Source organism: Micrasema longulum, unplaced genomic scaffold (genome assembly GCF_059751315.1).
Source record: "Micrasema longulum isolate JH-2025_06_02 unplaced genomic scaffold, ASM5975131v1 h1tg001263l, whole genome shotgun sequence".
NCBI lineage: Eukaryota > Metazoa > Arthropoda > Insecta > Trichoptera > Brachycentridae > Micrasema > Micrasema longulum.
In genome coordinates this window covers 1-143,191 of record NW_028278450.1, presented here as the reverse complement: position 1 = coordinate 143,191, position 143,191 = coordinate 1, and the positions used below count along the sequence as shown (strand labels likewise).

Below are 143,191 nucleotides of genomic sequence, written 5' to 3'. Positions count from 1 at the left end.
TCTCGTGACATAATCCACATCATCCTCTCGACTCGTGGCAGCTTCTGAGTCATCTCGGACAGAAGCTTCGGGGAGGAGAGGTGGCTTCCATCGAGGCCCTCTACGGTCGATACGACGTTTCTTATCGCGACCGCGTAGTCCGTCAGGGCCTCCAGGGATGCGTTGTCGGCCAGTTTAGGGAGTTTTCTTATCCGCTCCAGTACTCTGTCCACGACGATCTCCGGGTGTCCAAAGGCGGCCTCTAACATCTTCACAATGTCCGGCACATTTCGGGGATCTACCAGCAAAGACGACACTGTGGCCTTGGCCCGTCCTGTGAGGGCTCGTTGCAGACGGAGAATGTTCTCCGCGTTTGTAAGGGAGCACATCTGTGTCGATTGATCAAATTGCGCCTTAAATATTCGCCATTCTAGCGGGTCGCCGGAGAATTGCGGTAGATCCCTAGCGCCGGTTTGCCTCGCCATGAACGTGTGCCACTCCGGCGGCTGTCTGTATTTCGTCACAGGCTCGCCGGTGGCACCCGGCGGCATGTATTCCGTGGGTAGCCCCTCTTGTACCCACGCGCTCACCGGGTCACGAAACTCGTAGCCCCCCAGTGGTATAGTACGTGCCGCTACGGGCTCGCCTGGCCCGGCGGCGTAGCGTACGTCGGCGTCCTCCCTTCGGCTGTGTGCGGGTGGCGCCTCATTGTCCCGATGCCGCTCATTGTAGCGGCCTTGTAAATGTGCGTTTGTCGCTCCGGCGTAGGCCGGCTCAGCGGCGTAGCGTGTGTTGGCGGGCTCCTTCATCCTGGAGTCCGTCTCTGCGACCGGGTGCCTCCGTGGCACCCCGTCTCTCACCCGGCCGCTGTCGTAGTGGCTCGGCGGAAATGTGTACGCCGCTCCGGTGTCCTCCGGATCAGCGGCGTAGCGTGTGTTGGCGGCCTCCTTCGTCCTGGAGTCCGCCTCTGCGACCGGGTGCCTCCGTGGCACCCCGTCTCTCACCCGGCCGCTGTCGTAGTGGCTCGGCGGAAGTGTGTACGCCGCTCCGGTGTCCTCCGGATCAGCGGCGTAGCGTGCGGTGGCGGCCTCCCTTGCTCTGAAGGCTGCTTCCGCGTCGGTGACAGGGCGCTTCCAAGCGGCCCCGTCTCTCGCCCGGCTGCTGTCGTAGTGGCTCGGCTGCTGGATGTACGCCGCTCCGGTATCCTCCGGATCAGCGGCGTAGCGTGCGGCGCGTGGCGTGCGGCGGCAGCCTCCCTCGTACTGAGGGCTGCGTCGGTCCTAGACGCGTCTGACGTCAGCGGCAGCGGCTTGTGAGCCGGTTCCGACGTCCCGTGCGATGTGAGGTCCCTCTCGATGGTGGGCGTGAGGGGGGTTGCCATGTCTCGTCTGGCGTCCTCTCTCGCGTTGGCGGCCTTCAGCGCGGCGATGATCTCGTTGAGGCTGCTCACCTGCCTCTCGTGATGCGCCTCGCGTTCCTCCATCTGTCGGCGAAATGTCGCCGATGAGATGGACCGCTCCGAGGGTGCGGATCCCTCGTCCGAGTCCTTTTGTTCCTCCAGAAGTCCTTGATGAGGCTCCTCCTGGCAGTCGTGTGAAGGCCCTGGCTGGGGCTCCTCCTGATGTGCTCGTACAGACCCCGGTTGGGGCTCCTGAAGCTCCTCTTCGTGCTCCGTGCCGGCGTCTCGACGCGTTCCCGAACGCGTCGACACAGGCGATCTGTTGACCGGCATGCTGTAGGTGTGTTGTAGACTGGAGACCACTGGCGACGATCCTTAGCTCCGAAGGACCAAATGTAACGTACGCGTTACCACGATGAAAGTTTCGCCGGTTCGTCACCCGCGTCTGCCGCAGTCAAGCTTCCCGGCGTAAGTGGGAAGCCGCCCTCCCAGACAGAGCCAAAGACAAAGTCGGAAGGTAGGAGCACAGCTGCGCCGACCGCAAGTCAACCTCAATAGCCCTGAAAAGGACTTTCCACCCGGTCCAAGTGGTGCAGAGAGGCGAAGGCAGTCAGCAGGCAGAGCGGAGCGAAGAGCGAAGTGCAGGAAGGCGAACAGGACGGAGAACGGAATAAAACACGTGTGAACTGTTCAGAGTTAGGAACTCAACTGATTTAATATTTCCATTTGACCGCCTTATAAAGCGGTGCGCGTCGGGCTCCGTGAGTCGGCCATCCCACCCGCGCCGGCTGCCTCGGAGTGGTGGGGGTAATCTTTCCCCGCCACTCGCTACATGCCGCCGGCCGCAGGTGGCGTAAATACGGGCGCTCAATGCCCGTACGGGCCATTTCGTCGGCAGCCGCGACGCGCGCAACATGACATTTACATAATATATTTTTATACATTTTATTCATTTTAACCTAGCTATTTTTCCCCGGTAATACTGAGGCCAGGCTCGAAAGTGACCATTTTATCTTTATTGAGAGCCCAGCCATCAGTTCTATACATTTACCGGGGATCCTTTCTAATTATTGTATTATTTTAATTTATTCGATTTTACGCGTCCGGAACACTGGTGTTGTAATCATGTACCAACTTGAGTTTATACTCGGAGTGCGACGCATGCTGACAAATTCATTTGTACCAAAGTAGAGCCCTAACATATAATATATTTACAGATTTATACATTAATGATATTGAAATATTGTGTCTCTGGCGGTATACACCTTTATGTAGTAGCAATTTGATCATAGAATTTTGCAAGGTTTGAATAAAATTAATATTAGTTTCACTTGATAACCCCCGGAAGTTATGGCGTATCGTATAATTGATTCAGAGAGAGATAAATAAATAATTCGTAAAGTATTAACAGGGACATAATATTTTAATATGTACATTCTATTACTTATTGCTCTTAATCGCTTACACAATTTTCTAATATGTACATCCCATTTAAAATTACAATCTATAGTTAAACCTAAATAAACACACTGCTCAATATTTTCAATATTTTCACACATGCACGGTTGCATAATATCACTATGGATACACGTATAGTTATGTGATAAAATTGACGGTGTTGTGTGAGTTTTATAGTTCGGTGATCTTATGTGCATAAGTTTGGTTTTCTTTGAATTAATTATTAATTTCAATTCAATTTGTAAGTAAGCATTGCAAACATTCTTTTTTACATATCCTCAATTATAGAACTCCACCATCTTTCATAAATTATATAAAATAAGTGTGTAGTTTAATTGAATTAATTTAAGTAATAATAAAGATTTTAAGAAAAATAAGAATAAATAAAAAAGTTAAATTAGTTTAAATAGGTGCGAAGGTTTTCACGGTCACTGTTATAAATATGTTTTTTTTTGTGATATTAGTAAATCAGTTTCTTCGTCAAAGCATTTAACTTTGCTGGGCATGTTTAATAAATTTTTAATGTAATTCTAATCGCTGTGTTATTTCAAAAGCAATAAAACAGAGATCTTGGAGTAAATTTTGCGTTTTCTTTCAAAACATTACTTTAATTGGGGTTAGTCAATCCAAGAATCCGGACTTTTGCATATCGGGATAACATCTTGCATGCATTAATCCGGATAATTGTTATTTTTCTGTTGTACATAAAATTGTATAAAAACAATGAAAATTTTTCATGGATTCTTAATTCTGGATCCTTAATTCTTGACCAATTTATACGGCGTCGTTTTTATAATACATAAACGGTTTGATGTGAAACATGTGTGTTTTAAAATGTTTATTTAATTTTGAAATACCTATGTATGTGAAGCGTTATAAGCAACGAACGCGCCTCTATTTATCAAGTTACCTATCGCGTTGTCATAAAAAAAAAAAAAACCTTTTAAAGTATTACAAATAATTATTTACCACTTGGACCAGAAAACCGAATTTTATAAGGCTCTTCGCTTTCATCTTTCCTTTCTGACTCAGTCCAGCCGTTCAATAAATCCTCCTACTTCCCCCACCCCTATTCCCGTCCCCTCCCTTCTCCCCGCCCCGCACCGCCCCGCAGGAAGTAAGCGGCATAAATCAGCTGGGAAACCCGCTCCCCGTGACTATACACTCCGTAGTATTACTATTATCTACTGAAAGGTCATTATGAATGAACCGGTGAACTTTGGACGAACTTAAAATAGATTATTATTTTTGCAAATGTAATTAATAATTGACCGAATTTGTCGATAGATATTGTAATCCTCTAGAAATGATAATCAGTATTAGCCTTTTTCTAGGTATTTTGATTGTAGTTTGAAAAATATGATGAGTAATAACCTGATAGAGTCGCTCATACGGAGAAAAACAATTCTATTTATTTATTAAGTTAGTTCATAACATCTTAAGAACTGATTTTGAAATTTTTAATAACATTACAATTTTTCAATTAAAATTTCTCAATTTCATATTTTTTCAAATTAATTTGAAATATTTCAATCTTTTCAATCTCCTTTATTTCTTTAGGTAACTCATTGTACAGCTTCAATCCCTTGTACAATGAGTTTTGAGATTCTGATTTTCTCCTCATTGGTAATCTTATCTTTTTTTTATCCTTAGTTTCATGTATGACATTGTTGGTTAAATTTTATTATTGTTTTTATTTTATTCATCCCCTTACGTATTTTATTTATAAAAAATGCTACATTATATTTAATTTGCTGCTTTACCGCGAGCAAGCCAATTTCTTTGTGCATTCTTTCTACATCAGAATAGATATTTCTTTTGAGCATAATCCTCATCGCCTTATTTTGAAGAATTTGTATATTTTTAATTTCTCCTTCATTACATAAAAACATAATGGAAGAACAGTAATTTATGTGTGGACATATTATTGTTTTATATAAGAACACTACTCTTTGTATCTATTACATTTCGCAATCTTCCCCATGGTTATTGACCACGAAGTAAGCTACAGATTACAGCAATACAACGAGCCGTAGGTACTTGGGATGAGAATTGCAAGCGCCAACCGAAACCGTCCATTACACGTTTGTTGTTAATCTAAAAACCAATCTAAAACCAAACCAAAAATTTGGAACACTTTTGTTCTATGCGTTAGAGCTTAAGGGCTTCTCTAAATAATTATTACTCTGAGATTTGTTAAGATATTGTTGTTATGATAAATCGGAATTATAATGCTCCGATGAATTTAATGAAGATAATTTAAATTAATTTTGAACCGCTATTTTACTAACTAGATCGAGGGTCAAAATTTACAATGTAAGGTAAATCATGCAAAAGAATAAACATGTTTTTTATTTAACGACCAATTAAGACATATATATGTATCTGATAACATAAAACACTAGTTTTTCAATTTCAATACGCAATATTTAGACACCCATAATCCAAACGTGTGCGCGAAATTAAAACCCACGTTGAGGTCGTGAACGAATTCCGCTGCATGTTTTCTAAGAACTCCTGTAATATTGTTTGAACAAATGCATCCGACCGCATTCGCAATGAATGATGCGCGTTATTAGAATATTATTATTCGCTTTCGTGTTTCGTTTCGCGGAAATGAAAAGAAACATCTGGCGCATTAGCACCCACTACCCACCTCGAATTATTAAACGAATATTAGATAGGTGACGCTTTAACGTTCAAAGGACCACATATATAATTTTTATTTAATTTATTTATTTACAAACATTAGTTAACTGTACATTATTTGAGACAAATTCCCAACTCTATGGGACTAAAAGTCCTGTGTTGAGATAACTAGTCAAATTATTTACAGTTATTTTACACGTGATTAGCTGTGATTATTTAGAACAATAATAAACCTAAAGAATGCTGCGCAGTAGATAAAAGGTAGGAAGAATAATATCGGGACTATGATAGAATCAAAATAAGATTAATTACGACTTAAAAGACTGACGTATAGGTATATTAAAAACAATTCGAAATATTATTAATGTAAAAGAACTTTTAAAGATTTATTTTGCATTGTGTCAATCAATTTTGGAGTATGGTATAATCGGATGGGGTGGTGCGAGTGACACAGTTTTAAATAGTGTGTTTGTTGCACATAAATCCATAATTAAAATAATACTCAGAGTCCTGATACAGACATCTACTGAAGAAATGTTCCACGAATCACAACTTATGACACCAAAGCAATTATACGCTAAAACAATACTTGCTTATACATTCAAAAACTATTCTTACTTAACCTCAACAATACAACACATACAAATAATACAATCACTAGATCTTCAACACAAAGACAACTTTAACAAATACCACTTTCGGACAAAGGAATTTTGAGTATTATACAATTAAAATCTACAACCAACTTCCACTGTATCAAATCAATTAGAAATAAGAAAATATTCAAAAAGGCTATAAAAAATGAAAAGTGGAGCTGGGTAGAAGTAAAATAGATTGTCTCGTTCGTTGAATGGACTGCTCCACAAAAATATAGTTTATGTTAGGTTTTTGTTATTTTGCTATAAGTTTAATCATATAAATAATATAGGTGTACATAAATTAAATATTAACTTTCTTAGCATTTTGTTGAGTTTGTATCTCTGTATAAATCTTCTATGTTTATTCTCACGTGTAAAAATATTTAAAAAATATATATATTGTTAAGTGTCCTCAGCACGGGTAACTCCAGTGCGGTCACATTATTTTATTATTAACCTTTGTTTATAAGGGTAAAAAAATGAATAAATAATAAATAATAATAATAATAATTCGATTATTTTACTAATTTATTCTACATTTTCACTTTATTGAGTATTTAGTATTTTTAAAGTTGTTCTGCGAACAGTTGTGCAATTCGTACAAATTTAGAATATGTGTAATTCCAGGTTTGTACGTCACATTTCTACCCCCCAAAAGCACCCCCCTCGACTATACCTTATGCAGTCGGCCGGTGGAGCTCATTTCTGCATCAAGTAATAGTTGGCTTATAAAAAATCAATGAGCATGAAGTCTGGGCTACTTAGTGCTGCAGCTAGGGAGGAGAGAAAATATACAATGTTATGGAAAAGTAAGCAGATAAGGAACACGTTGTTGTGTTTTGCTGCGATTACATTCCTTGTCATAAATCTGTAAATATTTTTTTCCATTTTCATTTCGGTTAAACCAAATTAACATGACAAAACAAAATATTTAAGGCGTTAAATTGGAACAACACATCAGGCCACCAACTATTGAACAATAGCCCAATATTATAAATACTCTTCAATACTATTTGCCTTTTGAGCATACGATCTCCGAGGTGATCATGTTCAGTTGCTTGACTGCTCCTCCTATCGGCATGATCAGAGGCAGGTTGGTTCTGGAAGCCGGGAGGTAGAACAGTATATTCTGACTCTGTCTGAGATATTTATTCGGAACATAAAAATAGATCTTTTCCAAAATGGCTTTTATATTGTACCGTAGCCATAATGTCAGAATAACAACTATCCATGTCTTAAAATATTATAAAAATGGACACCATTAGACAGTTTAAGAAATCACAGAAAGAATTGCTATTTATTTATTTATTTTACAGAAACAAACAGTCAACAATGATATAATAACATAAAAAAATACGGTTTAAAGACAGACCAGTAAAGTTTCTAAAATTGAAAATCAAAAATCAAAATAAAAATCATGCATATTAAATTGTGGTAAACAAAAGGGTGTGTTTCTGTGTATTTGTGTGGGAGTAAGTGTTTAGGTGTGTGTAAGCGTGAGCATCATTAAATAGCAAATGGGAGCGTATCGCAGCCAGAAAGAATAAGTCTTAATTTTTTTTTAAATAGATCAAGAGATGAAAAAAAGCATTATAATTTGAGCAAGAACGATAGAGGAAAGAGTGTTGGGCATAGTTAAAGCTACAGACTGCCAGATGGAATAAATACGTCACGTCATTTCTTGTCACGCGAAAAGGGACATTAAGATTAATTTTGGAGAGTAGGTTACAAGAGTCTACTTTATTATTTAATAATTTAAATGAATAGCATAACTCAGATAAAGTGCGTCTATTTTCAAGGGTGAAAAAATAATTTTGTTAGCACTTGCTATCGAGGCATTAAAGTTTAAATGCTACATTTTAAAAAACAACAGATAGTCAATTGAAAGGCTATGAATGATTGATGCAAACTAAAATGAATGTCTAAAATATTAATATTCCGTCAACTACAAGGACCCGCTTGCAAGTCCTAGAACAGAGTGTTTTTTCTCTTGCGATGCCGTGAATTTATATTTTTATTGTGACTTTTCTTTCTGAAATTGAATTTAATTCTGCGTATTCTGTATTTTTAAATATGGAAATATTTTTTATTCTGCCTGTGGTGAAATATCTGTAAAGTTTTATGATTCAAACAAACTTTGAGCGTAATTTGAATACTACCTCTCGTTTATTCGGTTAAAACATTTCCCAAGAAACTAATGTCACTTCATCCACGTTGATCCAATTACTTGACTTGGACACGTTTTCACGTGAACGGAGATGGAATATCAATTTCTGAATCAACACCTTAAATAAACATTTTCTTTGCTATCGCGTAAAACGTACATTATTTCCTGCTGAAGAATGTTCTTATTTATTTATTTTTCAAATTTACGGCAATATTATGTTATTTACAAGACTACGTAACACATACACGAACAATTTTTGTAAAAATATAAATCCTCATCAAATCCTAACTTATATTAAGCTTTATTTCATTTTAAAAAACTGGTTGATCGATAGTACAAACAAATGATTTCCTAAAATTGAATGAAATCACAACAAATACTTTTATTTAGCTAGATAAAATAATAATTTTTTTAAAATGTAGAATTAGTACAGTCAGAATTGCGCGTATGCAATATATATTTTTAATTGTTTTAAATTTATGTACGAGTATCTTGATCTAATTCTTCTTGTATTTTGTAAAACGTAAAAGTATTTTTTATTTGCATGCAATACAATTCAGTATTACGATTTTAGGAGTTACATAAGTTTGTTATATATAAAACGATTATTTTCAATATTAAAACAATAATATTAAGACACAAATAAACCGTGTTATATCAGCAATAACCTCGCTATTGAATTAGTACCTACTGATGATAACTTTTTTATATTTTTTTTATTCCTTATTGATTTGTAAGTTAATAGGGAATTACATAGAACAACTCATTAGAAAGGGGAATTAAAGCGAATATCTTTTTTCTGCATTTTTTCTTCACAATGTGTTCTATTTTCGTGCAGTTTTTTCAATTAGTTTCAACGTGCCTTTATCTCTTTGTCATCTGAGGCACACATGAGGCGAGTTCTGTTCAATCCTCCCCTGATGATTTGTTCGCGAGGGTGGATATGTCTGATGCATATCTATGCACATTCCTAATATCATGTGCAGAGCTACACTTAATAATTATTTTAAATGACGCGATTATAATCAGAACATCCACTCATTTATTTTGGTCTTATCACAAAATAATGTATTTTTATTAGCGAATCTTATGTTCCGCTTAAATTGCAACACTGCTCGTCCCTCTCTATCCTATTACATATATAATATTAAATAATATCCGTAATGTGTTGCCCATTCACATCAATTATTATGATTGCTGATTCGGGATATTATTTATACAATGACAAGTTAATGGAACAGTTACGGATCAATTGATCACTCAATTGAAAATACATACCAACCGATACAATGATTCATTGTGGTGTATTTTATGCGTTTAGGTTTGCAATTATTATTGTTATTGGCTATAGGTAAGTTGATTCATTGTGGTCAAAACATAATTTGAAAATGCGACATTGTTTTCCAGTGTATATGAAAACATCTAAATTATATACATTGACGTTGTATTCAGAATTCGTCATTCTAATTATCAAGTGAAGTTTCATTTCCGGCTTATTCCTTCCTCGATTTTAATAAGAATTTCAAAAAAATCGTCCCCTGTTTGTCGATATGATAACTCAAATTGTCCTTCCCAATTTTTTAGTAGAAAATGTGACGTTTATCGATTGTATAGTATCATAGATATTGGTATACATATACTAAAAAAATGCGCAGAAAACCCGAATTTATTAAACGGAAAAATATCTGATAATATTTATCATCTCCCCTTGATACGGGGTAGGTGCCTTTATTATTGATACATTTACACTTCTAATCAATTAATTTACTTGAAAATTGCACTACCTTTATTCGATATATTATTACCTTACAAGCTGGTTGGAATCGTTCCTGGGAAACTTTCAACTGGTGTCTTACGCTTCCCAAAATCTTCAATTTAAACAAACTCTTTGTATAATGTATAGTGTACTGTACCTACATTGTATACATCATACTTCGCTTAGTTCTAATTCAATCAGCATCCTCGAAGAGAGTGTGCAGCTGAACCATAAAATATAATTTATAAGTCTCCATACTGTTCTTATTACTTCCACGTGCTCGTTAGTATTATTTCAGAACTAATATGACGTTTCCTAAGGCGAAGTATTCCTTCTATTCGCGATTCAGGAAGTATTTTGTAACTTAACTCAACTATCTTTCCTGGAAAATGGCTTCTGTCGTACAAAGCGACATAATTATCTTCGCTCTCGTAATAGCTTTCAAATTCATTATCCTAATTTCATATTTTGTAATGCTACTATCCAGTATAGATTACCTTCTTCGCCTTCTTCCGCTTTGCGTAGATCTGTTGGTCTGTTTTGGCAGAAAGATTCTACTCTTGGTATCTTGAAATCCAACTTGCCATAAAAAAAAATATTTCCAATGTTCTAAGCAGATTCTTCGTCCTGGTTGTGTCAGATCTTATTTCTATCCCATTGATCTAACACATGTCTTTTATATCCGGACTTTGCTTTCTATGCGCATGTGCCTATTGCTCCAAACAATATTACGAAGACATCCAGATGTGGCGGAGGTTTCATTGGTCTGCTTCCTAGCTTCGGAGTCACCGTTGCTCGAGATCTATCCACCTGGGTATTATTGATTAGCGTGGACTTAAATTTACGCTTACGCACTTTACAAAAAAAAGGGTTTTCCGATCCTAAATATCCACTGTAGACGGGTCGTCGGTAGTTCATATACATCTGAAGAAGATTTACATGGACCAACTTTGCCGTGACGTAAATCTGATGAAAGAAGAACCACAGGATTTAGCTGCGCTGAAAGAGAGGTATGGAGGCTATTTGTTGTTTGCGCCATATACCTACTGGTAACTGAAATGGAATTCAAATTAAAAAAAGTCCTGGAATTGAGTTCAGCATACTCGTATCCATCTTATGATCCATATTCCTACCTAAGGCTAATACGAAAAATACGAAACGTAATTGAGAAATTTTGATAAAAAAATTGTAATATTATTAAAAGTTTATATTAGTTCTTAAAATGTTATGAACTAACTTAATAAAGCATAAATAAATAAATAATAAGGCTATAATAATAATAATAATTATGTATAACTTATATAGCGCCATTTTCGTAATATAATACCTCAAGGGCGCTTTACAAAGTGATTATATAAAGATATAAATACACAGGTCAAAGCATTCGTACATCAGTTGCAGTGTATTATTCACATTATATTTTTTAATTGAATGTCAATTACATGGTAGGAAGTTGATTATAAGTCTTATGTTTCTAATATCAGTCCAGGGAAATAATGAAATAATAAAACACTTTTTTATTATTAAGAGTCTAACTTATTAAGGGGTACTACCCCATGCATTAAAACGAAATGTATTAACCACTACACTACTTCGTAGATAAAATAAAATACATTAATTTTACCCCGCTTTTATCAATTGCGTGAAATTTTCTTTCGTTTTATCTCCGTGTTTTCACTTGGTTGCTTATTCTTACATCTGCTTGTACTTCCACACTAGACATCTCTCATAACTTAATTATAAGTTAATAGAAAATAGTAAAGTGGACGCGTGCCGACTGATTCATCTCTCGCTCCCGCTTGTCTTCCCCCCCCACCTAGCCACCGCCTTCCGAGGGCTAAATGTGTTTGAAAAATCACCCCTAAAGAGGAAATTAGATTCTGTTAAAGGGACGTTATATAGGGGAGTGTTTGTATTCAAACAAGACTAGAAATATTTAACTAAAATATTACATAAATATTATTTTAAGAACATGATTATTATTATTTTTTACATTAGTAAACATCGTGTAATTTAAATATGCGTAGGTACTAGTATGTGTTGTATCTATTTTTTTTAAGTACATAATTTTCTATACGGTTATATAACACCAACTCTATATATAAGTACGGATGTATGGAGTAGGTGTTCTTTTCTATTTCCAATAATATTGAAATGTGTTTTTGTAAATAAAGAAATACAACTTGATACCGTATATAATAAGTGATAAACTCAGTTGATATATTTATTTATTTTTTAAAAAAAGAAATATTTGCGTTCTTATAATTTACGCAAATATTTAATTTTAAGGGCCATTTTCAACGAGTTATAAATAACTCACTACTAGAAAATGGGAATCAAGTTGGGGTAGAGTGGGATTCGAACCACATACCTTTGATCCGTGAGTCCGAGACACTAGCCACGGGACTACAATCCGATTCTGATATGATGATTCCGATAATGATATTTGATTAATTTATAAGGCGCCAGTTTTCTGAGAAATCGCCTGACCTTAAGTGCATTTTAAAATTCAACTATCGAATGTCTATACTGGTTTCCTTATAAAACTAATAAGTATAAAAAAAATTGCGATCTTTAAATAACCAAAATAAAACATGAAATATCTAATAAAAAATTTATTAATCGAAATAGCAAAAAACAGAAGTGAAGCCTAGTAAATATGTACATAATATCATATCTGTATGCAGTTCTTAGCTTGTACGGATTTTTATGATCACGTAATTTGGTTAGGCAAAATTAACTAGTACTTAAGTATAAAAGAATATCGATTACTTGTTATCTAAATTTGTTGCAACAGAGAGGGAAAACATTTTTGAGAAGATAATATGCAAGTCTAGGCATTTACAGGGCTTATAACCTGTCATTGGCAAGTTAAAGTAGCCACTTTACACACTGTGTAACATTACTCAGTGAGTAAAGTGACCACTTTAACCAGCCAACGACAGATCGTAAGCCATACTAAAAACATTGTTGGATTACTTGTAATATCGGAGTAAACATCAGTCTTACGCTTAAGATGCTAGTCCAGGGACAGTGAAATGTTGCAGTGTAAACCTACATTTAAATCAAACATTTCTCCTTAGGCATGGTAGGCGAACGCGTCAATCACTACGCTCTGACCTTTATACCATCGTGGCATCGGTCAAATAAGAGTATAATTATAATTGGAGTCAGAAAGGTTGATGTTTGCCGCGGATTGGAGATGCTTACGGGATGTTGAAAATAAAATACGAAAATAATTTAAAAAAATATAAATGTATGTATGTGTATGCGCATAGGTGTATGCATATGTGTGTGTATGTATATATGTGTGTATTTGTATCAAAATGTGTATACGAGTAAGTTTATATTTTATTAGTTTGTGCTTTATATTAACTTATATACTATTATCATGTATTAAAATGTAATTGTCTAGCTTGGAACGGGGTATGTACCCTTGTTAGCTGGGCAAAGTGAACATAAAATCGTATTTATGATAAAATGTATAAATGAAAAAAATAAAGAAATTGTGATGACTTGAGGATTGATGATTGTGAGATATGACAATAAACCAGCCACAACATTTTATAAGCTTTGTAAATGCCAAGACTTCCATGTTCCATTCTCAAAATTGATTTTACACTGTGTTGCAATAAATTTTAATGTTTTAAATTTTTAACCTTGCGTTTTTACTCGTATTTGTGAATAATATCCCACATGATAATTCAGTGTTGCTTACTTCCGCTAAGAAATTCAAACGCCAAACAAAATTATTTACACAAAATTATGCAAGTGCTCTATAAAATTGACAAGTTAGTATCTCAAAGTGACGTGAAAGAAAAATAATGTGCCGGGCTTTGTGAATATTCCGAGGGAGTCGCAGCTCGCAGCCTTTAAGGCGTGCGGTTAGCGGGGTAAGGACCGGAGGCTGGGGTTGACATCTTGTATATAATCCCCCGGGTATGAAAACGAACAGGATTCCGGACTACCCTCTTGGGATCCGTTTTAAGAGGGTGACATGTATGCGTAGGCCTTTTGCCGAAATACTTAGCTCGATCCCAAATGTATTTTTATTTGCCAGGAAATGACATCGGATTTACAAAATGCATTTTCATTCGTGGTTTACGCAATCGGCTAGATTTGACGCACTCTTTTTTTCTTAATAAAAATAACATTTTTAGCCACGGATGTTATTCATATTATATATTTTTCCTGTCTATTTGAAAATATATGAATTAAACTCCATTTCAAATAAAAAAAAATTATATTGTAACATGAATAATATATTCTACATTGTTTTTTTCATTTTTTTCATATTTAGAAATTATATCTGGATGCAAATCCAAACGTCAAATGTTCAACAAAAGCTTAAAGAATCTACTTTCTCTAGGTAATTTATAATAATTTATAGCATGAGTTTGAATTTTCAGTATCTTAATACATTGGTTCATTTTTTTAAAACTTACATTTCTTCAAAATCAATGGACATGATCATAAACTGGATACAAAAATCGAAATGTCATTTCATCAAATTCTGGATTTGCATCCGTCTGCCTCTGAGGTACAGATATAATTGTATAAAATCTCTACATACGAAATGTTTTAAGTTTGTATACATCAGGTGTGGCCAACTCTCAGGTAAAAATCCCGAATAAGACACTCGAGTAGAGATAATCGTACTTCGTAGTGTAGTGATTGGCGCGTTCGTCTATGCAAGGAATGTAGGAATGTCGTTGGTGACAAAAAATATCTACAATCATCTGCTACCCACATATCCTGAATAACAGAATATCCTCTGATTTTACTAATGTCCGTACAATCAAAACTCTTTAGTGCTCAACTGTTCGCCCTTTATAGATATAGGTTAAAATAAATTGGTGTATACTTTTTTAAATTGTGTCATAACAATTTAACAATAAAAATATTAATGTAACTAAGATATATTCAATAAATAATTATAATCCCATGCAGGTTATTGATGGTTTGAAGAATTTAACTATTGCGGGTGTCACTTAACAATAAATAAATTACATATTACAACAGAGATGAAGAACATTTAAAAGATGGTAATATAGAAGTCTAGGCATCTACAGGGCTTACGACCTGTCAATGGCTGGTTTAAGTGTAATGTGTTAATTTAAACGGCTCCCCAGGGAGTTGAATCCAGTCCTTGTCTACAAAAATTTGGACAAACTCAAAATATTGTTGATAAATCTACCTGGTCCATGAAGAAGTATAGAAATAGAATAAATAACATTTTTAGGCGTTGCCTAGTATGTAGGTGAAATAATTATATGAAAATAATCTCACCTGCATAAATAAAAGTTTCAGCTCTTTAACTTCACAAACATCAATAGATAAAAGAATTGAAGGAATATAGATGTTCAAATATGGGCAGAATGGTGAATGTTACACAGTGTGTAAAGTGGCCACTTAAACCAGCCATTGACAGGTCATAAGCCCTGTAGATCCCTAGACTTCTATATTACCTTCTCTTAAATGTTCTTCATCTGTCCTTGTCTACAAAAATTTGGACAAACTCAAAATATTGTTAATAAACAAATCATTGAAATAGTTGAATGAAAACTGTGACTCACTACACTTTTGGGCAAGTGATAATTTAATAACAAATTTCCTACATACTTCGCAGTTATTCATCGGTTGGCCATCCGAATACATGGAGTAGCGTGACGCATCATCTGGTCACGGATACGTCCAGTCCGGGTATGATGTATGCTGGTGAACCTGCTCCATACTAGTGTAAGCTACCGACACTCGAAGTATTCTAAACCAGACGACCTAGGAAGGTCACCTCTTTCTTCGTTTGTTAATCTCTCTTCCTTCAACATACATTTGTGATTTGATCTTACCCAAAATCCTTTCAATGAGTGCTTATCATACTTTTATTCTAAATATTCTATTCTGTAGTTATTATGGCTTTTTCCAATCCATTTATTTTTTTATTTTTACAATAAATGTTACGTAATATTTATAAAATAACACTGTCACATTAACAAAAAAAGCCCACAGACGCATAACCTGTGTGTGGAGTACACCTTTCGAGGGTACTGGAAGAATACGATAGAAAGCAAAAAAAAATAAAAAATGCCAATATGAAAATGGGGGTGCTATAGTAATCGGATATGTTATAGTAATTGGACACTCTAAATCTGATGATAAAAATAATTAAACGTAAGAATTTATCTCCACTATAAAATAGACACTTTTTTGCGTGTTTTTTCTTAAAATAAACGCATAACATGCGCACAATTCTGAACACTTACTCCCACACTAATACACATAAACACACATCTACACTTACTCTCATACAAATACGCATAAACACATCCTTTTGTTGAAACACAATTTAATAATATGTATGATTTTTATATAGAAACTTTGCTGGTCTGTCTTTAAACTGTATTTTTTAAATGTTATTATATCATTGTCGACTGTTTGTTTCTTTAAAATAAATAAAAAACATCGGTTTAATTTTGACCGTCAGATTTAGAATGCCCAATTACTGTAGCATGTTCAATTATCATACCACCCAACCTACGTTCATTTTTTTTTAAAAGTTGTAGTAATTTAAATCAGCTTTTTTATCCATGTTTTCAACAAAAAAAATTTGGTATTGTGGTATTTATTTTTCTCCTACCTTTTTTCATGTATTTGATTATTGATTAATTTGATTACCAGGAGTAGTAATTACAACGCATAGTAAATATATTAAAAATAATAATACCTTTAATAAATGTACAGTACTATGAACTTTGTTGGTTGTGAGAGTTGTCACATCATTATTGCGTTTTCCATGGTTTGAAGATATTTCCGAGGGTGAATTAAAATGGACCTCCCTCCCCAACTACTTGCACCATAATATAACCCCTATCCCGAAAGTTTGTAGGTACTTTTCCACGCTACTGGAGATTCTTATTTCCATACCATTTAACTTCGGTAAAATCCGATGAATCAATTTACGAAGGGGAACTTTTGCTGCATTTCTGACACCTGATTTGACCTTCGCTTTAAAAGTTGCTGGAAACACGAGCACCTTAAGTTCATCCTGTTTTCCTTCATCCTGGGTTCATTTCATACTGAAAAAAGTACTCTCTATCCTTTGCTCTTAGGTTACTACTTTCTTCTCCGAGTAATATTTTTAATGTACTTTTTTGCACCACATCAGGCGAGGAGGCCAAACTACAGTGGTGAATTACAACAATGAATACCCAGACCATAAAATTATAATAGTCCAGAAACCGCGTACGCGCATCATACTGAAGCTGAATGAACTACTTATAAATGAGTAGTTTTACGTTTTGGGCATTAGTTACTCTGTTGACCTCGCTAAGTACGCAATGATGCTGTGTTGTGTCGTTTTTACGTGTCAAAATACTGCTGGGATTGAATGGGAATATGGTGGGTTCACATTTCATGTTTAAGTAGCGAATTCACAAATAATATTATTTAAGAATTCAATTCTTTTACCGTCTGTCAGATTGTGAAATAAAACAAGATGGACATTTTGTTAGTATTGTCAGGGTAGTCGAATTTTGTACCCGGCTTTCTATTAACAAGCCTTAGGATAATGTAAAACGGCATTGATTTAATTATTAAGTCAATGATTTTTTTACGTTTGCCTAATAAAAGTACTTGTTTTTTTTACTGTTCAGTCAGCGAAATATTTTTTGTGGTAAAACATTGACAAAAAAAAAACTTATATTTGTGTTGTGGTAATATATTGTTCGCGGTCTGGCAACATTACGCGCCCACTTCACGCATGCGCGTAGGCGGTATGTCGTGTGGGGTGGGACAGTCGGAAAACTTTTGGACACAGTGCGATGTATGCAAACTCGCTTCTACGGGCCTACTGGTATATTATAATTCTCTGACTCAGGCTGAGTAAAATCATAATTTTAGTGTTCTCGCCGGAAATGGAACCCGGAACCTTCCGAGCGTGAGTCGAGCGTCTTAACCACTATATCACGAAGGTCTTTAATATTTTTGCATCTTAAGAGGAAATGCGATGGCAGAGAAATTTGGTTTTTTCTCACTCTCGCTAATGCCCCCCCCCCCCCCTTCGTTTGATTTTTCTATCTCTTATATAACTATCAAAAGTACTTGACTGCAATCGTCATCGCTTGTCAATTTCCTAAAAAACCTTCGTCATGATGCATGGAGACAAGATTAGTGTGAGTGGTCGACGGCTTTCCTTTTAAGATATACTGCTAGCGAAATCCGTCGAATTTCCACAATAACTGAAAGTAACAAGTATTGCGATTTCATTGCTTGGATTGTGTTCTTGGAATTGGATTGGAAGTTTCTGCTTGATGACTCAATCCTACTTATGGCTGTATCAGACATTCTGCATAAACTATAATATGCATGAAATATTTCTGTACCCCAGAGGCAGACGGATGCAAATCCAAGCGTCAAATGTTCAACAATAGCCCAAAGAATCTACTTTCTCTAAGTGAATTCTAATAATTCAGAACATTTATTTATTTATTCATATTTTTTCTCTTACAAACTATAATTAATAATAAAAATAATGTGACCTCACTGGGGTTACCCGTGCCGACACTTAACAATATACTTAAAAAAAAAAAAAAAATTACATTTGAGAATATACTAAGAAGACTAACTTAATAAACAGAGATAATTAACAAAATATTCAGACAGTTTTAAACGCTACGTATTAATGTTTATAATTAATTTATGTACATCTATATTATTTATATTACAAAAGGCACAATGAAAGAACAAAAACCTTACATAAGCTATACACTTGTGGAGCAGTTGATTCAATATTGGTTTGGGCGAATGAGACAATCCATTTTACTTCTATCTAGCTCCACTATCCATTTTTTTATAGCCTTTTTGAACATTTTCTCGTTACCAATTGTTTTAATAGATAGTGGAAGTAGGTCATAGATTTTAATTGAATAACACTCAAAATCCCTTTGTCCGAAAGTGGTATTAGATTGTATTTGTTTAAGTTGTCTTTGTGTTGAGGATCTAGTGATTATATTAGTTGTATGTAATTACGGAAAATTTAAGGATAAATAAAAGAAAAGCTTCTTGACATAATTAACATTAACTGTATTTTGAAAATGGAGATGTATGTTTAATATGTGCCTGTGTTTATACATTTATAAATGTTTATTTAATATTTTCTAGTGTTATATTTTCTCAATTTTTTAAAATTGTTTAATTTTTTATTTATTTTATTATTATTTTGTTTTGCATTTTTTGTTTCTTTTTTAAGTTATTTTTTAAACTTGCCAAACACAGGAGCCATACTCTTTTTTGGCAAGTTCAACCTTACGTGTCCCATTTTTTTACTGAATGTATTGTTAATTGTTTATTTATGCTAATAAAGGTTTTTATTTTTAAAAAATTAAAAAATGTGATGTATTGTATTAGCGTATAATTAATTTGTATTTTCAGTATCTTAATACATTGGTTCTTTTATTCTAAGACTTAGATTTCTTAAAAATCAATAGACATAATAATGTCAAATGTCATTTCATCAAATTCTGGATTAGCATCCGTATGCCTCTGAGGTACAGATTTTAATCGATGTTTATTGTTAACATGTAGGTATATTATTTATTACTTGAAATATGTAATACTCACTTACTGCTAACTAGCTTTTACCCGCAGCTTCACTCACGTGATATTTGGGAGAAATTATTTAGGTAATTCATTAGTTGTGTCGTTAATCAATAAGAGTTTTCATCTATCGATAAGAATTTTCCCGATGGAACGATATATTTTATCGAGATTAAAAGTAGTTTTGTCTTCCTACTATCGCTATGAAAGAAATATGATGATCCCATAGTCTTCGGTGACGTAGCATCGTTATTATGTTTACAAATCCAGAATCCTACTGCAAAACCAAAACGAAAGGCAAATTAAAATAACCTCAGATAAAGCAAGTCAATTAAATAAATTTAAATAATTATTTTCCAATTGATTCTTTTTGACATCCGACCTTACCGCCTACACATTTTCAAATAACGTTGCTTATTGTTGATACATTATATCTTATTTTCATTGCACTTTTTTTTAATTCGGGATAAAAATAAAATTCCTAATTTATATCTCACCTCTCCCTATCCCTATGCAAAAAAATATATCAATCGGTCGCTCCGTCGAGACGTGAAGGAAACACAAACAAACTTTCGCATTTATAATATAAGGATGGATTTTAATTTCGAAAACGGATTCTATTGTACAGCATTGGAAGTTTTTCATTCGCGTAGAAATAGACCCTAATACATACTTACTCGAACGACTACTTTTAATAAATTACTTATTTTTTTATATTTTTTGGTGGCAGAGTTTTTTTGTAAGGCAATAGCTTAGTGCCATTTAATGTATTCATTTATTTCTTTTTATTTTTGTTTTATTAAAATAATTTTAACATCTTAAGAACTAATAAAAATTCTTAATTACATCGCACTTAATGTCAATATTTTGTATTAAAAAGATAAATAAAAAAAAACGTGATTTGAAGCTTTTTATTTATTTTATTTCTTCAGGCAACTCAATCTGCAATGAGTTTTTAGACTCTGTTTTTCTCGTCATTATACTAAAATAGGTTTCAGCGTCATAAATTGATGGTACCAAGAAAAATTATGTATTTGCTTCCCTTAATTGACTAATTAATTTACTTCTAACATCAAGGATTTTCTGGTGTAAAAATTGATATAGAACTATGCAAAGACAAAGACGCGACATGAATGCCTTATTTTTATTTATTTTAAAAGTATAAAATATAATTTATGAATATTTAAGTTTTATGTTGCAATTTGAGTTTTATTTTTGTGACTGTTACAATATGTAACGCGTGTGCTAAATTGGAAACGAAAACCCAATTACGCACATAAAATACATAGCGAAACAACCCCATGAGTGTACAGCGCTATTTCTCCATTTTATGGTATTTTAAGGGAGTATTTATCCATGTTTTATTTGTATTGATGGACTCTGGGCACGGTCTTTTTATCGCTTCTGTTCACCATAGCTGTCAGTTCCACTACATTGATATATTATAGTTATTTATGTACTTTTTTAATAAATCTTTTTTAAAACACCTCCATAGTGGGTTCTTATATTTTAATTTCAATCAATATCATTATTCGCCTTATTTGTTACTTAACTGACTCGGAAAAACTGTTTCTGAAAGTAATTACAAAATTGATTTTCACGTTGATGTAGAATCGAGACATTTACGTCATGAAATAATTGATCAAAAATAAATGAAATGGTTTGATGACTGAAGTAATCTTGACCGAATAGCATTCTTAACAAGTAGTAGGAAAGGAGTAGATAGATTAATGAATAACGGAATCGCAACTGAGAACAAGCGATGCGTTCAGTATGATTGATCGCCCAGAATTATTGCTCGGGATTTATAATAGAGAATTCATATAATATGATACAGCACATAAGCATATGAATTATTATAAGACTATCACTTTCCGCCCTCCATACATCGTTCACCCCTGACCCCTGTTATCGAGCGCCCCAACGTCCAAAAAGCGCCTATTTTTCGCTCTTTTATATTTTGCGCCTGGAGCGGCTTAGAGAACAATGAAAAACCTAGGCCGAGAGGCGTGACTCGTGACTTGAAAGCGCTGTCTTGGCTATTTTTGTTGGTTAAGGCTGTAGTCTGGTAAAATACTCGCAAAATTAGGAAATCATACGATTTTGCCATTTTAAAACGAATGTTTTTTTTTTAAATTGCGCAATAATAAAAAAACATAATTTAAACATTAATCAAAAACTAAAGCGGTTGGACTTGTAAAGACCCCCCAGAAGAATTTCTATTGCACAATTATGACTTTTTACAGATTTAGTATTTTTTTATATATATGAACAGCGTATTGCACTTATTTTGCTTCATGAAATAAAATGTTTTTTATTATATTTCAACAATCAGCTTCTGATAATAATGTGTTGAATCTTTGTTCGTTTCCAGAGATGCATGGCGCGCGCCCTTTACGACAACATGGCGGACACCCCTGACGAGCTGGCCTTCCGGAAGGGAGACGTACTCACCGTGCTGGAACAGAACACCGCGGGGACAGAGGGCTGGTGGCTGTGCTCCTTGAGAGGACGACAGGTAATTTATAAAAACTGTTCTTCCCACCTGGCCTGACTGTTAGAGCTGTAGTTTTATTTGCCTTATCTTCAAAATGGAAACCAGGTTCTGTGGTGTTAAAATAATCTTGTATTTCCGTAACAGCCTCCTCTACTACAAGAGATCTTCTGTAAGGCTGCAAGTCGGAGGCCAGGTGCGGTGCTAACTCCTCGGAGTTCAGATGGAAAAGAGAGTGTTCCTCGCGCGTGTATGAACCATACATTTCAAAATCTGTAACAATATTCATTTGCCAGTGTAACTACACTTCAATTAATTAGGAAGTTCAGTGATTAAAAAAAATAAATTGTTTATAGACTTAAACTAGGCCAAAAAATAAACTTATTTTTACGTATCGTTTTATCAGCGTTATGATTTTTTGAAGTTTTTTATTTCTGAAATTACTCCGCGTGTGACGTCTCAAGTTGTCTTCCGCTTCTTCTTGGTCAGTTATGCCGATTGGTCCGTTGACGGTTAGTAAACTGATTAGACATTGGTTGATTTGTATGAACTAGTGACGTCGTTAAAAGCAGTTCGTTTTTATTAAAATATTTTTCTAAACATTTTCAAGATATAATAAAATAAGATTCCTCATGGATATAATAAAATAATTGGGTTCTTGACAGAGATCCTAACACTAACTAATTGGCTTATTTGTTATTTATATAACATGATAAATATAGCTGTTGGTTATCTAAGTTATAACTACGAGTAAGTTAGGCAGTAAGAGGGATTATTATTACATTTAGACGGTCAAAAATTAGTCAATCGTCAAGAATTTTTTAGCTAAAATGTAATGGTTTTTTTTTTTTTTTTCAATTGAATCGGCATTCACTTCGTAACACTTCATTATAAATTATTATGAAAATAAAACTTTGTTACACAACTATAGTTTCGGGAGAGCACTCCTCCCATCGACGGGTGATATAAAACTAATATAATAAACACAGAATATTGTTCACAATGTCATCGAATCTAAACAAAAAATAAACAGATTAATCAGTGAAACTTAGAGCAGGGGGGTTTTTTATTCTTATCAACTATAGTTGTGTTCTTGTAAAAGAATGAAATTGTGTAACACTGATAACAAAGTTTTATTTTCATAATAATTTAAAATGTAATGGCTTTACATTTACAAAACTGTATTGTGGTATATTGAAGCGTACAAATTATTTCTTTTTTTATTATTTATTTTTAAAATGGCGGAGCTGTAGATCGGTATTCCGGGAAGGTTTCCACGGGAGTTGCAAGTTGCCGTACAATGTAGCTTGCTGTAAACTTTCATTTTAAAAAAATCAGTTGGAATGTGTAGAAATTCTTTAATGAAATTTAAGAAAATGCAAATTTTAACAAAATGGCACGCATTGAAATAAAAAAATATATTTTACGCCAATTTTATGTAATAATTTAACTAATAAGAAACATTTTTTTCGTTCATTTTAAAAAACTATTCAATTTAAAGGGAAGGTAATTAATTATGTTATTAATATTTCTGCAAAGTTTATAAAAAATTGGTTGAAATTTTTTAAAAGTAATCTTGTACGGCAGTTATGAAAATGCAGTTTTGAGAAAAACACGTTTAATTTATTAATAATATACACGGCACGTAGTGCCTTTTACTACACAAAAAATACATAGTGTGTAGAAATAAACACTTCAAATAATATAAAGTAGATAAACGAAAAAAATATAGGATAAAAAGTATACATACTCTTATACATATAATACGTAGTGGTTTTATGCAATGATCATGCTAACATGTTGTGTAAAAAATAAATAATCTGTATATAAAAAAATGAATTTATGAAAGTTTGTCCTTTATAGACTCGATAACTACCGGACCAATATACATGCGATCTTTAGCAAAATAATTTAATTTACGTGACGTGACTTATATAATAATATCTTCAATATGTTCATCAGAAAAAAAGTTAGGAGTGAATATGTGTTTTTCATCGAACTTTCAGTGTTGCATTCGACTAACGTAAATTGCAAATGTATATTGCAAATGCATATTGTGTAAAAAATAAAAAAAATAATACAAAAATTTCAAAGTTAGATTTTTTTTTTTTAATAAATAAAGGACAGGTATCTCAAATTATAGGTACGGTCCTCATTGAACAATAAAAATACAAAATATTATTACACCAAGCTAAAGAGAAAAAATGTTATTTTTTAGATGAAAATAACAACAACAAAAAACATAAAATACGTATATTTTCACAAAAATGTACAAAAAGTTTTTTTTAAATACAAATAAAAAGCAAAATAAAATAAAAAATACATAGTATGTACAGTTTTGGTACGTAAAAAGTCAATGATTAAATTACTTAAGGGTTAATCAGCGATACCAGGCCCATACACCATGCCTTTATCTTTATCGTAACGCTGATTTTACTTATCAATTGTTCCCTTCAAGCTTTACGGGCTTCTTATTTCTGAAAGATTACGCCGCTGCCGTCGCTGTATTAGCTTCCGATTGCTGTTGTCAGCAAAATGAAGACCGCAGACACGCCAAAGAGTGGCGTTCACGGGTTGTTGCTTAAGTTTTTCTAATTTCTCCTTGAAATTTTGGGAAAATACTCTACATATTCTCTATTTTTTCATCGTTCTAAATGCATATCCCCCTTTAGTCGATGAAAGCCCGATCCTTGTATGATATTATTGACTGCCGATGAAATAAAAGGAAACATGACATCCCACGGTCCCGGAAGAAACATATTTTTAATAGATTGTCCATGGCTCAAAATATTTTTTTTTATCTCATAAAAAATGTACAATATTGCGTTTAAAATTAAGAGTACAAAAACAGTTAACATTGAAAGGTTGTTTACAGACTGGATTAAAGAAAATACGAGGAGTGGAACCACAAATGAACAAAACCTTTTTTATTTATCTTTTATTCAGATAACAAATATAAGTACACAATATTACTACTAAATACAATTTTTATAGTTATTAAATACATATATTTACATTAACGTTTCCCATTACGTAAAAGAAAAAACAATTCTTGTGTACATAATGGGGAATGACGTCTTACGAGTACAATAGTTTGTTTATTTTATTTTTAATTATAAATATTTTTAAAATAAATTACAAAAAAAATAATAAAAACCGTGTTTTTAATCAGTGCTACACAAACATGAATTATAAATGTAACTTTTCACTTCTTTCTTAAATATATTGTATTCCTGACTGCACTTTTTATTTTCTTTATTCATTTCATTAAAGAAAAATATTCCTCTGTAAGTATAATGATATTATTCTGTAGTTAATTAATTTGTTTCTTTTTTGGGTGATACCGTGTGTTGGATTTGTTCTGACGTTTCGGCTACCATTGCAGGAGCCATCTTCAGGGTAAACTGAGTGTTTTGAGTGTTTACCCTGAAGATGGGTAGCCGAAACGTCGGAACAAATCCAACACATACGGTATCACCCAAAAAAGAAACAAATTGATAACAGTGACCGTGAAAACCTTCGTACCTATTTGTTCAGTAGTTGTTTTTAATTTGGGAATTAAGATATTACCACCTGTTCTAGGTCGCGTACTTACGTGTTGTGACCTAGAACAACTACAATTTATTTTGTATTTATGTATTTGAAGCAAACAATTCTTTTTATTTAACATTATTATATCTAAAATCTTATTATTTTTTTCTGTAGTAATGTATTACTACTTAGAGTTTTTACATCTTAAAATGTTACCGTGTTTTATAAGATTGTAAAGCAGGTTCCCTAAAACGTACATCTTTTTATGCCTATGAGAGCCAGCTATACCTCATACTATTGATGTAAAGTAATCTCAAAATACGTAAAAAATATTTTTTAAATTGTTTTTTTGGCGTAACATATACTCGTGCTTTGTGTCACGATGTTATGTTTTATATTTTTGTAAATGTAAGTAGTTCTAAAACGAGTTGTCTTACTCCTAGGAATGTAAGTAGTACATACAGTATATTTTTAAACGTATAATATGATTTTAAACAATATTTGTAAAAACCTAAATAAGGAGTCTAATTAAAAACTTTCTTCACATTTGTGGACCTTTGAAATCACAGTTTTTACATTAAATCAGGAGTTACTTCAGTTATTTGCATGGCAAACTTTAAAAAGCAATTTTAACAACATTGATAATAAATTATTATTTTATTAGCTTTTTAAAATGGCACTACTCAATTATTTTCGTTTTACGTTTATACTTTCGAGAACAACCATAAAGAATGTTAATAAAACTTGTTCAAAATGACATAAAATATAAAATAATTAATAATAAAATATGTCTCTGTGGGTTGACTCCATTTTAGTAGACTAAAGACATTACTCCCACAAGATGTTCTCCGCAATCTGCTTAACATTATTGTACTACTGTTTGCCGTCGGCGTCGCCATAAAATAAATCTGAATTTATTTTATTATAATTTTATGCAGGTATAACCTGAAAAGTCTTCGAACCCATTAATGCCCTTTTAATTTAAGAATCGAGGGACATATAAAATGCGTTTAAGAAGAAACGCGGTCTGCCTTTTATTTAGCCAAACGTGGTGAAGTATTTTCTTTGCATCAGAGCAATATTTTTTAAAAAATATATAGATATTTAACATGTTCCTATCGTCTTGTTTTCTTGATAAATTGTTCATTATGGGAACTAGAATCACCCACAAATTCTTACAAGCGCCGAGTTTTATCTGCTGTCTTCTGACGTAGGAATCTAAATATGACAAATAATTTTGAAAAACGGAAAAGATACCGAACAGAAAATTTCATTCTGATACTCTTTGAAAAAAAAACCAACCAAATCGAATCAGTTAATTTCAGGCGCGGAAAACGGGATAGCGAAACGTCGATTTTAGTTAGGTATAATTACTTCGACGTGTAGTATTTTTTCGCACAGTATCGGGGAGGCATTTGTGAGAGAGTCACAGAAAATCGATGTTCAAATACCTATTCATCGAAATTGTCTGGCATCGCGTAACGTCTTAAAGGGAAAGATACTTGCCTCGCGCATGGAAGGTTCTGGGTTTGATTCCTAGTGAGAACACGAAAATTAAAAGTGATGTTTCTCAATTAAATGTGATGTTTCTGGGTTTCTGTGCTGTAATTCACCATAGTTGTAGGGCCTCTCTGACGAATACATATCTATATCTAGGACACAAAACAGTCAAACTTGATAAAGAATACCCGACAGCAGAGATACCAAGAAGAAAGGGGCCAAGTTGGGCTGCTTTCGGTAAACTAAAATATATTTTTGAAAGTAAAGAAGTCCCTAAATGCTTAAAAAGACACGTCTATGAATTGTGCATATTGCCGGTGACGAGATACGGACTAGAAACTATGTCTGTCGCAGAAAAGAACCCAGAAATTAAAATGCACACAACCATCCATGGAAAGATAGATGTTCGGTGTATGTCTAAGACATAGTAAGAAATAAAGAAATAAGGCGCCGAACTGGAGTCGTGGTTATCATGGGTCGTGCAGCAAAATTGAATTGGCAGTGGGCAGGACACTTGGCGAGGCAAAATGATGGCTGGTGGAAACCCAGAATAATAAAGTAGAGACGATGGGCAAACAAAAGAAGTGTTGAAAGGCCACATAAAAGATGGATCGATGACATTGCCTCTATAGCCAGTAAAACATGGATGATGAAAGCGGGTGATAGGAAGGAATGGAGACGTTTGGAAGAGGCTATCCAGCGGTGGAGAGAAAAAGCTGAAGAAGATTGGGACTCTTTGCCTTTGGTGGTGCAATTTTGATGATTAGGATAAACGTTTTTGCCTGCTCATCTTTCAATACTTTAATTTATTTAGTCGTTTTTGGGAAAATCACTTTAAGGGCGCTATGTATGAAGGGTCTCTACAGTCGGCATTATTTGCATAATATAATAGAGTTACTTAAAATATTCGTTTATGAAAATTTATGCAGTAGAATGGCTAAAAATATTGAATGTTTCTTTATGTGACTGCCGTTGCCAAATAATAGGAATGCACGCATGAGAGATGTGTAAATTTATACTAAGCTTAGTTTATGTGGAAATCAGTTGAATCGTGACGTCGCGTCGTTCTATTGGATAAAATGTTTAATTGTGCGTTGTTCTCACAGGGAATATGTCCCGGCAATAGGCTGCGGCTCCTGGCTGGGGTGTACGACACGGGGGGGCCCCCTTCGCCCCCCACCACCCCGGGGGCGCGCCCCCTGCCCCCTCCGCCCCCGCACGCGGGACAGCCCTCCCTGTACAAGGGCCACTACAGGAGACGGTCCTTGAACACCATGCCCAATAAGGTTTGTACTTAATGTTACTGAATCATATGGATCAGCGATCAGATTTGCTCAGTTGATATCGTAAATGTGTAGGAGTATGCTCGTATACGAGTAAATGCTGGACAGTCAAAAATGCCAGTACAAAACTACACTGACTTACCTGCCTGCTTACTTTCTTATTTCATTTATTTAACACTTTATATACATGTAAATTTTACATACGTAGAAGGGCGGGCATATTGCCTTAAGGTAATTTCCTCCTACCTATCCAAGCCGTTCAGTTTGAGAAAATAAGAAGTATTTGAACATTTAATCAGTTCAACGTCGCTTGCTTTAAAAAGTAGCGTGGATGCTTGAGCTAGAGAGAGGTAACTATTCAGATATAGAGTCAATGTTAAATATTTGTAGTCTACAAAAACGTAGAACTAATATAGGCCATAATTATATATGTTTGGCATACTAAATGGTATAATCGATGTGCCATCATTACCGGGACAGGTAAAATTCTATATTCCGGCTCGTAGGTTGAGATAAAATGAAGTATTATTCATCGATCAGCATAAAACAAACAATAGCCTTAATTCTCCAATAACCCCGTCTTTGTTGTATTGTTAACTCACTACAAGATCTGGACTTTTTTGGTTTAAGTTTGAAACCATTTAAACCAGCACTAAAGATCTTGTCTCGATGGTCCTTATGTTTGTCAATGCTTTTTTTCTTCTTTTTTTAATGTTTTTATATTGTAATATTTATCCTTATGAATTGTATAAATGAAAAATGACCGTAAATTAATAAATAAACATATTGTATTAATTAATTTTACACAAAGTTTGAAACAAAAATCTACACTATATTATAAAAATAGGAAGGGGGATGGGAAAGAGAGAAGAAGGAGAAAGGAAAAACTCAAATGTTTGGATAGTGACATTTCAATCTTATTGATTATATTAAAGATAAATGTAAAATCAACATTAAAAAGCACATGATGACTTCACTAACCAGGCGAGACTTAACATGACTTGACCTTGTAATAAATAAAACATTTGTTGAAAACTTACAAATTTCCCAGATAATTAATGCCAATCGATAAAAATCGAGCAAATCAGTACCTAAAATCTTAAAAAATAATCGATATAATCTCATGGTTGGCTATCTAAAAATTATTATATTAATAATAATCATAATAGTTTATTAATAAAATAACAATAACTTTATCTACTACATACACACTTAGGTAATAGATTTCTCTAGATCATGTCTTGTCTGCCTAATTAGGTACAACCTGTTTTAAGGCAGATATTTTTATGCAAAATAAACAATAACATTACTATCTACTAGTAAATTTATTATACAGTTCTACAATATTGATTTATAACATTTATTATTTAATAATGATTTTAAGGTAAATTTTCCGATTTTTCTCGACCTAAACCCAGTAACCAATTTTTTACAAATTTATTAAATTTAATCCGGGCCATGGTTATGCAATGTTTGGGTAACATATTGAATATTTTGGGGCCCAGAAACCTGAAATTTATTTGCCCGAATTCAGAGTTTGTGATAGACCCCATGATCCATCCTCTAGTTTGACTTATGGTAGTGTGGGAGTGTTCCTTTTGGGATTTGGTAGAATAATTTGCTTTCACGAACATTATTATTCTAAAAATATAAAATTGCCGTATTATAAATATATTTGTCTTTAAATTAATGCTGTCACCTAATGGTGTGCATTTACTAGCAATAATTGCCAATGTATTAATAACGTTATTGAATTTAACGTCGGTTCGGCAGTTTTCTTACAGAAATAAAATTTGTTACCCTGTACGTCTCTGTGGTACATGAAACCTTATTAATGTACAATTTAGAGAGCTTACTATTTTATACAGTAACCTTAAACTAAACATTTATCAGCCATAGTCATACAATAAAGGTAGTTTTAGTTTTTAGTTTTGCTTGTAATTATTTACAGTAAATCATATCTATTTTGATATTGATATTGATATTGAGTTCGTAGTCAATGTGTCTTAGAAATGTTCTCTGTATCGATTCAAGAAGTTTAATGTGTACTTTTTTTTGTTTTTTATTTTTTTATTTATTTCTTAAGTTAGCTTATATTAAAACTAATATAAACTATTATGTACATTTACATCATCTATATATATTTACATTTCCTTACAGTAACTTATACATTTATTTTTAAATTCTTTCAGACACTTTTCATTCTTCATACATTCAGGCATCTCATCATACATTTTTAAACCCTTATACATCAAACAATTTTGCGACTCAGCTCTTTTCAATAATGGTAGTCTTATTTTATCCTTTTGTCTAGTAGCATATTCATGACAATTTTTGTTTAAGACAACTTTATCCTTAAAATATTTTGGTAATTTATCGTGAAAAAATTTATGTATAAATATCAACATATTAAATTTAAGTCTCCTTCTTACAGATAACCATTTTAGTTCATCTCTCATTTTTTTTACATTGCTATATTTATTTTTCTTAATAACTATTCTCATCGCTTTATTTTGTAAAATTTCTAGTTTATTTAAATTTCCTTCGTTTGCTAAAAATAATATTGTTGAGCAGTAATCTATATGTGGAAGAATGATTGTTTTGTAAATTAGTTCTGCAGTTTTACTTTATAATGCGGACATATACAATACAATCTTACCTTCATGTACCAAAAATGATCAAGAAACATTATTCATTATTAGGTGCGGAGAGTGAATGATTATGATTAATACGCGTTATCAAATGTCAAATATTCCAAAAAACAATGTTTTCAAGTACTTTTAAGTTCAGTGATACGGTAAATTGGATATAAAAATATTTTCTTACACGCGATAAAAATTGGAGCATTTAATTGTATCGCGAAGTTTATCACAAATGTATGAAAAAAATATAAAAGCGATTTTAATAAAACCAAACTACTTTCAATGACATCACGAGTTCTTGCTAATCAACCAATGACATGGTGTTGTGATAGATTACCAGTTTACAGGAAGCCAATTCACCAATCAGCTAACTTATCGTAGAGAACTTGTGACATCACAGGCGGAATAATTTCAAAATTACAAAACTTTAAAAAATCATACCACTGATAATACGATACATTTTTATTTTTTTTTTATAAAAAAAACACTGAACTTCCTTACCGTGGACGAAGGTAAAGAATTCAATAGTTGCTGGCCCTGCTTATTTCTCAACGCACCTTTTAGTTTATTTGTAAATTGAATGTAAAATATTTTAAACCTTGTCAAGCTTCAATACGTTTCTTTTTTGGGTGATACCGTGTGTGCTGGATTTGTTCCGACGTTTCGGTTGCCACGGTACAAATTACTAGTACTCAAACACATACTTTTTTCTACAAAACACACAGTTCACTCTGAAGATGGCTCCTGCAATGGTAGCCGAAACGTCGGAACAAATCCAACACACCCGGTATCACCCAAAAAAGAAACATATTGATAACAGTGACCGTGAAAACCTTGTCAAGCTTACATATAAATGTATGTCCCTGTTTTCAGCATCATATCAAATAAAAGTATCAGTATCATTCCCTTTCCGCACCTAATGGTGCTAAGGGCACTGCATTGGTACACCAATCGCAGCGTATCTTGATCTTTTTTTTTTTTACATGAAGGTAAGATGATCAGTCTTATGCTTCAGGTACCAGTCCAGGGCTGCAATTATGAATCTGGCTATCTTCATCGGTATATACTAAGACCGTAAAAACTAATATCGATATTTACTCGTATGTACGAAAGTGTGTTTATTTGTATAAAAATTCAAAGTATCTTCGTCGGTAACCGGCAATTGAACATGTTTAGAAAAATAGAAAAAAAATTATAAACATATTATATTTTTCATACAGAAAACTTAATTTTATTTTGTAGATAAAATTGAAGAAAATTTTGACTTTCCATTAGAACGCGTACCCTGGGACTATGAAATATTCTAATGTGTAAACACCCTTTTAATTAAATATTTCATATCAACCATGTCGGGAATCGAACCTGAGAGGTAGGCAAATTGCGCTGACCACTACACTACGAGGCTGTGGCTAAAAGTATAATAACTGCAAATTATTGCATATAGACGGTATCGAGATTCAGCCGCCATACCGGACAATAGCCATTTCGTGTTCAGAGTTAAAATCGTTTATTTGTGGCAGATCAAGTATCGTTGGAAAAAAGCAAGAATCTCGCCTGCAGAGTAGCGATGGTCCATAGTTCTGTAGTGAACTTACTGTCGACAGTTGATTCTCCTCATATGGAAGTGGTTCTGCCCTTAACTAGACTGGCCTTACTCTTCAACGGTTATTTTCGCTGACCAAGAAACGATTGCTATGCAAGTATGACACGATACTCACTTTACAATTTAAAGTACCAACTAGTAAATTGGTAATGTCGCTGTGCGTTGTACGGTCAGAGATACTGTCAGGTAGTCGGTAGTGGAGTGTATGTAGAATGTAGATTACTATACTATTTTAAAGCCTGTTCATTATTACAAGAATTTCCAAATAAACAAACCAGCCGCGTGATACCCGACGGAGAATAGCCTATTTCACACATATCATCTTAATCTAAACGGCACGGTAAAATTATAGTGGATTGGCATTTTTTAGATTCGTTTTTGCCTATTTAAATTTGATTTTATTTATGTTTTTCTACTTTTTTAAATAAAATTCGATAGTTAATTATTTTAATAAAAATTATAATATTGATAAAAACGCCTCGGTTAATATATTAAATTTAAAAAATAATAATAATAGATAAGTGCTCTCATAATTTACCCAAATATTACTTTTTGGTGACCATTTTCAACGAGTTGTAAATAACTCACTATTAGAAAATGGGAATGAAAGTTGGGGTGGAGTGGGGTTCGAACCTCTGATCTCTGATCCGTGAGTCCGCAACACTAGCCACGGGACCACAACCCGATTGAAATAATATGGTAAAACTTAACAAAATAAATTTTAATGATAATTTTATCGAAATCATTATTTAAATTTAGCGAGTACTCTCTGGTAAAAATCCTCCAAAAAGAAATCGACTGGAGATTAGTCGGTCTCATGGTGTACTGGTTATTGCGTTTGCCAAGAATTCAATAAGTAAATAATTGTAAAACAATAAATATCGATCTACCGTATTGTATTTTATCACGCCGTGTAGATTATATTTCCTAATCTTAACAAATTACAATAGGGATGGAGAATACCTTAAATAAGGGAATATGAAAGTCTAGGCAGTTACGAGGCTTATTTTTTAAAATTTTATTTTATTGAAATAAACGGCACTTAGTGCCTTTTACATATTAGTTACAAATACAATTAAATATACATACATGTAAGCTTAATTTAAGTAATACAGAGCATTTAAAACAATATTATTAATTTAGAAAGTCTAAGAAATATAAACTATATAAAATAATAAAATATTACCAGTTATAGAATTATCGATAAAAAAAAAAAATTGGTATGGTATCTGTCATTGGATGGTTTAAGTGGCGACTTTACATACTGTGTAACATTTACCATTTTACCTATATTTGAACGTCCATATTTCTTCAATTCTTACATTTGTTGATTGATTTTAGTGAATTAAAGAGCTGAAACCTTTGTTAATCTTAATGACTCCCGAGGGGGTGAAATCCAGTATTTTGTCTACAAACATTTGGACTAACTCAAATATTGTCCTAACCTTAACTATTTTTGGTGCTACTGGCTCTTAGTACCGCAGTTAATCGTGAAATCATAAAATTATCAAAACATAAAAAAATCAAAAAATCATAAAATAGCGCAATAATATTTGTTTCTTATAAAATAAATATACTTCTCATAAATTCTGCTAAAAAACAATATTTTATCCGTTTCTCATATTTTCCACGAATTTCAAGAATTCTTTTGTTAACTTAACTTCAAAAGTTCTTGAGATTTAATTCGTTTTCTGTTATGTAACAATCAAGTTTTTGATTTGAGTTTTTAACTTCGTTTGTCCTTGTCTAGCTAGGGTCACGGGGACGTCTGCCAGACCCTTGAGAATACAAACACGAGATCCATTTATTACGAAAGTTTTAGCTTATTTATTTGTCTCTTTCTCCGGCCATCTTTGCGATACCCTCATTTCCTTATGTCTCTTCTTTCTGCAAATTACTGTAGGTTCCCTAGAAGATTACAGAGGGAAAAGTAAATGACAGTGCCTGAATCTCCAGTCATTATCCTCCGTAAAAGTAATCCCTTGCACTCCGACCAAATTGAAATCTTACGTTCCCTTATGTTGGGTAGGTTTCTATTATGAAGGCGTTTGTATTTTCTGTTCGTCAAGTATGTAGGTAGTAGGTACCTACCCCTCCTTTTGTTTGTCAAAATTCACTCGTGTTCGTGATAATTATTAATAGTTATAATTATAAATTGACACACGCAAATAATTTTACGAAAGCCATGAGAGTCCACCTAAAGTTACGTTTTACCGGGTTGTTTTGTTGTGGTCTTAAAATTAAATCGTAAAATAAATGTTTGCGTTGGAATGTCGAAATTCCCAAGAATTCGCAGATTAATTAAACTTCGGTCGCTTTCTCACACGTAACTTTCATTTGTGTACATTGTCGCTACACAGTCCAAATTCACCAACTGGACTTATCACTTTTGATATTCAATATTTACAATTTACTGACTGTGTATACTTATAATGCCGTATTTAGCGGTCTCCATGAATTTTGCGATAGTTATTCCCGCGTACCGGATATATTTCCTAACATAATCATAATAATAATATTTGGCTGATTTATATAGCGCCATTTTCGTGAAAATCACCTCAAGGGCACTTTACAATTGTGTACTTAAACTTACATTTAACTAAACTAAAGTGACATATTATATTTTCTGATTTAAAATTGAGGATATGATAATATAAGGAAGTGAGATTTTAGTTGGGATCTGAACTGACTGGGACTGTCGATGATTCGTTAGTTTGAAGGCAATTGATTTCAGGCAGAGGGGCCGGCAACGGTAAAACCACGATCTCAAAATCTAGTGTTTGAGGAACGCCAGATTTTGACAAGTTTTCCTCTTCCTGAATCAAATGCTGACCTAAGAGTAGATTTTCTTCGACCTGTATTTCCCCTTATACAAAGGTCGATAGGTATCTTGGAGCCATTTCATGAAGGGATTTAAATAATGTCCAGCAAAGCTTGTATTTTATTCTCTCTGTGCTTTTAAACCAGTGCAAATCTCAAAGATGTTGTTAGATGTGAGAATATTTTTTTACTCCCGTAATAAGCCTTGCTGCTGCATTGAAAACAGATTGAAGTTTATTAGTTTGATATTTTGGGAGATTTGCGTATATTCCATTACAGTAATCTAGTACTACACTACAGTAACCTATAGAACAAACCTATTAAACTTACAGGTCAATTATTATAATATGAAGCAGTGACTAAATGATTTTCTTGTCAGATTATTATATATTTTATTGTTTACATTTATTTTGAAATTATTTTTAACTTCTACTGAATGTGTTGTACAATTTTAAGGTTTAAAATTTGTTTCTTTATCTTGGGTAAAATAAAATGTATTTTTATTAAAAAATAATTAAACCAAGTTCGTTCATATTATTAGTTGCATAAAAGGCAATTATGCCCTCGGTAAATGTTAATAAAATATTATTATGTTTATGAATTACTACGTTTTTTTATAACAACTTAACTGTATAAAGAAGTATGATTACGTTTTTCTTCTCTGACATATATTCGTAAATATTAGTACCAGGGCCGCGATTACAAACGCTATCTTTATCGGTACATATCGAGATGGCATAAAGTGAAATTGATATTTATGTCTAAAACTGTGTATATTTGTATGAAAATTGAAGATATCTTTGTTGGCAAGACGTAATCAAATATGTTTCGAATATAAAATCGGTTGCCATCAATTGTCCATACAGACATACAGAGTAAAATCGATTTTTTTAACAAAATGAGGAACTTCAGCCCTACGGGAAATTGGATACAAAAAATATTTTCTTGCGCGCGGTAAAAATTCTAGCATTAAATTGTACGGTAAAATTTCTTGAAAATGTACGAAAATAAAAATATTTTAATAAAAACGCACTACTTTGAATGACGTCACTGGTTTATATGAACCATCCAATGATATGAGGGCTTTTAAGGATATCCAGTTTAGTCACCGTAAACGAACCAATCGGAATAACTGTCATAGAACAACCTCTGACATCACACGCGGAGTTATTTCAGAAATACAAAACTTGAAAAAATCATAGCGCTGATAATACGATATATAAAAATAAAATAAAATAAAATTTGGCTTAGTTTAATATTCAATTAACAAAAACAAAAAAAAACACTGAACTTCCTCATTGTATGTATTTTTATAATTTTTTTAATGTATCTTTGTCGGTAACCTGTAATATTGAACATATTTTAAATAAAAAATCTACACATTTTCGTTCGAAAGTTAGATTTTACTTAATAGGCAATTGAAGATAAATCTGTTAACCTACCATTGTAATCGCCCTATTTTATTGGTATATCGTCTGTAGGTACCTTGATCATTTTATTATATAACGGTGAGATAACATTCGTTTGATTAATCAGATACTAGTTACTATGGTAATATTAAGGTAAAAATTACTTAAAACCATAGAATTAAAAATAGTCCAGAAACCGCATACGCACATCAAACAGAAGGCGACTCAACTACTCATAAATGAGAAGGTTTACGTTTTGACCCATTAGTTTCTATGTAGACGTCGCTCAGTACGCAACTTCTGATTTGAATTAAACTATGCCGTGTTGTGTCCTTTTAAAGTATAGAAATACAGCTAGGATCTTAAAGAAACAGGATGCAATCACATTTCATCTGTAATTTGCAAATGAATGTGTATATAACAAATGCATTATTTAAAAAAATGAATTATTTTTCCATCTGTCAGATTGTCGAAGAAACAAAATGGAAATTTCGTTAGTGTTGCCAGGGTAGAATTATTTTTTACCCTACTTTGCTCATCTAATAAAATAACTAATGAAAATTAGACCTCGGATTAAACAAAGCCGTGGGGGACATTTGAACGACATTATCTTTAAAACGTAAAATATTACTTAACATCATATAAAAATATCCGTTTTATGTCAAATAAAAGTTATTTTATATTTTAAGTTCAAAAGACATTAATTCAATTACTCTTATTAAATTACCCTTTACTTATCTACTCTGTTGTGTCAATCAATGTTTCCACGTGCACAATAAAAGTTTAGAGAAATTAACAGATTACTTTTTTTTTACCTTACATTTGTGTTATGATTTTTTTCCCCATCTAGCAACATTACCCGGCGACTTCACGAATACGCGCGGCGAAAGTAAGCCGGAGTGGGGGAATTATTGGACACAGTCCGATGTATTCAAATATGATTCTACGCTCCTTCTGGACTATTCTTAATTCTATGCGTAAAACCTACAAACTGTGATTTGAAAATAAAAAACATATTTTCTGTGTGCTTTGGATTGTAAAATACGGTGAAACATTGGCATGCTTGATTTTAAAGCTTATTATTGCCTCTGTTTACTATCGTAATGATGGACGTCAATGATATCGGGCAGTATACTGGTTCGCTAGGTCCTTCCTTTCTTACAATCACTCATTCGTTTCTAACGAGAGGGAGCAAATGTCAGAGTGTTTCCTCCGAAGAGATGTTTCGAATTTGTATGTACCCTTGTCACGTTCCGTCAACACTAGTCGGGCTATCAGCGCAGGAACACGGGCAACAGTTACAGTACCCAGAACTGGCTGATGTTGCAACTCTGGGAACTACCGAGTACCAGTGCCTCGATTATGAACGCTATCTTCATCTGTATATATCGAGACGGTATACTTGACTTCTGTACTGTCTGTATCTTACCTCGGTATGTTCTACCTACTTGTCATATCGACATCATATGATCGAAACCAGCCAATGGAATGACCGCAAACAATTAGTCCGCGTTCCTTACGTCATTAACATTTAAAACAGTTCTCATTAATATTTTAAATAGGCTTCTAGAATTAAAAGTGCTCACTTCAAAACGATTATAAACTCCAATAAATCCCAATTCAAGCAAAAAATACTCGCTTGAACATGAATTTTGCATGACTTTTGGTAATCACCTAGACGGTATGCTTAACGATCATCTGTATGTATCTACCGATCGACTACAAAGCCGGCTTCTATAACGTCTCGATACATACACTCGGAAAGATAGTAAAACAGATGGAAAAAATATAATTACTAAATTATTTTTTTAGAGTGGTAACTTTCTGACGCATATAATCTGTGTCTGACGCCTAGATACTCTTATTTGTTAATAGGAGAGAATCTAGCGACATTATTTTCACATCTAGGCGTTCGTTTTATTAAAGTGATAGTTATGTCGGAATTTAATTCGACTTCAAAACTTACTTATTTCTCTCTCATATTTTTAATAGGCTTTTAAGAAAAAAAAGTGCCAACCTCAAAACTATTAAAAATTTAAAAAAATCATAATTGAAGGAAAAGTTGCTCGGTGGAACAAAATTTTTGTCACTTTTAATGCGTAGATAAACGTATCGAAGGGTTCTAGACTCGTCAATACAAACTGATGTACTTACATCAAAACTTGATGGTGGGGATATCGGTAGTGTACCTTTATAGTCGGTCGGGAGACTTTTATCTTCAACTATGACGTCATACTGAAGCTATGTCATTTTAGAGCGTAGATATGTGTACCGTGACGTACGCTTCCCCTTGATTCATATCGATGTACCTACCCAAAACTTGAAGGGGGGGTCGGAAGTATATCTTTATAATCGCTAGAGGGGATTTATCTTCAACTTTACCGTCAAGGTGAAGGTATGACGTCTTTATCTTCCCATCATAATCGAGGCCCAGCTACCAGCTACTGGCCACCGGTTACCAGTCAAGTAGAAACACGGAATATGAGATGACTGTGTAATTCGCCCAAGTACTCGTCTGTTTATACAAGCTAATGGGTCCGCATGCTAATATTGTTTGAGTTTTATTTATACTTAGTATACCTCGGTGCACTGCGATTGTGGCGGCATTGTACTTTGTGCGTGCTTTTACTGTAGTGTGCTATTGTAAATTTGTTTATTTTTTGTATTACCACGTTCTTCTTCCTTTCGAAGCGGGACCCGGGAAGAATGGCTGCGGTCCCAATTTAGAACCGACTTATTTATTTAATGTCACAATTAAATTATCAGGTGAATGTAGGGGCTATGTTTAATTGATTTATCACAAATTGGCAATACTGACGTGAGGGGACAGATAAAGCTTTTAAAGTTTGTTATTTTAGCGGTTTGATTGTAAAGTAATATTAAATTTTCGCTTAATTAGTTTTTTTTTAATAATTGATATCTGATTGTAGTAAAGGCATGGCTGGATACTAATTACTTAACTCTTAATAAATCTAAAACTAACTTCATTCCATTTCAAATCAGTTCTAGAAACTATTCACAAAATGCTTATTTTAACATCAAACTACATAAGAATAATTGTCTTCATAGTGCTCATTGTAATTATCCAATACTGGATAGGACAGACAATGTCAAATACTTAGGAGTTATTATTGATATAAATTTAAAGTGGAAACAGCAGGTTTAAAATATTACAAATAAACTTCAAAGATTAACGTATATATTCAAAACAATTTGAAATCTAATTAATAAACAGGAACTTTTAAAGATTTATTTTGCATTGTGCCAATAAATTTTGGAGTACGGTATAATTGAATGTGGTGGTTTCAAAACACAGTTTTAAAAAGCGTATTTGTTGCACAAAAATCCATAATGAAAATAATACTCAGAGTCCCGATACAGACATCTACTGAAGAAATATTCCACAAATCACAACTTATGACACCAAAACAATTATACGTCAAAACAATACTCACTTACAGATTCAAAAACTACTCTTTCTCAAATGAAAGACAAAACCCCTACAATACATCACATACAAATAATATTATCACTAGATCCTCGACACAAAGACAACTTAAACAAATACAAACTAATACAACTTTCGGACAAAGAGATTTTGAGTATTATTCAATTAAAATCTATAATCTACTTCCATTATCTATTAACAACAGTTAGTAACGAGAAAATGTTCAAAAAGGCTATAAAAAAAATGGATAGTGGAGCTAGGTAGAAGTCAAATGGATTGTCTCATTCGCCCAAACCAATATTGAATCAACTGCTCCACAAGTGTATAGCTTAGGTTTTTGTTCTCTCATTGTGCGTTTTGTAATATAAATAATAAAGATGTACATAAATTAATTATAAACATAAATGCGTAGTGTTTAAAACTGTCTGAACATTTTGTTAATTATTTCTGTTTATTAAGTTATTCTCCTTTGTTTATTCGCAAATGTAAAAATATTTTAAAATAAAAGTATATTGTCAAGTGTCCTGGGCACGGGTAACCCTAGTGAGGTCACATTATTTTTATTATTAATTATAGTTTGTAAGACAAAACATATGAATAAATAAATAAATATAAATAAATGTATGAAAGAACTAAAAGGCTTAAGAATGGGAGATTTAATTGTCTTTTGTATGCTGATGATGCCGCGCTTCTTGCCAACAGCAAAGAGGAACCGCAATTCTTGGTAACAAAAGTCTACGATGTATGCGAGGGAAGCGATTTGCTGATGAATGTCGATAAATCTAATGTGATGGTTTTTGAAAGAAATTAAAGTATGACTAAATGTGAAATCACTGTGAGTGGGGGTTATAATACTAAAACAGGTAGAGGAATTTGTGTATCTGGGAAGTATGCTTACTAGGGATGGAATGACTGAGAAATATATTGAAAGGAGGGTGAGTGTCGGGAACAGATTGAACGGTGCTCTTAAATCAACATTGGCAAATAAATGTTTGTCGCAAGAGACAAAATAAGCAATTTACAATGGAGTCCTGGTCCCGACCCTGAAAAACAGGGATGAAAGTAGGCCGAATGCTGTCAAAATGCGATCTCTCAAGCGAATGTGTTGTAAAACTTTGTACGATAGACGCACAAATGTCGAGATCCGTACATTATGTAAGGCTGAGATAAGCATTATCGTCAAAATCAAGAAAGGAGCTCTGCATTTGTTTGGACATGTAGAGCGAATGGACAGCGAAAGAACGGCTAAAAATATTTACAACGCGAATGTTGATGGATGCAGAAATAGAGGAAGACCGAGAAAGACATGGCATGACCAAATCCAACAAATACTTGAAGATGTACATGTTAAGAGTCGGAATAATCGGCGCGCGTGCATGAGAAGAAGTATGAATGTAGAGGAAACGAGAGCTGTATGCAAAGATAGATTGATGTGGCGTTCTATTCTCTCTGCCTAACCTTACGGGGAAACAGCGTGATGGTTTGTTGTTGTTGTTGTTATAATGGAATTCTATAAATAATTGTCAATAAATAGCATAAATTGTAGTGAAATTCTCCCATTTAGAAAAAGGCGAAGTCACGAAATTTAATTTTATGTAAGGCAGTAAAAAATATTATGAAAAGAAAAAATCAAACAGAACGTCCTATTAAATAACTCTTAAATTAAATATAAAATGTACCTTGTTATTATTAGAGCACACGTATATGTTTATGTGTGCCTTAGCCCCTTTTTCAAGATCCAAAATAAGTAAATAAATACCGAGTACATATTATAATAATGGCTGAAGGTTTGTGTGCAATAAGGTAACTTCTTTGGTGTAAGTCTTCATAGTTTTAAAAATTCACTAAGATAGACCAGATCTTGTCTTGAGGTAGAAATTTTTATTTTTTTTGTCCGAGCTTTAATTTTATTTAGTTGTATTTTATTTTATTAGTGCCTGTATCTATTCTAAGAAATTGTATTTACCATCGTTAGAATGGACTGCATAAGTCCGTCAAATGAATAAATAAATAAAAATAAATATTTATAAAAACTATAATAGCATACATTAGTTGGTTTTAATAACGCACATATATTTTAATAATTAACCTAAATTTCAAATAAATGTTACTATATACACTAGTAAAATGAAAGTCATTCATTTACATCGAGTACCTACATAAATATATCCGTAGATAGGCGAGTCCTCCTGAAAATTGACAGCGCAGCGGGGACTTGGCTTGGGTAGGGTAATCTATCGTGGATCGTGGCCCACCGTATTGCTCGGGTTCTCTTCCGATCTAGGTCAGGTATCTTGTTATCTGTGTAGGATATAAAATACACGGGAGGGTATACCCCTGTACCACACCCTCTTCGTTTCAGGGCTAGGGAGGTGGTCTACCACACCCCCTAAATAACACGTCAGTCATAGAAAGTCCTCGATTTTGCACGTTTCTTTAACATGCTATGCGGCAACAAATAACTACAGAACGTATAACATAATAAATAATCTTGCTGTCTGCCATCTTTTTTACATAATATTATGAATAAAGTTTTTTTTTTCATGTTTACTTACTGTGTGAATTTTTCTTCTTTGAGAGTGTTATTACAGAATTATAATCTTATGACGCTAATCTCCAGCTATCTCTCCAACGTTTTGAGGACTTCCTGTCTTCCTGGTGGATGCTGTCCATCTGGTATTCCATGGAGAGGGATTCTCGTGGAATTCATTCTCTGTACATGTACTTTCATGTTGGTAGTTAGTACCAGTATCGTAGTTCCCGTCTGACCACATCTTGAACCTCACAGACTTCTCGCACTGTGGTGTTCCGTACACGATCACGTTAAGTCTTCCCAGCGTACGCAGAGTTGTCTTTCTGAATTAAATCGTTGTTTCAATTTATTTCCGTGTTTCAGAAAACTTCAGGTGTTCAAAAAAAGGTTAACATAATTATGTAATAAATTTGATAGTAATATTGGTAAGACGGCAATATGCCATACATGTTATGCATACCTTATTTTTATAACCAACAAGTTTTTGTAGGTCTCTCTTCTTATTTTATTCCCTTTTTCCTATTGAAGAATAGTATCGATATTAATTTATTTGTATAGGTACATAAACATACGGCAAATGATATTTTAGTGTATATTTTATTTATTATTTTCACATACGCATTGAAATTTTAAAAAAAATTATAACTATTATTTCATTAGTTGGTTGGCGTCAATGTGAAAATGCAATTGTACAAAAAGACAAATAAAATAATATTCAATAGGGAAAACCACATACTACGAATACCGATAAAAAAATATGAAATGGATTTAGAATAATTAATTCGAAATTCGAATTATTTTCGAAATCAGTAAAGATATTGTGGAGAAATGATTTCATACATAAATGTAAAAAATAAATTGAATAAAAATACGTTGCTAGAAAAACGCGACATGTTTGGCCTTGGTAGTTGTGACGTCAAGATTCGTGACAATGTTTTATACAAATTCGAATAGCCAGGAATAAATAAACATGAATCGTGACTTATTGGGTGCGTGGCCAATGGAATGACATTGATATAATAATAATAAATTTAATTCCAGTTAATACATAGACATACCCTGAGCCCTAAAAAATGACGACACTTAACTCATGCCCAAACGCTCAGTCATGCCCGACGTGTATTTAGTCGTTCTTCGACCGCCATCTAGGTGTGACGTTTAGAATCGAAACAAAAATACCTTCTTGTATCATGAAAACGTAAAAAACTTTTCGGATAAACAAAGTAAAAAGGATCATGTATTTTTTTAGTTGGTAAATATTTGTTCATTAGTGATTTACAAAGCTTAAAACAATTAACATTCAAATATAAATATTATTTTTTGTAATTGTCAAACTACGCCTAGCGGCTCAATTGCGAGGCTCTTGTTAATTACAGTGATGCACTGATAGGAATACGTTTTTAAAATATAATAAAGGTGAGTTAATATTATCTTTTCGTTCCTAAAAATCCAATGAAAAGAAATAAATGGGTCGAAATAAGGAATTTAAGCAATGAACCGGATTGGGATTCACCGAAAACAAATGTTTATTATTTACGTTAAAATACATTTTTTATGAACAAAAAATGAGTATCCTTCAATTTTTGCATGCTTGTAAAATGCAGCCCTGGTATAAATAATAAACAGTACTTAACTATGGGTACGCTTTCGTGTCGCTACTTGAAAAAAAAAACTCTATAGGGCATGCCTATGTTCCTAATAAAAAATGTCTCGAAATAATCCTATTACGTTTTGTCGGTTACAAAAAGAGACGGGGTAATATACATATAATAAACTGAGAAGTAAAACTGAGGGAGTGATTTTCACCCCTGAAAACCAGGCATGAAGGTGTTCATAATACTTAATATTTTATATCAAGGTTAGATACTCGTATTATGCACATGTTGAGCGTTCAGGCGCGCTGGTTGTACTCGAGTCTCGTATTTACGCCACTTGCTTTTCATTGTTCCCGGGAGGTTACGGTTACTACGTAGTTTCTGAACGTAGTAGAGTAAAACGTAAAACGTCACTAGACTTCCCGTGTCTGCCTACTAGTAGGTTCAAATATAAAAGCTAAAGAACATAATATGTCAAAACCAGAAAGCGTAATGAATTTCCAGTATATTATTTTTAGTGTTTATAAATTTGCACGTAAAGCAAGATTTTTTAAAATAGGGCAAGAGCAAATCGGCACATTTAAATCTTTAAAAAAAATTACTTGTTTAGATTTGGTTTTGATTTCGAGGAACACTGTGGGTAGGTTCCAATGCATTAATAATAGTAATAGTAATAAAAATGGTTTATTTACAAAATTTACAATTTCTTTATCTACTACATGTCGACGAGCCTTACTCATAAACTTGGAATAAAGTTACGCCTAAGTATAGTGCATAGAATTAAGAATAGTCTAGAAACCGCATACGCACACCAAACAGAAGGCGACTGAACTACTCATAAATGAGTAGGTTTACGTTTTGACCCATTAGTTTCTTTGTAGACGTCCCTCAGTACGCAACTCCTGATTTAAATTCAACTATGCCGTGTTGGGTCCTTTTAAAGTATAGAAATACTGCTAAGATCTTAAAGAAACAGGATGCAATCACATTTCATGTGTAATTAGCTAATGAATGTGTATGTAACAAATGCATTACTTAAACATTGAATTATTTTTCCATCTGTCAGATTGTCGAAGAAACAAAATGAACATTTCGTTAGTGTTGCCAGGGTAGTAATTTTTTTTACCCTATTTTGCTCTTCTAATGAGAGAACTAATGAAAATTGGATCTCGAATTAAACAACTCTATCCGACTTGACCGACATTATCTTTAAAACATCAAATATTATTTAACATGATATAAAAATATCAGTTTTATGTAAAATAAAATTTGTTTTATATTTTAAGTTTAAAGTTCATTAATTCAATTGCTCTTATTAATGACCCTTTACTTAAGTACTCTGTTGTGTCAATCAATATTTCCGCGTGCAATTTTAGAGAAATTAACAGATTGTTTTTTTTTTACCTTACATTTGTGTTATAATTATATTTTTTCCCATCGTGCAACATTACGCGGCGGCATCGCGAATACGCGCGGCGAAAGTGAGGCATAGTGGGGGAATTATTGGACACAGTCCGATGTATTCAAATATGATTCGACGCTTCTTCTGGACTATTCTTAATTCTATGGTATAGTGTTTTGATTCGGATGGGAATATCAACCTAAATATAGTGGTCGAATAAGGATGGTGTTCCCATCCTTATTTTACCACTATGCCTAGACGTAACTTTATGCCAGGTTTATAAGGCCAGTCATGTTTTAGGTAAAAGATTTCTCTGGATTATTTCTAGTCTGCCTAACTTAGTGCAACCTGTTTTAAGACAGACATTTTTATTAAAAATAAAAAATAGCATGGCTACCTACTAGTTAATTTATTATACAATTACACTTTATTTAATTTTACCATCTATTATATAGGAATGTGTTTTAGTAATATAAAATAAAATGCATATTTAGCTACCCACAGAGGCTATAATAATATGGCAGTGAAATAGTCTCTCTTCCCAGCGTTGCCAACCCTGAACCCTATCAATTTTTCGGTAGATATACCGATTTTGTGAGCAATCTTCCGAAATCGATGGGAGTTCTACCTATTTTTATTCATTTTCTAATGAAAATGGTTTTATCTATGATATATTGAACAACTGGAATTTTTCATTCATATAATTTTCCCGGTGGAATGATATATTTTTTTGAAAAAGTTTAAGGGGGGTATTTCAGAGGGAATGGGAGGTTTTTTTCGGGATGAAAAGTAGCCTAGGATACTTGTCAGCTCTCCTGCTATCCCTATGCCAAAAATCACAGCGATCAATCGCTTCGTTGCAACATGAAAGAAACACAAACAAATGTATTAACACACCTTAGTATTTATAATATAAGTATGAATTTTTCATTCCCAAGTTGGAATAAATGGTGTTCACAAATAGCCGAGCCTCTAAAGGGCACTCAGCCATGAACTGCTGACAGTTTGTCAGCCGTGCAAGTCGAAGCCGTTGATTTGTAAACTTCAAAACAATAAAATATCTGTTTTGTTTTACAGGTTTTACTTCCACACCGAGTCGGCGACCTGTACATTTACGAGCAGCCCCAAAACTTGTTCCCTTCGCCCTCGCCCTCGCAGAGCCACTCATCGCTGCACCAGGCGCCCTGCCCGCGCGCCGACACGTATGACGTGCCGCGAGCTGTGGCCCTGTCTGTGACGTCAGCGTACGACGCGCCCAAGGCCCTAGCGCCGCGCGCCGCGCCCCTGCCCGCCCAGGACTGGTACGACGTCCCCAAAGCCCCCGCAAGCCTCACGCTGTTCCACCAGCAGCAGTTGACACCTTCCAGTAGCGCGAGCTCGTTGACCATGGATTCCATGTCTTCTAGTAATAGGTACGCATCACCCTATTTCCTTTTCCTTCAGTTCATTATTTCTTCCAGATTGACTGCATAAGCAAATTTTTCTAAGGGTCTTTCCCAACACTTTCGTTCAATGGCGATGTGCTATGGCTTTCGATATACGAGGGTTAATTGATATGCTCCACTGCTGACTTATTCTGAAGTGGATGAGAAAATATTTTTGCATCCAATTTTTTGACGTAGTCCATCATCTAGACTTGTATGCTCTTCTTCCAGTGATGCTCAAACATAACTTAATACCATAATTTTGCTTAAATTAAATATAAAAATAAATTCACTTTTGAAAACCACTTTTGAAATGATTCGTACGTATTCAGCTCTTTACATCACTAAGAGCTGTTTAGGACTGTTGTAACAGATCCTCTTTCATTAAAATAACCCTTTTCTTATGTGAGAAAGCTATTTTGCACTATACTATGGTGAACGCAGGTCTACTAATGAATAAAATGACTCGCCTACAGTCTATATTAAATGCCGTAGTGAGACATTTAAAAAAAAAATCTACGTTCAGTCATATCTTTCCACTACTTCGGGAATTACACTGGCTACGTTTTCCACAGAGGGTGGAAACTCCCAAACTTATGAATAAGTCACTGCACAACTCTGCTCTGGAATATCTGAGGGAACTTTGCATTCCAGATAAACTAGCTGACAGACGTCTTACGCTTAGATCAGCTACATCTATGTCGAGAGGAAAAATTATCATACCTCTATGCAAACAGTGCACTAAATTCGGTAAACGCGCATTTGTGGTGCAGGCCCTATGGCACGGAATGCTCTCCCAGCAGAAGTGTGAAATTGTGAGAGTGAAGTGATGTTTCGTAGTAACCTTAAAATTCGCTTGTTCTCTAAAGCATTTGAATAAATCCGTGGAATGTGATAATAGTAAAATGTTTTACTTAAATTACAAATTTAAGAAATTAAAATATGATTTATTTGTTTATAGAATCACTTTATAAAGCGCTCTTGAGGTATTATTTTACGAAAATGGCACTACAGAAGTTATCCATAATAATAATAATAATAAAAGGTTTCCATAAAATTCTTAATACCCTGCTTAATTTGAAGTTTGTTGTTTACAGGTCTTCCCTTGCTAATATGCCAGAATACGACATTCCCAAGTCCCGTGGATCTAACTACACCCCTAACACCTTGAGGAACCACAGCCCTAACCCGAGCCAGACTTACGATGTTCCTCCCTCCAATCCCCAGCCTAAGGAACTTCCATTAGAGTGGAAAGAAGCTCTCGACATGTTGGAAATATTGCAATCAGAAGCTACCGATGCTGTATCTAGATTATTAGGTAAGTTAAATAATAATATTGTATACAATATTTATAATGTAAAAATGTTTGTCTTGGAAAATTTCATTGAAACTCCTAAACTTGCATCTTGGAAAAAATCTTTTGAAGCATCAGATGCACAACAATTTTACTTAGTATTTAAATAATTAGTTTTGTCTACTGATGGTAGTAAACAGGGAGTTCTGAACCTAAAGAATTCTTATTAATTATTTTTAATTTATCAAAAGGTTTTGTACGTCCCGACTGGCGATCTCACGCTGTAATGAGTAATCAGCTTCTGGATGTCAGACTCGGCTCGCTGCGACTCAGAGCAGCACTTCACGATCTTGCACAATTCACAGAAGGTACTCTTGGCAATGCAGCTAATGCACACGATAAAGGTAACTTATTAAAAATAATTCATTGCTATTTTTTAATTTCTTCATCTATGTGTTTTTTGTTTCAATATCTTAACTAACAAGACATTTAATAACTTTTTATAACAAATTCTTTCATTTTATTCTTATATGAAAAAGAGTAGTAAAAAAGTGATGGAAATTAACCAAGTAAAAAAGCATTTGTTATGTATTACAAAATAGTTACTATGTTTATTATTTTGTTTCAGGTTTGTCCATCAAACTTCGTCCCCTTGTCAAAGCTTTGAGAGATGCTGATAAACTTGTAAACAGTGTTATTGAAACTTTAGACGCTTTAAACTGGTCGATAGAACTTCTTTCTAGATCCGATGGTGTTCATGAAAACTCATCCAACAATGGAACTCCCGATGCGCTTGATCAACTTATAGCTTGCGCCAGGGCTCTTACTGAAGATGTTCGACAAACAGCTTCCTTCATTCAAGGAAATTCAATATTGTTGTTTAAAAAATCTAAATCGCTATCAATCAAAGAAAATGGTGGAGTCGGAGAATGGGTTGAAGAATATGATTACGTTAAATTAGAATCAAGAGAAAGTGTGGATAAAAAGCATGCAGAAATTAAGGAATCCCTCCCGTATGAGCTTAAAAAATCCTTCGACAATGTGATTAAAAATGCCGACTACTCTACAACCAACATTCAGTTGACAGACTGCATTATGGCTCCGAACGATAAGACACTTGTTTTGTACTATGCAAAACAGACTGTGACCTATTTCAATTATTTAACAACAGCAATCGATGCTTTTTTGCAAACTGTCGAACGTAATCAACCACCAGCCGTGTTTTTGGCTCATGGGAAATTCGTGGTGTTAAATGCTCACAGACTTGTTTATATCGGCGATACTGTACACAGAAATATAGCTAATTCCGAATTTAAATCTAAAATACTAATTTGTTCTAATGGATTATCTGATGGTTTGACTACCACAGTGGCAAAGGCAAAAAACGCAGCTTCTAAATATCCCAGCGTTTCTGCTGTACAAGAAATGGTGGATTCTGTTGTCGATGTTTCTAGCTCTGCGCGGGATTTAAAAATTTGTATGATACAGGCCGCTAGTCAACCGTAGCTTTTTCGTATTTTTAGAAGACTGTGGAAGTCTGCCCGCGTAGTTTCCATTATTATTATAGCCTGTAGTTTATTTGGATATATTTACTATTTCATGTCAGCGTCAGTATCATTGTAAAAATAAAATTTACAGAACAGGTTTTGCTTTAGACGTTTGCTAAATAAACGAAGATAACATCTTCCTAATATTGCACTGTTGTCAGCGTCGTAGCTAGGGTCATGAATGCTCCTGGCAAGATCTGAATTTTGCACCCCCCGAGACTTATTTTCTAGGGAGAGAAAGAGAAAAGAAGGCTGTGGGTTGGCACAGTGCACCCCCTGAGGTTTGCGCCCCTGGCAGCTGCCCGCCCGGCCAGCTCCTAACTACGAAGCTGACTGTTACTCTGAAATGGAAATGTGTATCTTTGATTCTGGAACTCATATTTACAAATTGAGTTTTATTATTTCACAGGGACCGGAATCTAGCTTTGTCTACAAACATTTGGAAATACATACTCAAAATACTGTTGGTTAAGTATTTTTCTTTCGGCCACACATTGTAACATAATTTTATAATTAGATAGGTAACTATTATGTAAATTATAAATGTCTGGTTAAAATTATATAAATATATGCTCAATGGTATTTAATGTGTAGATTGTGTAGCTTAAAGTAAATAAATATTAGCTTACTTGTAAATTTATAATAATGCCAAAGTACTACTTTTAAGTCAACGAAAATTGTTAAACATACGTATATTATATAAACACCATTTTCATTGCAGTGACTTATTTTCAAGTAAAATAATATTATCTATACATTTTGAATTATGAATTATAGTAAGATATTTAAAGATAATAATGAGTATTAATTAGTATTCTGCTATAGAAAATTGTGAACGATTGAAACAAAATAGTAGTCTTTTTGAAATTTCATTACTTATGAGATGTTTACAAGACTTGATATACAATTTTCAGAACATTACAATAATTCCATCTGAGAGATGAAATATTTCTTGTGATTTATACAAAGTCTACATGCTTTTATGAAATATTAAATGACAAAGAAATGATTAGGTATGTTTTACACTTAATTATTGTAACATAAAAATATAATATAACATGTAACATTACGTTGAATGTACATAATTTTATAAAAATATGTATGTATGTAGATGAGGTATGTAACATGTAAAATTAATCTTGAAATAATACAACATTGTTTAGCGCCTATTTCTCTTATTTAGGATGATTGCAGGTATTTGGAGATAGATTATAAATAATGTGTTAGCTGCTTCATGGATGTCAAATAAAATTATATCAGGTAGAATTTATTGGATGAAAATAGGCCTTATTTTTAAATGTACATAAAAAATAAAGAGCTCACAAGTTCCTCGAGAAAATTTTTATGGATTTATATTATGGTAGGAGCAGTAAAATTGGCATATTTTGTTTGTTTACACTTAACATCGTGCATTTAGCGTATCTAACAGTGATAAGAATTGTATATAGTATACTAGATGCTAGAGTGATATCATATTATTTTGTTAAGTTTTTAATTATGTATTTTTTATCTTCAATTACGATTTTATCACAGTGAATACACAAAAATATATTTTTATGTGCCATGTATGATTTGAAACAATAGACAACATTTTACTAAAATTTTTGCTAGATTTTATGTAATATTATGTCTTTGTAAATTTGTATGGCTGCATAGCCAAATCAGTATCTTTATCAACTAGATGTGATAAATGTTTGTACTTCAACTAATTAATGAAACTAGCACTGCCATAGCCTATTATAGAGTTGTAGGCTTTATAAACATATACCATTTTTAGCACAATTTGCAAAATATTTACAATGTATTTTATTCTATAGAAATATAAAATATACTATTACAAATTAAGAAGTGTTTTTTTAATATTTTTATTTTGTTCATTCATAAAATAAATCTCATCCAGCTGCTGCATTTGCATCTCCCCTAAAATATAAAATATGTTCAAGGGGCGTTCAATATAATATGTATTCTCAGTGTGGACATGAAGGAAAAGACTAACCATTTATTTTTTATTTCTCAAGATATTTTCGAGGGGGGTACCACAAATACCCCATCTAAAATGCTATAAATACTACTTTACAACAAAAAAAAGTATCATGATGTCATGGTAGTGTTTATAAAACTGGTTCATTTATTTCCAGTTTTCTGCGAAATTCATACATTACTAAACTGTATAGTAAATGAATAGTAATGCTCGCTGTTTGCGCGGGAGGAAAACAAAGACAAAGGTGAATTATTATTGAACAAATTCAAATTATTCAAATAATATTTTTGATACATTCTTAACATCATGTGGTAAGATTATGCAAAAAATAAATCAATATTAACAAAAAAAGGTACTGAATAAAGATATTACATTAAAGTTAACCTGTTAAATTGTATCATATTTATATCAAAGCGTAATTTTTCACAGGTGTACATTTTCCACAGAGGGCTTATGCATAAGTCACTGCACAACTCTGCCCTGGAACATCTAAAATAACTATGCATTCCAGATGAACTAGCTGATAGACGTTTTACGTTTAATCAGCTATATCAACAGGATAGGAAAAATAATTGCACCTGCCTAAAAGTCATTATGCACAATCAGTACACTAAATCAGAACTGTGAGAGTGAGGTATCGGAAAAATCGTAAAACCCCTGGCCGGTATTCTGAATGGAATTGCGCGCAAAGAGATCGCTCTGTTAGTAAATACGCGTTAAAAATGCATTTTCTTATGCTCTTAAAATCATTATGAATAAATCCATAATATATGATGATAAAATAAATTGTTCTATTAAAAAGTTACAAATTATTATTGCATTACAAATTTAAGTAAAAATGTATTAAATTATTATTATTATTAAATTAAAAAATAATTTAAAATAGTATTCATAAACTCACTTTATAAAGTGCCGTTGAGATAATATTTATTTATTTATTTTACATAAACGGCATAAATTGCCTTTAACATATATTGAACATAAATATGAAAAAAAAAAATACATATTTAAAAACATAACAAAAAATTATAAAATTGCATAACTATAACAATAGTAACAAGTAGGTAAATACACATAAACAACCAAAAATATTAACGAAATAAATTCATAAATATGAAAAAACAAAAAAAAGGAAAAACATTTTTAAATATAAAGAAAAGTTTAAGAATAATATTGCGAGAGAAAAAAAGAAATCAGACTCGTTTTATAACTATCAAGTCCAGAACCAAATATATCAGCCTTGTCCTCATACTGATTGCCATATCTATGGAGCCTAGGGATAAGCGAGTGCATGTGATAGTTGGTTCTAGAACTTGCAGAACAAAAAGGAGATCTGTGGCGGGTATGTCGACCAGGTACACGGAAACACACCAACTCCAGCAAATCTGGACAGTCAATTTATTAATGAATTGATCACCTTAAAAAGTAATATTAGGTCAGTTAGGATTCTTCTATCAGAAAGTCTTAAAAGATTTGCTGAAGACAACAATTGATTATAATTAAATAAAGCAGCTGGAATATGAAGTTTAAAATTAATATATTTTAGAAATTTCTTCTGGACGCGCTCGAGTGAATCAGAATGTACACGATAATGGGGCGACCAGACTGGAGAAATATATTCTAAACGACTTCTAACCAGGGAGCAATAAAGTGACTTGATTGGTGCGATACTTTCAAATTTATTAGTATTATTATTTATAATATTATTATTATTTGTTATTTATTATTTATTTTTTAATATATTACGAAAATAGGGCTTTATAAGTTATTCATAATAATAATCATTTATCCAATGTATCTATTTAGTTGGGGCCTGTGTTGATAGATTACTACTTGTTATAGTTCTACCAGAGTCCTACATTACCTCTGGTTTCTCCACCAACCTACAACTCGAACACTTTTCGGACAAACTTATGGCACTGTTTTGAAAATCATTATTTATCCAAAAAATGACACATTTGTATACTTTTGGCGGTAGGTACTTTTATGTCATCGTTGATTCAGTATCTATCTACCTGAGAAAAAAATATCTATGGAATTTTCTTAATTCAGAAAACTCTGAAATGTCAGATTTGTCAAACGCAAACGCCGGCGAAGGACGAAGCGATTTTTCGCATGCTCGCTGACTAGCGACGAGTGAATTGCGGGTGATGGTGAACTTATGGTCGAATTTTATTCTCTTTCTGAAGATTTAAAAGCAAAGATTAAGTTGACTCATCGCAATGTTACTAAATCTGCGGTATTCATCAAATAGTAAACAATTTACATTCAATGAAAATTGAAGGACCCACTACCTTTTCACATTAATTTTTTTGCACTTGTCCTCGCCGCCGCCAAGTTGAGTTTTTAAGCAACTACAGTATGCTATCGGAAAGTTTATTATTTTCATTCGCTCTGCTAGATAATGGCGCTTTACTATTCATACTAGTGTATTACGTTATAACTCTGTCAGATTTGGAGTGTGACTATTTGAATCCTCAAGAGTGCTGCGCGAAATTAAACTACTGGGCGCCCATTAAACTGATTTCGCACGGTGTACTCTCATTTCTCTTCCTGATCAGTGGACAGTGGGTACTTACCGTATTTTCCCTACCGCTGCTAATTTATTTATCATACGAATACTTCAATGTAAGAAAAGGAAATATCGGTGTTTATGAACCGACTGAAATACACAACAAAGATCAACTTTGGAAGCATATAAGAGATGTGTTTGTTTACCTGTTGTACTATCTGTTGTTCTTCTTTGTGTATTTATATTTTCTAATAATTGCTTTACTGAAGGGTGATCCTATTGAAAGGCACCACGAAAATACTATTGTCACAGAGCTTTGAATTAAATAATCACCGAGCAAAACGCAGTATTAAAACAAAATGGAGAGCAGTTCACTTAATCATTATTTAAAAAAACGTAAACTTTTGGCAACTAAAATAAGCCCACTCAACCAGTATGTGTCGACTTGGAGCAGAGATAACCCTAATACTTGCGAAGATTGTTCCCAGGCCCCACGTGGTGATATTTCAACAAGTACTGAGAACTCCGAGGAGCTAATGAATGTTGAATCGGAGAATTCTAACCTCGTCATGGCGAATTACATTATTGTTAAAAAAATACTAAGTAATTTCCTCTGTTGGCAAGATCTAAAGCTGACATCTTTAGTTTGTAAGATGTGGTCCGATGTAGTGCGCAATTTATTTAAAAACTGTTTAAAACCAAACGAATTTTGCTTTTATTCCAATGGTGCCGAGTTTGTATTAGAAAATAAGGCTTTTAAAGTGGAGCCAATGCTCGTGTTGGCCTTTGCGAATCCCAAATCTCAGCGCACTTCCTACTTGTGCGAATTGTTTCCTGATTCCTCGTGCCATGGGAAAAGTTGCAGAGAGAAACACAAAAGTAAGAACATTAGTTGTGATGCGATTATCTATCTGTTCCGTTTTTCATTTGACTAATAAGTTGTACTTACACTTTTGTTTTAGTGTTGGACTATATCTACGCCACTCTGTGCTACCCGAGTAACTCCCTTGTTGGTGTGTCTTGCTCCCGAGTAGTGTACTACCCTCCGGTGGCTAGAGACAAATATGCGGAACTTGCACTATTTAACACTAACACCGCTACTAAAGGTTCTTGCTGTTTATTTGCAACTTTATAGTTAAATTCAATCACCCTACCACTTTTCAACTATTATTTATTTGTCAATACTTAAATGAGAACCTTTACATGCTGAACCGACTAACACTACCGCATTACATTTTCTTTTTCAGCTCACCTTTGTTAATAAATGAGTGTGGAGCATGATAGTACATTAACATTCATGATTGCCATCAGTATTGATTATATTTAAGAACCTGATTTTTAATTACAGAATCATTCATCGGTGGTGTCTGCCTACCGCGTATTCCGGGAGTTCACTTACACGAATTGAGTAGTCCAAATATCTCATCTAATGCAGATGCTCAATTTGAAATAGTTCATAAAATTGTTGGGATTATGAAAACGGAAATAATAAAATGTGTCATAGTTCTTGCGGGAAATCGCTTTCCTCGCCTGGAAGAATATCTTTTGGGAATCATCGAGCTGATATGGGAAAGGTACATTTAAAAAAAAAACAAACCATAAATTGAAAATAAAGATTGAGATGTCTAAACAAGGATCATCATGTCCAAAAGAGGACATGTCAAGTGTGAATAATACAATTGGAATGCATACGTAAGATGTGTGAATGTGGGTAAACATAAGACAAAAGTAAAGAGTTGTATAATAATCTTATTATTTATATCCCGGTATTGTTAAGTTAATTTTAATTAGAAATTATGCATTTTGTTATTTATGTATTTAAAAAATCTATATCCACCTGTATCGGCAAAGTTTGCAATGAAAAAACAAAGTGCTATTGTTAAAATTTTCTTCAAATAGTTTATTCTTTGAAAACATTTAAAAATAAATATTTGTTTTTATATTACTAAATTTAATCTTTAATAATTCAAATGTAATAGAATAGCAGTATGAAATTTGTCACAGATTCAAATTTCCTTTTTTTATTTATTCATTTACAATGTACATAGTTGAATTCTGTTTTCAGTCAGAAGGAGATATCCCCATTAGCATTGGGCGGCTGTAGAATTCAGTGCTCCTTCAATGACAACTATCATTTGTCTTCGGGACGAGATGGAAGAAAAATCACGTTCTTGATTTTTACTGTTGATAAGGAACCCGAGTCTCCTGTCGAATTTGATGCATTTTCTGCAGTATTTTTAGCAGATAAAGATGTTGAACCCAAAATGATGGAGGTGAGAACACTGCTTTAATTTGACAAATTTTCATATAGTATTACACATCGTTGGCGGAAATCCATCACCGCGTAAGACAAAACTGCTTTAAAGGAGAGAGAAAGAAAAGTTTTTTTTATATATATAGACGTTCAGTAAAATTGTGGCAATGTTTTTTTTTACATTTAAATCTTACTTTACAATATTATGTATGTTTTTTTTTGTGTTAACTAGCTATTTAAAAAAATATTTGCCCCCAAATGGCATATCTGGATAAATTAGGCGGTGATGTTGCATCTGCGGCGATGGATTGCCTTCGACGATATATTATTTGACTTATTTATTAATTTGAATAAATTACTATTACACTTATTTGTCAATAAATTTGTATAAACCACTTAATTTTTTTTTTTTAATTACACTTCGACCGGTTTCGAGGTTACTACCTCTTAAATTAAATTCCCGACGATGAGGTAGTAACCTCGAAACCGGTCGAAGTGTAATTTAAAAAAAATAAATTAAGTAGTTTATACAAATTTATTAACAAATAAGTGTTAAATGTCATACCACAAAGTGAAAAATGTTTTTGAAAACAATAATAAATTACTATTATTCCAATAGCAGACAAATTGATACAATCTAGTGTTTAAAATTTGTCTTTTTAAAAAAGGTTTAGAATAAGACTCACTACACTTATTGATCTTAGTTACTAAACTATAAAAAAAAATCATAACCATGTCAAATAATTTGTTGTCATAATTAAGAAAGTATTTATTTGTGTTAATAATTCTTTAACAATATTTTGAGTTTTGTAGATGAGGACTGGATTAAACTCCCTGGGGAGCTGTGAATATTATCATGTTACAACAGAGTTGAAGAACATTTTAGAGAAGGTTATTACCTTATCACATATCACACTGTGTAACATGTAAAATGGCCACTTAAACTAGCCAATGACAGGTTAGAAGCCCTGTAGATGCCTAGACTTCTATATTACCTTCTCTAAAATGTTCTTCATCTCTGTTGTAATATGTTAATAATTGTTATTTATGTTACTGTATTTTTTAGACCATAAGACGCACCTTTTTACTCTGAAAATTCAACCAAAAATTGGGGTATGTCTAATGGTCAGATACGTCTTATTGTCCAAAATATATATACATTTTAAAAATTGATAGATGCATTTTAGGGTGCGCTTTATGGTCAGATGTGTCTTATCGTCCACAAAATATGGTATGTTATAGTAGTTACCATATACAATAGGGAAAAATCAGGTTTTTTTAAACTAATAAAGGTCTATGAAATACTCTATCCAGTAAAAAAATATTTTTTTGCTAATTATTAGCAGCATAAAAAATATTTTTGAATTTGTAATTTTGAATTCCCGTAAAAATAGTCATTTCATTGGCCACACCCCTAATACGTCACGATTGATGTTTATTTGTTCCTGACCATTCAAATTTGTTTAGAACATTTTAATTTTTTTATTTTATTTTATTAACATAAACGGCAAAAACTGCCTTTTACAAAAAATTATAATACTAACATATTTGGCTTAATATATAAGTTTTTAAAAAAAAAAACATAAATTTCCTTATACCTAAGATTTATTTAAAAAAATTAAACCTAAAATTATACAAGATTTATATTTAAAAAAATAACCTAAAAATTATACAGTGTATTCAGTAGAAAGTTTAAAAAATTCAAGAATAAATGTAAAAAACAAAATTGAATAATAAAACATTCTACAATAATACAAGAAAATCATAAGTACTGTTTCATACAGCTGGGCAAAGTGAACAAAAAACTGTATATATATATTATGAAATGCATGAATAAATAAATATAATTACCATTGACCATCTTTGAAGAAGTTCAAAAGGTTTGTTCCATAGGAAAAATACCCTACACTTAATACATCAGATGTCACGAATCTTGACGTCACAACTGTCAAGGCCAAACATGTTGCATTTTCCTAGCGACATATTTTTTTTATAGTTCTTTTTAAAATTTATGTACGAAAATATTTCTCCACAATATCCATATTGATTTTGAAAATACAATTAATTATTCCAAATCCATTTCATATATTTTCATCGGTATTTGTAGTATGTGATATTTCCCTATTGTGTAATTATAATTGGATTTTTTTTCAGTTGGCCACATTGCCCAGAAGAGAGCACAGTGCTGCCATTAAGCTGAGTTGTGTCGGTAGAACGGATTTCGACCAGTTGGAGTCTGAGTTGTTCAGCAGCCACTTCCCGAGCACTTCTCTTGTTGGCTGTTACGGGCAGCAGGAAATGGGGGCTGACTGCTACCCGCAGCTTGTCCCTCGCAAGACAGAACCACCTTCCAAGAAAACTAAAAGTGTTTCGGAATATCCGAATGAAATATTTTTCTCCTATTCCACTGTGATTGTTGTATTAACCTGGGGAAAATTGTTGCCCTCTAACCAAAGTGATTTAAAAACTTAGCTTATTAATATTTGAAGAAGTTTAGCTTTTAATGTAATTTTATTAGTTTCCATAAGGAAATATCGAATCAAAGGCAAGTGTAATTACAAATTACATAGCCATAAGTAATAACTGAACCTCATGGGCCTATTAACTTTACTTTACTTGTATATTAATGATAATTCTAGTTATTATCTCTACCTACTCATTGTTATTTTTTACTGCCGTGAGATAAATTATTATTTATTTAAAAGCAAAACAATTATTTTATGTTTTATATACATATTTAAAAATCAAGTGATTTTTGTTCCTTAATTTAGAGAAAAAATAAACATTTTAGAAGCAGGGTAGGTGTATTAGGATTTAAAAATACATATGTTTGATACATATTATATGTTGTTCTTTTTGTCTATGTTAGATTATCGAAAACGGATTGGATTTTATAAAATACACATGCTTTCATGGATATATTTTTTATGACCAAAGCATGAAAAAATATTTACATAATCGGTCCCAGAGTCTTTCACCTTATAGGTCTTCATCCATTTGGGTCGGGTGATAGAAGGGATTAGATTATACACCGTTTGAATTTGTAAATATTGTATGTTAAAGAGGCTAATATTACATTGTTACACTATGACTTGCCACGCTTGCCAATAGCGTGGTGCATGGTGGCCGTGGTGCACTCAGGCAACAAATCTTTCCCCGGTCGACGACGAACCAACCTGACACCTTCACTCCTAGAGATGCAGATTTTAGTTGCGTTACTCCAAATTACTGTGGCCCAGTCATCGTCTGTCCAATTCTTGTATTCTATAGACCATCCGGATACTTTTGACGCTTCTTTTGATTGAAACATAGCTTCTTTATAGGAATTCTTGCACGTAAACTATTTACCCATAGTTTCATCCTGATCATTCTTGAACTTTGGACATGTCCAAAGTTATCAAGAATTGGTGTTGACTGTTGACATATAATACATAGACAAACCCTATAGAGTAAAATATTTTTAAAAGTAGTGACACTAAAATGTACCCATAGTTAATTTATAAGTTTGTTTATTTATACCGGGGCTGCATCCAACGAGCATTCATGTGCTATCAAAAACTGTAGGATACTCATTTTTGGCTCATAAAAAAAAAAAAATTATGTTAACAATCAACATATGTTTTTGGTGAATCCCAATCAGGTCCTTTCCTTAAATTCTTTTTAATTTCGACCCATTTATTTATTTTCACTGGATTTTTAGAACGCAAAGATAATATCTGTACCTCAAAGGTAGACGGATGCAAATCCAGAATTTGATGAAATGACATTTCGATTTTCGTATCCAGTTTATAATCATGTCCATTGAATTTGAAGAAATGTAAGTCTTGTAATGAAAGAACCAATGTATTAAGATACCGAACATACAAATTAATGTTCTGAATTATTCGAAATTACTTAGTGAAAATAGATTCATTAGGCTATTGTTGAACATTTGGCGTTTGGGTTTGCATCCGTCTGCCTCTGAGCTAAAGATATTAACTCACATTTATTGTATTTTAAAAACGCGTTCCTAACAGTGCATCACTGTAACTTAAAAGAGCTCCGCAATTGTGCCGCTAGGCGTAGTTTGACGTTTACAAAAAATAATATTTGTTTTCAAAAATTAATTGTTTGAGCTTTCTCATGAACAAATATTTACCAATGAAAAGTTAGGCAATCCTTTTTACAATGTTTTATCCGAAAGGTTTTTACACATTTTCATGACACAAGTTGGCATTTGTTTTAATTTATTAAGGCGGTCAAAGAATGACTAAATACGCGTTGAGCATGACTGAGCGTTTGAGTATGAGTTAAGTGTTATCATTTTTGAAGGCCCAACGGTCTGATTCTGTGCTATCGCAAGTTAACGCTGAAATTAATACGGGCGCGCTCTACTTCCAATGTAAATTAAAATCTGTATTCTGGGCTGGTATTCCAAACGCTCTGGTTAGTATTATCTCGTGTATTTACATACAAAAAACACAAAAAAAACTGTTTTCTCGTGCCACGAGAGTGGTTCAGAATAGCACCCCTGTTAACACTAGCTTGAGTTAAATTATCGTGAACTTGGAATCAAACTGCAGGGCATGTTTTTATATTTGTGTTGACATAAACTTTATGACAGTTAACAATTAAAACCGAATTTTGCTTAAGAATATCAAATTAGAGTGATGATTTTGCTTGTAGACTCTAAGGTTTAAAATAGTAATGGTTTATGATAAAACTTGCCTTGTTAGCAAAACACTTGATGCCAAATTGAAAATGATGTTCGAAAACAAAGTACCACTCTTGCAGTTTCTATATTTGTTTTAAAAATGTTTGGCAGATCAATGTGGTTTCATAGAAATGGAATAGATTGGTTATCTTATTATGCCTCCCATTACCAGCATGCAGGAAAAAAATGGAAGGTAGTTGCAGTGCGTTGGAATGTTTAATAAGCCTATGTTAATGTTTTAGTGCCTTTTGGTGAACTAAGTAAACATACAGTTTTTGCTTGTGTAAGCACGATTTATATGAAAACTTTTTATAATGCGCACATAAGCAAAGGTTTATCAATGTACTTAGTTTTTATTAAAGAAATAAAAGACGAGTGATCCACAAATTTTGAATATCCAATAACCGGTTTCATCGCTTTCGCGACATCTTCGAGACTGGTATCTCTTTACTAAGAAATTCAATGTATTTATACAAAACAGAGGTAAGGAAGGATGGAAAATTTAAATTCAAATGAAATTTTGTAATAAAATCTTTATGTTGAATAATTCAAAACGTGTTTCCTTAATCTCGTTGTTGTGCAGGTCATAACATAATGTGGTCGAATGAGGAGTCTTTTGTGTTGATTCAGTGATTATTTACTGAACTGAAACAAGTAAGTTGGAGGCCTTTTTTGCTGAAAAAGTGGTAATCCTCTGTAATTGTACATGATTCCTTTTTTGAAGTTGCTTACCCCTAGCCAACGTCCCTTTCTTTTTAAATGGGGTTTCATTCTTTTGGTTGAGCTAGGTGAATGCGTAAATAAGGGTCAACCATTTTATATTCTGGTCACTTTAATTGGTACAGTATTTATGATTTCCAAATTGGCAATTATTTATTTATTTACTGGAAGTCCTCTGTTCAAATCTTGAATCGTATGGGACAAGATTATACATTCTATCTTTGCCTGTTGGGAGGTATGTGAAATTTATATGGTTGACCTCCATGCAATGTGGGTGTTTCTATAAGCATCTACGTGCGTAGAGGGGCAACGACGCGTTACAATATATAAAATAAATTACATTGAACTTCCATCAAGATTTTTTACATCCTTTGTTTTTCGTCTAATTTTATATGGAATTCTAACATTATCCGGAATTACTGTTTACTAAACTAACATACCTATTTCTTTTCATTAAGAGTATATTTGTGATTTTCTCATTCATACTGTAGCGTTAATAAAAGGCTTAAATTATTATACATTATATTAACCTTATGGGATTTCATAATTCATCAATTGCATATATAAATATGTATTATATATATTTATGAATATGTAGCTCGACTCCGGTCCCCTTAGCAAAGCTGTTAAGGCAACTTTTTAGTATAAAATATTTTGTGCATTGTGTAATTTTGATATGAATTTGGATGTGTTGACTTCCTAACGCACTTACTTTAATATTGTAGATATACACAGTTTAATGTATAAGAAACAAATCTCCAAGTTGTTTATAAAACGGTAACTTTGTGTATGCTTTTTGAAATCTATAAATTTGAAATGCAACTAAACTTGTAATAAATACTTTCCAAACCACTGAAGTTTTTTTAAAAATATTTTGGTTAACTTGTTCACTACTGATTTCATGCCAGGCGCGTTGATAGTTACATGTCTGAAGTGCGTACCAACGCACTTGGTGCATTGTGCATCTCAAGCTATTTGAATTTATTAAAAATTAATGCGCTCTGTGCTTTAGTCATTTCTACTCGGCATATGATTAAATACACTCATCAAAGGGAAACTTATGGGCCAAAACTAGATAATTAAATGATTTATGTATTTCAATTATTAAATTAAATAATAAATTATCCTTGCAATCTGGGAAAAGTACTTAAAAAAAACCTTTTTTGCATATTACTCGGTATTCGCAAGCATTTGTAAGTCAAGATTCAGATTAAGAACTTTTTGTTCATCCCGGTTCATCATACAAACCAAGTGCAACTTCTATTGACACGATGACTGATGAATCTTCCAGTCAAAAGATTTTTTTTGATTTATTATTTAGAATACATAATTTCATATAATATTCCCAAGGAGTTTTTGGAAAAAAATCATTGTTATTTCAATCATAAATTATTTATTTACAGGCATTTAAACTTCTAACTATAATATTATTTACGATATTATTCTGAAAATTATTTATTAAAAAATTACCAAACGTCGAGTGCATAGTAAATAATATAAAACTGCATTAAAAAGAATCTGTTAGTGCGTAAATTCATTTAGGCGACTTATTCATTTTAATTTGATATTCATTACACACTTGTGAAATTTTGGGGGGCTTCAGAAAAGGTCATTAAAAATCTTCACATAATAGAAAACAAGGTGTGTATGTTGACGGAGGAATTTAGTAACGAGACAATAAAATGAAACAGTAAAAACATAAACAAAAGTATATTATTGTAAAATATAAAATATGCGACAGATACGATGGATCATAATCCAATGGTCAAGCATTCAATTCTTCTTTACAAATTGTCCAATGCGAGATAAAACTATTCCACTTCACCACAACAACAGTTTCAACACTGCGATATTATAGCGGATTCTGAAATTATTTCCATAACTGGGGCATTCTTAACGGTGAACCAGGTAAGATCTCTCTGCATGGAATACGCATCTTCTCCATCAGCGTAGTACTTGGGTTCGATATCCAGAATCTTGAAGTGCAGAGAATTAGTGTACAGGTTTAAAGCGGCTCGGTTACTCTTTCTTACGTGTAATGAGACATATTTGGCCTGGAAAAGAAAGATTTTTAAAAAACAAAATATTTGCATTTTTATGGTGAATATTTCAATTTTAAGGCCATTTTCAAATATAGTCATTGCGATAGAAAATTCTTTATACAATATAAATATTTGCATTCTTAAAATTTACCGAAATATTTCGATTTTAAGGCCATTTTCCCTCTCAGGGTTCGAACTTTGTTCTTCTGATCTGTGAGACCGAGGTTACTACAAAGGGTTCACGACCCGCTTTAAATTGACATTGAATAAGATGTAACACTTAAGTACATTTTTACACATTAAACATTTATTATAGAAATAAAAGACGAACGATACTTAAATCCACAAATTTGGGATAACCAGAGACTGGGTATCCCAAATTTATGGATTCACATCCCACCTGTCTTTGATTTCTTTAATAAATTACATTGAACTTCCACCGAGAAATAAGATATTTACAATATTTCAGTTTCCCTGGACTGGTATCTGAATCGTAACTTAACTAAATTCAACAATGATGAAGATACACTGCTGGTTGGCATACGCCAACATAGTGTTCAGTGAAAAGGAAAATGATGAGAACTAAATGTGAAGATAGAATAAATAAATACCTGAAAACATTCGACCATGGCATGTGAGGCTTGGTTCATGAGTTTCTGGGCTAACCCGAGGCGGCGGTGTGAACGCTTCACAGCCAGTGATGTTATATGACCGTGTTTATTGTCCTCTCCATCCTCCTCCATCTTGGCTAACACGTAACCTTCGAAAGCATTACATGGAATTATTAATTAACTCTTAGCTCTGGCGGCCTCCGTAGTGTAGTGGTTAAGATGCTTGAGTCACGCATGGAAGGTTCCGGGATCGATTGAGAACCAGTGAGAACACAAAAAATGAATTGCGATTTTTCTCAAGCCTGGGTGTTCTGTACTGTAATTCACTACTGTCATTGGGCCGGGCCTCCTGGCCTGTTGTGGTGCAAAAAAAAAGACTGCTAAAAAATCCCTCTAGGAGCAGTGCTGTAATTTTATACAACAAAAGACGATATATTTTTGAAATACAGGTATTTGAAAACAAAAATTTTACGTATACACATGCTAAATTATTATAAAAATAAAACTTTTTTATTAGTGTTACACGATTTTATTCTTTTACCAGAACACTACTATAGTTTCGCAAAACTCGTTCCAATGACCTGTGTCCATTTTGGTCCGAATTGTTTCGTTCTATGATACGCAACATTCCCGCTCAATCGACTTTTTTATGTAAATATTAGACAAATGCGTGCATGAGAGTGGTATTAGGATTGATTTATAATTTTGTATGTCATAAGAAGGAAGATATTTAATATATTATATATTTAACAAAACACATAAGTTCACTTTCAGCAGCACTGTGGTTAAATTTGGGTACTTTCAAGTCACAAATTAATACATTCTTATACGATTTGAATGATTTCATATACTTTTTTATGATTTGAAAGTAACAGGCGCACTGTTGTTTGAAAGTTTCCGTTGTTCACTACTTATCACATATTTTGGTAAGAATTAAGTGTAACAATGCAATAAAATGAATAGTCTTCTTTTTCCACATTTTGACCACTTATAAACTCTCACTCAATGTTTTTTAACAGTTACAACTTATTTTCGAATTTTAAGCTACGGAAAGAGGAACTTATATTCCATGCCCAGCTGGTAATATATTATAACAACCCTCTCAGGAATAAAACCGAGGACCTAAAGAATGGCAGACGAATGCGTCAACGTCTACACCACAACGTTATCTCCGCTTGCTTTCAAAATATAACATGACAACAAAATACTTAAAAATATCCTAACAAAGATAATTCACTATCACCCTTCCTTTCTACATGCCTCTGCGCCTAGGCACTAGTGGGCAAAAGAGCGATATAGGTAATTCCGAAAATGAATAGTATCTATAATTATATTACTATTACGCAATGTTAAATTGATGTTTAAAATTTTCGTAAAAAGAGGTTCAGAATAGAACATTCGAGCTTGAAAAAATCACATTTTAATTTTTGTGATCCCATTGGGAATCAAATCCGGAGCCTTGTGTGTGACGCAAGCATCTTAACTAATACACCGCAACCGCCATCTTGGTGCTACCAATATTATACTAAACATAGAATTATAATATTAATTAATTAAAATATACCAGAAGGCACATAGAACAAAGTTTGCATACACCGTACTGAGTACAAAAGTCTGCCATATGCCCCCCTCTACGTGAAATGGCCACGTAATGTCAGACCGCAAACGATATATAATCATAACACAAATCTATGGTTGGGCTATATAAAAAAACAGGTACTTTAATTAGGCAAACATAAAAAAAAACCTTAAATAATAATTTAGCAATTAAGTAAATTAATGGTTTAATATTATATTAAAGCTTATAGATAGAAAGCCAGGTAAAAGATTTAATAACCCTGGCAATACTAACAAAATTTCCACCTTGTTTTATTTAACAACCTGACAGACGATAAAATAATTGAATTCTTAAATAATATTACTTGTGAATTCGCTACTTATAGACATGAAATGTGATCACACTCTTTTCTGTTTTAATCCCAGCAGTATTTTGACACTTATAAATAACACAACACGGCATTGGCAATTGCGTACTAAGCGATGTCCACATAGTATCTAATGGCTAAAACGTAAAACTACTCATTTATGCCTCAAAATGGGCATACACGGTTTCTGGACTATTATAATTCTGGACATGTAAACGTATCTGGAGACTCACCAACAATGTGTCCCTTCTCATCCTCCGCCACGTAGCTGAGCTGCGGCCAGGACAGGCCGTGATAGAAGTAATACTTCATCTGGTAGTTCTCGGGGAGGCACAGCAGGTTGCAGTGCTGCATGTTCATCAGGTCCCCGGGGCGGGCACAGCGGATATTCATCTATGCAAGAAAATATTTATATTTTTGATAGATGATTCTTTTTTTTAGTTTTATTATTTTGTTTATAACAATCTGCAAAATATTAGACATTTAATTTACCAATGTAGTTCCCCTATGCACCACTGGATGTGAACTGGGTGGATGACGATGATATCCACAAAAATGTGTTTGACAGAATAAAAGTTAATGTTAACAACATTTTGAATTTGTCCAAATGTTTGTAGACAAATACTGGATTTCTGGACTGGATTGGAAATCGGGTGTAAATTTTCTTACACGCGGTAAAAATTAAAGCATTTAGTTGTAAGGTGAAGTTTCTCAAAATGTGAAAATATTGTAAAAATGGTTTTAACAAAAATGAGCTACTTCGAACAACGTCGGAAGTTCTTGTGAATTAACCAATCAGTTACAGAGTTGAAATGTGTTGATAGATTTTTTTCGAAGTTTAGTATATTTTGACAGCTACGGGGCTCTTCTTTTAAATTTAATGTCACCACAACTTAATGACGAGAACTCACTAGCGAAGTAATTACAAAACTTACAAAATTATAGTGATAAGAATACGACAAATAAAATTAAAACCACTAAACTTCCTCATTAGATTAACATATTACAACAGAGATGAAGAACATTTTCGAGACGGGAATATGGAAGTCTAGGCATTTACAGGGCTTATGATCTGTCATTGGCTGGTTTTATTCAACTATAAGGTTGAATGAACAGTTGAAATATTAAGTTTTTCAAACATCAGTAAACACTGAAGTTTGAAAAACAAATGCTATTGTAATATTTTTTTATAGATAAATTGAAAACTAAAAATATATTTTTTTATAGATTATTTTAACTATCTTGTTATTTATATCATATCCCCATCATTCCCTTCCTGGTGCATTTAATATTCTGCATCAGGTGCCGCCAATCTAGGGACTAGGCATGGGTAACTCAATTTTGAACCGGTTCAAAAAGATGGTGCTTTGAGCTGTTGAGCTGCAGCTCAAACTTCTTATAGGCAGCTCACAGCGGTTCTTCAGGTCGGCTAAGTCGGCGCGTTAGCGCTGATTCGATGAACCATAGAGCTGATCTGCGAGCCGGTTCAAAACTACAGTTAAAGTATTTGAGCTGCGAGCTGACCTGCAGCTCAAAAATAATATCGAGTTGCCCATGCCTACCAGGGACTGTGAAATATTCTAGCATATGTCGACCATGTCGGGACTTGAAGCCTAGACCTCTCGCATGGTGGGCTGGAAATATCGCCATATACCAATATCAGCTCAAATTTATGAAATGAAAATAGTGCAGTTTAATTTCTGCGATAATAAGGTCAAAGCCTTCAAAATTAAACTGCACTTTAAAACATTTTTTATTACAAACTTACTAAAATTAAAATAAATGATAAGGAAACTAAGTAAGGAAGACATCCGACTCGTTTCAATGAATTGTCTGTGGTTATGCCAACAAAAAATTGGCAAGACTCTTTTATAATCTCAAACAAAAATAAACAATCCCAGAATACAGAAAACATAATATTGTATGATGTGATCATATTTCCCGAGCATATTGGAGGACTCGATGTGACTTACTGTGATAGTCAGCGAAGAAAAACGTGGAGGAAGATTATTTTTCTTATTCCCGGCGGACTTTTTTCATGCGGCTCCGACTTTCTTTGAGATCAGTGACTGTAGAGGATTCTGACGATCCTCCGAGCAGTTCCCGCACGAATCGAAAGCGGGAAAGGAAGCACTTCCAAACCAAAAACCAGCCTAAAACCAAAATGAATAAATACAATATTACTATTATTAAATCGTAAATACAAATCAAGTATTAATTTCAGATTAAACAAATAAAAAATTAAGATATCGATCATACATGCTTACCTAACGAAACTAATAAAATCAACACAAACAAAAAAACTATCACGGAAACAACAATCAGTGCGAGCTCCTGCATTTTTCATAAATATACACTTATGGCTAATGTGAGAGCATCACACAAACTACATGTTACAATATGTATATTATTTGGCAAATGTAAGCGGAATAATGTCATCCGAGCTATTGCCAACTCTGTCTACGCCATATTCGCCATATTGCCGACACAGACGGGGCAAAGGGCTTCGAGATAACCTAATATTTACTAGCACAACTCACCCAAATGATTTTTTACGCTTTTTCTAAATTAAACGTTTCATTAAAAATTTACTCTAAGGTAAGACATTTACAAAATCGCGTAGTTTTATAATAATTCTGCGAATATCGCAAGGTCAGGAAAAAATAATTTTATTTGAAGTCCGAAAAACTCAGAGCGGCATGCGAATAGTAATACCAGAAGAAAAAAATATACTAGAATTGTCAAATTAAAGTAAGAACTGAAAAAGGTACCTGTTTATGTATTTTTTTAATGCAATGTGCGGAACTAAAAATACCTCTTGAACGATTCTGGGTAAGTGGATGGGGCTTTCAATATTCAACAGCAGTTCATGTTAGAGCTATAGAACACGAACCTGACCACAGACTAAAGATATAATAATACTGAAAAACCTGACTTGGGATTGGGAGGATACACAGAATCTGACAGCTGACCAGTGCTCAAGCTAAAATAGGTAGATAAAGAAAAATAAATTGATACATTTCGGTAGATTCGCTATCCTAAGGGTAGGAGGAGGTGTGAAAAGGGGAAGGGGGCATTAAATTTTCCCTACCCTTTTCAATACAAAATTTCGCTAAACGTGCAAGGGGAACTTTTTAAAAAAATACATCAAACCAAATTGCGGTCCCTGTGGACTAATGGCTAAAACGCTTGCTTGATACACGGAGGGTTCCGGATTTAACTTCCGGTAAGATCATAATAATTTACATAACTACTAATCGCTAAAATAGGTATTTAAATTTCAGCAGAAAATACTTACAGATGAAAAAAAACGTTTAATTAATTTTAAAACTAGTAATCCGCTGACATTCTGCTTAATAAAATAGAAACTATGAAAATATCAAGAAAAATGACAGGATTTTAATTTACCAATTTTGAAAATATCCGGAAATCACCATTTACTAATACTAACCTATCAAGGTATGTATTATTTACGACGTACGCACGTGATGGGATTAAGAATTTTCAAGAACCGGTTCGCCCTCCCCTGCCCCTTCACCCCTCCAAAAAATAACATTTTTTAATTTGTTTTTTATTCTGCGCGTAAACAGATTTAAAAGTTAATTAAAAATAATGTTGCAAAGTTGTACAGAGCAATTGCGTTTCTTAACCACTATGAGCTATGAAAACGGCGCTAGTAGATTTTCCATCGCATTTTTTTTTGCATTAAATTTTTCTATTTCATTCTAGCCCCTCAAATATTTTTACATCATGGCAGATCAAGTAAACCAAGCGTGCTCCAACACATGATCTTAATCGGAATACCGTGTGACAACAAAGGGTTGAGGACCGGTTCGGCAAACTCTGAAAATTTTAGGCACCGGTTCTAGCAAACCAGCTGAATCTTACCACTACGTACGACCGAAGGACAAATAGTTTTCTTTAAATAAAACAGATGACATAAAAGTAGCTTATTTATTTATAAAGGAACTGTCTATATTGGGGACGAATAAATAGATAATAAAAAAAATACATGTAAAAAAGGAAATGTTTAAAAATCAGTAGAACTTACGTAGAACTTCTATCAAATTCGGTAGATTTCACCCAAAATCGGTAGATCTACCGAAAAATCGGTATAAATAAAAAAAAAAAGGGTTTTTGTGATTTACGCAAATATTTCCATTTCTGGTGTTATTTTCAGAGTTGTAAATAAGTAACAATGAGGAATTTCAGCCCTATGGGAAATTGGACACAAAAAATGTTTTCTTGCGTGCGGTAAAAATTAGAGCATTAAATTCGATAGCACAATATCTTGAAAATGTACGAAAAAAATAATAAAAAATATTTTATAAAAAACGCACTACTTTGAATGACGTCACTGGTTCATATAAACCATCCAATGATATGAGAGCTTTAAAGGATATCCGGCTAGGTCCCCGTAAATGAACCAATCGGAAGAACTGTTAGAGAACAACCTTTTACATCACACGCGGAGTTATTTCAGAAATACAAAACTATAAAAAATCATAGCGCTGATAATACGATACAAGAAAAAAAATTGCTTAGTTTAATATTCCATTAACAAAAAAAACACTGAACTTCCTCATTAGAAAATAGAAATCAAGTTATGGTACAGCCGGGTTCGAAATTCGGAACTCTGATTCGTGAGTCTGCGACACTCGGCACAGGTCCACAATCCGGTTATTCAACAATATTTTGAGTATGTCCAAATGTTCGTAAGATAAGTATTGGATTAACCCTCTATTGATTGATTTTGATATTACAACAGACAACAGAGTTGGATAACTTTTTTGAGAAGAGAATATTATGTGACATAATTCATTGAAAATACTTTGGGTACGTCCAAATCTTTGTTGACAAATTCTGGATGTTTTCCTGGCGGGATTGATATTTTTACATAGTTTATAAAGTGATCACTTAACCTAGCTGTAAATGCCTAGATTACTAAAACTAGACAATTTCTGATCATTTTTTTAAAAATCCTAATCATCTGTTGTAATATTCTCTATCAACATCAACTGTGGTTTATTTTTTCTTGCCATTTACATTACAATATGCTATCAAAGATTGTTTAGGAATCATTATTAATAGAATAAAAAATAATGTTTGTACACATTATATACTTAGGGATCTTAATAGGAAGAGTTTAAAAAAAAAAAGCTAGTAACTATTCTATTTTAATTAGTAGTAATGTCTTATTATTTTCTTTTTTATATGCTATAAGTTTTTTTTCTCATGTACTCTTATAAGTATTTAAAATTAAATAAATTCTAATAAATAAATAACTATAACAGTGTAAGTCACTCTCCAAGCACAAGAGCTAGTCTCTTTTTTTAGAGAGTTACAGTTATAATATTTACTAGATGTATAAAAGTAGATTTGTATTAGTATAAAAAACATATACCATTTATGAAAATATATTAATAAAAAATAAAAAAACTAACAACATTATACATATTCATTGAAATTGATTTTATCTTTTTGCTATGCATTTATAATATTGTTTAAAAAGAAAAAGAAAAGAAATTTTTCTTTTCTTTTCTTTTTGTTGAAAAAAAGAATATTTGCAGTCACTTCAACGCTGGAAAGGAAAAAGTTACCAAGAGACATATGTAGCAACTTTACAGTCAAGCCAATTAAAGCTTTTTGTTTTTTTTTTATTCATAAAAAAACCTCATACATACGTAATATTTTGGTGTAATTCCTACATAACTTAAATAAAAATTTTAAATATGAGATTCTTTATTAATTTTGAAAAAAAACTTTAATTGGCTTGACTGTAAAGTTGCTACATATGTCGCTTGGTAACTTTTTCCTTTCCAGCGTTGATATGATTTACCCAAATATTTCAGCTTTGCGGGCCATTTTAAACAAACTGAAAATAATTTACTGTTAGAAAATAAGAATTAAATTGTCGTAGAACAGGGTGCGAACAACACTAGCCACGGGATCATAACCCGATTTTAAAGTAATATAACTGATTTTGTTTTTATAATTGGGTAATGATAAACTAAATACGTTGATATATGAGGCATATTCATTACCAACATTTTGAATTCTTTAGATAGGTGTACTGTATTGAGCATTTAGAATTGAAAATTTAGCATTGCGAATTTAATTTAGTATTATTTAACTGAATAAAATATTATGATTATTTAACTGAATAAAATATCATGTTCATTTAACTAAATAAGTAAAAAAATAAAAAAGCAATTAAGTTGGTAGTTATAACATGAATGATTAAAACGTTATTGCTAAAAAAATAATTAAGATGTAGAATGTTTTTGTTTATTTAATACAAAAAATGATTTAAGCTAATAATTAATATGAAATTAATCACTGTCATTGTATTCTTCGGGGTGCAAATGATCAAGTCTTAACTGAGTTATCTTTGTATTGTCTGTTTTTAATTTAATGGGTTTAACTCGTATTTCTTTCTCTCTTTGTCCAACTACGTATTCTGGGTATATAACAGTTGTATTTTTATACGTAACATTCTTTGGTTCACTCGAAGAACTGCCTTTTGGTTTTGATACAAAGATGGGCGGTTTAAAGATGATTTTAGAATCTAATGATAATTCTTCTTCCTTGCTGGACTGATCTTTCTCGATTTCCAATTCGTTCAGACAATTGGCAGCAGCTTCCGAGTTGCTTCTTTCCGATACGCCGGGAACATTATCCAAATTATAGCATACCCACTTGTCCGGGTTTTTCCGGAATCCCGGAACGCCCCTAGACGCGACACACTGTGCTAGTGGCGCTTCTGGGCGTTTAAAAATACTTTCTTTTCCTCTAAACTGCCTCATTTCAGCTCTTGTTTGACGCACTTGACGTCTAATAATCCTCCTGTCATTGAAATTATTAACATCACTGGTAGACTGTGTAACGAAGTTAGCTTGTTTTTCAGCTTCACTCAGTTGATTAAACAAACGTCTCTGTCTATCTTCGAATGTTGTCATTTTGTAAGATATTTTTTTATGTCAGAAAAGACTGTTTTTAAAATGTATTTCAATATGTGATCAAATCAAATTTGTTTATTTTAACTTCGTGCATATTTTGTGCCCCTTTCTCCTCAGATTTATTTTTTGACATTTATGTCAGTTTACAAGTGCAATATTTTCGACCATAGATAAAAACTACATCCTGAAAAGTTGACAGATTTTATTTTTATTCTTGACAGCTTTAGTTGCCATGATCAAAATATTTTTTTATCGGTACGTACTTATTCGTTCGTTTTTTCCCATCGTCGAAATATTTTTGAGTTAACGATGCAAGGTTGATACGAGCTAAACATACCTGTTTAAAATATTCAGGCATTAAAATCTATTGTCCCCGTAAAAATAAGCAGGTATTTTCATTTTAGATTATAAAATCAACCTTGTTTGTATTTGGAAAAAACGCGGCGATGTTTTAAAATATTTCAATACGAATTTAAATATAACTTTCCAATACGTTCTATTGTTTTCTCTAATCTGGGGTTTCTCAGCAATAATGCATTTAAATATAACCTTTTAGTTCATGCCAGCCAATTCTCAAAAGAACCTCATTTTTTATTACCTCCTTTACAAATAAATACATTAAAATAAATTCCCATTAGCCAGAGCCGTTACTAGGTATTTACAAATATTTCGTCCATTGTTAGTGTCAATTACGACCTCGGGTTAAATTCAAATGACCGAGCGGCGAATTACCCGGAATTCCAAAACCCTTTCTATTGAAAATAATATCTTCAACAATAAATATTGACCCATGTTTTCCGCTGGGGTAAAACATAATCTTTTTAATAATAATTCGCAAACTGGTGGCCATTAAAATAATATTTGTATTTTAAAAACTTGTAACAAAATAAAACGCATAACCAATTCCTCAGCAATACATACAAACCTTTCTTCTTCAAATTTCATACATCTTCATTCGTACACGCGCTGATTATTCTAACTTGCCACCTATTAACTTAAAACTCTAATTAACTTTTGCGCCATCATTTTCTAATCCGCGGCCGTGGTACATAAGGCACTGCACCAGTGCGCTAATCGCAACGTATCAGAGAAGGTATTTCACATCCACCTTGCCAGGAATCGAACCTAGGACCTAAAGTATGGTAGGCGAACGCGCCAACCACTACATTAGGAGGCGAATCATCTCCAATTTGTAATTAATGATTCCTTTCTAATCTTCAAAAATATCAATTAGTTTGATGATTTAATTTTTCTATGTTTAGTATATATTTATTTTAATTAATTAGTTTTAACGTATTTAATATTATGTACATTCTAATCTTAGTTAATTATAATTTAGTTTTATAAGAAACAATATGCAGAACATAGTATTTTAATATTAAATATGACGAGGTGTTTATTAATAAGTGTGGAAAAGAGACAATGAGTTTTAGGCAATAAGTGAAAGGGAGAAGGAGAGACCTCCTAATTTGGGAGTTATAAAACCACCCCAAACAGTCGGAACAAGAGAGTCGGAAAAGAGTCGGGAAGGAGAGTCGACCAAGAGTCGGTCGACAGTCTGGGAAGCGAGTCGAGTCTACGCGATAGTACCGTCGATCGCGGAGACGATACAGTGTCGAGAGTCGTGGAAGTTGAAGTGAAGTCAGTGTACGGGTAGCCAGTGCTACGTAGCAAACCTCGTGGAATCCGACTACTCCACAAGGGTCATCGGAGGCCGCCTTCCATCCGTGAAGGTCCCTCCACATCCAGGACATCCATCGTCCTCCAAAGGAACGCCAGTTTCCTGCACCGCCAGCGCGTGTGCCCAGCCCACGGCCGGCCAGTCTTCCAGCTGGCTGTCGCCGTCACCATCATCATGGGACCGAATCCCGAGAGCCGCCCATGGCTCTATCCATGGCAGATCTCCGCCCAGGACATCGCCCAGCATGTGTTCGTCTGAACACAGCATCCGGACTACCATCCGTCATCTCTCCACATAAGTGAAACCACCATTGTGTTAGAATTGAGATATGAGTGAAGAGCGACTATTACGAACTGCATTAGTTAAGGACCTAGATCTGTAAGTATTTTTCTTTGTCTTATGTTTGTAACTAGTTCTAAGATAATTCCAATGTTCTAATCAAATAAACATAGGTACATAAAACATTCAAGCTTTTTAAATTACCTTCCAATTTACTCGTTTTCAGATTAGATTTAAGTTTTCTTTTTTTTCTTTTGGGCTTTAAATTCATTTAGTTTTAATTAGGATTATATTATCATAATATAAATGGGAACACATGGCGGAGTAACTTTTTATTCCACATACCCGATGAGGCACCAGAAAGACGCGATCTTCCAAATTCATCTCAAGTTTCCGTTCGGCGGATGTTCTCGCTTTCTCTCAGTTAGCGGAGAGACGGACAGCTTCCGTCTATTCATACGTGCGAAGGCGGAACTTGATTTTTCACAGCCTCCGAGATGATCAAATCTCATTTTAAATTTTCTCTCGCCACCACTCTATCTCAATTCTCAAAACAACCCCATAAAAACATATTTTTTTTTACATATTATTATTTTACCCCCCGTGATAAGGTTACACATAATGGGCTAGTGTAGGTCTCTTTAAAACATACCATATATACAGGTTGGTATGAAATTTTTGCTGAACGTCTTTTATTGAAGCCTTTTAAATTTATGTATTATAATTATTTACTCACTAAATTGTTAAAATAGGAATAAAATTGTCTTATGACGAAGAGCAGGGAACCCCAAACATTTGACTTATGAGTCTGCAACATTATAATGGGGTCACAATGTAGTTCTTCTGTAATAAATAAATATTTTTTATCATCATTACTCTCTTTTTGTACTTAATGGTCCATAGGGCGCTGTATTGGTATATCAGAAGCTGGGTATCTTGATCATTTTTATTGAGTGCAGGTTAGACGACTAGTCTTACACTTCAGGCGCCAGTACAGGGACTATGAAATATTAAATAGTATAAAAAATAAAAATGGAATTTTAAATAAATTATATTTCTTGTCAAAAATGTTGGGTATCGAATCCGAAATGTTTATAATAAAATATATCTGTATGCTCTTCCTCTCTCTCTCTATTTTTTTAGATTCCCTCCTCAATGTTGCTTGTGGACATCACCAGGGTCCCGATTATAATGGTAAGTTAACATTTATCATCAATTTTATTTACAAAGTAAAATTAAGTTTTCTGTATGAAAAGCAGAATACGCACAATTTGTTTTCTTCTAAAAATTATTAATTACAGTTTACCGACGAAGATACTGTAAATTTTCACGCATTTATAGACAGTCAACGATAATTCTGTAAACTTCCCATTGTAATCGGGACCCAGACGCATCCAGAAGATCTTATCTTTTGCCTCCTCCCATGTCATTCCCACGTCTCTATGTTCTTTCAAATATAGCCGAAGGAATGTCACTGACGGCCTTCTAAGACAGTGGTTACAAATAAGATAAGCCTTTCTTATTCCCTTTCCCCTTTCATTCTATTTTCAATGCAAGAATATGATTGGTACTAAAATATACACAAGTAGATATTTACCGCGACGTTTTAATGAACAATTTGTTTCATTAAATACTGGTTTTATATAAAATGTATGTTTATTTATTTGAGATGTAGATAAAAATATTTTTTGTGAAATAATCAAAATATATATGTATATTTGAGTATTCGTTACTCCAAAGAATCCATAAAAAATCATAGATTAAGTTATTTTTTAAATGGGAAATACAGGATTAAGAAATTAAAAAATGTATGTTGAAATATAAATATATTTTTTACTTTAAAACAAGTATTTTCACAGTAACTTATATATTATCTACAAAGCACATCTAATGTTTTGAAGAAACCCTTATTACTGGTATTTATTTAAATTACTTTAAAATTTCTTTCTGGTAACAGTTTATGGCAATATACATTTATCACAACAATAATAAAAATTGAGTTTTATAATATTTTATCAACTCGGTTTGACCAAATTAATTAAAAATGCGACTAGGTGTATTATATAATAATAATAAGGAAAAATTTCCTTGTTCGTTACAATTATCAATAAGTTTTAAACTTACCAAAGTTCTTCAAGGCAAATACATTTTAATGTTAGGTAATGAGAATGAACTTAAAGTTTAATTTTCATTAAAGGGGACTTATAATAATTTATCTATGTGAACAAAATTTAATAATACCAAAGCATGTATAAGATATATGCTAAAAGTTGTCTATACAAAAAACGTTTAGAACACAGTATCTAAAGAATTTACTGCAGTCATTAAAGGTTATTAATTTATTATTAAACAGTAATTGTAAATAACCTTTAAAAGTTTACAGACAAGATTGATTTAAAAAAATAAATTGACGGCAAGTTCTTACAACAATACATTTATTTACGTTTTTGCTAAACAATTATAGTACATTAAATAACTACAATATTTGGTTATATAATTAATTCTAAGAAGTTTTCAACAAATCTTGTAATAATTATGATAATTGGTTACACAAGGATATTTAGAGTCCTCGAGACAAAATATTTACTATAAAGCATAATGATTTGTGACTATAAATATTTCAGTTCAATTTCATTGAAAAAAGTAATAACGTTTGTATATTTTTTTCTGTTATTTGGAATTTCATTCGATTTCATTAAGATTAGCTTGAATATTTCTTAAATGAATTTTGAATAACAATTACGAACAATAGTCACTACTTAGTAATTATCTTAAATATAACAAAGAGTCAAAGATTAAAACTTATTAACATAAATATGAAATATATATTAGATAAATGAAATACTTAGTAAATACAAAGTCATAGTTAACTCAGTCAAAAAGACAAACAAATACTCTCAGTAGGCCTTGGCCAAAACAAGAACAACTACAGCCATTTCTTTTTTCTTTAAGTTCCTTTTCTTCTTTCAATTTCTTTTTCATTTTCTTCGCTTCTTTCTTTTTCTGTTTTTTAGACTTCTTTGAATCAATATTATCATTAATCGTATTATCAGCATTAAGTGATTTTCTTGGAACTGATCTATCACTGAGATGTACCGGTTGGAATAGTAAACTCGTTATCCTCGGTAATGCAAATTTTCTTAACATTTCTTCTTGCTCCATGGAAAATTTCACACTTTTGTCTCCTTTCACCCTTCTCAAAATCATATCGCATTCCGCAAGATCTAAAAGTTCACTCGCTTTAGGTCCAGATAAAAATTCTTTTTCAGTCATCAACAGATATCGTACAGAATAACTGAGTTGGCCAAGAACTTGTCTTCTGTTTGCCGAAATCAATTCTTTTTTACATCTTTTGCATTCGCTTATACACCATCTGTTAAGGGCGTTGAAGAGTTCCATTTCACAGTTGACTTTAAGAGTATCTCTAGGAGCTATTATTGAAATATCTTCGAAGCTAAGTTCTTCCGTGGCTTCTTGTCGGAGGACATCATCTGCATTTTCATCAATGAAAATGAGGCAGTTGTGAAATAAAGAGTCACACATTTCAGTCATGGCAGCTTCTGCTCCGGTAGATTCTTGTATCGGTGGAGCTGAGGGTATATTTCCAGGTGATGGTACTCGGCTGCAGAAGAAGCGCAGATCTTGGAAAACTTCCAGAACGGTAGAGGGAGAGAGGTTGAGGTCAAGATAGATTACGCATTGTTTCACCAAACCAGGACAGATGTATTTGTGTGCTGCTTCTAAAGTGGCTCGAGCAGTAGCTACTGATGGCAGGTTCACAGTCTCACCATACAAATATCTTAAATAAATTAAACACGTTAAACACTTAATTATAAAAAATATTTTGGATTTACAATAAAAGCACCATGTAAATGACTTTTTATTCTCAAAAAAAACTCTGCATTTTAGTTAATACTTCTTTTTTGACAAGACAAAATTAATATTTTTGGTAATCCGTGTTCATTTAATGTACTATCACACAATGTATTCTGTATCAAGTAGGTACTATCCACATAACACATAACTATTGTTTCAAACATCCGCTTTAGTAATATTAAAGCTGTTTATTGAAATATAACTAGTTAGATTTAAAGATGGATACCTTAGGAGTTGTTCAAACGCTCGTTTGTCGACATCCTTCACATGTATCAATTCAGCAGTGTTGGGTTCGGCGAGGGGCCCACATAGCATGGCCCTGAATACAGGGTTGGCGGCCGCTAGAACGGCACGATGGCCCGGGAACCTCCACGTGTCGCCCCCGAGGCCGGCCACAAACGTCACATCTCTCTGCCTCTCGCTGTTGTACAGCCCGCACGTGATGCTGTTGCGTGCGTTGTCGTATTCTTCGGGAGGCAGAGGAGCGCTGCTGTAAGGCCCATTGTCTGCTAAGGGATTGATTATCACAGTCATGGGGGGTCAAGGGAGTGCGAGAGCAGCAACAAGGGGGTGGTCCAGGCACTCCCAGGTGATTTATCTAAAAAAAAATATTTTTTTTTAATGTTATAAAATGAACTTGAACGATGTGATTTTGGATTAACTATTAAAATTTAAATTAATAACTCTGAATAATTTAAGATTCTTGAAATACTTTCTTCTAAAACTCTTTTGGACTATCCAATGTTATTAAATAGGATCAACATTCGCATACCAAATCGTAGCATTAGAAACTGCCAAATAAGGAAGCTTAGTGCTACGGGAAATTGATTATAATTGATTTTTTCTTACATGTGTTACAGCATAAATATATTTTTAAGGCTTTTATTCAAAAGTATCTACTGTTTATATTTTTAAGACTATTTATACATGCGTGTAAAGAATTTTGATTAAGAATCACACATTTAAAAGACTTTTTCTACACACATATTTGAAGGGTATTTAATAAAAGCAAGTATTTTAAATAGGCCTTTATAGATACTCTTACAAGTTTAACTTTTATTCTGTAACCGGTGATTATATTTATTGATTTATTTTACAGTTTTAAGAATGTACAGGGGTTCTTAATTTTAGGTCCCGACTAGCTAATAATTTCCGGTGTTTAGGCCTGACCTGTTTTGTTACATGTAAAATGCTTTTTGTATGTGCTTACATAATTTAATGCTTGCTATACAAGCTTTTGTATTATTTAGACTTATTGTAAAAGGCCGGTACATTTTAAAGCCAGTAGTTTGTTTAATTTAAAGGATTTTTATGCACGTTAGTATGGTTTAATGGCTTCTTATAGTGGCTTGGATATTTAAAAGACTATTTTTATAGGCTACTGAAATTGGAATCGAAATGATTTAGGTATGTGTAATTTTCACAGGCGTCTTATCTCTTCATTCCTTATGAGACCGAATAAGGAATGAGGAGATAAGACGCCTTCCAAAGGTGACCGATATCGCAGAAAGAGTGGGAAGACTAAAATGGCAGTGGGCGAGTCATGCAGCGAGACAAGAGGTTGATAGATGGACCCCGAGAATACAAATTGGAGACCCCATGAAATTAGAAGGAAAGAAGGGTGACCACAGAGGAGATGGACTGACGACATCGTCCAGCTCGTGGTACATGGATAGTGCCCAGGACAGAAAAAACATAGAACAATTTGGAAAAGGACTATATTTATCCAGCAGTGGAGACTGATAAGAAGAAGAAGAATATTTTTTTTATTACCTCGATCCCTTCCGTGGTTTGATAATGTTAGCAGAGGTGTGGGTTCTGCTATAGTTCTGGCCGGGAGAATCGTCTGAAATAAAACCAGAAAATATTGTTTATTATTATAATTATGTCTTATAATATGACGAAATAAAACTGAAGATATTAATTCTTTATTTTCGATGAGAAAAATCACAGCAAGTATGAGCAATCAATTCTTGTGTACATAATGGGGAGTAACGTCTTACAATAATTAGAATATTTTATTAATTTATATATTATTTAATTTTTTGAACTCCCCTTTCACATTTCGCAATTATTATAATAGTAAACCACAGTAATATTACATATACATAAATTATGCATTTTTTACACAAATGAAGCAACAAAATGAAAATATAATAAAAAGGTTATTCTTGTTCAGTATTACAATGTTATGTATTAAGCCGCCCGTCAATTAATAAATGCGTTTGTAGTGTCTAAAGTTGATTATAGTAATGGTATCTATGCAGGTTTGCCAATGAACAAAATGACTCGCCTACAGTCTGTATTAAGCGCTGCAGCGAGACTTATTTTCAGAATCTCTAAGTTCAATCATATCACTCCACTACTTCGGGAATTACACTGGCTACGTTTTCCACATAGGGTGGAATACAAACTGTTGGCTTATGTATAAATCACTGCACAACTCTGCTCCGAAATATCTAAGGGAACTATGCATTCCAGATAAACTAGCTGACAGGCCTCTTACGCTTAGATCAGCTACGTCTTCGGCGAGAGGAAAAGTTATTATACCTCTACACAAACAGCGCATTAAATTCAGTGAATGCACTTTTGCGGTCGCAGGCCCTATGGCATGGAATGCTCTCCCAGCAGAGGTGCAAGGCTGTGAAAGTGAAGTGATGTTTAGGATAAAACTTAAAACCCACTTGTTCTTTAAATCATTTGAATAAATCCCTAGCATGTGCTAACAAAATAAATTGTTTTAATTAAATTACAAATCTAAAAGCTTCAAATAAATTTATTTATCTATAGAATCACTTTGTAAAGCGCCCTTGAGGTATTATATTACGGAAATGGCGCTATATAACTTATCCATAATAATAATATTTAAAATAAGTGTTAATGAAGAGAACAAGAGGATACAAAAAAGAATTGTGTTTTCTCCTTAATTATTATATTTTACAACAAATTAGTCAATAATTCATAGCATCTTCACTGTCCACTGCACAAATATCGCGAGAAGCTTTGTCAGCTTCATTCCTCGATTTAATGCGAACAGAAGGAGGTGTCAAAAATGCTCACTTTTGTCTGCTTGACATTTTATTTGAAGGCTTGTAATAAATATATACCTTATATATATAATGCAAAAGTAAACACAATATCTTTTAAAGCAGAAAATTTTGTTTCGTACAACCTTTACAATTTGTTTTACTTTTGGGGCTCATTTTTAAATTTGGAAAAATAGACAAAACCAAACTATGTCGAAACTGGTTGACGTAGGTATAACTTTAAATTTAAGTGATTTTTACAAATTTCTTCTGTGTTCGGGTGGATTAAGAATACAGTTCTATGTGTGTGAATCTTTGACGAGTGTTTTCTATTCAATGGCTGCTCTCTGGTAAAAATCCTGAAAAAGGAAATCGAGTGGAGAAAACCACGTGAGCAAATGCTGAGAAGTTCCTGATTAGCCCACATTAATATATCCCTCCTGATCCCAATAGTTTAGATAAATTTTAAGATATTTCATTGCAGAAAAATCCACTTTTTGAAATATAAACCTTGTATATTATAAGCAAGGTAAATAATAAAGCAACTCCCATATAAAAATAAAAATAAAAAAATAATTTGAGTTTCATCATAATTTTCCACTAATGCTATTATATATTTAGTAGGATGGGTGACACCTATAAAAATTATTAAACAAATATTTGGATAATTATTAAGCCTTATGGTGGTGTGTATTTTGCTACTAATTTACCTTTTTACAGAACCATGATATTAAAAAAAAAAAAAAAAACAGAGTTGAATTAGGCCAATTTCAAATTCTTTTATTCCAATACATCATAACTCACACTCACACTCAGCAATTTGTCTTTGACTTTCGAAATGTAGGTATACAATATGTATCTACTCTAGAAAAAATATAAATCGAACTGACATGCAAAAAAATTAAGTGTAAGTATAACCATCTGTATAGGATTAATACAAACGACGCTACAACTTCCGGGCATTTAAACTTATCATTTCTGTGACCAGGCCGATAGAGAATACAGTTCTGAGTATAAAAACACGCCAACCATTCTTGAGGTCCTGGGTTCGATTCCTGGCAGGGTGGAGTGGCTACATCCTCAAAAAAATGTGTATTTTGCACCTTTGTATTTTTGTTGTTATTGGATTATTTAAATAAATAAATTATTAATTACGAAAATTTTAATGAATTTCTATAATTACTAAATTTTTTTTCTTTAACTCGTGTCAATTATTCAACCTTACGCTTAATTTTCGTCCATTATTTTACCTAGGTATTCATTATTTTACCTGTAAATTCACGTTTATTGTGTAACATAATATTTATTTTTTTGACTTATTCGTTAGTCTCGACTTAACGCGGATTTTATTTCTGATAAGTTAAGACATGAATATGAAAACCAAAAAATAGGAATTATTTTACATTTTTAAACCCCGCATATTAGATTTCTTTTAGCTAAATTACTATTATGATTACTGTTTTGACATTGAATGAAATTGCATGTCTTACCAAAACAACGCGATATTCTACTGAAGTAGATGCTGCTCTGATTTGAATTAAACACGTTAAATAATTAAACGCGTTATGTGTTAAATAACTAATAAATAAAATATGTGTACATTGTTATTATTGAAGCACACATGAGAATATGTTTATGTGTGCTCTATTTCAAAATAATAAAATAAATAAAACGTGGAGTCAGCAGAACAATAGTTTTCGACAGCTTTGCGAGAAACCTAGTCCCCGATTACGATGAGAAATTAGCAGAGAGTTATCTTCAACTCTCTATAAAGTAAAATGTCATTTTATTTATGGAAAATACAAAAATTACAGAAATACAAGCATATTTTTAGACATGTTCAATCATTACATTATTCCGAAGATGATAATTTAAATTTTAATTCAAATAAAAACATTTTCGTACAGAAAACAAGATTTTACTTTATAAGAAAGATAACTCTGTTAACTTCCCATTGTATCGAGGGCCAGGATTGGCCACGCGTATAAGCTCAGACAGCGCCTTTTTTTTCAGCAAGGAAGATTGGGATCGAGACACTCTGCGGAACATTTATTTTTATTTTTGAAATTGCGTATTTTTTAAATAAAATATTTTAGTTGGGTTGGTAAATATTCTGTTACTAGAATACGAAGGTATATTATAAATTATTTTCAACTTAAAAATAGCTATTCTTTAGGATGTGTCTATACTGCCCCTTGGACATATTTTTTATGATCATTTTTGCTGCTTACCCATCTAAAAAGTCATCATTCGCACTGGTACATGCAGGGTATCTCGATAATCAGTCAGCCAATATTTTTCATGTTCCCAGATAATAGGTCCTTGCCAGGAATCTAACCCGGGACCTCAGGCATGGTAAGAAACGCACCGCAACTACTTCATATAAGGCGGACTTATCTTCGTTCGATTTCCTTTTTTTGGGATTTTTTCCTAAGAGTACTCATCGAGTCGAACACGCACATCCAGAGTTATGGTCCTATTTCACACACAAAATTGTATTTTTCATCCGCCCGGACACGGAAAATGACGCCCGTTCTGTAAATGCCTATCCCACATCCCACCTAATATTTTTGTCACAGTTGACAGCAGACGGTTGAGAGATGTGAAAGTATCTAGATAAAATATTTGGAATGCTTACGAATCTAAAAAGGTTATTATCAAAAAAATATATAAAAAAGAAAAAGGGTTTAAAAAATTCGGATCCGTCTCTGGTTTTGATAGTTGATAAAGTTTGTTATTGAAGATTAGAAGTCCATAGTAAAGTTACGTTTTTATAGAATTTGTTTGCTTGTGAGCAGGATATTGCATTTTATTATGTGTATAAATATTGAGTTTAGATAACTGTAAAGTGCCGTTAGTTATAATATTGTGTTAGTTTAGAGATTAGATTCCGAGTTGGAGGTTAATTATTGCATCTAAAGGAGTAAACATAACTCATCGCATCGGTAACGGCATGAGTCATGCAAGGATAGAAATATTTAAAAAAACATTTTTACAATTTTAAAAACAATTGCTAAATATACATTCATATACATACGTACTAGATACCAATATAATTACAAAAGAAGTATTTCATCCTTAAAAACTTATTTTAAGTTTACTGTTTCAAAAACATACAATACACAAATATTATGTTCGTAACCTCACAAATAAAAAATATTTAAATTAAGTTTGAAAAAATATAAGATTTCATTTCATTATATTTTATTTATTTATATATACGCCCAATGGGCATTTTAAAGAAAGTAAAAAGACACAATGGTATATAGTATAATTGGCGGGAGTGGACGCGGGATAGGGGAGATAGGTGTTTATAATTGAATTTGATTCAGTGGTCGTTTGAAAGAAGACAACCTGCTTTCAAAGAAATCAAGACTGGAATGTTTGTTGGTAGACCTAAGAATTCTGGGCATAGGGGAATGAAAACCACAGTTAGTTCTATGGTTATCGGTATGAAAAAGTAAGTTTTGTCTGAGGTTTGTAGTTGAGATATTAAATTTTATTGAGCTCAGTAGTTCAGGCGCATCAAAGAGTGAGTTGAGAATTTTAAATAGGACTAGAAGGCCCGATTTTTTTCGACGGTATTGAAGAGAAGATGTCCCTCCTACTTTGTTTTTTTTTTGTTTTTACTCAGTACCAGAAGCTTAATAAAGTTATTTTTGAAACGTAGTAAATAAGTATGGATATCAATAAAAAAATTCACACCCCCAATGTAAGACTATTACAACTCAAAAAAATGCAGTTTTTTGTTAATATGGAAAGGTCTAAAAAATTCATATCTACCTCCAAATACATATAACACGCCTAAAGAAGCTACTTTCAATAATTCAGTTTTTTTTATTTTAATTTAACCCTAGAGTGGGGCGCATGGTGAGCTTTTTGCCGGCCATATATTAGTGAAATATTATATTTTTTTCGCAATTACGACAATATATTTTTATATAAATATGATACCGGCGGCCTCCGTGGTGTAGTGGTCAAGACGCTTGACTCACAGACGGAAGGTTCCGGGTTCGATTCCCGGTGAGAACACAAAAATTAAATGTGATTTTTCTCAAGCCTGGGTGTTCTGTGATGTAATTCACCGCTGTAATTGGGCCTCCTGGCCTGTTGTGGTGCAAAAATAAAATAAAATATGTATAAAATTAAGCACATATTATTATGAAAAGTAGTACTTAGGTAATTTTTATTCATTTTGGCTTAGAATTATCTTTGGAAAACTTATAATTATTTCAGACGAAAGTTTGTCTTATCGCACGGAAAACTAGAACAAAACTATATGTTTTTATCATTAACAGTATATATTCATGATGAGGAAGTTCAGTAGTTATAAAAAAAAAATCAATGGACTAACAAACTAATCTTGTGACATCACAGGTTCTTTTCGCCGAGTTCTGCTGATTGGCGATTTGGCTTCCCGTAAACCGGAAATCTATCATTGGTTGATGCAGGAGAACTAGTGACGTCATTCGAAGTAGTTCGTTTTTATTAAAATATTTTTTAATGTTTTTTCCATATATTTTGAAGAAACTTTGCCGTACAATTGAATGCTCTATTTTTTACCGTGCGTAAGGAAACCTTTTTTATATCCAATTTATCGTAGCACTGAACTTCCTCCCGCAGTCCCGGCACACGTGTAACATAATTTGAGCATACATTGCACTTTTTTTTAGTCCTCCGATTTTTCTTAGAAAACATATCGCGTATATTCCTTTCCTCCCTGTGGGTGATTGTTTATATTTTAAAAACTTATCGTCAAATTACATACGTCGGCCTTGTGGTGTAATGGTCAGCGCGTTGCCTACCATGCAAGAGGTCTCGGGTTCGATTCCCAACTTAGTTGATATGAAATATTTATTTAAAAGAGTGTTTTCACACTAGAATATTTCATAGTCCCTACACTGGTACCTGAAGCGTAAGACTGACTATTTATTTATTTTAAAGAAACAAACTGTCGACAATGATATAATAACATAAAAAAAATACGGTTTAAAGACAGACCAGCGAAGTTTCTAAATAAGAATCATACATATTAAATTGTGGTACAACAAAACGGTGTGTTTATGTGTATTTCTGTGGGAGTAAGTGTTCAGGTGTGTGTAAGTGTGAGCATCATTAAATAGCAAGTGGAATCGTATCGCAGCCAGAAATAATAAGTCTTAATTTATTTTTATATAAATTAAGGGGCATGTAAAATATATCAATAGATAAAAAAAAGCATTGTACTATCTTACCTTCATGCAACAAAAATGATCAAAATACGCTGCGATTGGTTACCAATTCAGTGCCCTATGCACCATTATGTGCGGAAAGGGAATGGATGTTGATGAAATATCTCGGATTGTAATTTTATGAGTTGTAATAGTTTTACATTAGATTTGCGATTTGGAAGAAAATTGATTAAAATTGAATATTTATTTAAGATAAAGCATTAGTTTATTTTGATTTTATATCAACTCACAACGGTGAATCAAAAATCATTGAATATTTTCATTTAAAATCGATTTCGAACTTTGCGTCGGCAAAGTATCAAAGAGGTCCCTTTCCATTATTGAAGTAGTAATCTATTTATTTCCATCCTGGTGGGTTATCTTTGTAGAAATCTAAACATGCACAACATAAAATGCATATCGAGAATTTTCACACGCCCCAGTAGGTAGGTCTGCAATAATTAGGAGTTATTGAACTTTTAACGACATCGATAAATCAATAACAGTAAGTTATTTATTACAATAGAGATAATAATTTAATACGTAATAATATTGTAAGATAACATAGGAAGTAAGTATGTTGAAAGTGAGTAACTTTCCCCAGGCAATCTAACTAAAGGTAAAACAATTGAGCTTTTTTAAAATAACAAAATAGCTATTTTATTCAGTATTTGTTTCAAATTATTGTTGAAATTTATACATTTTTATGTAGGTAGGTAGTTTGTTGGCAACGAACTTTCGAATGCGATGTTTTTAATTTAAATACTTATTTTCTAACGGGGCTTGTTCCCTGTAAATATAAATAAAATCGCATTTCCCTTTCAAAAAAATATTACGGTCATTTGAGACACTTACTCGTATCTAGGTAAAGATATATTGAGAAAATTCATAGAGGGTTGAATTCTGCTACTCTTCATGTGTGAATTTGAATAAGAAAATTTGAACACGTTTAAATGTATTGACGTAAATTCGAAATGGTTTGCCTTTTTATCATTTTTATGGGTGAATACATTTACCGTTAAAATAAAATACAATTTAAAACGCCAAATATCTCTAAAAATAAGTTCAATATTAGTTCATATTATACAAAGGTACGAGTATAAGTTTAATATTATTTTCGCATAATAATTAATGTTTTAGAAAGACATAATTAAAATACTTAGATTATTAAAGGCTTAACTTATCTAAATTCAATGAAAAATATTTAAAAAATTGCATGGTCTAAAAATGGTGTCTTCAAAAGTCAAAATTTAAACGTTTTTTATATTTTTTCTGTTCAATCCCGTTTATTTATTGTAACAGATTTTGCTTTAATATTTGCTTTTTATATGAGCGCAAATGAACCCACGTTTAGTCTAAATTTCAAAACTAATCTGCCGGTCGAAAAGTAATTATATTTTACAATATTTTGAGTTTGACCAGATGTTTGTAAGACAAAATACTGGATTTCACTCCCTAGGGAGTGATTAAAATTGACAAATTACAACAAGGATGGTATCACCAAGATGGTGGCCACTTAAACCAGCCAATGACAGGTCATAAGTCCTGTAAAAACGTAAACTTGAATATTTCCTTCTCTAAAATGTTTTCAATCTCTATTGTAATTTGTTAATTATATTTTAGTTGTATGAAACGTTTAAGTATGTATATTTTAAGAATTATCTTAGTAAATAATTGTTTTCATCTAAAGTTGATTTTATGAATGCATCGTTTTTGAAAAAAAAAACAAAATATTATTTCAGTTTTCGTACATTTTACTGGATTTATCGACCTAGGCGTAAAGCAAAGTATAACATAATATTATACTCGCATAGTAAACAGTCAATAAAATATTGAACAGAAAAAAAACTTCTTTATTTTAAATGCCTTCAAAACAAAGAAAACATTTTTTTCTCTTATTAAAATTAAAATTTATTTATTATACATAAGTGTAAAATATTATGTTTTTTGTTTTAAATGCTTTTTATTTTTATTATTATTACTCAGATTAAGATCAGGTCACGGCTGTTTTCCATCACATTTATTTAAAATTAATTGTAGGAACTCTCCAATCTGTGATTGTGGTGAGAATATTGGTGATTTGAACCATTTAATTTTGAATTGTTTTTTAAAATTTTTTTATTCATTTTTTTTTGTTTTTTTACAATAGACATGATAATAAAACAGAGTATTAAAAAAATAAAGCATAATTACATATCAATGAAGTACATATTAATAGAAAAATAGTAAACAAAAAGATCCCACAAAGGCACGGCCTGTTCGTGGGTAACAAAAGAATGTTAAAGAATTTTTGCTCCTAAAGTGAATAATGGACAGTTATAATAATTTTGTATAACATAAGAAAAAAAAAGTATTTTGTAAAAGATAATATGTTTTTTTAAAAAAAATTATAGTAATTAAAAAAGGAAATAAAAAATAATAAAAAAAAAACACAACAATATTCCTTATTATTAAAGGGCAACAAAATAAATCATAGAAAAAAATAGTTCATATCTTTAGTTTGAATCCAGGATAGTGCATGTTTTTTAAAAGAAGGAAAATTTTGAAAGTTTGGAATCAATGAAATATTATCAGTAAAAAAAGAATTAAAAAATTTTGGGCCTATAAAATATGAATGTCTCTGTGCGAGCCGCGTTTTGCAATGAGGTATTTCTAACACACGATTCCTTCTTTGACTTGATCTATTTGAATTACTTGTAAATAAATTTTGGTTCTCAAATATATATTTTAAACATTGAAAACAATATATTTGTCTTACATCTAAACGTTTAGCTTCTTGGAACAATTGGATAGAGGGGAAAGTGCGATTTTTGTGAAGCATTATTTTTAATATAAATTTTTGAATAGTTTCTAATGGTTTAATATGATTGTTGTAAGTTCTTCCCCATCCAATTATTCCATAGGAAAGCGATGACTGTACAAGTGCATAATATACCATTTTAATTGTATTTAGCTGGGCGTAAATAGTCGTTTGAACACATAGGTTAAATATCTTAGTTTATTAACAATTACTTCAAGATGATTAGTCCATTTAAGTTGACAGTCAATGATTACTCCCAGGTATTTTATGCACCTTTCAGACTTCATGTTTTCGCAGTTATTACATATGTCAATATTACAATATTTATTATGAAACATTACATTAAGGGAAGAAGAAGGGGAAGATGATTTTGAGTTGTAAAATGGAATAAACAGTGTTTTATTAGAATTTAGCGAGAGAAAATTTCGATTTCACCACTCCTTGATAATAGTTATACATATTACTCCTTGATAATAGTTATAGCTATTTTAAAAGTATTAACCCAGGTATAACTTTTTACAATTATTGCAGTATCATCTGCATAAAAACTAATTTACCAGGGACAGCTATATTATAAAGATCATTAATATATATAAGAAACAACAAAGGGCCAAGAACCGTTCCTTGTGGGACTCCGTGTATAACGGTCTTAGTATTACTAACATTAATTCCGATCCTGGTACATTGCAGTCTATTTGCTAAGTAACTTTCAAAAAACAACAAGCACTCATTTTTTATGCCAATTTGACGTAATTTATATATAAAAATTCTATGATTTACCATATCAAATGCTTTTTTAAGATCTAAAAAAATTGTTAAAGTTTTCATATTCGCATCTAGACCAGAATAAATTTCATGTGTAAGTTTAAATATTGCATCATCTGTACTGCAATTAGGTCTAAATCCAAACTGGTTATTTGACAAAAGATAATTAGTTTCCATAAAATTCATAATTCCTTTTTTAATAGATTTTTCTAGCATTTTTGCTAATTTGTCGTTTAATGGAAAGCAGAGACGAATTGATTAAGGGAATCCTGATTTAATTTATGACATTACCAATTTACATCCAAATGTTACTTTCATGTAAAAGAAACTGGGGTATAGTTTCTGCAATATGTAAATATTTATTTGATAACAGTATGTATATATAGATCTTAATGATTTTAAATCATTTCGTTGTCTGTAACACATTTTAAAATGTATGTATCAATTAATTGGTACATAATGTTATAAAATGTAAAATATAAACATCAAACAATTATTGAGCTCTTATTATGTAAATAGAAATAAGTTCTCATAAATTATTTTATCTATAGAATAGTAAACCTATGCCAAATATGTTTTCATTACATATTTTTGTTGTAAAATATTATTATTAGGTTGTAATATATTATGTATTATCAAGGTTTTGGGTGTTTTTCTTAATAATTAATATTAATTAATTAATAATGTTAGTTTATCCAGAGAATGCGCATCTTGAACATATATCTTTTAATATTTTACCGTTTTTGCTTGTATATGTAATTTTTAATACTATTTAAATGTTATTTGTACTTTTTTTAGCATGTATACATAATTTCAATACGTTTTTGATTTTAAAAAAATAACCTGTATTGGGTGTGCGCATATTTTGTTAATTAAAAAAAATTATTTTATTTTGTACTAGTTCAGTATGTATATATACATACATGTAATTTTTAAATTTTTTCAATTTTCTTTAGCAGATTGCATAATGTAAACATTATTTTGAATTTATTTCCATGCCTAGTATTCTGTTTATTTTGTTATTTTCAAGTATTTTTCATACCTTTTTTAATTTGTAGTATATCATAATTTTAATTTTTCTGCTTTTGTAAATAATAATAATAAAAACGTCTTTAAATAAATTTGTTATCTGTATGTCCCTAAATGAGTTTTTTTTAAAAAACTCCTTGGGAATATTGTATATAATTATGTATATGTTTTCAATTTAATAAAAAAAAATAAAAAAAATATTTGCGATTTATGTTTTATTTCCAATTGTTGTAATTTTAATTTCTAAGATCTATTATGTTCCAAGTACCTACTTTTAAAATGTTTAAGGTTTATCTCTTTTTCTGTCTTGTCTGTAATATTGTTTTGCTCCCATTTAACATATGTAAACCCTGTTTGTTTCTGGCTAGTATTACCAAGAATGGTAAAAGCCATAATATTTTTTTTTTAATATTACTAGTGTTATGTTATCCGTTTTTTGATACCGACAAATTAATGAATGTAATTAAAGTGATATTAAATTATTAGATTAACTTTGATTTTACACATGAAGGAACACGCAAATATCCGAGATTTATGCGTCCATAGTTCATCATATTATTATTATATTATTAGTGATTTTTAGCATACACCTCTACTATCTTACGATTGTAAAATTAATAAAAAAAAGTATGTTTTACGGAAGTTCGGCATGTACTACTGTAGCCTACATTAATAATTATTAGATGTGCATTAATTAATGAATCCTTGAAATGATTCGGAAGGAAACGATTGAAGCAATATTATGCGCATACGAACACAGTTATTATGAGCTCTAATAACAATATTTTTATTGGCTTTAAGAGTAAAACCTTGATTTTAAAATGTAATAATTTGTTAAGTAGGCAAACATCAAAATATCCATAAAACCGTAAAGCGGATTTATTAAATAACTAATGTAAATAATATAATATTGCTACCTGTACAGTATTATTGTTGGTAGTAACTATAAAAAATATTCAATCGAGAAGAAGAAAAAAACAAATGCCGGCCTCCGTGGTGTAATGGCTAAGACGCATGACTCTCGCACGAAAGGCACCGGGATCGATTCCCGATGAGAATGCAAAAATTTAATGGGATTTTTTTCAAGCCTGGATGTTTTGTGGTGAATTTCACCTCCGCAATTGGGCCTTCTGGCCAGTTGTGGTGTAAAAAAATAATCATTCTATGTCCGCTTCCTAGTTGGAGCATATAGTGTCTACGAAGATTCTCCAGGCATTTCTGTCAGCTGCCAGCTCCTGTGCATCCTTTTAAGTCAGGTTCCGGTCTCGTAGTTCTGACATCAACTGCCGACGCACAGTCAGCAGTGGACGTCCAGGACGTCGAGAACCTGATGCCTTGCAAAGTAGGCAAGCGTGGTTAAGGCTTTTAGGAGGTATCCGCAGTACGTTGTCAAGTCAACCGTATCGCCTCCGCTTGATGATAGTTATCACAGGAGTTTGCTGCGTCCGTTCTCTTATTACTTCATTCCGCACAAAGTCAAACCACCGCACACCTAAAATTCTTCTGAGACACCTATCCTCAAAACTCAGTATTTTGCTGTTTTGGGCCACGATTCGCATCCATAGAGGTGAATAGGGGTTATGCAGGCGTTATATAGGCGAAATTTGGTTTTCACTAAGTACATATCCGATCTCCAGACAGCCTTCATACTGTTGAATGTGGTGTCTGCTATTCCTAGCCGCACTCCAAGTTCTTTTTGAAAGCTGCCATTTTCCGTAACATAATATACTCCTAGGTATTTGAAACTCTCGACCCTTTCGATAACTTGGTTTGACAGAGTCAGGAAATTTCGGGCATCGAGGCATGAAGTGTTACACAGTACATGGGTTTTTGCAATATTGATTTTTAAACCCATGCATGCGGCGTACCTATTTAGGCTATCTACTATGGCCTGAAGACCCGTGATTGAATCTTCAATTATAACCGCATCATCGGCATACTCAAGGTCGCAGAGTTTTTGGGAGGAGGAGATGGATATTCCTCGATCAAGTGGAATTGACTTCCTTAGGATAAAGTCCATGATGATTATAAAATAGAATAAAAAATATGTCTTTGGGAAGTAAATGCATTTTTATTATTACAAGAAAGTTAACAAATGATTTTTGCGTGTGCATGTACCGAAATAGATATGTGTAAATCTATAATATTTACGCATATTCGTGTGCGTGTTTATATGTGAGTGATTCAGTTACCAACACATTGAAAAATATTTATTTATAGGTTTATTAAATAATCAATATCCTATCCCGGATTCCGTAAAGTAGAAAATTATATTTCTTTTGGAATATAATTTCTAGTTTTTAGGAGCTTTTTCAGAAAACAAAAATGAATGTAAAACGAACTCCATATCGAATCACGAGGTTTTACTCTGTTAGAGAGGTAGAAACTTTAGTGTATTTTTTGTATCTACACACCCTATTCTAATTTTGTAAACCAAATTTGATAAATAAATAAAAATAAAAACTATTAAATATTGGCTGATGAATAAGTACCTTTCGCACTTAATGGGGCAAAGGGCACTGCATTGGTACACCAACCGCAGCGTATCTTGACAATTTTGTTGTTACATGAAGGTAAGATGATCAGTCTTACGCTTCAGGTACCAGTCCAGTAGCTAAATCACAAATAACTATCGACGTGCTTAAAACATGCTAAGCATTTTAGCGATCGCAATGAACAATAATGAACATCAACAATGTTTGAGTATGTCGAAATGCTTGCAGCCTGGCTGGATTTTCTCCCAAATAATCAATTTTCTCTTCATATTTAAATTTATTTCAACAGAGAGGGAAAACATTTTTGAGAAGGGAACATGGAAGTCTAGGCATTTACAGGGCTTATGACCTGTTATTGGCTATTTTTTTTTTCATTTTTGTACCGCGTTATTTCGAAACCGTTTAAAAAGAGGTTTTGGGGTATAAAAAAATGTAAATCAAATTACATATTACATACATTAAATAAGGAAGTTCAGTGGTTTTTATATATTTTTTACTATTTGTTAATTATTAAACAAAGCCAATTTATTTTTTTATGTAGGTATATTAAGTTTTGTTTTTCTGAAATTACTCCGCGTTTGACGTTCTACAATGTTTGAGTATGTCCAAATGCTTGCAGACTGGCTGGATTTCCTCCCTAGGGAGTTACTCATATTTAAAAATATTTCAACAGAGAGGGAAAACATTTTTGAGAAGGGAAAATGGAAGTCTAGGCATTTACAGGGCTTATGACCTGTCATTGGCTGGTTTAAGTGGCCGATAAAGTGGTGATAAAGGTTTCAGCTCTTTTACTTCACAAAAGTCAACAGAGGGAAGAGTTGAGGAAATGTGGATGTTCAAACATGGGCAGAATGGTGAATGTTAGGCAGTGTATAAAGTGGCCATTTAAACCAGCCAATGACAGGTCATAAGCCCTATAAATGCCTAGACTTCCATATATGCAACAAATTTATTTCCAAAATATATTTTTATTATTTTTTCCGCACATTTTAATGCTCTATTTTTCCATGTATTTTTTACCGCGCGTTAGAAAACATTTTTTTTACCCAATTTCTCGTAGGGCTGATGTTCTTCATTCAAGTACAGTAAAACTCCAATTGTCCGGATTAATGAGTGCCAGATTTTATTGCTTTTGAAATAATTATTTGCAAAAGCTACTTATGCTAATGATCTGGATTTAATATTTTTTATATCTTTTGTATGCTGACATACATACATGCATAAGTATATTTATATATATTTCTTGTTATTTTTATTTTTATTTTTATACCCGTGTTTTAATATTGTTTTTAAATTTTTGTATATCTAACAAACTCATTATTTTGTTTATTTTATATTGTAAAAGGCACTTGAATCATATTAAAAAATAATAATTTAAAACTTACTAAAACATGTTCATTCTTTAATAAAAAGATAAATACTTGAGTTCTTATTATTTACTCATATATTTAAATTTTCAGACCATTTCCTATGAGTCGTAAATAACTTGTGCTGGAAAAATGGAAATCGAGTTGTGGTAGAGTGGGATTTGAACCTGGGACCTTTGGCTCGTGAGTCCACAATACTAGCACGCGATATTTTACATATAATTTAATAAGTACATATGTAAAATTTCTACATTTATGAGGCGTCCATAAGTAGCGAAAAGTTAAGTAAAAGAAAAATCAGTTTTTTTTATACGAGGTTGAGAAAGAAAGGCGATGATATATTTATTGAATTCAAGTATAGTAAAATTCCAATTATCCGGATTAAAAGGTGTCAGATTTTTTTTGATTCTGAAATGATACAGCAAATTAGAATCACATTAAAAACTTACGAAAACATGTCCAGCAAAGTTAATTGTGCAATTTTAAAAAATGTAATTATTGTTTTTTAAAAAAAAACTTATTACTGTTGCAATATTTGGCAATCCGGATGACTGGAGTTCAAACTGTACTTGGTATTTTTGTGAGATGATTTCCGTACCTTATATTGTTCCGTTCGTATAGGCATTGAAATAAAAGTAATTGTGTTTAAATATGAAACCACGTGTTTGCATTTAAGTAAATATATTTTTATTGCTGCGTGACCTCTAATTCGGTGAAATAAATCTCCTTCCCTAGATCCGTAACCGCAGTAATAATGGTTTGGTTTATGTAGATGTAGATATTATTAGAATAAGTAAATTTACTTTTAATAAGGGCAAGGCCTCGTCTCTTTGTCGAACTCCGATTCACTTTAAAAATCACGTAAAAGTGAATGCCATTCCATCATTATGCTGTGTTACCCGTTACCCGTTACCCGTTACCTGTGGCAGCAGATATTCGCCATTTTATTGACAAACGAAGGTATTCCAATTATTATCAATGAAGCAGTTAAAATGAGCAACACCTTCGTAATAATAATATTCTTATAATGATTTATTGATACCGGCAGGATTGGATTGGCCTAATGGATAGTCAATAGGCCATAAAACATCAAACGCATGTCAAACTCAACAATAAATACATTAAAAAAAATAGATTTATATGATCCAACAAAAAAAGGTATAATAATAGCAATGCATAAGTCCAAAAGTTTAAAAACACATAAAGTTACATAATTACAAAATTTACTGTTTATACTATTATGATACATCGCCTCTGTTACTTCAATTACTTCATTACTTTTTATATACAAACTCTTTTTTTATTAACAGGTTACAACAGAGATGAAGAACATTTCGGAGAAGGTAATATAGAAGTCTAAGCATCTACAGGGCTTATGACCTGTCATTGGCTGGTTTAAGTGGCCACTGTGTAACATTCACCATTCCGCCCATATTTGAACATATATATTCAGCAAGTGGGAAAGAGAGAATACGGAAGGAAGTTATAAAAATAAAAAAAAATAAAAAAAATAAAAAATCTTTTTTTTTTTAAACTGCCGGGAGTCGAACCCTCGACGTCAGTTTCACAGTTTGCCGTCAAACCAACTGGGCCGCGGTGCAGCGCCTGTCAATAAAATGACATAAAAATCCCACGGAATATGTTAGTACTTCTGATGTAAGAGGTATGAAAGTTTAATTGAAATGTGCAAACCATAAAATAAAGTCATCTCTAGGGAATTGAGGCTTCAACAGCTGTTATTATAGCGAACAGTGCAGGATCCAAGAAATTAGAAGCTTGGGCCTCTATCTTCATTTGTCTATAGAGGAAAAACGAATTTTATGTTTGAAAAGTTTATTATTCATAGTAAAAAAATAAATAAACGTGTTAACTACGGGTTACTGGCGAAGATACTTTTAAAAAATGTACAAATATACGCATTTCTTTTAAAATTAGCTTCAATTGGGTCTTCTCACGTTTATTTAATTTTTTTTTTTTTTCATTATTTTTTTCTACGTCGTATAAATTTTCCACAAAGGTTTAAAATATGCATATTTTGAATTACCCGAAAACGAGACGTTTCGCGCCTTGAGGGACAAACGGCACGTATGATGTTATGACGCCAAACTTTTACGCAATGTCTATTAGAAGCGCGCTAGGCGGTCATAACGCGTGACGTCAAAATGACGGTGCCAACTGCGAGCCCTTTCGTATGTGCTCATTTTTAAATCCTAATATTATAAATAAAAATTTGCCTTGAAAACATTAATAATTATATCATTAGAATCGTATTCAAGACTTTATTCTAGACTAAAGAAATAGAAAATATCATATTGTCTTTAAATTAAAATCGAATTTTGTGTGTGAAAAATCGTCACCATTATTACTATTTCCATACTCAGTGGTGTATCAGGCACTGCATTTGTAAACCAAATGCAGCTTATTTCTATAATCTGCTACATTATAGTGTAAAGGCCTACTTTATAACGAGGCGGAATCATCTCCACGCGATTTCCTTATTCAGGATTTTTACCCGAGAGCAGACATCGAGTCAAAAACACTCGTCCTGGGTTCTGTTCCTATTTCACACACGCCTGGACGCAGACATACAGTCCATTTAAATAATTAATAACCTCTGCTTTATATAGCAATAAGCTATCATATAAATTATTCTAGTGTGCCCACTTACACAAACGAAAAGAATTTTATGTTTACTAGGTTCACCGACAGGCACTATTACTTTGACATCGGGTTATTAAACATTTAATAGTTAAATACTATTTAAATGGTATATTATGCATTTGTACAGTCATCACTTTTCTATAAAATAATTGGATAGGGGAGAGCTTATAACAACCAAATTTAACCATTAGAAACTGTTCAAAAATTTATCTTAAAAATAATGCTTCACAAAAATCGCACTTTTCCATCTTTCCAATTGTTCCAAAAAGCTAAACTTTTAGATAAACGACAAATATATTGTTTTCAATGTTTAAAATATATATTTAAAAACCAAAATTTATTTACAAATAATTCAAATAGATCAAGTCAAAGAAGGAATCGTGTGTTAGAAATACCACATTGTAAAACGAGGCTAGCACAGAGACATGCATATTATATAGTCCCAACAATTTTTGATTCCTTTTTTACTGATAATATTGCATTGATGCCAAACTTTCAAAATTTTCCTTCTTTTAAAAATACGCACTATCCTGGATTCAAACTAAAGATATGAACTCTTTTTTTCTATAACATATTTTGTTGCCCTTTAATAATGAGGAATGTTTTTATGTTTTTTTATTTTTGTTTATTTTTATTTTATTTTTATTTATTGAGGAAAAACAACAGTTGTTATATAAGAATACAAAATATAAAAAATAGTACATACATCCAGTTAAAGTTTTTCACAAATATAATGAGAACATGTAACACAGTAAAGAGAAAAATAATATATTATATAAGACATGAGAAAAAAAACAGCTCTTAAGAAGGTTAAGGGTTGAGGAAATATATTTTTTATTTCCTTTTTTAATTACCGTAAAAAGAAAATACATTATAATCTTTTACAGAATATTTTCTTTTCTCTTTCTTATGTTACACAAAAATATTAAAACTGTCAATTTATTATAGGAGCAAAAATTCATAAACATTTCTTATATACCCACGAACAGGCCATGCTTTTGTGGGATTTTTTTGTTTACTATTTTTACTGTTAATATGTATTTCGTTGCTATGTAATTGTCCTTTATTTTTTAAATACTCTGTTTTACCTCGTATCTATATTGTAAAAAATAAAAAATAAATAAAATAAAAAAATTGAGCACTGTATATCATACCTATATATTTTAGAGAATTATAATAAAATCGGTGATCAAAAATGCGAAGTCGAAATTCCACCCTGATAAAAAATATCCGATGCTGTGAAGTGGATTGAGTCGGCAGGACGAATTATATATTACTACTCAGGTCAGAAGTCAAAACATTCATCCGGCGTCGTTTCATATCGCATGTTATTGTTCTGTATTTTGCGGTCACTTGCCACTGTGACCAACGGTGACTAGTGGTTAATGCTTCTAATTCAATTTGAAAAGCACGCACAACGCGCAACACATCACATTGGATAAAAAAATATATAATGCCGTAAAAAAATATTTCATTAATGGCGTCTGGATGCGTTGCGTCGTACTATGTATTACAATGGACGTTTGTGGGTCTCGCAGTCCACGAACCGGGTTGTGGTCCCGTGGTTAATGTCGCGGACTCATGGATCAGAGGGCCGAGGTACGAACCCCACTCTACCACAACTTTTCCCATTTCTATTTCCATAATAATAAAATGCTTAGCGAATATAAACGTTTATACAAACATGTATACAAGTGTATGAATAGGTACAAACGCAAACGTTTCCTTTTTTTTCAATTTCATGGACAAAGAGGTATAACTATGAATAAATAAATGATTTTTTACAACGTTTCGAGTATGTTCAAATGTTTGCAGACTGGCTGGATTTCCTCTCCGGGGATATATTTAGATCTACATTTGTTGTAATATAGGGAGAAAACATTTTTGAGAGGGGAATATGGAGGTCTAGGCACTTACAGGGCTTATGACCTGTCGTTTGCTTCACTTTACACACCGTGTAACATTCACCATTCTTCCCATGTTTAAACATCCACATTTTCTCAACTCTTTCATCTGTTGACTTTTGTTTTAAACTTTTAAAAATAAACCCGTTGCTTTAATAGTAGCTTTATCTTAGATATAGAAAATATTGCGTTGCCCTTAACAATTTAATATTTAAAGATTAAATCACGATAAATAGTCAATCATACATTTAAGAAAGAGACGCACATATTTCTTCAGTTCGTATTAGTTTTGTGTATATCGTTATCACAGATACGACACTATAGTCCTTAAAATATAGCTTGATTAGAATGACAGCTGTCAAACTGATTTCATTAGTGATGGGAAATTACTGTTCACTGATCAAATCGATTTTATCAGTTATTTCATGCAATCATGAAACTCTGTTTCCGAAAATTGATTGAAAAAAACGCAAAAACAAGCCTATTATAGTGTGTTTAACACAACTATTCACCAAAAAATTAAACATTTATACCTTTTTCATGAACAACATAAAATGAATTATTTTTTTATTCGATCAATTTACATTGATCAATTTGTCCCATCTCTAACGTTTTTGCAAAATGATGTAATCTGTAAGAGCGTCGTTAATAATTAGGTTTAGTTTTTTTTTTAGTTTTAAAGCTGATTTTATATTTTAATATTCATTTATGTTTCAAGCATTGTAATAAAAAAAAATTAACACGCCAAATACAAATGATTTTTCGTGTGTCAATATAAATAACTCCTTTGACGCTACTACAAAGTTATGTCGTCACTTTTGCTGACAACTGTCATTCTAATCATGTAACATTTTAAGGACTATAGTTGGGAGCTGTAAATTTTTTTAAAAATTCCATGTATTAAGGAATGAAACGATATATATTTTATGTTTTTTTGCTGTGTAATTAAAGCATTTTTTCATCGCATACGATAGCATATTTCTGCGTAGCATCACGTCGGATCATGATGAAAGTCCGTTTAAGAATAAAGACCCACGAATTGACATGCCATTTTTTTCGAACAAGTAATGTGTCGATGTAATTATATGTCATTGTTACCAACACGTGAAAAGATTAGGTACTTATTGTAATCTTGTAGAGTAATTGATTAGTAGAACAGCATCCTAGGATAAATATATATTACGGATACCTTACTGATTATTGCATAAGTTTAGAAGACACGTTTAGCAGAAACAGTGGCGAATGAATCATGGCGATCATGCGACAAAGCGTAGATGTTAGTGGATAAAGGCATTCATTACTAATGTGACCATTTCATTTTTCCCTTAAATCGGGACATCAATATGGGTTTTCTTGAATAATTATGTTCGTAATACATTCAAGAATACGCAAATTCATTATTTATTTCTGCTTGTAATTCCACTTGGTTGAAATACAAGTAATACAATATTGTAAAAGCATAAATAAATAAAAAATAAATAAGTCGTTATGATATTCAGAGATAATTTATATTTAAAATATTGGAATCAATAATTGACAGTCCTGCTTTGCTTGAACTAATTCAAATTGAAATACCTGATCCGCGATTATGAACGGCTATCTTCATCGGATTTGGTGTTCCAATGCATTGCCCTATGCACCATTAAGGTCGGAAAGGGAATGATGATGATCCTAATCGGTATATACTGAGAAGGTATAAACTAATATCGATATTTATTTTAAAGTGTGATATTTGTATGAAAATTCAAAGTATTTGCGTCGGTAACCGGTAATTGAACATGTTTAGAAAAAAATGTGTAAACATATTGTATTTTTCATACATAAAACTTAATTTTACTTTGTAGATATACTTATTAATCGAGGCCATAGGTACGTATTCTGATGAGAAGTTACTATTGAACGCAGTTATGCAAAAAGCAGCCAGTCCACAATTTAGAAAAAAATGAGATATTGGTGTTATCGGGTGCAGTAAGGTCAATTCTGTGTTCTGCTGCAGACCGCTTTTATACAAAAAAACTGTAATAACCACCTTCTGAAAATAGTGTCGATCACAAAAATGGCGTTTCTCAATTTGCAGAAAACACCCACAAAACTAGAAAAATCTTACGGTACTTTAAAAGTCATTAAAACTGGTCAAATACATAATTATATTATTCTATGTAATATTAAAAAACTAATGTATTTATTGTTTATCATTTGTCCAAAGTCAAAAACATGTCATACTCTGGCGTAGATTTGATTACTCACACTTTTCATAAAAGTGCTATTATCTCAGTTTCACGTTTCTATGGCTGGCTGCTTTCTGCGAAACTACATTCAATTTATCCTCAAACAAAAGTGGCCCTTCATAGAAGTGGACAATTAAAATCCATGATTTAAAATGTAATATAGATATCTGTAATAAGTGCAACAAAATACGTTAAGGGAAAGCTACAAATATTTGGGTATATACATAGATTATAGGCTAAAATGGGAAAAACATATAGCGAAACTAACAGATAAACTCAGATATTTATCTTAAATAGGGTGGAGAGGAGTCTTGGACGTGCATAGTCGATCAACAGAAATTTCACAGAAAAATATAATTAAGATATTAAACAAAAAACATAGACTATTTCCTAGTCATCAATTATCACTACAATGAGGAACTTCAGCCCTACGGGAAATTGGATACAAAAAATGTTTTCTTGCGCGGAGTAAAAATTAGAGCTTTAAATTGTACATCAAAGTTGCTTGAAAATGTACAGAAAAAATAATAAAAAATATTTTGATAAAAACGCACTACTTTAAATGACGTCACTGGTTCATGTGAATCAACCTATGATCTGAGAGCTATGGAAGATTTCCGGTCTGCTTGTTGCTTCTGGACCAATGGGAAGAACTGAATGAGAATAAGCGGAAATGAACCTCTGACGTTACACGCGGAGTTATTTCAGAAATACAAAACTTTAAAAAATCGTAGCGCTGATAATACGATATATAAAAATTGAAAAAAAATTTTTTTGACTTAGTTTAATGTCTATTAACAGATACAAAAAATTAAAAAAACCACTGAACTTCCTCATTGACACTCCTTACATGTTGGTCCAAGATCCTTTAATCTTCTAACTAAGGAATTACAAAACATTAAATCACTGGTACAGTTTAAAGTAGATTCGAGGTCCTGGATTAGCATCGAAGAAACAGATAGACACCTTTAAAAAAAAATGCATCCTGCAAATAAATCCTATTTTCGTAATATCAGCATATGTTAATTTTATTTTTCTTTTCTTTTTCTTTTCTTTTCTTTTCATGGTCATGTCGTACCATATTTATGCGCTATAAACTTATTAATAATTAAAAAAGGAATAGCCCACACTCAGACGCTGAAGTCTTTGTGGGCATTTATTACCATTTATGTTATAGCTTAATTTTAAGATGTATTTTTTTAAAGTGTAATTTGTAATTAAAATTCTATGTAAATATATGTATGGAAAAATAAGCAAATAATAAAAAAATGCCGTCTCAGTATATACCGATGAAGATAGCCGTTCATAATCACGGCCCTGGTAGTACACAAGAAGCAAAGAATGAGCATGTTCAGCCCTACAGGAAATTGGATATAAAAAATGTATTATTACGCGCGGTAAAAATTAGAGCATTAAATTGTCCGGCGAAGTTTCTTGAAAATGAATTTTTAAAAAAAAATGATTTTATTAAAAACGAACTACTTTAGATGACATCACTAGTTCTTTCGAATCAACCAATGATAAGAGAGTTGTGATAGGTTTCCGGTTTACGATAAGTCAATTGACGAATCAGCAGAATTCATACAGAAGAAGGGGAAGAGAACTTGAGACGTTGAAGTAATTTCAAAAATACAAAATCATTACGCTGATAATACGACACATAAAATAAATAAAAATAAAAATAGGTTTAGTTTAGTAGTCTATAAACAAATGAATTTTTTTTTATTTTATATTCTCACCTATTATACCTATGATACAAACATAGGTGTGGAAATAAGTTAGAAAAAATATCCGACATTTTAATACAAATTCAGTTAATCAATTAAAATTTAGTCATTGTTTTCTTTCGTTAAATATTTATATACATGTATTTATTTATCTTTATGTGCGTAATATAAATTGTACATCGGCAGGCTTATTGCCAAATGGCAATTTCTTCCAACCAAATGAATAAAATAAATGTGTATATTGCATAGTTTAAAAAAATATTATTGCATTATTTTTATTTTTTATCTTTACCTAGTTGAATACTAACCGCTTTATTTTCATTTTAAATCATTCTCAACTTTACTTAGTTACATTCATATTTAAGAATATAAGATTTTCTCATATTTACTGTTGTTTTTATTTATTGATGTTTTGTTTATTTTTCACTATATTTTAATTTAATTTTCATTAAATTGTTTGGTTTTAATTATTATTTAAAATAACATATTTCATAATATGTGTTACGTTGTTATTTGTTCACTGCTGTGATATTTTTATCACCTCTTCATATTGGTACATTGCAGCCAGTCTACATATTTTTTTGCTTGGAGAAATTGCCAGTGTGATAAAATCTTAAAAATAATGGAAATCTAAACTGTTTATTATTTGAGTGTTTTCGGGAATAACTTTATCTAGTCGTTACCATCAGAAGATTTTTAGATTTAAAAAAAAAGAAACTTATTCGTGACGTGACTTTTTTCTGAAAACAAGATTTTTCCATTGCGTTTTATTCAAACCGGGACGTGTGGTTACGTTATTACCCCTCGCAAGTTACTGGGATAGGAGAAATGGTATCGCATGACTTCTCGTGGACAATGATAAAATACAAAGCAATCATCGTACTTATGTATATATTATGTACATGCATGAACATTTCAGTAAGAGCGGGGTGTGGTGTGTGGCGCGCTTTACATACAGCTTTAATGTTCCATTATTTTTTTGAAATTACGGAACAGGAAAGAAAACCGACATTGTATGACATATTTTGCTACTCGTTTACAATCTATCACTCAATACTGTTTGTATTGGGACATTTCCCCTTGTATGTTTATTCAATGGTTTCTGCGATACAAATCTTCATTGCGCATTATTAAAAAAATCCATGATAATAGCCCATTCTTTCTTTAGAAAGCGCAGCTTTACACTATTGACCATAAATTTAAGAATAGTCCAGATAGAGCGTAGAATCATATTTGAATACATCGGACTGTGTCCAAAACCCCCCCCCCCCCACTTTGCCCCACTTTCACCGCGTAATGTTGCTAGATCGCGAAAAATATTATCATAACACAAATGTAAGATAATTATATATTTTAAAAAAAGCAATTTGTTGATTCCACGCGCGGAAACATTGATTGAAACAACAGAGTAGATTAGTAAAGGACAATTTAGTGAGAGTAATTTTATTAATGAACTTTTAATTAAAAAATAAAACGAATTTTATTTGACACAAAAATTTGATGTTTTAAAGATAATGTCGGTCAAATGTGCACCACGGCGTTGTTAAATACGAGAGGTCCACTTTTCATTAGTTCTCTCATTATATGAACATAGTAGCGTAAAAAAATTTGACTACCCTGGCAAAACTAACAAAATGTCCATTTTGTTTTCTTTGACAATTTGACAGATGGAAAAACAATTCAATTTTTAAGTACCTAATGCATTTGCTACTTACACATGAAATGTGATCGCATCCTGATTTTTAAAGATCCCAGCAGTATTTCTACAGTGAAATGTCACATAGTATTTCGTTTATCGTAAATTTGAATATCAAAAAAACGTTTAGTGAACCAGCTAATAGCAGGCAAGCCAACGTTCAGGCAGGACAACGTTTGCCATGTCCGCCAGTATATATATACATATATTGTAATAAGTATAAACTATCAGTTCTATAAACTATATAACTATAAACTAGCAGTTCACAATAGAGTTCTAGTGCCAACTCTAATGTATGGGAGCGAAGCATGGAGTTGGAAAAATAATGATGAAAGTAGGTTAGGTAGGCTGTCGAGATGCAATCCCTCAGGTGAATGCGTGGTAAAACGATGTATGATAGGTACACAAATGTCGAGATCCGTAAACTGTGTAAGGCTGAGACACGAATTATCGTCAGAATCAAGAAAGGGGTGCTGCGTTGGTTTAGACATGTAGAGCGAATGGACAGCGAAAGAACGGCTAAAAGGATCTACGATGCAAATGTTGATGGATGTAATCTAGCTCCTTTATATCATAATTGGAGACGAGGAACTAGAATCCCAATCTTCTATGCGCTCTGTAGCTGCAAGACGTGATGGGATATTTATTTACAGTACAGCGCCCTTGAGGTGATTTTCACAAAAAATGGCGCTTTACAAATTATCAAAATATAAATACATATAAATATTTATTTTTTAAATTAATTTTTCTCGCCCATAAGGCTTTTACATACATGGAAGTTATATAAAACATGAGAATATAAACAACATCAAATTTAAAAAATACAATATAAAGCAATAAAAGATAGAACAGTGTTTAGAAGTAAAGTTGGTATAAAAAAAGAAGTGAGAATATAAACAACATAAATTTAAAAAAAATAATAAAATAAGAATAGCGAGGTATGTATGCCAGAGTTATATCTTTTTGAGAGTTTCTGAGATATCTCTACATGAGAGAGTGCGGGTATTATCCTTGGCTCTACCCGACCGAGTTTCTCCAGGGTATGCTTGGCTACAACAGTTTAGAGACTAGAAGGAATGTGTATTTGACTACACATTTTTATCGATTGTTGCGCGGTATGATCGATAATTCTGAAATTATGAGGAGCATTGGTTCGTATGTTCCTGATAATTACCTAAGACAGCGTCAGCACAGATTGTTTCATATTCCGATATTCAGGACCAACCTGCCTATGGTTATTTATGCCTGTTGGAAGGGCTACCGCTATGGTGAACAACATCGCTCTGGATATTGATCTGTTCCATGTATCCGAAGGGGTTTTCCGGAGCAGGATTCTTCTACTACTTTGACATGAGTCTCTTTCGTGTATTTTTTTCTTTTTTATAATATGTACGTATTGAATATATTTTTGTAATGTATATGCTATATTTAAAATAAATTAATTGAATTGAATCTATTTTACGGGGAACGGCATGATGGTTTGTTTGTTTTTGTAAGTATTTTATACAGTACAGTGCCCGGTATAGGTACTATTGACAAAATAAAACTGTCACACGATAAAACATTGGTCGTTATTATTAAAGGAATGTGACATCCGGAGATAAATAAATACTTTCTGTTTATGCGCGGGTGGCAAGTGGCAAGTCGGTGATAGAAATTAGCAATTAATAAACTCGGTGTTATAATTGTTATTCGTACTCCGGAAGCCTTCAGCTGCGATTTCACGCCCACAAATGCACCAATAACTCTTGCAACACGCACAAATATGTATTATCACAACTTGCGACAGTCGCATCATTCAAATAATGTCACGAGGGCCAGACACTTCGTCATCTGTCATAATGTCACAACAATCCACGACAATATTCAAGCATTCATTATTAGGAAATTATAGAGCTATTAGTATTTTACCTGCTCTTCAATTTTCTTACGAAAAATACGTATTATTAAAATTGACTAAATATCTCAAACTCAATACATTAATAATGAACTAAATAATAGAAAACATGTTTTAATATTATTTATTAATTTTTGTAAAGCTTTTGATTCTATAGATCATTGTAAATCATTAAAATGTTTCAATATAATCGGAATAAGAGGACAATTAATTGATATTTTTAAAAATTACCTAACAGAACAATCTGTGTGAGTATCCATGGTGCTTAAAGCCGTAATAGAAATATTTAAGCAGGTGTGCCCCAGGGTTCTATATTAGGATCCATATTGAATATAATATATGTTTCATTCTTTAAAAATATTTTTTCACGTGTTAAACACTTTGCATATGAAGACGATACTTCTCTATTTGTTTTGCACAGGGACCTTAGTAAATGTACTGAAATGTTGCGGAAGAACTTTGATATATTACAAATTTGGTGCCAGAATGCAGGTCTCTTTATAAATGCCAAAAAAGTTAATTAATGTATGTTAGATCGCCACGCGCCAAAATAAATATGTTACTAGACTTATTGTAAAATCTCACAATTTTGAATGCCTTCAAAACTCTCACTTTGATAGAATTTGCTTATGTGATAAATTAGACATTGAAGATGAATATGTTTATTTAGGTGTAAGTATTGATTGCTTTTTTAAGTGGAATATACATGTTATAAAAAACATTCAAACGGTTAAGATCCGTAGTTAGCCAGCTACACAAATTGAAGTTTTTAGTTCCTCTCACCACGCTAAGATTAGTACATTTGTCTCTGGCCGAATCCATAATAAGATACGGGATCACCGCCTGGGGACATTATTATGCAACAAATGTTCAAAATGCTCTTGTCAAATTGATTGCACCAACTTATGTATACAATCAGAGACATAATACTTCATTCATGTATAAAGAATCACACGTTTTACCAGTTAAGATTTAAAATGATCTTTCCAATATACTCGTACATACAAAATAATACGTCAATCCTCACGTTTTGTCGTTAATAATGCAAAAAAAAAAAAATTGAGCGGGAATTTCATACTCATTGTAAAACGAAATAATACAGACTAAAATGGTCACAAAGTCGTTGGAACAATAGGCTTCTTTCCCCCCTCCGGCAACTACACGTGGACCGGACCATCTTCTAGGAATTTAGCAAACAACATGTGTTTGCACTTGTGCGACACTGCGACAGTGACTAGTGACTACCCAAAATCTATGAAAGCTACCCTTTGGATACTTTTATCTGTTGTTATTCATAGTTTTAAAATGCTTTCTCTGTTTAGTTTTTAATTGTTTACTTTTTAGCACGAACACTTAACAAATTTACTATTATGCCCAATGTTTGTTTTTGTAAATTTATTGATAATTCTAAGGTGCCAGAATTTCACTCGTCCATGCACTTTATAGCTGCAAGACGATTAGTAATCTAGCTTCAATAGGTAAATATTATCAACTATCAAATATCCTAATTTAGTAAATGAGGTCTAGAATTCCAACCGTCCATGCGCTTAGTAGCTGCAAGACTTGTTGTAATCTAACTTCTATTTTTATAAATTTGTTTTTTATTTATTTTTTTAAATATCACGAAATCTCTAAACTTTATTGTCAAATAAAAAATGGAAATAGGGGCTAGATTTCTCATTGTCTATGCGCTCTGTAGCTGCAAGACGTGCTGTAATCTAGCTCCTGTATATCATAGTTGGAGACGAGGAACAAGAATCCCAACCGTCCATGCGCTCTGTAGCTGCAAGACGTGGTGGGATATTTATTTATTGAACAGCGCCCTTGAGGTGATTTTCACAAAAACGGCGCTATAGATATTATCCAAATATAATAATAATAATAATTAAGGGTATTTTATGGAGCAAAATTATAATCTAACAGATGTTTAGCTCAGTGTTTAAAAATAAATTAGAACACAGCTATCTAACACGATTTACATCTGTTGATTGTCTAGTAGTACCAAAATTTAAAAATAAATATGGACAGCGTACGTTGGATTATATTGTTCCAAAAATAATTAATATGCTGCGTCTTGACTTAAAAACATGTCACAATAAAAAATAAAATTATGCTTTTATTAAGTGGTTAGAAGACATAACGTTTCCATACTGATTTATTATTTATGTGAAATTTCACTTAGAAACTCAGAATTTTTATATCTCGTTAAATACATTTTAACGATTTTCTTCTTAACTTTTTCTTTTCTTATTTTTTTTAACGTATTTTAGATCTTAATTTTAATAGGTAGTTTTAATTTTTGTTTTGTAGATACATTTTTTTCATTTCGTTTTATTTTTGTTTTTTATCTTGTTTTAGTTGCATTTATGAGCACCCACTTTCACATTTTACCTCGAAAGTTTCAAATATATTCATTTATTCTTTAATTTAATTGTATTTTTTTTCTCTATTTTTCTACTTTTTAAAGAAATAAGTATTTTTAAAGGTTTTGTCGGGTTATTTTCTTCTTCTCAATTGATACTGTTATTTTTTTATTTTTTTAAAAGTAATAATAACAAAAAAAATAGATGTTCATTATTTTATATGTTTACAATATTATGTCTGTACTCTTTTATTTGAATCTTAATAAAAACTAATGTCTGAGCACCAGATGACCAACTACTATTTAATAGTTAATCGGGAGGAATATGTTTTAATACTTTACGTTTTTATTCTTACATTGTATTAACATGTGTATTTTATTATTGTTATAAAACTTAGAAACATAAGCAGAAAAAAATAGAAAGTAAAATTAATTTGATCCTCAACGAACCAGGATTAGTTTGATGATTCCAAAGTGACTGTATTTGTAATTATTTGTCAGAGATGTGGGCCCTTCAGTTCACTCTACTCTATTGGCGTTATTTGGAGGGGAAACTTGATAAATAGATTACTTTAACTCGTGTTCTTTATTACTCACAAAATCTTTAATTAATCAAGGGCCTCGGTTACCCACAGCAATGACAAAAGTACTTACACTATCGTCCTGGTGAGTACTGTAGAAAAATCGAGTAAAAGAAATGTAACCCCTTGGTACTAGGGATTTAAATAGAGATAAAGATGCTGGTAGTATATTAGCAATATAGGCATAAAGCATTATTCAAAAGTTAGAAAGTTAAGCACTTTTTTTTTGCTCAGTCTATTGTATTTAAAGACATACTTCATTTTTATATGCATACGTTGTTTTTTAAAATATCTATAAGCATGTTCTTTGTATCAAACTGCTGTGTTACAATATGAATATAGTATATAATATATTTGCATACTTTTTTTTTAGTTTACATTTATTTACATTTGAAGTGTTTATTTCTATGAAATATTTCTGTTTTTATTATAAGGGAAAAGGCAGAGCGTCACGTGTATATTAAATGAATATATTTAACCATTTAGTTATGAATGAAATGGTACAGCACGAAATTAATATTTTTGTAATATTATATGTTATTTGTTGGAATGAAGCTTTAAAAAAACAGCCCCGATTTTGTCACAACTAAAACATAATTGAAAATAACAAAAAAAATAGGTGAAAAATATACTGTATTTAACTTTGACTTGACATCACTGGACGTTCGCAGAAAGAGGTTTTCAAATATACATAATAAATATATTAATAATTTAATAGGTATATATTTTATAAAAATTATCCTAAATTTATTTCAGAAAAATTACTGAAATTATTCATACCTACAACAAAACGCCTTACATTATTTTTCAAATAATATATCATTCTTCTTCCATTAAACGACACATACATAGCTAAACCAAATTCTTTCGAACAAAAAATGCCAGCCCAGAAAATGTCTAGTTACTTTTAAATCCAATATTAACTTTAAACCAAATAAAATAAAATCCTTAATAGTAAATACCTACCTGTAATTAAAAAAATCCTAGTTAAGATTTAAATTGACTTATAAAAAGTTTATTACACAACTTTTGAGACATAAGTTCTAACTCTATGGGATCAAGTAATATTATGTTGAGTTGGGACAATAATTAGTTACCACCGACATACGAGTATATCACCACAAATATTATATACGGTCAGAAACATAATAATAATTAAAAAATAATAATAATTATGGGACATGATATGGTAAACAGCAAAATCAAGGATTTGGTTTACATTTAAAAGAAAAGAGAAAAAGGAAAGGTCATATATTCGAAAAATCATCAAGGAGTTTCCAACTCAATTCCTTCCCGCTAAGGAAAATCCAGTCCTTAACTCCTCTCATTAAAATAGTTTTAGCCCAGTTCAGTGTTTTATTTTTAATAAACAAATTTTGTCAATAGACTATTAAAAGCAACAAAAAAAAATGAATGTCGTATTATTAGCGCTATGATTTTTTAAAGTTTTGTATTGCTGAAATAACTCCGCGTGTGACCTCAGAGGTTCTTCTCTGTCAGTTCTCCCGAATGGTTCGTTTACGGTTAGCAAACCGGATATCCTTCACAGCTCTCTTATCATTGGTTGGTTCATATGAACCAGCGACGTCGTTCAAAGTAGTAAGTTTTTATTTAAATATTTTAAAATATTTTTTTCTTACATTTTCAAGATATTTTGCCGTACAATTTAATGCTCTAATTTTACCGCGTGCAAGAAAACGTTTTTTGTATCCAATTTCCCGTAGGGCTGAAGTTTATCATTCGTGCCCTAGGAAAACCTCTTACGAACATTTAACTGAGATCTCTCCTTATTATTCGACCATTGAAAGCATCCACCACATACCTGAATTCGTTTTAAAGACTAAATGTCTAATAATTACTCGACCATTGAGGGGAGACCCTTAATCCCACTATCCACCCGCAGCTGTTATAGAGTCCTGGGGGACTCTCTGTCAGCTGCGCATAGAGGAAAATTATTATAAATATTCCTAAGGAATACAAACTATATGCAGATTAAGGAGGGGGGAGGAGGACGTATGGACAGAAGCCAAAACGTCATCCCCACCCCTCAGGATCCCCTCAATGCCTCTGTTTTTTTTTTATTTAAAAATTATGTTCACAAAAAATTTACATAAATAAACGTATCCAAATATACAAAAACATTTTCTTAAAATTATAGTAACATAACAAACATAACTTACACAAAACATAAGTAAAAACACGGATATTTACAATAAGAGAACGACTTTGGATAAAGAAGGACTCCCTGGGTGGTCAGAGGCAGAGGATCCGAATACCACCCCCGTAAGGGAAGGACAAAACAAAAGAACGTGTGCGTTCCGCTCGGAAGGAAGCACAGTCCCAACTGAATGAGCATACCACAGGAACAGTTGCCTGTCCCACCATATTTTACCCACCTAGGCGTCCGCGAATTATTCGACCAGAAGTGTGAAAGTGTAGTCTCATATCCAGCACTTTCATGTATTGGAACAGATACGGAAAATACTTTTAGAAGGGTATAAAAAGTGGCCACTTAAACCAGCCAATGACAGATCATTAGCCCTGTAAATGCTTAAACTTCTATATTCTCCCTTCTCCCTCAAAAAATGATTTCTTTCTCTGTTGCAATAATTTTTTACGTTCATAAGTAAAGTAACTTTTCTAATTCTAAGTAAAACCTTTAACGTAACAACGTTAGCATTGACACTCATTCCAATTATGTGTCAACCAAGTAGATTTTAGGCATTTTGATTTCGTTGCTAATCGATTATATAATAATTAGTATGAAAAGCAAAAGCAACGAAATATGATAATATAAACCTAATGGCGATATGGATCCATTACGACCATTACCTATTCAAGGCCTTTCGTAGGAAACGCATCCAAGGTCGAGAGTCACTGAACTGGGGACCGTTTTATGATTAAATTTGTACTAAGCGTATCACTATTATTGAGATGCATTTTTATACTGTTGTCCAAATATTAATTGATTCAAGAGGCAATAAACGCTTCTAATTATTATATTTTAATTACTCATTATATTTTGCGTGTTTATTTCTGTAAATACAGTAAGATGTATTGTTTTAATTCAAATAGTATCTCATTTTTTTTATATATTTATTTTAACAGACTGTTTAATATTAACAACTATATTTTTACAATGAGGAAGTTCAGTGGTTTTTTTATTGTTAATAAGACTATTAAACTAAGCCAATTTTTTTTTTAATCTTACATATCGTATTTTCATCGCTACGATTTTTTAAAGTTTTGTATTTCTGAAATAACTCCGCGTGTAACGTCAGAGGTTCATTTCCGCTTATTCTCATTCAGTTCTTCCCATTGGTCCAGAAGCGGACCGGAAATCTTCCATAGCTCTTAGATCACAGGTTGATTCACATGAACCAGTGACGTCATTCAAAGTAGTGCGTTTATTAAAATATTTTACATTATTTTTTCCGTACATTTTCAAGAAACTTTGCGTTACTATTTAATTATTTAATTTTTACCCCGCGCAAGAAAACATTTTTCTATCCAATTTCCCGTAAGGCTGAAGCTCCTCATTGGTACACATGTTATTTATATTCTTATGTATTATATAACTTAAAAATTGTTTTGTTTTAAATAAATGTTTGTGTTCTTATCATTTACCCAAATATTTAATTTTGAGGTCCATTTCCAACGAGTTGTAAATAATTCACTATTAGAAAATGGGAATTAAGGTAGAGTGGAATTCGAACCACGGACTTTTGAGCCGTGAGTCCGAGATACTAGCCACGGGACCACAACTATATTATTTATGTTTAAGTAACATTATGTATTCTTAGCACATATATATACTTTATATTTATATAATAATGATTATTTAGTTCGTACATTTGATTAGCTATGCATTTTTTGTTCCTGTTATATTAGTATAAAACTACTTTAACACATCTCCATCTTAGAACTGGCTGAGCCATGTTATATGGAAAATATTCTAACCAGAGGACGCTCCGTACTCATTTTGTAATTCACTAGTATTATATACTCGTAGATTCCCTGGTATTAAATATGTACTTATTTATGCAACAAATTTATTTAAAAAAATATGTAACTAAAGGAAAATACATAAACAAGTGATCCTAATATACTAGGTTACGAGTTGGTCACTGTAGCACAAATAGCCATCTGTTCAAAATTAATGTAGAGGGAAGTCCATGGTGTGAATGTGGTGTGGACCACAAGACTCCAGATTGCATATTTTTCTGTTGTCCAATAAGAGACAGATGTAGTATAAACTCCTCTTTAATAATATATCCTTATCCCATGAATATATCATCAGTTCTCTCCATCCCACTATGTAGGAAGATTCTTGTCAGAAAATGAGATAGATTTCCAGGTTTCTTCGGCTTCTTTCGTTTTTACACAATCATATTCCCGATGGTAAGTATATTTTTACCCTTGGCATAAATCATCCTTTTTAGGATATAAGGCTTTTATAAAAATCGATCGTTTTCATACTGATGTTTTCTTCTTATTTCTGTGGATAATTTATACTGCTTCCTTTTTCTGAAAATCACCTTAAGGGCGTTAAATAAGTAGATGTACGAGTATATTTTTTGCGTATCCCTCAACGTACAACTCGACAGCGAAATTGTTTCATGTTGGTATTTCGAGCACAAATAATAATAATAATGTATCTTTTCCCAGAATTCTAAATTATTATAATAACTTTTTTTATGAAATCGGCACATATTTCCTCACTCTAAACAACTGTAAAGAAAATGCTAGAACCTAAATTGCAAATAATAATTATCATTTAATCTAACTGTATCTTTTTAAAAATGTTTAACATGCTATATTGTTTTTTGGTATACTTTCATATTATATTTATTTTCTCTCGTTTGAAAGAAGAAAGGAAGGAAGGCTGATCTGGGGTTACTCCGAGTGTATCCGCTGACGAAATGATTTTTTTAAGACAGATTAAAAAAAAAACTTTTCGTATTATTATGTACTTTTTCATTATTATTGTTATATTTTTACAGGTGGAATTATAAGAAGTGGTTTTTCACGGGTACGATTTATTTTTTATTTTTTTTATTTGCATTGTATTTACTTATATATAGAAAACTATAATTGACCAATAATTTTGGTTTATTTGTAAACGTTGTATTTTTTTGTTACAATGGCTGTTGTTTTCTTTTAATAAATAAAAATAAAATGCGCTGTGTAATATTAAAAAAACCCGAATATTTTAAGTCTTACTGTTTTCACTTTGACTGTAATTTTGCGGAAATAATTTAAAAAAATTAAATATGATTGATCAAGCAACAAAAAGTAGCTTGGTGAGATTTTTTATTGTTTCCTGTATATCTTCTTGTTTTTTTGTGTATTTACATGTACTTCAATAAATAAATAAATGCCAGTCAATTATAATAATATTTTTATCATACATTTCCTAATAAGTGGAAAAAAAAGAAGTTCATCAAAGATTTACTGATGGGCTACTCGCAAAGGTTCGCTTTTGACCTGATGCAACTACGCCAAAGCCAAGTGAGGGTTATTCATTCCATTAAATAGCCTGGTTCTTTAAATACCTCGACTCGGAGGGCGAGAATTAACGTATGGAGACCTGTCTCAAAAGGTCGCAGTGGCGTCAGAACCCTGATCCCCATCTTTAAGAGTAAAAATAGGTAAGAATTTCAGCTATTTTGCTTCATAAAAATTAACTTTTTTAAAATTTTTTATTTAATAGCATAATTATACATTTTTACAATTTAAAAAAAATTTCACTTGTTATATTTTTACTAAAACTAAAATCCCACCAAGCCACTTTTTGTAGCTTGTTGGTGAAGATTATATTTATACTGACTTAATAATATTATTTACATTTATAAAAACAATGAATAACAGATAAAAATTAACAGCCGGAAAGATCAGAATAAACATGTTTATACAAATAATGATATATAAATTTATTTTTTAAATACAAGAAAATATATGAAAAATTAAAATACTTACACCTAAGCTACTATTCATTTATAAACTCTTGATCGAGTAGCCACTCTCTTATTTTGCTCTTGTTACAATGTGAGTTAAATTTAAGTTCTTTCGGGAATAAATAAAAAAATCTAGGTACCAAATATTTGAGAGTTCTATTTCCATATTTATTACATACTTTTGGTACTACCGAGCCATCATTAGACGTGAAGCGTGTATTATGTTTATGTTTGAGAGGAAACTTGAATGCATTACTATTAAATTGTTCCAAAATGATGCAATGCCACAGTAGTCCTCGAACAGACAGAGTTTTGATGGTTTTGTACAGGAGATCATTATTACTTCTTTGTTCGTAAATATCTGCAGGTACAATTCGCTTAACTATAGAATACTGTAGACCCTGGATCATTTTAATATTAGTTTTAGTCGAATGTCCCCACGACTTTATACCATATCTTATTATTGATTCTACTAAAGAAAAATAAACAATTTTAAGAGTGATTTTAGGCAAAATAAAAAGATAACAGATGGAAGAATTTAAAAAACATACCATCGTCAAAAGTCGAGCATCTAGTACTACTCGAGAGATATTTTTGACGATTGGCATTAGTTTGTCGCCGACACTTGACGATTGTCAAAATGCGAGTGCACGAAGAACGTTATTTTTTGTCCGAACTTGACGATTGCCAAAAAATGGAGTGTACATCTGAAAGAGTCTACAGTTTATAAAAGTCGATACGCTGACTCGCTGTCTGCTAACGATCTAAAAAAGATGACGCAAATACTCGAGTCGTCATAGCACAGAGTTCGATAGCGTTTGATTGTTTAGATAACTCGCTGATTTAAGAGTGTAATTAAATTGAATCAAAACGTTAATGAGTAATTTATAATTTATAGATCGTTTCCGAAAGATTAGTTTCCAAATTGGGAGATCATAAAAGTGTATAAATTCCATTCGATATAATTTCAATATTTGGGTGGGCATCCTGCAGTTTTCATGTAGCAAAGAATAATAAATAGTTATTCAAAGACAAAAAAATATTGAAGCCAACTCTAAGCACTGCAGTAAAACGCGGGAAAAGCAGGGAAAACATATGATTTCGCCATTTTATTTAAAACCGCAAAAAGAAAATTAACATCAGAAAAACAAATTGGCACCCCAATTACAGCGTACCTGGATAATTTTTATTAGATGGAAGGTAAAGATTTCGATATTAAGCCGCGGGTTCGCAAAATTCGAGATCTATTTCACACACATAACTTAATTATTTGATACATCGAACTGTCTATTTTTTTTTACGTTTTTCACATTTCATTCAAATATTTATTTTATTTCTTCTTTCCTAATTTTCGTCAGTCAGGTTTTTATTCCTCTTTTGAAATATTGTTTGTTATCAGTAAAGTCAATTTCAAGGGAAAGCGTATTAAATAATTTTTCAGAAAAATAATCCTCGCACCTTTGTCCGAATGCCGTGTTAAAGGGAGGAATATTGACAATGATATTATTTCTTGCCCTTGTTACATATTCAGATCCCTGATCAGGGTGATGACGATGTCCATCTCCAAATATGTCTAGCAGAATAATAACAATAATTACTATTATCACAATAATTATAATAACTTAAGATGTTTAATAATTTACTTTTAAAACAATAAAAATATATTCTTATTATTTTATTTTCCTTTTTTTTACAGTGACGTCGAGTTTGTATTAAAATAAGAATCCTATAAAAATAAAGAATTCAATAGATTCTTTTTTAATCAACTGACCGCAAAGGAACACAAAGGATATAAAACATAAAATGATAATAAATATTTTATTAATCATCGTTTGATTTTAAATTTATTGCGGGAAAGGTATGCATTATCCAGTCATTCCTTCGGGAATTCAGTAAACATCCTGAACGATTAAAATAATGCACGAAAGACTGGAAACCTTGTTTATTCATTTCGTTTTATTTTGTGATTCATAGCCATTTTATTTTCCGAGTGTTGTCATATTAAACATGGCGAGAAATATTGTTTTTGGCAATTTTCCAATTCGTGACTCTGTTGCGATGGTTTTGCCGGTGAATCGGATTTTGGAAGAAACACCCACACGAAATAAACACAAGTGCTCATAAAATATCTCAAGCCTCGTGAATTGTTTATTAAACGTGATTAAATTTTCGTGAACAATTCAGTCAAAAGTATAGCAACAAAATGATTTCTACACGGGGATTAAAGACATGGATATTATAGTAGTCTCAAGATAAGTATGCCTACGCTCATATGGAGACCAATGTGTACCAAAAAAATTGTTAGCATAGGCATCTTTATCTGGCGATTACTATGCATCTTCTTTATCATAATTTGGCTCAATGCTGAGAATCGTAGTCTCCGGGGTTCAGGCATTAGCTGCACAATGTCTCAATTCCTAACGCTCCAGGGCCAAGTTAAGGCGGTAGAAGGAAATCATGTGATTTTGTCATTTTAAAATATGTTTTTTTTTTAATCACGCCGTTTGAAAGTACACTTTAAAGTTTTATAAAACTAAAATATAATGAGGAACTTCAGCCCTACGGAAAAATGGATACGAAAAATGTTATAATGAAAAAATATTTAAATAAAAACACGCAATGAACGACGTCACTAATTCATATGAATCGACCAATTGTAAGAGAGTTGTGGAAGATTTCCGGTTTACTTACCGTCAACGGATCAATCGGCGGAACTGACCGAGAAAAAGCGGAAGAGAAATTGAGACGTCACACGCGGAATAATTTCAGAAATACAAAACTTTAAAAAATCATAGCGCTGATAATACGATATTTTTTTTTTGCTCAGTGTAATAATCTATTAACAATTTAAAAAAATGAAAAAATCACTGAACTTCTTCACTGGAATTTGTTCCAAGAGAGAAGAAAAACTTTTTTGAAAAAGAATTATGAAAGTCAAGGCATTTACAAGACTTGTGACCTGTCATTTGCTGCTTTTTTTATAATAACCCGTTAAACCTCTATTTTAGATTTTTTACAGGCTTGTCAGAAGGTAAAAAGAAATGATGTTGAAGGATTTCGTTTGTTTGAATAAAAAAGAGCTTAAAAGCGTATTTGACCAACTAAGCGGATGAGCGTCGGACGCGAACTAGAAAAGCGGCTGGGTAGAGGAGGGGTAGAGGTTTGTGGAAGGGATGATAGTCCGCGACATTAAGGATTGTTTCCATTTAAAATTAAACATATTTTTTAAAATTCATTTAAACGTGGGTTTTAAATGGATTTTTCTAAAGTTTACCAAAAGGAACGTTCCTCTGAAGTTTCACGGTGTGGTTCCGAAATACCGTGTATAAAGTCTACAAAAATTTACTGTCTATTTATTTTAATGATTTCCTTTCAAAATATACGGAAAATTAACGAAATGGACGAAACTAGTGAAAAAATACTACGTTGCTTAATAAAGCTTTAGTTTTTCCATTAACAATAGTTAATGCAAAAACTAAAGCCCCGGAGAACACTTGAGAATATTTTTGAAGCAATTAAACTATCTACAAAAGGAGCATTTTAATAATTATTAAGAAGCTGCACAACGTCGCAAAATCAATACATTACAATCTAGAAGAACCATAAGCCGGATTCCCTCTTCCTTTACAAAATAGTCAACACCTTAGATTACCCTCAACTCCCCGAGAAAATTAAATTAATTACTCGGTTGTAACAAAAGGGAAATATCACGTACTACGAATACCGATAAAAGTATATGAAATGGATTAAGAATAATTAACTATATTTTCAAAATTAGTGTGAATATTGTGGAGAAATGTTTTCAAATATAAATTTTAAAAAGAAAATATAATTCTATCACTAGAAAAACGCAACATGTTTGGTATTGATAGTTGTGACGTCAAGATTCGTGACGATGTTCTAAAAAAATGAATGGTTTTGAAAAAAGTTGAAAATAAACATGAATCGTGACATATTAGGGGCGTGGCCAATGCAATGACCGTTTTTACGGGAATTTAAAATTACAAATTTAAAAATATTTATTATGCTACTAATGAATAGCAATTTTTTTTTTTTTATTAGACAGTATTTTATACCACGACTTTAAAAATGTTTTAAAAAGTGATATTTTCTTTTGTTTCACATTGGTATATCACGCACAAATAGTAAAAGGAATGCATCTTTTTCCAGAATCCTACATTTTTAAAACTATTTTTTTCTGAAATCGATATATATTTTCTCATAATCTTTATTGTTTCAGATATTTTTTGATTTCGTTATATTTTCTCATTCTAAACGTTTATAAAGAAAATGCTAGAGCCTTTACAAATAATAATTATAATTTCATTTAACAAACTCTACATTTATTTATTTTTTAATGTATTCTTTCATATTATACATTTTTTCTCTTGTTTTAAAGAAAATAAGGGTTAATTTTGGGGTCACTCCGTATGGATTCGTTGGCGAAAAGGTTTTCTTAAGACCGAGTTAACAACAAAAAACTGTTTATATTTATGTGTTATTTTATTACCATTGTTTTTTTTTCTTTTTGAGTGATGTGGAACGACTTTACACAAGCACGATTTTTTGATTTTAGTTCCGTATTTAGTAACATATAGAAAACTGTGATTTTGATTTATTTGTAAACATGGCGTTTTTGTTGTGATGACTGTTGTTTTCTTGAAAAAAACAAATAAAAGGTTATAAAATATCAGTTTTCTTGTCTTTACTAAAATATTTGATTTACTCACAGGAATCGCAAATACGGATGAATATTTACTTAAGTAAATAAATAGTAAAAAAAGCCAGGCATATTATATTGCATGGTTATACTCATTTGTTTATAGATATGTGACACCATGTTATGTTTTGATGCGTGATCGCAAAACAAAATTCGCACTGTGTATTTACGATGGTAGAAATAAATATGTTCTCTTCATTTGCTTTAATTAGGCATTTAAGACGTACACAAGTATCGAAATATATAATAAAATAAATAGATAATGTTCCTATTCAAGTATTGAAATTTGAGTAATGAAATAGGCACGTTACAAGCGCCCTGTAAATGGTATTTAGATTCGTGGGTAATTGCCTTTCTTGTCTCCATTTTCTAACATACATTTGTCGTGATCAGACATGATGCTAGGCAGAAAAATGCCGCCACACTGCAACCGTGATAAACAGAACAGGTGTGCTATGCTAAATTTTCTCGCGGGGATGGAGATGATTTCTACTTGGGGATTTTTAGTTTTTACATGCGACTACACTTTGCTTCATATGTTACGCCAAATCACGTGAAATAAATACGAACATGTGAAACCAAACATGATGATTTTATTTTAAAACATTATTGCAACCTTAATTGCATGGCCACAGTGGCGAGCGTTTGCATTTGCGGGCCAGGAGTCGGGGCGCGACGCCGCGCGCGATTTTACGCGCGGTTTGCGGGGAAGTCAACCCAGTTTAAAAAAACAAAAAAAAATGTTTTGATATTTTAGATGGGAGTTGCATTGTTTTATTTACCCCGCTTATTATGTTTCATAAAATTGGATTTTTTTGCTTTTACATAAGCCCAAATTTTATCTTTAATTGTTTTAATTAAAACGGATATTCTATACTCGTAGTGGGCCAACCAGGAACTTCTTAAAATCAAAAAATCCACTCAAAAGCTTAGCCGATAGCGGGAAGATTGCTCTGTATTCCTTATATGACCTGATTGCTATTTGTCTTTGGACGAAGTCCAGTTTCCCAAGGTTGAATTTATTTTTACTTGGTACTTTACACACCATACAACACCGCTTGTTTGCAAATCTACGCAAGTAGCACAAAATGCCGTGTCACTCGCTTCAAGATCACTCTGGTTTGACTCCCCTGCAAACCACATGGGCAGACCTTAAATCGCGCGAGGTGCTCGCACGCGGCCGCCCAGTCCACGCTCGCCACTGTGGCCATGCACATAACCCGAAACACTAAATAAGGTCGAATTGATTGAACCGTATACTTTTTTCCGTTTTTCAAACAGTTTAATAATGTCGAAATAAAAACTCTTTAAAAAAAAGATTTTTTTTTAGAGTATTCACACAAACACTAATTTTTGTGGATGTAGCTACTACACTAGCGAATAGGCACGTGTCAAATATATCAATTTGTTTTTATTTATCTCTCAGATAAATTACAATATTATTTTAGTTTTTATAACAAAAGTATTTTTTAAATACAAAAAAAATACGGAAAAAAGATCTTGTCCTTTACATTCTATACATAGTATCTTATATTTTCGTTAAACTTACATAAATGTATTGACATTTAAAGCATCCGTTAAAGCTTAAATAAGGTTTACACGTGCAAGCTATATCTGCCCACTAAAAAACTACTGTTGATTAAAATTATTATTTTAAAATGTAAACTACAAACTTTTACCAGTCTATTTTTTGTTCTTGCAGTTTTAAAGAAACAAGTGAATATTTCATTACGAATTGAGACAAATTAACATGCAGACGATGGTAGGTATGTATTGATACTTAAGCCATATCTACATCTCTCGCTGTAAGGTAACGTTGCGGTCGATAAAGAACAACCCTCGCGTGTCTAGAGTCTAGAGCACCCTACCGTAAAGGATGAGGAATGAGGAACCTACCTGGCTGTGGGGGGATTCAGGAATATGAATCAGTGGGAAAGTGTTTGTAGCAGGACGACGATAAAGGTTTTAATTAATTGTAGAATTTTAATAAATGAAGCGCACCTACATATCTGTGACAAATAAATATCTGGTAAAGAAATACAAGTTTAATGTACTATTAGCTGATTGTGCAGGGGAGCCGCATTACGTTTCAAACTGATTTAATTATTTAACTGGGTTGTGGTCCCGTGGCTAGTGCCTCGGGCTCACGGGTTAAATGTCCGTGGTTCGAATCCCACTGTAACCCATCTTGACAAAAGGGCTTCTGATGGTTAGTTATTTACAATGCGTTGAAAATGGCCCTCAAAATAAAATATTTGGGTAAATTACAAGAAAACAAATATTTATTTATTAAACAAAAAAAAAACTTTTTGGCTACTATCTTAGAATGAACGTTAAATCCGTAAACTTAATAATAAAAGACGTGAAGAATATTGTGTTTCATCTCATATTTGCTTTTTCCATTTTGTTTGAATAAAAAATTCAAACAAAAAGGAAGTACAGTAGTTCTTTTGTTTTTTTTTTCATTTGTTAATATAAGGTTAATATACTATAAAACTCAGCCAACTTAAAAAAAAAACATTTTTATTTAAGGCTATGATTTTTTAAACGTTTTGCAATTTTGAAATTACTCCGCGTGTGACGTCGCAAGTTCTCTCCGGTGTGTTCTGCTGATTAGTGAATTGGTTTTCCGTAAACACCCTGTCGTTGGTTGATTCACAAGAAAACGTAACGTCATTCAAAGTAGTTCTTTTTTTACTTAATTTTTACTGTGTGAAAGAAAACATTTTTTTATCCAATTTCACGTAGCACTGAAATTCATAATGGGTAGTCAACTTGTAAACCTATTATGTTATCTATTTCATAGAAAAAGCTGTAAAGGTTTTTTTTGGTTTACATCAGAAAATTGTTATAAAACTAAGTTATTACTTAGTTCGCCTACCATGCTTAAAATTCTAGGTTCGATTACTGGCACGTGAAATATTGTTTTAAAATGTGGTTCAACACTCAAATATCGAATGTCCTAGATTGGCACATAAAATTTAAGACTAATCATTTTACCTTTCATGTAAAAAAAAATATAAAGATACCCTGCAATTGGAGTACTAATGCAATGCCCTTTGCACCGCAGCAATTTAATAAATAAATGATAATGGAAATGGAGATAAAACATCAATTAAGAATCGCCAAAACCTATCTGCACCTGATGATGCATAGGGCATTGCATTGGCAAAGTAAATAAAGCGTATCTCGATCATCTGTTGCAGGAAGGCAAGGTTATGAGTCTTACGCTTCAGGTGCCAGTCCAGATACAATTAAAGATTGTAGTGTAAATCTACCTTATAAAGAAATATTTTATGTCAACCTTACCGAGAGTCGAACTCGGGACCTCAAGCATGGTAGGCAAATGCACCAACCACTGCTCTATGAAGCTGGCTAATTCCCATTCCCTTTTCATATTTTTTTACCTTAGAGTAGCTATCAACTTGAAAACGCCGTCTAGGATTCTGGTGTTATTTTATTTTGTTTTTTATAATTTTTTTTATTTGATTAAATTGAGTAAATTAATTTTTTTTAAATTTATTTTTATAAATTAAGGTAATTCAAAAAAGATATATACTGGAAAATATACCATTTGTAGGTATTAGTCGATATAATTTCCAAACTTACTATCTGATCCCACATTCCACATCATTTAACATGTACATAATGTACTTTTTTATTTTATTAAAGTTAATATGTGCAAGCCTTATCTCCCAATTAAAAGAACAGCGGTTATTTTTAATTCATTAAGTTTTTTTTTAATTTTGTAAATGTACTTTTAAAATTTTATCTATTAGTATATATTGATGTAGTTTTTAATACAAAATTTTGACCAAGCTCTTCTTTTTGACCAATCTGTTTTTTGGTTGGCTGAAAGATATGATTTTACTGTACTTATTCTACATACTTGAAGTTTTAAATAAATAAATAACTTCACGTGCACATATATCTTCAAATCTTTAATGTATAATTACACATAATATGTAGATGGATGGTTGTTTTTTTATTTATCATTTCTTATATAATACAACACAAAATAAGTTGTGCATGTGTACTTGTTAATTAAGATTTCTCACACAGAATTGTATTCTTCATCCGCCTGGACACAGACACCCAAAAGAACACTATACTATAACCCTACATAGCTGATGTTATTGTAGTATAAATACCTGCGTAACACAGTATAATTTATTTATTCATAATTGCACGATAGTTTAAAACCAGTCTTAAATCTTTTACAAAATCCTTGCATAAAACTGACAGGCTCGGAATTTTACAAATTTGTCGCCTTTATTTAAACATTACATTGCAGTGCTATCTTGATCGTTAATTACACGAAGGTCAGATGATCGGAAGCTTCAAAACAAGTGCAATTTGAATATATTCACTGCAGTTACAAATTATGTTCAATAAACTTTCGGTGTGTATCTCACGGTGTTTTTTTTAATTTAAAACGTTATTTTTTCTAAGCAAATGTGATAAAGATACCGCATAATGCTGAAAATTAAAATATTTGATAGTTCAAAAGTTAACAGTGAAATGAATGATAATTACTACAATCATAATCTATTAATTATGCATGTACAGATTCATTTTAATAAAAGCATTTTGGTTATTGTTTATAATATATTTAAAACATTAACTTTCTGGTCAAACATTTAAATCAATGTTAGTAAATTTTAGTATATATCCACGTGGTATTCTCGATCTTCTTTGCCCCCTGATTAATTTGAAGAATATTTTTTTTAATGTGGCGACATTTTGCTTCATATAATGGCCACACTGGTGATTAAACGTCAAATGGTGTATAAAACTGCTCCAAAAACGGAAATAAAACTAATACGGTTTGGGCAATTCAACTTAATTAAGTGTTTTGGGTAGTGCTTAAGGTCGCAACAATGTTCTAAATGAATCTAATCACCAGTTTATTTATTGTACATTTTTTGAGATATAAGTTCTAACTCCATGGGACCTCCTGTGTAAAGTCCTGTGTTGAGATGGGACGAGCAAGTAGTTGACACAGACACATGAGTATATCACCTCAAATATAGGATCAAAAATATAAAAATAAAAAAATAAAAAAAAACGTATTTGGTAAACAGTAAACTCAAACATTCGGAAAAGCATCAAGGAATTTCCTACTCTAATCCCTCCCACTAAGGAAAATCCAGTCCTTATCTCCTTTCCTGAAAATCGTTTTTGTCTTTGAGAGCTTAATACGCTATTCTAAAAAATTGAACACCCTCGGTGCGTTAAATGAGAGATGTCTCTGAGCAAAAGTCGTACGGGTTTTGGGTATGGCATAATTCATGCTCTGGGAAAACTTCGTACGGACATTTTGCTGAGACCTCTCCTTATTGTTCGAGCAGAAGTGTGTAAGTGCTTCTTTTAGGTACGTGTGGCCATTATGTGAAGCAAAGTCTCGTCACTTCAAATTAATCACTCTCTAGGGGGTAGAAAGGATCAAGAATACCACCCCTGGGAGTGTATAGGGCATTGTATTCGTACACCAAATGCAAGGTATCATCTGTTACATGAAGTTAAGGTGATAATTCTTACGCTTCAGGTGCCAAATTCAGGGCAAAAAAATATTGCAGTGTACAGCCACCTTTAAAGTCAATATTTTATGTTAACTTTTCCAGAATCGTACCCAGGGCCGCAGTAACAATCGGAAGTTAAGGAGTTGAAGATTAATTCTCGATTACGAAGATACGCTATCAACCCTTTATCTTCAAGATTTTGGGTAGGTACATCGATATGTATATTAAATAATAATAACACCCGAGTCGAAGGTAATCTGAGATATCTCGACTACAGGTTTCAGCTGAGACGAAGTTTTGGCAATTTTTCGGCCGAATCGGTGGGTCACTACCGTTTAATAAATAAGTAAATGAATATTGGTACAAATGTAAATAAGTTATATTTTTGGATGCACGGTGCTTTGAGTTTATAGGTTCGTATGATTTTTCAATTTTTTATTCCGGTAAAATGGTTATATAGTGCAGAGCCAATTCCACGATTTATGTAACGTGAAAACATTCACATGACTGTTAGCTTTTGGTTAAAGTATAAAAATGGTCCATTTTTTATTTCAAATAAAGGTAATGATCGCATAGCTTTGTGGAAACTCGCCCCTATAATGTAAAGAGACACGATAGGTTTGAGTCATCAAGATTTATGATATTTTAACATTTAAAATACTTATGACCAATTGTTAAATAATTGATACTTTAGTAGACAATTTGATCAAACGAATGAATATTAAAGGAAGTATTTGTCCGCCTCGTGATCAAATGATCAGCGCGTTTTTCTACCATACAAGAGATCTTGGATTCGACTCCCGAAATAGTTGAAAAGAAATATTTATTTGGTAAAGTGTTTTTACACAAGAATATTTCATAGTTCCTAGACTGGCACCTGCTGTGTATGACTGATCATCTTACGTTTATGAAACAGCAATAATTAAGATATGTTGTAGTTGGTTTACTAATGTAGTAACCTATGCACCATTAGGTGTGGAAACGAAATGATAATGGTCATATTGTGTTTAGGTACTGAATACTATTAAGTTTGGTAATTTTGATTTTCATTTACGCTTTTTTTTAAATTTTGTGTAATATTTTTTTCTGCGTCCGGGCGGGTGAAGTATATAGTTCTGTGTGTGAAATAGAACCAGAACCCTGAGTGTTTTCGACTCGATGGCTGCTATCAGGTAAACATCCTGAATACGGAAATCGAAAGGAGATAAAACAGCCTCGTTGTGTAGTGGTTGGGGCGTTCGCCTACAATTCTTTAGATCCTGGGTTTGATTCCTGGCAGAGTGAACGTGAAATATTGATTTTAAATGTTGTTTACAGATGATATAAATTTATTATGAAATGCTTCGTAATAAATAGTAAACAATTAAAAACGTTTTTTGCACAAAATCAACAAAAGATTTCTCTTTAATCTGTGCGTAAGTTTTATTTGATATTTGATCAAATGAAAATGTGTTTGCCGAGAACGATTTGATAAAATTCAATAAAAATTTACGCTATTCCAAGAATCACTAGCTCGAATATTCATAACTCTGTCAGTTTTTGACTGGCTGAGACTTACATATTTAAAATATATATTCTTTACGTGGGTGTAAAAAAAACGACAAAAACTCACATATATAAAATATTTTTTTAAGTTACCTTATATGTACATTGAAAAAAAAAATAAACAGATACATATTATGTAAAATAATAGTAAATAACAGCTAACGTGTTCATGACAGACAAAAACATTTATTTATTTATAAAATGTACATAGTAAATAAATAACCAGTCCTTTACATGCAAATTTTGTTTTTATGTTTTAAAAACATGTAAATATTTAGGTCAAGATGAAGTAAAAAAAATGGCTATCAAAGTTAAGAACGTCATTAATTTTGTGTATATACATGTTATCCCTACCGCCCTTAGTTATGAATCGGCCGTAAAGGTTGTATTTCAAATTAATAATCGAATTAAAACTGTTTAGATTTCATTTTAAATACTATAAAAATGATTTTAGACTCACCCGAGTCACGTCGATAGAGCTTTCGGCCGCACCTCTCTGGATTCTGCGCAGAAACTGAAAGTATTTACTTGTTTTCCAGAGGGTACTTTTCCTCTCGCGAAAACAGATGGTACGCCAAATTCCCGCCACGGACTCAAAATATTAACCACAAGTGTCGCGTCAAACAAAACAACTTTATATAGGCATTTCGAAATGAGCTTTTGGACAGATTGCGCGATCGTATTCCCAAGCGCCGACCTGTATTTTTGCTTTCATTTTCAAACCCTTATTGCGAAGAAGTATTAACTTGTCAATTTTCACCTTCGCGGCAACTTTAAGTTATGTAATGTCATGCGAAAATTCCCGTGGTAAATTTCTGCCGTGTATAGATGGCAGTTTAAGTGATATTTTTAGATTTGAAGTATTTCGCTCGTCCGCACGGGTGACCATCGGCTCGCACGAAAATAAACTGCCTGAAGGCGCGCGCCATCACAACAGACGCCATTTTAGCGTCGCGCCGTTACCATGGTTGCGGGTAACGGCGCATGCGTGCGGCGATCCTTCACTATCAGTATCAATAAGCGCGGTAAATGATTAGAGACGTCATAATATGAATATTATCAGCCTTGCACAGCACAGTGGCTGGTGGTTAAAAGCAAAGTGACCGCGATAATTATTATTCTGATAGGTAGCAGATTGGGAGAAGCGATTACTCATACCTCAGTAGATACCCATGTATTTATGTTTGCTGCTCACGGTCAAATTATAATAAAACATGTTTTTTTTTGCTTTTTCTTTACGCTAACTACGACAAGTACCTACTTCTATAATAAAAAATCAAACTTACAATTATTACAATAGAATGAATTAATGCTCGTACGAGGTTTTCCCGTAATTTGAATGATTTAATACCAAAAACACGCACGACTTTTGCTCAGAGAAATTTATCTTTTCTGGCCTCAAGACTGTTAAATGTCCTGGATGAACATATTAAGTTCTACAAAACGAAAGCCACTAATATAAGAAGTGCACAAGTTTGGATTTTGTTTAAGGAAAGAGATCATTGCAGGAGACTGCTGCGAGAGATTGTATATATTTATATACTATTAAGCGCGTTTTCAGATGTTTATATAACACTTTCCATTATGTTGTATCCCAACTCAACACAGGGCTTTTGGCCTCATAGAGTTAGGGATACGTTATTATTTTTTCGTAATGTATATGTATTTGTATGAATGAATGAATAAATAAATAAATTATACTGCTATAATGTTATGTATCAGAAACGAAATGCATCTTCAAGATTCATCATTGGATTTTATCTAAGGGAAGAGACATGAAACTGCCAATGTGAGACTGAATAAATTTATATTAAATATTAAAATAGTAAACACATGATGTGTTCTAATAAAGAAAAATAATAATTATGATTCTATAAATTATTTATCAAATATACTTGATATGCAATAAATCTAGGTTTAAAAGTATTTTTTCTTCATATTCTAATACGCAGTTTTTCAACGAATAAAAAAATGTTCTTATTAATTTAATTATACGTATAATGTTTTGATTATTTTCTCCAAACTACTGTAGCCAAGCATTCCCAGTATAAAGTCTGACAGGTACAACTAAGGATAGTATCCGCTTAGGGGAAGAATTACAGAGGTAGGTACTCTCTTCCTTCTCTCTATGCGAATCGGGTTGTAGTCCCGTGGCTAGTGTCTCGGACTCGCGGATCCATGGTCCGTGGTTCGAATCCAATTCTGCTTCAACTTGATTTCCATTTTTTAATAGCGAATTATTAATTTTAAAATAAATACTTGGGTGAAGCATAGGAAGGAAAATATTTATTTTTCTATTAAAAAAAAAAAAAAGATAATATTGTTGGACTAATTGAACCTCATGAAATATACCTACTTCCAAAATGTATCTTAAAAAAATATGCTGGCTTTCCAATAAAATAAAATAAACTAATATACTTTTTAGACGCCATTTCCCCGTAGAGGTAAGCAGAGAGTATTAACCGCAACACACGTTTCTCCTGGCATACATTTCTAGCTTCCTACACATTCATACATTCATATATCTTGTCACACACGCTCTTCGGTTCTGCCTGCTTTTGACACGACCAGACCTAAGATCTTGGTATACCTGATTATGCCACGTCTTCCTTGGTCGTCCTCATCCCACGTTACCGTTCATTCTTGTCATACATATGTACTTGTTTCACCATTCTTTCGTCATCCATTCGTTCTACATTACCAAACAATCTCAGAGAAACTTTCTTAGTCTTATCAATTATACCTGACTCAGATTTACACTCTCGCCTGATTTCATTATTCTTAACCCTTTCATCCATTGATTTCCCACACATTCGTCTAAGATATCGCATTTCAACTACGTTCACTCTGCTTTCATGGTTCCTCTGCCAGTTCCACGTTTCACTTCCATTCACAAAAGGGGTGGGATTAAAACTCAGTTGTGCACTTCCAGTCTAGCTACAAATTGGATAAAATGTCAAAAAAATATGTATTTAAAAATCATCACTTTACAATTTTATTACAGACGCAAATGAAAAGCAGGTTAGGTATCAATGCCATTTTAAGAGTAACAAAATGAAAATTGTCTCCACAATCACCTACATGTTTTTATCCTTACATAACGGGGAAATAGCACATACTACGAATACCGATAAAACTATATGAAATGGATTTAGAATAATTAATTATATTTTCAAAATCAATGTGGATATTGTGGAGAAATGTTTTCATACATAAATGTATAAAAGAAATTTAATAAAAATACGTTGCTAGAAAAATGCGACATCTTTGGCCTTGGTTGTTGTGTTGTGTGTGTTCTACACAATTTTCAATGGCAGGAACAAATAAACATTAATCGTGACGTATTAGGGGCGTGGCCGATGGAATGACCGTTTATGCGGGAATTAAAAATTACAAATTTAAAAGTATTTATTATGCTACTGATAATTAGCAAAAAAATATTTTTTTCACTGGACAGTATTTCAACAACCTTTATTACTTGAAAAATGTAAAAAAATGTGATATTTCCCTATTGCAGCATATTGTCGGCCTCGTGGTGCAATGGTCAGCGCATTTGCCTACCATGCAAGAGGTCTCGGGTTCGATTCCCGACATGGTTGATATGAAATATTATTTAAAAGGGTGTTTTTACACGAATAATAATTATGGATAACTTATGTAGCGCCATTTTCGTAATATAATACCTCAAGGGCGCTTTACAAAGTGATTATATACAGATATAAATTTCCTTTTAACTTTTTAATTTAAGAAAAATAATGTACTTTGTCACCACATGCTAAGAATTTAAACAAATGATTTAGAGAACAAGTGGGTTTTTAGTTTTTTCCCGAAACATCACTTCACTCTCACAGTTTCGGACTTCTGCTGGGAGAGCATTCCATGCCGTAGGGCCTGCGACCGAAAATGCACGTTCACCGAATTTAGTGCGCTGTTTGCGTAGAGGTATAATAACTTTTCCTTTTGACGTAGATGTAGCTGATCTAAGCGTAAGACGTCTGTCAGCTAGTTCATCTGGAATGCAGAGTTCCCTTAGATATTCTGGAGCAGAGTTGTGCAGTGACTTATACATAAGCCAACAGAGTGTGTATTCCACTCTCTGTGGAAAACGTAGCCAGTGCAATTTCCGTAGTAGTGGAGTGATATGACTGAACTTAGAGAATCCAAAAATAAGTCTCGCTGCGGCATTCAATACAGACTGTAGGCGAGTCATTTGATTCACTAGAATATTTTATAGTCCCCTGAAGCGTAAGACTGATCAGATTACCTTCATGTAACAAAGATGATCAAGATACGCTGCGATTGGTGTACCAATGCAGTGCCATATGCGCCATTAGGTTCGGAAAGGGAATGATGATGAATGTTACACGACGGCAATATGTCAGAAATAATTATTTGTGAGGTGTTTTTGCCGATTTTGTCAAACTCAGTAGTGTATGCATGGTAGCCAAATATGCTAACTACTAGGCGAATGTATTTGAAAATACCTTTTTGTTGTAGTTTTCCGGTCATTGATTCCTCGCTGCTAATCGTAAATCGCCATCCACTGGTGTCAAAGTCGTCGGTAAGCCCTAGGCAGAAATTCCTTTAGAGAATCGTAAACTAGGGTCATTCCATATCGCTGATTTGTTTAACGTGGTGCTATGTTGTATATTGCCCCTTTTCCTAGGTTCCTCGTAATAGAAGCCATATGAAGAGTAGTTTTTCCCTTTAAGCAGGTTAACAATAAGTCTTGTTGATCTTTTCCCACAATGTTAAATTTATATGAGCTGAAAAACATGTTGACGAAAATACAAAAAAAATCGAGCCATGGGAGTACAATATTGTTTTTGTATGTAAAAATTCGAGTAATTAAAAAAAAAAAAAATATTTTTACTATTAATATTTCAAGCATTAACTTTGTGGTCAAACATTTTACTAAATGTTATTAAATATTTGTATATAACCAATAACCGACTTTTCTATGTCTACCGGTTTCAAGACGCACCCGTCTCTTCGTCAGGACACCTATCAAACCAAAATGAATGACCAGAATCTGATACGAACATCAAATGTTAAGGATCTGGGCGTTAGATTTGTGAGTATCCTACACATAGAAACAATCAGTGGTAATGCATTGAAGATGTTGGGATTCGTTCTGCGTACTGCCAGGGTTTTTGAAAATACCCGCGTACTGAGAACTCTTTACAACTCCTTGGTGCGAAGTAGACTCGAGAGTGGCTCGATGATTTGGGGGCCACATGAACTGAAGTACTCTCTTATGATAAAGAAAATCCAAAAGAAGTTTCTGAGATATCTCTACACGAGAGAGTGCGGGTATTATCCTTGGCTCTATCCGACCGACTTTCTCCGGGGTATGCTTGGCTACAACAGTTTAGAGACTAGAAGGAATGTGTATTTGACTACACATTTTTATCGATTGTTGCGCGGTATTGTCGATAAGCTACCGCTATGCTGAACAATATCGCTCTGGATATTGATCTGTTCCATGTATCCGAAGGGGTTTTCCGGAGCAGGATTCTCCTACTACTTTGACGTGAATCTCTTTCATGTATTTTTTTCTTTTTTATAATATGTACGTATTAAATGTATGTGTGTAATGTTTATGTTATATTTAAATAAATGAATTGAATTGAACATGCAAAATCCGCTGTACACCTTCACCATAGTTGTTACACAAAAATATGAAACCAACACGACATGCATTTTAATAAGCAACCCTTACATGCACTGATTAGGACAAACACGCACTGATTAGATTATGAAAACATTTTATGTTGTTTGAGAAATAGTTTTAAAAAGGAGAGGGGATGGAAGGAGCAGCTTAAGTTTAATGGGTTCTATTACAATGGAACATCGTATAACGGGCTATATTGAAAGGTTGTTTGATTATTAATCAAAGGAACAGTATTTTAAAAATATTTTCTAATGTAAAATGCATGTCGTATTGCTTTTATATTTTTGTGCAACAACTATGGCGAAGGTGTATAATTTGTTTTGCATGTTGGTTTGATGGATGTCCTGACGAAGAGACGGGTACGTCTCGAAACCGGTAGATATAGAAAAGGCTGTAAGTGATTTTATACAAATATTTAATATCATTTAGTATTTTTTATTTTATTTTAATTTAAGAGATAATTGAGTATGCTCATATTAATGTTATGACTTAACATAAAAAAAATAATTTAATGAAATTAAAAAATGATAAGTGATAAGTCTTACTCTTTTGTGGTGAAATATTGCTGTTTAAAACTACCTCATAAATAAATAAAGTACTCAAGCATATAAACTACGGGCCGTACCGTTTTCTCAAGCTTTTTCGGGATTTTTACAAGATAAGGTAGCTGTCGATTCGAAAACATTCTTCCGGGGTTTTGGTTCTGTTTCACGCACAAATATGTATCCTTCATCCTCTCGGATACATATAATAATACGGTAAATGCACCGGCGAAACTGGTTGGGAGAGACGAGAGACGAGAGACGAAGTAAGATGGCGGTAATAAAAACTGATCAAACAAATAAGAAGACTCGTGACTCTCAGTTTATACATTGTTTAAATGCGTCATCTTGCGAGACGTTTGACTTTCCCTAAAATTAACAAGTGTAACATTTTCGGCTTAAAATTTCTTCCTACCGTCTCCCCCTTTCTCCAGTAACGTGTCACAGGGAACAGGAATGACGAACCCCGGAAACGACTCGGTAAACTTTATTGAGATTGGATGACCCAAATAATTTCCCCGTAGCTGGAAGCTCCGGCATACCGATCCGTTATATTTAGAAGTATTGACCCACTTCGAATACTGACACCGGTTGCTTTTAGTAAACAATATCATTTATAGCTACGTATTATTTCTGATATATATAAGAACACGATTCTTCTATATATATGTACCTTAAGGCTGTAGTCTGGTAAAACGAACGCAAAATTAGGAATTCATACGATTTTGCCATTTTAAAACGAATGTTTTTTTTAATCGCGCAAAAAAAAAACATGAATTAGATAAAAACAATATTTTTAATGGTATTTCAGTTCAAAAATATACTTTTATGTAACTAAAATGGTCATAAGCCCTGTAAATGCCCAGACTTCCATATTCCCTTCTCAAAAATGTTTTCCCTCTCTGTTGCAACAGATTTGGATCTAAATAACTCCCTAGGGAGGAAATCCAGCCTGTCTGCAAAGATTTGGACACACTAGAAACATTTTTAAATTAACTAACTGATATAATAAGTATAAAGTTCATGTGTTTCCGGTTGAAACTTGAGTTTAAATCTGACCAGTATATTCATATATGTAAAAAACATCACCTACTGCCTCTGCAAAAACGTCGTGAAATAGCGGATATAATTTATTTACTTAAAATTGCCTCTGGTTCAATTGACTGTCCTGAACTACTTTGCAAACTTTCTATCAATGTTCCTTCCAAAGTTTTAAGAAATAACCCTCTTCTTCACATACCTCTTGTTTCATCTAATTATAGGCAAAATTCATATTTATGGCGAACTTTTAATAATTTTAATGTACTAAATAAATCATTTAACATAGATTTATTTGAAAATAATCTTAATAACGTGCGGCGTTTGCTTTCAAAATAACTCGTAGTATTTTTTTTTCTTTTCTTTTAAATTTACATTTAATTACTGTTCATTTTATGTTCGAGAATCTTTTTTAACTTACTGTGATGCTACTTGTGAAAACCTGTAATTGGCTTATTTGTTATTTGTTTTGTTATATAAATATGATATAATTATAGCTGTTGGTTATCCAAATAAATAAAATAAAATAAAATAAAATAAAAATAAAATAAAAATTGGAAAATCGTTTTTTAAGGCGTTGCCTAGTAGGTGAATTGTTTCAGCCGGATGAATCTCACCCACATGATTAAAGGTTTTAGCAACTTCACTTCACACAATTCAACAGATGGAAGAATTGAGGAGACGTGGATGTTTAAACATGGGCAGAATGGTGAATGTTACACAGTGAGTAAAGTATCTACTTAAACCAGCCAATGACAGTTTATGAACTGTCCTGAAAATGCCTAGATTTCCATATTTCCTTCTCAAAAATGTTTTGCCTCTCCGTTGCAACCGATTTAGATTATTGAACATAGTTCAGGATATGATCAACCCCAAAATTATGTAAGCGATTTTTGTTAGTTTACATAAATTGTTATTTTAAAAATATTACTGGATTATTTTGCATGTTCCTTAAAATACTTAACCATAGTTTACTATTTGTAAAAATAATGTTTTATTGTTTATTTTGTTAAAGAGACGTGTTGGCTCTTATTGTTCAGGGGAGCAATTATGAATCTTCTCTATCCCCTAGTGAGTGGTTAATTAGGGGATATTATTTTTTTCGTGCCGCTAGTTTTTGCTTCGTATATGGCCACACTGATGATTAAACGTAAAAAATATGAACACGTGAAATCAAACATGATGATTTTCATTTAGAACATTATTGCGACCTTTAACGTTACCCAAAACACTTAATTAGGTTGAACTGACCAAACCGTATTAGTTTTATTTCCATTTTAGAAGCAGTTTTATACACCATTCGACGTTTAATCCTCAGCGTGGCCATTATACTTATGAAGCAAAGTGTTGTCGCATTGAAAAAGTCCTTAAATGAATAATTCTTTGAGCTTAATCTCTCAGATGTGGATTTCATTACCCCATACCATGACTCTTATTAACCCGTACCATGGGTAGTGGAAACCAAAGCTACTTTTCTCTTAAATCAGAAAAATACTTATTTTCCATCTTCCATCCATTCCATATTGAAGCCCATTAGTGACTAAGTATGAAACATAAAGAAATCATATTAAATGGTGATTGCGAAAAAAGTTATTTGAGCTTTACCTTACGTGGTGCTGATTCCCCCTTTCTCCTCCATATTTCAGGTAAATTTACTAAGCTTTAACATAGGTATATTTAAAAAGAAATTGTGTTAAAAAAATACATATATAGGTACTTTTTTCAATACGAAAAGTCGGTTGATTCAACGAATGACAATGATATAGATCTACAATATAATATATTTGTTGATTGTAATGGGTACATAATCTATGTTTTATGCACGTACAATACTGACACGTGTTTACCCAAATCCACGACTGACACATGTACTAATACAAAAAAAAGTTTACATGCTTTACAATAGTTTTTTCTATTTCTACACATTAATGTTTAATTACAATTATGTTATGCTTTTATTTACTTACAGTAATTCATGATTAATTTGCCAGATGAAAGCCATGTACCCTGGAAAAAGGCATAACGCATAACAGGAAAAGTTATAGGAAAAAAAAGTAGAGGAAGATCGCCTGCTCGTTGGTGGGACCAAGTAAGGGGCATAACCGGGGGAGACTTTTACTCGGCTCACTATGGGTGGAACGGCTTATTTTCATCCTAAAATTCGATAACTTTGAAACCAATAAGAATATTGACAAAAAATTTAAAGGAAATATTACTCAATTAATATGAATTCATTATACATAAAAACATTTGTATAATTTTATTCGTAGTAGTCAGCAAAAATACACTTTAAAAAAAAAAAAAATTACAGAATGTAAGAAAAACACATGATACATATAAAATAAGTTTTATTATAAAAATAATATTCAGTGTTTAAAACTTGACAAACTTACTACCATGCTCTATTTTTTATAAATTTATTGATATCATTCTAACTTTGCTAGAATTCCACTCGTCCATGCGCTTTGTAGCTGCACGATGATTGGTTATCTAGCTTTCATATACCAACTTAAAAATACCAAAATTTTATAAATGGGGTCTAGAATTCCAATCGTCTATGCGCTTAGTAGCTGCAAGACGTGTTGTAATCTTACTCCTTTTTATTATTCATATTATTTTTATTTTTTTTAGTATCATTAATACACTAAATTTATTTGTCAATTTTTAAAATGTGTAAATGGGGGCTAAATTTCTAACTGTCTATGCGCTCTGTAGCTGCAAGACGTCCTGTAATCTAGCTCCTATCTGTTATATTTTTTTATTGATCTTAATTAAAAACGAGGAACTAGAATCCCAACCGTCCATGCGCTCTGTAGCTGCAAGACGTACTGGGATATTTATTAATTGTACAGCGCCCTTGAGGTGATTTTCACAAATATTGCCCTATATAAATTATCCAACTATATATATATATATATATAAAACATCGTATTCGTGAGAGTTTTTTTAACTAAGGTATTTTTTTAATATCTATCTATTTTCAAAATTACTTTTACACTGATCTTGATTTTTATAATTCTGTATTTAAAATTGCTTTTGTCTCGTCTTCTAAATCTATTGCATTGCGTGATGTAGACATACCTTTGCTAGAAATATATACAAGACAGTGTGAAAAACATTTTCATTTGTTGATTGCCGAAAACATTTTCTTGCATGGCGCAGGCGCTAATACTTGTAATCCTTGTTTCTTGTTTCTTGAGCACCCTCTGAAAGCTGCCCCAATGGTAGTAAAGTGTGACGTTTTACAATATTTTTTCCATGCATAAGGACATTATGTACAGAAGCAGGCATATAGTACCATCCGTACTCTTATACATAATATTCGGCCGCTGTTTTTGCATAGCTTCCGAATTTTTGAGAGTTTATAAGTTTTCCGCTTGCTATGGTTTGTAAAATTACGTAAATCTCTCAAAAACATTTGGTGCCTTCCAGAAGTAGTAACATGTTCAAAAATAACCACCTGCGTAAGAAAAAGCACTGGAATTGCATGTTCTATTCCCGAATTAACTTCGCGTGTTTTTGCTAGCGTTTTTTTGGTAAACTCAATTGATATTGGACGGCAGTATCTGTTGGATGATTATGTTTGATTTTTCCATATCGAACGTTCATTGTGAGAGTCCACCAACTTGAAAGGATCTAAAGAGGCAATACAAGCATAAATAGAGCGATCAGAAATGTGTTTCACCTACCGTATGATACTCATGTAAGGGACATTTATTTTGAAACAAAAATCATGCCTTTTAGCATGCACGACACTATGTATTCTTATCTCGCTCACGCACGTGGGGTTCTTATAGGGCTTATTTCACGGTGCAATTCGCATGTAAACAAACAGTAAACTCATAAAATGTTTGTCTGTATATGTTGAGTTTTATATGGGAATCTGAAGCCAGCTTCTTTAAGGTAAAGTTGGCAGAGAGCGTATCTTGTATTTCGTATCGATCAAACTTTACGATTGTTTATTATGCTCTTTTTTACGGAATTTTATAATTTTAAACGGTTATTTTTATCTTCATTGATTAAAGACCCGTACTGGTTAAGATTTATGATAATTAACTTCATTTTGTGCAAACGTCATATATAAAAAGAATTCGGAGATGGCCGACGTTTCTTTTTTATTTGCCTATCTACTATCCTTTTCCTTTTCCAATATTCTTTATCAATTATAATTTATCTTTATTATATTTATTTATCTATGGGTTCCGATGACTATTATTCAACTCTACGCATGCTATATTTTATTAATGCTACTTGTTGGTAATGGTTGATATCTGAGGAATTACTTTTATATAAAAAAAAATGTGTTTTCTTTTTTTCGTTTATTTAAAAGAACTCAGAAAGATTATCCTATGCATATTTTCATAAAATATTGTTATTCGTCATAATATACCTTTTGGATGCTTTGTAGACTGTACAACTGTAGTGAAGAAAGCATACATCATGTTTTCACACAAGTGAATTCATCACCATTCCTTTTCCGCACCTAATGGTGCATAGAGCACTGCAATCGCAGTATATCTTATTTTTTTTTGCTACATGAAGGTAAGATGATCAGTCTTACGCTTCAAGTACCAGTCCAGGGACTATAACACATTCTAGTGTAAAAACACCTTTTTAAATAAGTATTTCAAATCATCCATGTCGGGAATCGAACCCGAGACCTTTTGCATGGTAGGCAAATGCGCAGACCACTATACTATGAGGCCGTCAGGGAATTGCACCACATGTGAATTAAAAATATATATATATGGGCTTGCCTTACTCGTAAACCCTAGGCACGCTACTGTGTGTAGGTATTACATGATTCATAAAATTTGTCTGTAAGTAAATACTCGTGGTAATTAAAAGTTAGCGTATAGATAGACCTTATTTTAATTTTTTGGTTAAGTTAGTGAACTGCGCCTTTGAAGTGATTAATCACGAAAACAGCGCTATAAAAAAAATATTATTACTATCACCCAAATGAACCATGACGTCACGCGCGTAATTTTAAAAAAATAAAAAAACCGTACCGATGATAATACGATACATAAAGAAAAAAGGCTTAGTTTGATAGTCAAGTAAAAAATAATAAATAAAAACACTGAACTTTTTTACTCTATCGCTTTAAAAAACAATTCCAATATTTTATGTATTTTTTAAAGAAATCTTAGCGTTCTTATCATTTGCCCAATTTTTTTCATTTTTTTAAAGGGAATAATCCGCTAAGCCTCTATTTTGAGGCTTGTCAGCTGGTGGGATGGAGGGAAACTGGAAGGAGGTAATGAAAAATACATCACAACACCCAGACCAACTAAGAAACAAATCTTTCTTAGATTTTTCTCTTGCAACTGTCGGGAATCGAACCCGCAACGCCAGTTTCACAGTTGGCTGTCTTACCAACTGCACTACGGCGCCTGGTCATCTTGAACCCATTTTATTTTAGTCGTAAATACCTATGTTTAAAAATAGGACACAAGTAGTGGTAGTGTGGGATTCCTCGGACCTTCTGATCCGGAGTCCGCGACACTACACACGCCTACGGCTAAAATATGATAACCCTTGAGGTGATTTTCACAAAAATAGCGCTATATAAATTATCCACAATAAAAATGATATTTTTTGCAGGTAGTTAAAAATCGAGTCTGTCGACAAATACAATAGTAAGCCTCGTCGTAATTTTTCATTTGAAGGCTCTTTTGATTGTCTTCTTAAATTTTTGTAATGCCGGTTCTATTTAGTTTAAAAATTTACCACTATCAATATGTTTATTTTTTGGGTGATACCGTGTGTGTTGGATTTGTTCCGACGTTTCGGCTACCATTGCAGGAGCCATCTTTAGGGTAAACTTTAAATTAAATTAAACTCAACATGGTTCCCGGCACTACATACTACAAAAATGAATAGAAATGTGCCTACTGCCGACTGCGACACGGTACAAATTACTAGTACTTAAACACACACCTTTTTCTACAAAACACTCAGTTTACCATGAAGACGGCTCCTGCAATGGTGGCTGAACGTCGGAACAAATCCAACACACACGGTATCACCCAAAAAAGAAACATATTGATAACAGTGACCGTGAAAACCTTCGCACCTATTTAATTTACCACTACTTAACATTTTTAGGTATTTAGTAAATAATTTAAAATTATCGATGGTTATTTATGGTGTACCAAATAATGTTTGTGGAATTTTATATTGGATAGTGAAAACTTACCAAACTGTTATTGTAATTAGATAGGTATGGTTTACTCTATTAAATTTTTAATAAGGAATGATTGACGGCACAGTCATTAATTGTTGACCATTTTGAGATTTGGGATTGCTTTACAATAAGAATTTTTTAATTTAAAGTGACTCATTAAATTTGCTGTAGCTACATGACTAATATATTAATACTTAGGTACAGAGGCGGAGAAGTATTATTGCAAAGCAAAATATGATTTCAAAAATAAATATATTAGGTGTTAACATAAGTTCTGTCCGTTCTTTTCCAAACGTAGAGAACGTCAGTCATGTATTCTCTTTCATTTTTTATAACAAATTAGTCAATAATATAAAAATATCACCTTTTTTAAAAACATTTTTAAGTACCGTCAAACGTGACAATTTTGCCCAGTTTTACCAAAGTTTAATGATATCTTAGAATTTTTGTATCGGACTACTTCTTTGCATTTTTTTTAACGATGATACTTATTATTCTGAGCATTGAACCAGCCAATGACAGGTCGTAGGCCCTGTAAATGCCAAGACTTCCATATA

General features: G+C 32.6%; 6 protein-coding genes across 9 annotated transcripts; 3 read left to right on the top strand and 3 right to left on the bottom strand.

Moving 5' to 3' along the window:
* Positions 1-22,019: 22,019 nt before the first annotated feature.
* p130CAS (Serine_rich_CAS and FAT-like_CAS_C domain-containing protein p130CAS) lies at positions 22,020-50,275 on the top strand. 2 transcript variants are annotated; one of them, XM_088234634.1, is made up of 6 exons: positions 22,020-22,158; positions 28,272-28,451; positions 46,978-47,312; positions 48,422-48,642; positions 48,870-49,022; positions 49,247-50,275. In XM_088234634.1, exons 1-6 carry the CDS (start codon positions 22,021-22,023, stop codon positions 50,122-50,124), a joined length of 1,905 nt encoding a protein of 634 aa, XP_088090760.1. In that variant the 5' UTR covers position 22,020; the 3' UTR covers positions 50,125-50,275. The 2 variants fall into 2 exon arrangements, with proteins under 2 accessions (XP_088090760.1, XP_088090761.1); XM_088234635.1 differs by lacking the exon at positions 28,272-28,451.
* A 3,939-nt stretch (positions 50,276-54,214) lies between these two features.
* Positions 54,215-59,829, top strand: LOC148276181 (uncharacterized). 2 transcript variants are annotated; one of them, XM_088234630.1, is made up of 5 exons: positions 55,018-55,537; positions 55,621-55,764; positions 56,007-56,232; positions 56,724-56,931; positions 59,067-59,829. In XM_088234630.1, the coding sequence occupies exons 1-5, from the start codon at positions 55,018-55,020 to the stop codon at positions 59,382-59,384; spliced, it is 1,416 nt and encodes a 471-aa protein (XP_088090756.1). In that variant the 3' UTR covers positions 59,385-59,829. The 2 variants fall into 2 exon arrangements, with proteins under 2 accessions (XP_088090757.1, XP_088090756.1); XM_088234631.1 differs by lacking the exon at positions 55,621-55,764 and having other exon boundaries at positions 54,215-55,537.
* On the top strand, positions 54,508-54,978 carry cnir (cornichon-like protein). The gene has a single exon (XM_088234632.1). The coding sequence runs from the start codon at positions 54,508-54,510 to the stop codon at positions 54,976-54,978; it is 471 nt and encodes a 156-aa protein (XP_088090758.1).
* A 4,191-nt stretch (positions 59,830-64,020) lies between the features above and the next one.
* Positions 64,021-69,613, bottom strand: vnc (GNAT family N-acetyltransferase vnc). Of its 2 annotated transcripts, none has more exons than XM_088234628.1 (5): positions 69,171-69,613; positions 68,877-69,056; positions 67,137-67,296; positions 64,979-65,127; positions 64,021-64,379 (listed from the first exon to the last, which is right to left on the bottom strand). In XM_088234628.1, exons 3-5 carry the CDS (start codon positions 67,294-67,296, stop codon positions 64,164-64,166), a joined length of 525 nt encoding a protein of 174 aa, XP_088090754.1. In that variant the 5' UTR covers positions 68,877-69,056; positions 69,171-69,613; the 3' UTR covers positions 64,021-64,163. The 2 variants fall into 2 exon arrangements, with proteins under 2 accessions (XP_088090754.1, XP_088090753.1); XM_088234627.1 differs by having other exon boundaries at positions 69,444-69,613.
* Positions 69,614-73,172: 3,559 nt separating this feature from the next.
* LOC148276179 (uncharacterized) lies at positions 73,173-74,073 on the bottom strand. Its single transcript, XM_088234629.1, has one exon. The coding sequence runs from the start codon at positions 73,860-73,862 to the stop codon at positions 73,236-73,238; it is 627 nt and encodes a 208-aa protein (XP_088090755.1). The 5' UTR covers positions 73,863-74,073; the 3' UTR covers positions 73,173-73,235.
* A 3,560-nt stretch (positions 74,074-77,633) lies between these two features.
* On the bottom strand, positions 77,634-130,295 carry axed (BTB/POZ domain-containing protein axundead). Its single transcript, XM_088234633.1, has 4 exons — positions 129,651-130,295; positions 81,472-81,544; positions 79,925-80,296; positions 77,634-79,621 (listed from the first exon to the last, which is right to left on the bottom strand). The coding sequence occupies exons 3-4, from the start codon at positions 80,230-80,232 to the stop codon at positions 78,694-78,696; spliced, it is 1,236 nt and encodes a 411-aa protein (XP_088090759.1). The 5' UTR covers positions 80,233-80,296; positions 81,472-81,544; positions 129,651-130,295; the 3' UTR covers positions 77,634-78,693.
* Between the last annotated feature and the right edge of the window lie 12,896 nt (positions 130,296-143,191).

Excerpts from the sequence above, each read along its gene's own strand:
- cnir (XM_088234632.1), top strand. The coding sequence starts at position 54,508 with ATGCTATCGGAAAGTTTATTATTTTCATTCGCTCTGCTAGATAATGGC.
- vnc (XM_088234628.1), bottom strand. The coding sequence starts at position 67,296 with ATGAATATCCGCTGTGCCCGCCCCGGGGACCTGATGAACATGCAGCAC. Across the intron at positions 65,128-67,136 it reads TGAGAAGGGACACATTGTTG|GTTACGTGTTAGCCAAGATG; the intron begins GTGAGTCTCCAG and ends ATGCTTTCGAAG. Across the intron at positions 64,380-64,978 it reads CCATGGTCGAATGTTTTCAG|GCCAAATATGTCTCATTACA; the intron begins GTATTTATTTAT and ends TTTCTTTTCCAG.
- axed (XM_088234633.1), bottom strand. The coding sequence starts at position 80,232 with ATGACTGTGATAATCAATCCCTTAGCAGACAATGGGCCTTACAGCAGC. Across the intron at positions 79,622-79,924 it reads GCGTTTGAACAACTCCTAAG|ATATTTGTATGGTGAGACTG; the intron begins GTATCCATCTTT and ends AATTTATTTAAG.
- LOC148276179 (XM_088234629.1), bottom strand. The coding sequence starts at position 73,862 with ATGACAACATTCGAAGATAGACAGAGACGTTTGTTTAATCAACTGAGT.
- p130CAS (XM_088234634.1), top strand. The coding sequence starts at position 22,021 with ATGGCGCGCGCCCTTTACGACAACATGGCGGACACCCCTGACGAGCTG. Across the intron at positions 22,159-28,271 it reads GCTCCTTGAGAGGACGACAG|GGAATATGTCCCGGCAATAG; the intron begins GTAATTTATAAA and ends TTGTTCTCACAG. Across the intron at positions 28,452-46,977 it reads TGAACACCATGCCCAATAAG|GTTTTACTTCCACACCGAGT; the intron begins GTTTGTACTTAA and ends TTTGTTTTACAG.
- LOC148276181 (XM_088234630.1), top strand. The coding sequence starts at position 55,018 with ATGGAGAGCAGTTCACTTAATCATTATTTAAAAAAACGTAAACTTTTG. Across the intron at positions 55,538-55,620 it reads TTGCAGAGAGAAACACAAAA|TGTTGGACTATATCTACGCC; the intron begins GTAAGAACATTA and ends CTTTTGTTTTAG. Across the intron at positions 56,233-56,723 it reads ATCGAGCTGATATGGGAAAG|TCAGAAGGAGATATCCCCAT; the intron begins GTACATTTAAAA and ends TTCTGTTTTCAG.